Source organism: Rattus norvegicus, chromosome 17, assembly GCF_021556685.1.
Source record: "Rattus norvegicus strain SHRSP/BbbUtx chromosome 17, alternate assembly SHRSP_T2T, whole genome shotgun sequence".
Classification (NCBI taxonomy): domain Eukaryota; kingdom Metazoa; phylum Chordata; class Mammalia; order Rodentia; family Muridae; genus Rattus; species Rattus norvegicus.
In genome coordinates, this window is record NC_141550.1 from 10,180,022 (window position 1) to 10,322,994 (window position 142,973).

The 142,973-nt window shown below is 49.6% G+C and overlaps 1 protein-coding gene and 2 long non-coding RNA genes across 10 annotated transcripts; 1 reads left to right on the forward strand and 2 right to left on the reverse strand.

Moving 5' to 3' along the window:
- Positions 1–779: 779 nt before the first annotated feature.
- LOC120097924 (uncharacterized) lies at positions 780–30,684 on the reverse strand. Of its 4 annotated transcripts, XR_015641471.1 has the most exons (5): positions 30,509–30,663; positions 22,658–22,774; positions 18,801–18,921; positions 5,569–5,806; positions 3,618–3,983 (listed from the first exon to the last, which is right to left on the reverse strand). It is a non-coding gene; the product is annotated as an uncharacterized LOC120097924 (long non-coding RNA). The 4 variants fall into 4 exon arrangements; XR_015641470.1 differs by lacking the exon at positions 22,658–22,774; XR_015641472.1 differs by lacking the exon at positions 18,801–18,921.
- Lnc012 (long non-coding RNA 012) lies at positions 25,374–58,547 on the forward strand. Its single transcript, NR_126570.3, is given in 3 exon segments — positions 25,374–26,056; positions 46,852–52,234; positions 52,263–58,547. It is a non-coding gene; the product is annotated as a long non-coding RNA 012 (long non-coding RNA).
- Cplx2 (complexin 2) lies at positions 40,127–113,243 on the reverse strand. Of its 5 annotated transcripts, none has more exons than XM_087589694.1 (5): positions 113,190–113,243; positions 103,040–103,119; positions 45,129–45,247; positions 44,850–45,025; positions 40,127–44,304 (listed from the first exon to the last, which is right to left on the reverse strand). In XM_087589694.1, exons 3-5 carry the CDS (start codon positions 45,157–45,159, stop codon positions 44,107–44,109), a joined length of 405 nt encoding a protein of 134 aa, XP_087445820.1. In that variant the 5' UTR covers positions 45,160–45,247; positions 103,040–103,119; positions 113,190–113,243; the 3' UTR covers positions 40,127–44,106.
- Positions 113,244–142,973: the final 29,730 nt, after the last annotated feature.

Here is a 142,973-nt window from a genome sequence, read left to right on the forward strand (position 1 = left end):
CGCAATCGTCGATTAGGCACCAGTCCTCATCATCTAATTGTCTCTAGAACTACTATCCTTTTGGACATAATCCGGAAGTGGACATTATTAATCTCCTAGAAGGTTCTCAGTCTAATTAATAGTCAAGATTGAACATCACAGTTAACGGGTGTGGGGGTACTCTGGTTGTGACATCTGCCACCCCAGTGATTGCCAGGGTTGATTCGGTTGATATGGCTGGTTATGTGGGTGTCTGATTCTTCTCTCATGTTTGTTCCTCCCAAAGACCAGTGTTCAGTCAAAAACCGAAAACCTTCCCTGAACAGAGGAGGACTGCCTGTCTGTCAAGGGTATTCTAGCGGCTGGGCTGTTTTGCTAGAACTTTCAAATAAGCTCTTAAGCATCACAGTTAATTTTTTTTTTACTTTCAAAAAAAATTTTTGTTTGTTTTTATGAGACAGGGTTTCTTCGCATAGCCCTGACTGTCCTGGAACTAGATCTGTAGACCAGGCTGGCTTTGATCTCACAGAGAGCCGCCTGCCTCTGGCTCCTGTGTGCTGGGATTAAAGGCATTCACTACCACCACTTGGTTCATCGCAGTTAATTTCATGTCTAACAGTTTGTTACAGCAATATCGATAACAGGGAATATGGCAAGAACCACTGGGCATGCCGTGTGCTGACGTCGGACATCTTGGTGACAAACGGCATGGTTTCTTCTCACTAGAGTTTCTCCTGTTGTATTTGCATCACGAAAGAGAATCCTGAAGTTGCAAGCATATCTATTGAATACTCTTAGCATTTTTAAAAATAGATTTATTTATTTATTTTATGTACGTGAGTGCACTGTCACTGTCTTCAGACACACCAGAAGAGGGCGCCAGATCCCATTACGGATGGTTGTGAGCCACCATGTGGTTGCTGGGAGTTGAACTCAGGACCTCTGGAAGAGCAGTCAGTGCTCTTAACCTCTGAGCCATCTCTCCAGCCCATTTAAGTAAGTTCAACTTTCAAAGTTTGAGTGTCAGTGACCAGGAACTTGAACCCCGAACCCTCGGATTAAAAGTCTGATGCTCTACCAGTTGAGCTAGCCAGCCCCATGTTCCTCTCGGCACTCTTAATTCCTGTTCTTTGGCAGACTGGAAGTTCTTAAAATATTTGCATGCTAAAAAATACTTGACGGTTTTGCAGCCTAAAAACATTGGCTCTGGGCTGCGATGTGATGAGATGTGACACATCTGTCATCCACGGCTGATTTCTTACTCTTTTATCCATTGCCTCATTCTCCTTGTACCCTGTGATTGATACATGTTATGGCTTGGATCTTAAGTGTTCTCTCAGTTCCCACACACATAAGGCTTTGCTTCCAGTCGCTGGCACTACCAGGAAGTGGTAGGTTCTTTGGGAGACGAGTCCTGCTAAAAGGAATTTAGGTCATTGACATGTGCTTTTGAGAAGACATTGGGATTCTGGTTTCTTCTTCTTCTTCTTCTTCTTCTTCTTCTTCTTCTTCTTCTTCTTCTTCTTCTTCTTCTTCTTCTTCTTCCTCCTCCTCCTCTTCCTCCTCCTCCTCTTCTTCCTCCTCCTCCTCCTCCTCCTCCTCCTCCCCCCTCCTCCTCCTCCTCTTCTTCTTCTTCCCTCCCCTCTCTGATTAATGGCCCCTATGAGCTAAACCAGCTTCCCTTTTTCATGTGTCCCCACTATGAACTCAAACCAACAGGGGCTAAGTGAGTTGGGCTGAGCCTTTGAAACGTCCCTTCCTAACAGTTCATTGCCATGGGGGTTTTGTTTCAGTGGTGGAAGCTGGCTAACAACCAATAAGAAGCCAGTGCTGCCAACTGTGGTGGTTTGCACATGCTTGGCCTATGGGAAGTGACACTATGAGGAGGTGTGGCCTTGTTGGAGGAAGCGCGTCACTGGCGGGGTGGGCTTTGGCAGTCTCCTCATGCTCAGACTCCACCCAGGGCAGAAGAGGGTCTCCTTCTGACGGCCTTCAGATCAAGATGTAGAACTCTCTGCTCTTCCAGCACCATGTCCGCCCTGCTCCCCACCATGATGATGATGATGGACTGAACCTCTGAAACTCTAAGCCAGCCACAATGAAATGTTTTCTTTTTATAAGAGTTCTCTTAGTCACGGTGTCTCTTCACAGCAATAAAACCCAAACTAAGACACTTTATGGCAGAGGTACCAAAACCAGGGTGGTTTTTCCTCATCAGGTGGATTTTTACCAGGGTCCCTGGCCTGCGAATCGACGCGCGTGACAGATGCTGAGGTCCAACTGGGGTGTGGGCAATAGTGGATGTTCCTTCTCTCCTTCCATAGAGGCTAGGCCTTTACTATGATTGAATGAGAAATGGTGTTGAGGGTGGGACTCAGGGTGACTGGCTGGGGGTGTGGGGGAGAACTCCCAAGAACGGTTCTCTGAGCTGTACTCACCAGCGAGAAGCCAGTCTTTGTTAAGATGCTGAGCTGTTGATGTGCGTATGACAGCACACTCTGGTTATTCCTGGCCTAATACTCGATTAAGCAGATAAGATAAAACTTTCAACAGAACAGAGCTTTTCGTTTGTTTTGTATTGGGCTCCCCTCTATTATTCATTGAACTCTAAAGCATTCTTCTGCTTCTAGAAGGTTCCGGGATCAGCTACTGACTTTAAGTTGGACATTACAGCAGGGGGAACTTCGGGTCCCAAGAGAGGTGATTTGCCTGGGGCTACTGAATGGGGACAAAGCTCGACTTCAACTCTGGTGTCAGTAGCTGGGGACCTTTCTTTTGGTAAGGGCCGTTGAATTTTCCCATCTCCCTTCTAGGCACACGTGCCTCATGCACGACTTGTCTTCATCTCTCAGATCTACATCGGCCTCTTCTGTACGATTTGTTACCCAGCTCTGTCAGTCATGTGACCCAGAAGGATCAAACCCCAGCCAGTCGCGACATCTTTATGCTATCTCCTGGGCTGTTGAATTCACGTGGGCCGCCAGTTCCTGGGGCCCTTCTAGCTCAGCTACTTTAGAAATGGAGCCAGGAGGAGCGGGAAGCAGAGTGGAAGATGCCGACAGACAGAGGGGCGGTGACCGTGTCTGAATACCTGGATCCAGCCGCGCCCAAAGCCAGCGCATTTCCTTTTTTGCTTCTGTTTTGTTGTTGTTGTTGTTTTTTTTTTTTTTTCTTTTTCTTTTTCTTTTTTTCGGAGCTGGGGACCGAACCCAGGGCCTTGTGCTTGCTAGGCAAGCGCTCTACCACTGAGCTAAATCCCCAACCCCTTGTTGTGGTTTGATGGACATTTTCAACACTCGAACCTGACTCATGCACACCGCTCTCACGCTCTCATCAAAGGACAGGAGCCCGTGACTCGTTTGGCCTTGTTTCCTGGTGATACTAAGGGGGCCAGCTTGTGATCAAATGCCTCTTCCAGTCTTGTGAGATTCGGGGCTGTGACTCTCTCAGGACGGGCCACACAGGAGCTCCCTGCTGCCTTTAACCCCGCCGGGGTCCACATGCTCTTGGAGTCCTGGACACAGCAGTCACAGAGGACCGAGTTGCTACTGAAGCCTCGCTGAAACGCAAAGAAAGGTTTCTACCAAAACCGTGCCACGTGTGATGAGGAGGTTCTCAGAACTGGGATGGACAGACAGCGCACTAACCGATATTTAATGTCACTAAGACTACCAGGAAAGCAGATGCTGTCACCAATGAGCGTAGTAAAGGTTATCTGGGAGTGGGGAAACGTTCACGGGCTGCTGGAAATGAAGAGTAAGGTGGCCTTGCCTTTCGGAGCATAACTTGGTAGTGACCGTTCAAGTGGAGAAGAAATGTAGCCTTCCTGTTTAGAACGTACTCAACAGGTAAACGTTGATGGGTCCACAAAGGGGTAAGTAGATGAAGATGGATAGGACAGTATTTGTCATAGCAAAGATATTGGTCGCCATTACCCAGTAAAGGGAACTGGATACTGTTTTCATCAGTCCTGGGACATCCAAACCGTGAATCAATTCCAGGTGCTAAAAAAAAAAAAAATGAGGTCACTCAGGATGTATAGGGACGGGAAGGTGTTGAGGGTCTACGACTCTATTAACGTGGAGACGAAAATAAAATCTTCCCAAAGTTAAGATGAAGTTGGAAAATAGGACCAGGGAGCCAGGGGACTTTCATTTCTGACTAATTAATTTTCTTCCAGGATATGGAGAGATGGCTAAGTGCAAGGGTTGGTGTGGAAGACAAGTTCCACCACCGCCTGGGAAGTCCATCCAGGGGCTCTGATGCCCTCTTCTGGACTCTGCAGGTGTTTCTACCCACTCAGGCACCCCCTCCCCACTGAAAAAATTAAAATAAAAACTTTACAATTTAATTAAAGAAATTATCATCTTACATATTCATTTGAAAACTAATATCAATAATACACGAAGTGAAAAAAAATTAAAAGCTCAAGGGGCATGTGCCAGATATCCGTAACCAACTGATACAGAATTAATTGATTCCTAGTGTGTATTCACTGCTTTTAGAAGGATGAGGAGGAGAATGACGAGGAGGGCTGGAGGACACTGGCTGGAATGAGGCTCCCTGAGCCTCCCCGAAGACCTTACAAAGCCGTAGCGGGTATCCTACCCATGGACCCGGCTGTGGTTCTCCTAGATCTGGATCCTGAACTCGGGGAGGGGGGACTAGATAGTGAGGCACTGGGTCCCCCAGGACTGGCCCCTTCCTGCCAGCTCCCTTGAGCCGGGCCTGCCCGGCAGATACTCAAACACTCATTAGGCAAGACAGATCTGTAAGCAAACATTTATCCCTGTGCATCTGCGGGCTGCAGGTGCAGGGCAGAGTCCTGTTTACCCAGTGCGCAGCCAAGCAGGCTGCTGCCTGTTTGCCAAATGCCCTTTCTGGCTCTGCTTAGAGGCCCACCTGGGAGCAGGCTGGGGCGAGAGCCTCAAGTGAGAAGCCAGGAGATACTACCCTGGCAGACAAGTCTTTACAAAGGCCTCGGTATCAAGTCCTGAGTGTAGATGTGGTTTATACGGTACTCCCTTCCTCTTCTTGCAATGGCCTCCCACACTGTCTGCTAAGGTCCTCCCGTTTGTCCTCCTCTCTCTGGGATCTTTCTTGGGCTTCAGTTCCCATCTCATCAGGCTTTTCATGAATTCACTTCTACCCCAGAGCAGCTGGGTTCCTATCAATCATCGTTGTGACCTGACCTCAGATATCATCAAATGTTGATGGTGATGGTAACGGGGTTTCCTGGCCTATCTGCCGGTACCAAGGGATGATGCCCAGGGCCCTTCCATACTTTATTTTGTGGTGCTGGAGTTCAAATCCAAGGCTTCAGGCAAAGGCTCTACTCCTCCTGGGCTCTCTATGCTTGGAATGGTCTCTAGACGACTTACAGTGTCTAACCCAGGCTAAATGCTGTGTAAAAGTTTGACATACCAACCAGTTCCGAGAGCGAAACCAAACGCGTCCAATCTCTACGTACTCAACACAGTGGGGACCCGGAGATGTGAGGGGAGACCCTGGGTTTTGAAAATTCATTTATTTTTATTTTACGCGCATGAGTGTTTTGCCTGTGTGCATGTTTATGCGCCGTGTGCATACCTGGTGCCCAAGGAGGCCAGATGACGTGGTTGGATCCTCTGAAACCGGAGTTACAGTCTTGTGAGCTGCCGCGTGGGTGTTGGGACTCAAACGTGCTCTTAAGGGCTGAGCCATCTCTCCTGTCTCCACACTTATTTCCCACACTTCCGCGGTTCAGGTTTGTCTGGGTGAGTTAATAGATGGGCGAGGTGGGGGTCTTCTGCACACTGCTCTCTCTCCCCAGCACTCCCCAGGGAGCCTAGGCAGCAGAAATCTGCTTAGAGTCTGCCTGAGAGAAGCCATTCAAAACGCTTCGAATACTACACCAGTGAGGTGGGTTTTCTCCAGCCAGAGACAGGAAATGGCTGGGTAAGGAGTGTAAGTAATAGGAACAAGAGAAACCAGATGCGCCCAAGCAAACGATACAAACTCTGCAGGGCTCTGCCATCTGCTCTCCCAGCCACGCCCCTTCCCCAGCCACGCCCCTTCCCCAGCCACGCCCCTTCCCCAGCCACGCCCCTTCCCCAGCCACGCCCCTTCCCCAGCCACGCCCCTTCCCGTCTCTCCTCTCCACTCTTTGCTACTTCTTTGTAAGTTAAAAGAATGATTTATTTATCTTCATTTTGTACACGTGGGTATTCTGCCTGCATGCATCCCTGTCTGTGCACCATATGTGTGCATTGCCTGTTCAGGGCGGCAGAAGAAAGCCATCAGCTCTCATGGAGCTGGAGTTACAGGCCGCTGCGAGCCACCAAGTGGGTGTTGGGAATCAAACAAGGGTCCTCTGAAGAGCAGCCATTACTCCTAACCACTGAGCCACCTCTCCAGTCCCTTTTGTTATTGCTTGAACAACCTGGAAATGATCCAGCCTGGGGTCTTCTCAGGCTGAGGTTTACAGCATCTCCAATCTCTCTGTGCTATTGGCCGAAGACTAGTCTCCAAGGTGACAGTGTTAGGGGTGGGGTCTTTGGGAGGCAATGGGTTATAAGGGGTGGTCCTCATCGATAGATTTAGTGTCAACAAAATACATCTGTCTTAAGTGGTGTGCTTGAGTGCACCTTCTAGAGTTTGTATGCTGAAGCTTATCCCTCCTCTCCTCCCCAGTGCAGTAGTACTGAGGGATGGGATGTCTAAGAGGGGCTAGTCGGAAGGGCTCTGAATAGCTTAATATTGCTGCCTCACAAGTGAGAGCCTGATACAAGAATGAATTTCGCCTCCTCTCTCTCTCCATCCTTCCTCCCTCTCCTCCCAGCCCCCCCTCCCCCCCGTATTCTTTTTTCCTGGTCCAATGACAGGCCTCGTTCTATCCTGTCTTCTTATATGATGGGGGGTGGTGGTGCTGTTTTTAAAATAAACGACCTAACCTGTAGCATTTTGTTATAGTAGCTCCAGATAGACTAAGTCAACGAGTTATCCATTGATGGTGTTTTGTTATAAAGGCTTAAACAGACAAGATAGTGTTGTGATAAATAAAAAGGCAGTGGGATGGTTCCGGGTTCCCTGTGTATCCTGACGGTTGCGCTCTCTCGCTAGTTCTGGCTCCAACGGGCCACTGGAACTAGCGCTAATTTATCTCAGAGGCTCCACGCTGCCCCCATCTACTTTCCTGCTGTCCTCGAGCCATTCCAACACGGCATTCTGTCAGGCTGCCCCTCCCTCCCTCACAGCTCTCTTGGTTGGTCTCCACCACGCCAGGCATGCACATCACAATTCTATGGCGGGCCGGGTGCATCCTGCCACCATATACTCTCTTGAACTCAATTAAGTCACCACACGAAAGAACGCATCCCACAATATCCTCGGATTCAATTGATAAGCTATAATTTGCCCATTTAGACAACACAAAATCCTGTACACATCCATTCCTTAAGAATAGTCATAACAACCTGTAATATGTGCAGAGCGGAATCTTGACATCCGCCGCCATGTTCTCTCAGTTCCCTCCTCCTCCAGCCTCCTCTGCCTCTCTAAAACTTTTCTCCCGCCCATCCTTCCTTCTGGTCCAATGACAGGCCTCGTTCTATCCTGTACCTGCCTTCGCCTGCATAATGACATCAACCTATAAGAGGGGGCCTTCAAACGCCCTGTTCTCTTGTCTAGAGTTCTTTCCCTGGAACATGGTAGTGGATGTCCTTACTTGCTTGTATCGTACCCTCCAATGTCATCTGACCGGAGAGCCTTCTTCATGCTACATCCTGGTCATTAACCTTTCTAACGGTTGAATCTGTGCATTTGCTTGCTGTCTGACTTGCACCAGGGACAGGAAAGTAGGAGTGTCATGCACGTACGTCCTGCTGGAAGCCCAGAGCACAGAGCTTCAGACTCGTTGAATGCCTGCTGAATGAATGTGTGTGAAATATTAAGCTAAACTACCCAGGTTCTGGAACGAGCTAACTGATGCTTACATGGGTCCATAGTAGCCCTGTTTGCTGACCCCTTAGTTTGTCCCCTTTGTTCTGCATGCCAGCAGGGAAGGGATTATGACAAGCCTTCGAGAGTGATTAGTGACGGCCCAGGAGCCTCGCAATCTACAGAACTGGGATGGGATGCCTGCAGGCTCCTGGCTGCAGCAAAATCAAATTTAAAAGCTTGATGGGTGGGAATTGCAGCAGTGGGGGAAGGGTCTCTGTTTGGAAGCAGGTATCCTCTGTGTTCAACTCCCAGCTCAGCTATTTACTGTGTGACCCAAGACCAAGAAAGCCCCCACTGTGAGCCTTGGCTAACCCTTGAACAGGGACAATAGGGCCATTTCCTGGACTGCACTATTGGCTCTGCATCCATTTAGGGACCCGGGTAAGCTGAGGCACACACTTTGCTTAATCAGTTGGTCATTTCTGGAGATGTAACCTAACAGTAGTTTCCATGTACTGATCATACTGGCAACTTGGCTATGCCCTAAGCTGAAGCTACCTACTTCATTCTGGCTCCTCTGCAACGTGTGTGTGTGTGTGTGTGTGTGTGTGTGTGTGTGTGTGTGTGTATGTATGTGTGTGTGTGTGCATGCGTGTGTGTGCATGTGTGTGTGTATGTGTGTGTATGTATGTGTGTGTTTGTGTGTGAGTGTATGTGTGTGTGTGAGTGTGTGTGTATGTATGTATGTGTGTGTGTGAGTGTGTGTGTATGTATGTGTGTGTGTATGTGTGTGTATGTGTGTGTGTGTATGTGTGTGTATGTGTATGTGTGTGTATGTGTGTGTGTGTGTGTTTTACAAATGATGCCACATGACTCAGAGCAATGGAAGGTAGGTCCGGTATTGGATGGCATACAGTCAAGGGTAGAATTTTATTCCTTTAAAAAATGATTTTAATTTATTTATTGTCTTAGCCAAGGCTTCACTATGTAGTTCAGCCTGGCCTCGAACTCATGATCTTCCTCCCTCAGCCTCCAGAGTGCTGGGATTCAGGTGTGTGCTATTATACCTTCCTTGGCTTGCTCCTGTTTTACAGGTTAGGGATAAAGAGGCCCAGGGAAACCAGAGATTTGCCTTGGGCAAAATTGGAAAGAGCTGAGACCGTGATTTATCAGTTTCTGCCTTGTGCTCTCCTCTGGCCCATCTTTGCCCTTTGGGGGCAACAACTAAGTGTCTCATTTCTCCTGGACAGTAAGTGACTGAAGAGGGGTGGGTTTTCAAGTGTCCGCTCCATAACCAGTTTCAGGTTGGAGGACCGGTGGGGTAGGGGTGCGTGTGGGCTGCTGGTGAACAGAGGAAACCTATTTGAGTCTACAAACGGTCTTTCCTTCCTTCCCGTCTGCGTCTCTTTCTCTCCCTCCCCCACTCTTGCCTCCCAGAGAGCTCCGCACTAATTAATCAGCAGACATTAGCTCCAGCTGGGACCAAGTGGGGTAGACTCATTAGTACAGAACGACATTAATATAACTTTTTTTTTTTTTTTTGGAGACAAATCAATGATTCAGGGTGGGCGCCTATGGAGGGCTGCCTGCAGAACTGGTATGGACCAAGAAATAGGTTTAAGATACAGAGAGGAGACCATGTGAATGCAGAAGGAGGACCAGCAGGCCTGGTCTCCAAGGTGACTGGACAGAGGGGAGGGCCAGAGCGATGGTAGCTTACGAAGTGATTTCATCCTCCCGTGCTAACTAGTGTCGACTGGTTTTAGAAAGTCTCTCTCCCTGTGCTGGCTTCTCACCAGACTAAGAACCTCTTCAGTATGGGGCAGGGATCCCTGTTGCTGACTGGTCGGTTCCTCTGGGGGCCCTGTAGGATAACACTATGGAAATGAATCCAGAAAGTATAACCCCTTCATAGGTCTCCTTGGGACGGGCAGGTTGGAATAGCAGTGCTGTGCCTTCGGGCCTGGATGGTTTGGGACAGGGGCTGTTGAGGTCTGTCAGGTGACAGCTTTTGTAGGAGCATGTACCAGAGGAGAAGGAATGGCCTTCCTTCCTCCTTCCTTCCTTCCATTCTTCAGTTTTTAATCTAGTAGAGCTAAACAACTCTTGGGTTTAAAACATTGTTATTGTTGTATATGTTTGTATGATGTGTGTGTGGGTGGGGGTGGGGTGGGGACACGCACGCCACAGTGCAGGTATGGCAGTGAGAGGACAGCTTTCGTGGAGTCGCTTTTCCCTTTCCACCTTTACATCCGTTCCATGGGTTCCAGAGAGCGACTCAGATCACCTCGCTTGAGCAGCGAGTGCCTTTCGTGGGAGCCGTCTCAATGGCCGCAAACACCAACTGTCTTTACCTCCAGAGACAAGAGGCTGAAGGTAGCCCCAGAAGGGAGACTTAGACACTGATTTCTTCCTATGCCATCCATTCCCTCCCCCACTCTGTCTCCCTCCACACGGTAGGAACCTTCCACGGGACAGCTAGACTCTGAGGTAAGAAGGAGGATTCGATGACAGGCGTGTTCCTGAGAGGAAGTTAGCATTGGGGAAGAAGAATAGAAACTGAGAAGAGCTGCTGGGTTTTCTCAAGATGCTCTTTCAAGTGTATTGTCTCGTGGCTCTTAAGAAACACCGGTATTGCCAACACCTTTTTCTTTCCTCTGGAAACAGGGCTGATGGTGGCTATTGTCTTAGATTCTGTGGAGAGGTGTCAACCACTAGAAGTGAGTGTACACTTTCTATCTTAAGTGTCGTGTGTTGGAAACGTGGTCCCCAGCGCATAATGCTATTGGGTGTTGGTGGTGGGATCTATGGGCGGCAGGGCCTGCTGGGAGGTCAGCAAGCCTTTGAAGGACACACTGGGTCCTGTAGGCCCATCACATGCTCCAGGTGGGTAGCTTCCTTTTGTCACATGCTCCTAGGAAGCTGGATCATATAGGAATTCTATTTCTGGTCTCTGAAGAGCATCCACACTGAACTCCAGATCTACAGCAGCAGCATATAGGGGTTCCCTTTGCTCTCGACCCTCACCTGCATTTGTTGTCATTTGCTTTTTTAGGGGTGGCTATTCTGACTCTCATTAATTTGCATTTCCCTGATGATTAAGGGCGCTGAACATTTCCCCCATATGCTCATCCGTCATCTGTACTTCATGCTCGGAGAACTGTCTGTTCGCTCATAGGATCTTTTATTTATTGAGGGGTTTTCTTTTCTTGGTATTTAGCTTTTTAAAAGTTCATTATATATTCCAGATATTAATCATCTATCAGATGTATAGCTAGCAGGGACCTTTCTTCCCATTCTCTAGGCATCTCTTTATCTCTCTCTTTTAGGGGTGTGTGTGTGTATGCATAATCTGTGTGTGAGCATGTAGCGTGTGTGTCATAGCATGTAGTTATTGACTGAAAACAACTTTGTGGCATAGGTCTCTTCTTCAAGCCCAGGTCTCCAGGCTTCCGGATGGACCACCTTTATCCTCTGAGGTATCCCTTCTGCCCCTAGGCTGTCTCATAATCCAATGAACTGTTAAACTGCTGTGTAAAAGCCCTTTCATTCCACGGAATCCCATTTTTCAGCCTATGGCGATGTATCCTTGAGCCACTGTAACCCTCTTCAGGAAGTCCTCGCCTATGCTCACATCTTGGGGCATTTCCTCTCCATTTCTCTCTCACAGTTGTTGGTGTTTCCGGTCTTACTTGGATGCCTCTGTTCTACACTGCATTGGTTTTTGTAAATAGTGTAGATAGAGACCTAGTTTTATTCTTCTACGACGGGTGTCCAGCTTTCGCAGAATCATTTACTGAAGAGGCTGTCTTTCCTTTCAAATATAGCCTCTGTGTCTTTGGAAGGAAACACTCAGGTGACCATGGCTGTGTGTGTTTAATTCTGGGTTCACCACTCTCTTCTGCCGATCAGTATGTTTGTTTTTGTTAGTGTGGACCTGTGGTCTAACCTGATGTTTTTGTTAATGTGGACCTGTGGTCTAACCTGATGTCGGGTAGGTGATGCTTACAATAGTGTTCTTTTGACCACGGTTGCCTTGGCTATCTGGGCTGCTTTGTGTCACCATATGGATTTCAGATCGTATTTTCTATCTCTGTGAAGAACGGCGTTATACGGGGATGGCAGTGGAACTTAGATGGGGATTGCGCTGAATCTCTAGATCACTTTAGGAGTGTGGCCATTTTCCCCGTATCAGGATGCTCTTTCCATATGCCGTTGTCATGTTCACTTTATTCAGAATTTTAAACATTTCGTTGTTAATATCTTTTACTTCTTTGATTTTGTTTGTCCAGCACAAGGTCTCACTATGTAGCTCTGGCTGACCCGGAACTCTCTATGTAGAGCAGGCCGGCTTTGAACCCACAGAGGTCCACTGGAGTGCTGGGGTTAAAAGCTCCTCGTGCCCCGCCTTTTGGTTATTTTTATTCCTGGTTATTTTTGAAGCTGTTGTGAATGGGGTTGCTGGGCTGGTTTCTTTCTCGGCACGTTTGGTGTTGTCCACAGGGCACACTACATGCTGTTGGGATTGACTCATGCATGTTGATCTCATATCCTGACATTTTGCTGAAAGTGTTTATCAGTTCTGTGAGTTTTCTGGTGGTGTCCTTAGGGTCTCTCATACACGGAATCATACCACCTGCAAACATGATGGTTTTTACTATTTGTATCTATTTCTTTCTTTCTTTTGTGCTATTGCTTGAACTCTGACTTCAAGGACTGTATGGAAGGGTGGACACTCATACTTATTTTATTTTTAATGGAAATTCTTTGAATCTGTGATGGCTGGTATTGTCAACGTGATGGGTACGTTGGTTTGTACAGGAATGGCCCCCATAGATTCATGTGTTTGAATACATGGCCTATAGGGAGTGGCACTGTTAGGAGGTGTGGCCTTGTGGAAGGAAGTGTGTCACTATGGGGGTGGGCTTTGAGGTCTCCTATGCTCAAGCTCCACCCAGGGTAATGTACAGTCTCCTGCTGCTTGCAGATCAAGTTATAGAGGACTCTCACCTCCTTCTCCAGCACCATGCCCGCCTGCATGCCGCCATGCTTCCCACTGTTGCGATAATGGGCCGAACCTCTGAAACCACAAGCCAGCCTCAGTTAACTCTTTTCCTTTATAAGAGCTGTGTTCGTCATGGCATGTCTCTTCACGGCCACAAAACCCTAAGGAAGACAGTGAGATCTCGACCCGCTCAGGAGGCAGGCATGTCTGTGGAGGAGTTGAGTTGTATGTGTTGGGGTAATGATAGTGGGAAGACCTCTCCCTGGCTGTCCTAGAAATTGCTCTGTAGGTCAGGCTGGCCTTGAGAGTCACCTGCCTCTGCCTCCGAGTGCAAGGATTAAGGGAGTAAGTACAGGGCTTACCCCTGACAAATTATAAGATTTTACTGCTTCCCTTTCTTCCCTCTTTCCTTTCTTCCTTTCTTCTTTCTTTCTTTGACATTTTCAGATGCCACAAATAAATGTGACATTTGTCTTTCTGTGTCAGCTCATATCTCTTTACATAAATTTAGCCAGGCATCCTGATATTTAGTTTCTTCCTAGTTTTGAGACTTTCCTGAGTTCAATTCCCAGCAACCACATGGTGGCTCACAACCATCTGTAATGAGATCCGATGCCCTGTTCTGGTGTGTCTGAAGACAGCGACAGTGTGCTCACATACATTAAATAAATAATATTTAAAAAAACCCTACCAGGTGCTAGGGTGTGCAGGAGGACTGAGGATATGTTGGTCAACAATGGTGGCTTTGCTCTGAAATGGAAGCCACTGGAAGGTTTGAGACCAGTTGGAAGGGATGTGATCAGTTTCGCAGATATCCTCTGGGAACTTGCTATGGACAGGTCCGCAAGCAAAGACAGAAGCCTGCCTTGTAACGTTGCAGATCAGGAACGGAAGCATCACCGTCAGGGAAGAGTCTTGGCATGGTTTGAAGACAGAGCTGAGCCCGTGTGTTAACAGGTCAGCTGTGGGTCGGCTCAAGCGGGACTCCAGGGCTTTGGGCTTGAGCGGCTGGGGAAGATTACAAGGAGAGACTCCTGCGTACGTGTCAATGTTGAGAGATGCTCGTGAGGCAGCAGGAGGGGATGTGGAGTGGCTTTAGCTGTAGTCTTGGGGTTTCCACTGCTGTGAAGAGACACCACATGACCAAGGCAACTCGCATCATGGCTGGAAGCATGGTGGCATGCAGGCAGACACAGTGCTGGGAGGAGCTGAGAGTTCTACATCTTGTTCTGAAGGCAACCAGAAGACCGACTCTTCCACACCGGGCGGAGCATGAACTCTAGGAGTCCTCAAAGCCCCCTACACAGTGACACACTTCTCCAACAAGGCCACACCTCCTAATAGCAGCACTTCCCATGGGTCAAGCCTGTTCAAACCACCACCGCTGTGGTCATGTCCTTGCTACAGTTGGTTGTTAGGACGAATGTCATCAAGAGCCTACCGCCTGTCTGAGGATACCGGGGAGGTCCACAGACAGATGTGCGGCTCACACAGACTTCAACAGTCTGGTGTGCTAAGCCTCCATGGGACACTGAGGAGGGCCAGTTCTTCTAATGTGCTATGGAAAATGAGATTGGTCTAGCTTTAAGAACAGGGAGCCGTGGGGCTTCTGAGCAGGGAACTGACACAGTAGATCTCTGTTAGAAAGGTCCTGTGTGGGAGAGAGGGTTTGAAGAGCTGCGAGGGGAATTGATGGTGACAGCCCTGGCACCTCATGAGGAGGCTTGGCTCAGGACAGTGGCTGGGGTTCAGGGATAGGGAGACAGAAGGGAGGATGGGTTTGTGTGCGGTACTGATGGGGCTGGGTACCAGATGGATGTGAGAAGCAGGAAGATAGATACTAGAGCCTTTGAGAGGAGGGTCCCCGTGTTTGTCTCAGAGGAGCGCAGACTGTCCTCACCCCATCCCCCGGCACCCTATGGCCACTGTGCTTGTTAACAAGGAACACTCCTCAGAGGGAACATATGTGCTGTTATTTTTAGGTGATTAGCCACACATCGTGGACTGTTTGACAGTCGTGGGTAAACAAAAGCCATTTGTCAAAATGAGATGTCCCAGCCTTGTCCCCTTCAGCAGGCCTGGTTGCTGCACTGTGAATTTCTGTTGCATCCGCAGCGAGGCTAATTAGCACCACGGCTCCTGCATAATAACGCCTGTGTCTGCCCGGGCTCCTGTGAGCAATGCCTTCTTCCGGAAGCAAAAGTCACAGGTCTCTCTCTCTCTCTTTCTCTCTCTCTCTCTCTCTCTCTCTCTCTCTCTCTCTCTCTCTGCCATTTTTAGGGTTGGAGAAGCTAAGGTTAATGGAGGGAGAGTAAATTCCCTATGGTTCTACGATCCTTGGATCTGAAGGATCCTAGAGCCTGAGGCTGGTGAGGGGCTTCTCTGTACTCTGAATCTCTCCCTTCTCCCATCCGGAGAAATTCAGACTGCATCTAGCATCGTGGCGGGTAGAGGATTGCCGTTCTTCACACTGAGCTCAAATCTGGTTGCTGGGGATTCCATCCAAGCCGTTCTCCCATCCCTTTCCACAGTGATTCAGGTAACCAGGGAGTGGACAGCTCAAAGCCCCACAGTGGATCTGCTAAGGGAGTGAAAACCTGAGCTGTGGTCTTGGCCTAGTTCACAGGGGGCCCCTGGGCCCATGGTCCCACCCAGTGGTCTCCAGATTACCACGTACGTATCTGTGAGTTCTACGGGAGTGGATTTTACCAATGATCAGTTAAAATAGAAGTTTTTGTTTGTGCTGAACATGTGCAGGCTTTTCTTGTCATTACCCCCTAAATAATGGGGTATAACTGTTACAGGCCATTTCATGGCGTCTGTCAGGGGTTTCAGGTCATCTACAGAGGATTTACAGGACTCAGGGAGAGGCGTGTAGGTCACACATAAATGCCCAAGCCACCGAGTATGTGAGGCCTGACTGTGCTAGATTGGCATCCATGGGGGTCCTGGACCCTCCCACCCTGGGCAAACAGCAGGGACAACTGTTATTTTATTACAGAATTCTGAGTGTACCAAGACAGACATCATCTGTACTTCCGGGCCTTCCTTTCTTCCCTGCTGCTGTGATAGTCCCACAACGACATTGCATTCTGCCTGCTCTGCCTGGAGAGAAGGCCCTCTCTGAACTTCCAAGTATGTTCTCCTGAAAGCTGGAAGTTTTGGGGAGTTGGATGCTGTTTGGATCCCACACGCAATGCTGGCTGCTGGTGTGTATGTGTGGGGAGCGGGACTCTGGTCTTGTATAGTACATATCTGTCATCTCCTGGGTTCTCTCCTCAGAACCCAGTTTCGTGTTCCTTATAGCATGCATTGACCACACCCTGAGCATGCATTGACCACACACTGCAGCTCTTTGGAGCTGCGGTCCCTTCTCCTATCAAATCCAATGTGTCTGTAGGTCATGGCTATTTTATTTCCTTGTCATTGGCTTAGTCTGTTTTCTGTTGCTTTGTTGAGATACCCGAGACTGGGAACACAAAAAGAAGTGAGCTTGGCTCCTGCTTCTAGGTACTGGGAGGTCCAAGAGCATGGCCTTAGACTCTCACAGGTGACTGCCTCATGGGGGAGAGAGGAGGCGAGAGGAGGAATCACACTTGTGTTGAATCCATGTGCTCGGGAAGGAACATTCAATTCCATGAATGTGAGATGTCTCTCTTGAGAGACAGCAGTCACCCACCCATGGGGTGGTGCCTACTAGAACTAAACATCTCTCTTCAAGCCCCACCTCCCTGCACTGCACTGCCATGGGGGAAATCCAATTTTAACCCATGATATCCATATATCCATATATATGCCATATTTGAACCATAGCTTTGGCCTGGTGGCCAGGAAGAGAAATAACATTTTGCAGCAGGAGACATGACAAGAGGGCTAGTCTTCAGCAGGGAAGGAGGCCCATTTATGTAGGTTCATAAGGTTAGAAGGATCTGGAGTGGAAATATCTACCAAGTATTCATTTCATATATTTCCAGTGATGCCTCATGCTTCTGAGATGAGAGCCCCTAGAGCCAGCAGGGGAGCCGTCTGCTTTTCTATTTGGCCTGCCATTGCTGGTTAGTTATGCTCACTGTTTAAAAATTAGCCAGCCAGTTGAATGGTTCTTATTGCCCCCTTCACAAATCTGGCTTCTTCATTACCTATGCCACACACACGCACGTGCGCGCGCACGCACACACACACACACACACACACACACACACACACACACTACCACTAAACACACTACCATTATAAAAATAATAGGAATTAACAATCATTAGTCATTAATATCACTCAGCATCAATAGACTCAATTCCCCAGTAAAAAGATACAGGCTAACAGAATGGATGCAAAAACAGGATCCATCACTCTGCTGCATACAAGAAACATACCTCAGCAGCAAAGATAGACATTGCCTCAGAGTAAATGGCTAGAAAAAGGTTTCCAAGCAAATGGACCCAAAAAGCAAACTAGAACAGCCATTATCATATCTAATAAAACAGAATTTCAACCAAAATTAATCAAAAGCGATGGAGAAGGACACTTCATGTTCATCAAAGGAAAAATATCCACTAAAATGATTTTCAATTCTGAACATCTATGCCCCAAATGCAAGGGCACCTTCATTAGTAAAAGAAACATTATTAAAACTTAAATTACACATTGAACCCCATACATTATTAGTGGGAGACTTTAATACCCCACTTTCACTAATGGACAGGTCATTGAGACAGAAACTAAACAGAGAAATAATGAAACTAGCTGAGGTTATGAATCAAATGGACCTAACAGATATCTACAGAACATTTCACCCAAATACAAAAGAATGTCTCTTCTTCTCAGCATCTCATGGAACCTTCCCATAGGTTGCCATGTAGTCAGTCACAAAGAAAATCTTAATAGGCACAATAACATTGGAATAACCCCTTGTATTGTTTCAGACCATCATGGATGATTTTCAAGCTGGATTTCAAGAACAACAGAAACGACAGAAAGCCTCATGGAAAACTCATGGAAACTGAACAACTATTCAGTGATCACTGGGTCAAGGAAGAAATAAAGAAATTAAAGACTTTCTAGAATTCAGTGAAAATGAAGGTACAAAATGCCCAAACTTATGGGACACAATGAAAGCAGTGCTAAGAGGAAAGTTTATGGCACTATGTGCCTTCATAAAGAAATTAGACAGTTCTCATACCAGCAATGTAACAGCACACCTGAAAGTTCTAGAAAGAAACAAACACACCCAAGAGCAATAAAAGGCAGAAAGTAATCAAACTCAGGGCTGAAATCAATCAATTTGAAATAAAGAGAAAAATACAAGAACTCAACAAAACCAACAGCTGGTTCTTTGAGAAAATCAACAAGATAGACAAACCCTTAGCCAAACCAACTAAAAGGCACAGAGGCAGTATTCAGATAAATAAAATCAGAAATAAAAGGAGTCATAACAACAGATACTGAGGAAATCCAAAGAATCATTAGATCTTACTTCAAAAGCCTGTAGTCTACAAAACTGGAAAATCTAAATGAAATGGACAATTTTCTTGATATCACTCGCCAAAGTTAAATCAAAATCAGCTAAACAATTTAAATATTTCTATAATCCCTAAGGAAATAGAAGCAGTCATTAAAATCTCTCAACCAAAACAAACAAACAAACAAACAAATTAACTAACTAAGTAACTCCAGGGCCAGATGGTTTTAGGGCAGAATTCTACCAGAGTTTCAAAGAAGAGCTAATATCAACACCCCTCAAACCATTCCACAAATAGAAATGGAGGATCATTGCTGAACTCACTCTGTGAGACCACAGTCACCCTGGTACCTAAACCACACAGAATCTACAAAGAGAGAATTTCAGACCGATTTCCCTTATGAGCATTGATGCAAAAATACCCCGCAAAATACTTACAAACTGAATCCAAGAACACATCAAAAACATCATCCACCATGATCAAGTAGACTTCATCCCAGGGACGCAGGGATGGCTCCACATACGGAAATCCGTCAGTGTAATCCACCACAGAAACAAACTGAAAAGAAATAAAAGCCCCACACGATCATCTTACTAGATGCTGAAAAAGCCTTTGACGCAGTCTGGCATCCTTTCATGTTAAAAGTCTTGGAGGGATCAGGGATATGAGGCACCTACCTAAATGTAACAAAAGCAATATCCGGCAAGCCAATAGCCAACATCAGATCAAATGGAAACTTAAAGCAATTCCACTAAAATCAAACAAGACAAGGCTGCCCACTGTCTCCCTATCTATTCGGTATATATATCTAAAGCAGTAAGACAACTGAAGGGGATCGAGGGGATACAATTTGGAAAGGGGATGGAGGGAATACAAATTGGAAAGGAAGAAAACAAAATATCGCTTTTCACAGATGAGTTGATACTATGAGCCTAAGAATTCCACTAGAGAACTCCCACAGCTGATAAACACCTTCAACAAAGTGGCTGGATTCAAAATTAACTCTAAAAATCTGTAGCCCTCCTTTACACAAATGATAAACAGGCTGAGAAAGAATTAGGGAAGCAACACCCTTCACAATAGCCACAAGTAGCATAAAATATCTTGGTGTAACTCTAACCAAGCCAGTGAAAGACCTGTTTGACAAGAACTTCAAGTCTCTGAAGAAAGAAACTGAAGAAGATATCAGAAGAGGGAGAGATCTCCCATGCTCATGGATAGGTAAGATAAACATAGTAAAAAAAAATGGCCATCTTAGCAAAAGCAACCTACAGATTCAATGCAATTCCCATCAAAATTCCAACACAATTCTTTATAGATTTTCGACGAGCAATTCTCAACTTCATATGGAAAAACAAAAATCCCAGGATAGCCAAAGCAATCCTGTACAATAAAAGAACTTCTGGGGGTTGGGGATTTAGCTCAGTGGTAGAGCGCTTGTCTAATAAGCGCAAGGCCCTGGGTTCAGTCCTCAGCTCTGGGAAAAAAAAAAAGAAAAAAAAAGAAAAAAATAAAAGAACTTCTGGGGGTTTCACCGTCCCTGATTTCAAGCTGTATTACAGAGCAATAGCAATAAGAAACACATGGTATTAGCATAAAAAGAGAAAGGTGGTTCAATGGAATAGACTCAAAGATCCAGAAGTAAACCCATATATCTACAGTCACTTGATTTTTGACAAGGAAAGCAAAATCATACAATGGAAAAAAGAAAGCATCTTCAACAAATGGTGCTGGTCTCACTGGATGTCTGCATGCAGAAGAATTCAAGTAGGTCTATATGTCTCATCCTGCACAACACTCAAGTCCATGTGGATCAAAGACCTCAACATAAATGGAATACACTAAACATGCTAGAGAAGAGGAAGTGGGGAATAGCCTTGAACACACTGGCACAGGAGACAGCTGCCTGAACAGAACACCGATGGCTCAGCCACTAAGGTAAACAATTATAAGTGGGACCCCATGAAACTGAAAAGCCTCTGTAAATCAAAGGACACCACCACTCCCAGGAGTCTGTGGGGGGTGACCCTAGCTGAGACTGCTAGCATCTGGGGATATGGAAACTGTTGTGGCCACCTCCTATAGCCAGGTGGGACTTCCAGTGGAAGGAGGGGGACATCAACCCACCCACAAAACCTTCAAAATTTGTCCTACCTACAAGATGCACAGGGCTAAAGATGGAGCAGAAATTGAGGGAATGGCCAAACAATAAATGGCCCAGCTTGAGACCCACTTCCTGGGAGAGAGCCAACCCGTGACACTATTAATGATACTCTACTGTGCTTGCAGACATGAGCCTAGCATAACTGTCCTCTTAAAGGCTTCATCCGGAAGCGGATGGGAACAGATGCAGAGACCCACGGCCAAACATTAGGTGGAGCTTGGAGAGTCTTGTGGAAGAGTGGGTAAAAGGACCGAGAGAGCTGGAGGGGTCAAAGACACCACAAGATCTACAGAATCAACTAAATGGGCCCATGGGTGCTCACAGAGACTGAACCACCAACCAAAGAGCACGCATGGGCTGGACCTAGGCCCCCTACACAGTTGTAATAGATGTGCAGCTTGGTCTTCATGTGAACCCCCTAACAATTGGAGTGGGAGCTGTCTCTGACTCTGTTGTCTGCCTTTGGATCCCTTCCCCCTAGCTGGGCTGCTTTGTCAGGCCTCGGTGGGAGAGGATACGCTTAGTCTCCAACCAAAACGAGAAAAAGAAAAAAAAAAAAAAAGAGTACATGAGCGGAAGAGATGGATAAGAAGTTGGGAGTGGGTCTGGAAGGAGTTAGGGGGAAGAGCAGTGGGGTGAAGATGACCCAAAGACGTTTTAAGTCCTCAAAGGATTAAGACAAATACTTTAAAAACTTCAACTCAAAATAATTTAGGCAGTGAGAGAAAGCCATTTGTTCATGTCCTCAGGAAAATACCTTGCAGGGATGGATGGATCCAGGAAATGACTTCGATTATCCCTGTAAGTCAGATTAACAGCTTGTCCTGAAGATTCCCCTCCCTCCCCACCCGTCTCTTGTCTCTGAGTCTTCTGAGTTGGCCTCACTTCAGGCAGTCTCCCTTTGTGAATGGAGGCCCACATCCCACCAGCAGGGTAACACTAGAAGAATGGGGTGTAAACAAGACTGAAACAGAGCAACCAACCAACCGAAACTGGTTAGCAGTACCAGGCTAAACCAAATTGGAAGATACTCACTGAGCCAGACCGAGGCCTTCCCTAGACGCTAACCCCTCTTTTTTTTTTTTTTTTGGAGCTGGGGACCGAACCCAGGGCCTGAACCTAACCCCTCTTGATAGAAAGCTCAAGAGATTTCCCAAGAGACTGAAATTATGAGCAGGCATGCACACACACACACACACACACACACACACACACAGGAAAAAAATGGAAACCAAAGAGCGAAAAATCTAATCAAAGACAGCTCCCTCCTTCATCAGTGGGATGGCTCTGCCACCCTTCCAGAGGGTTGGGGGTGGGGGGTGTGGAGCATGAGGTTGGTGTGCCAGTGAAGGGTTAATGACCTAAGACCCTCAGAAAAGCAGAGAAACTCCTGACAGGCAAGTTGACTGGCTGATAGCATCTGCAGGCAGTTAGGGGATGGGTAGTCAACACGTTGGTAAGAACCCCCATTAGAATTTATTTACGACCTTGGGAATGCAGAAAATAGATCTGCAGATGGAATTTTCCACCTCAAAAGTTCCATTTTTCGGCTCTATAAAGCTTTCAACCCCCTGCACCTTGGACAGGGCATAGTCTCCACTCCTGTGGAGAGACTGCTGCCCTTCACTGACAGCCTGCTTCTGGTCTGGTGGGTATCCCCACAATATGATCTAGTTCAGGGCTGTGGCTCACGTGCCCACATGCATACCTCGTTTGTGTGGCTGTCACAAAAGACCCAGCACAGTGTTCCGGCCACGTTTCCGGGGCTCCAGCTTCCGGATAAATGGAAGAAAAATGTATTGGGGGTCGTGGACAAAATGGTATGGATTTTGTGTGACTTTGGGGCTGAGTCTTCTGCGGCCACTGAGCGCCAGCATTCTGTGAGCATGTTTACCTGAAGCGCAGAGCAGGTTCTGGCTGCGAGAATTAAGTTGAGGGCACGTTGTAAAGAGCACCTGGCCGGAAGCCCGGCGCACCGTTTGCTCGGGTATTAACACGAGAATATTTTAAGCTGCTCTTCTTGGACAATTGGAGAGTCTGATTAGGAGGTGATGGTTGCCCTGGAAACACGTTTCTCTGCACAAAAAGGTCAGGAACCCCCAAGGTCTGGGTTTGTCTTTTTGCCTTTACCTGGGGCAGAGACCTGAGGGTTTTGATCTGAGGAAAAAGCCTTTCCGGTTGTGGCATCGTCAGCTGCCAGTTTCCCAAAGGCTCTTCTTTTGGCCTATGACTTCTGGACCCAAGTTTCTAAAAAAAAAAAAAAAAAACCAAAAAAAATCGATAGCAGGTCTTTTGCTCAGTGACCCTCAGAAGACGATATTGTCTGGGCTCTAATTTGGAGACTGTGAACTGGGAGGCCCGCACAGATCCCGGTTCAGTTTTAAATCATTCATTCCCTCTGTTGCCCTCGTATCCATTTACTACATAACTCTTAGCATCTACTTTTGCCAGCCTCTGAATTGGTTCTGGTGAGCATATCTCTTTTGAATTTCCCCACAGTGTGTTAATTTCCTGGGAGTGAAGAGCGAGGCTGAGGACTAGGCCACAGGGCAGACATTGTGCTCCATTGAGTTGATCAGGACCACAGAGGCAGCGTTGGGAGGAGGTGTGGTCTTCAGGAGGTGTGGTCTTCAGGAGGTGTGGTCTTCAGGAGGCGTGGTTACTGGTGCCCTCCTCCACTCTGCTTCTTGTCCTACCATGTGACTGTTATGTATGAGTTCCCAGTATTCTGAGGTGACTCAGCCAAGGCCCTCATTAGAGGCTAAATTGATGAAGCTGCCCAATGTTGGACTTTCCACCTCCAAACTTGGAGCTAAATAAACCGTCTCTTTACACAATACCTAGCCTCAGGCATTTCATTATAATAATGGAAAAAGTATTGACAAGAGAGATCTGGTGCAGTCTGGGCCAGCGACCAGCAGCCTGTGAGCCCGTCTGGCCTTCGGGCGTCTTTCTTGGCCACCAGGATTTAAAAGCATTCACATTTGATCATATCTACTGTGAGGCTAATTGCAAAGCATTACTTTATATAACACAAAGAAAAAGCTGAACACAGCTGTAGCCCAGCTCTCCCCCGTCTCTGTCTTCAGCGGTATTACTCTGAAAATACTGATTATTTTGTGCTGGTGTAGTTCAATAGTCACCAACATCTAATTGGGGGAAACGGGATGGAGCTTCCTTAAAAACATTAACAACAGAGTTACCGTATGATGAAGCAACCTACTTTTGGGGGGCATATGCCCCCCACCCCCAATTTTAAAACAGAGGCTTGTACAATGTTCATGGTGGTTTTTATTCATTGCAGTTAAAACATGGGATCCTTTCAGATACCCACTGACAGATGTGTGGATCTCACTTAGAGTAAAATATTATTCCTTCTTTAAAAGTGAAAATTTGACACGGTCTGCTACACGGGCGAAACTTGAGGACAATGCGCTTGGTGAGGCAAGTCTAGTCGTCACAGGGTTCGGCTTATAAGAAGTGGCTACACGAGAGGCTTTTACACAGACAGGAAGTAGCATGGTGGTGGCCAGGGCCTGGGGAAGACAACGGCGATGGCTGGTTGGCACCGTAAGGATGTGACTGCTGGAAAACCGCACACCTAGGATGAGGGGTGGCATTACGCCCTGTGTATCACAGGGCATGTGACAAGTTCAGCTATTTCACATTAAATGTGGCTCCATATCTTTGTGGGACCCCAGTAGGAGAGCAGTGGGGCTCTCTCCCTTCAGCTATTTAAACATTTGATTCCTTTGTTGTAAGTAAATAGTGACACTTTTAGGGTTCAACCATCAAAACAATACAAAATAATATAGAATAAGAATCTGACCCCTGCATCTGCCGCCCATCTGCTGTTCTCACCCCACCCCCACAGACAAATCCTTCTGTCAGCTTCCTGTGAGTCTTCCCAGCCATGTTTATGCAGATGCAAACAGATAGGACTGGCTTCCCTTTCATCTCTCTTTCATTTGTAGTAGGTTTTGTCTCTGCTTTGATCACTTAATGATGTGTCTGTCAGCTACTTCCAAAGCTGCAGACAGAAGCTGGCTCCTCACCCGGACACCCCTCTCCCCCAAGCCCTTATGCCTCAGTACCTCCTCTTTTTACTGTCGGACTCTGGGGAGATTAGAATTCAGCCCACCATGCTCTGCCAGGATCCACAGGCACAGAGGAGCTGCTGATAAAGGGGTGGGACCAACAAAAGGATGTGTTTTGGGGCTTGTCTTGGGTTCAGAATGTACGTGGGCACTTCAGAGTGTTTTAAAGATGGTGAACTGAGTGGAGAATCAGGATGGCAAGATGAACAAGATCCAGAGACTCGGGGATCTTTTTAAAAGATTTGTTTTCATTTATGTATATGTGTGGGTATGGATGTGTTCAAAGGGGGTTACCACACAGGTCAGTAGAGGGTGTTGGATCCACTGGAGCTGGAGTGACAGGTGGCTTGTGAGCCGCCCAACAGAGATGCTGGGAGCTGAACTTGGGTCTTCTATACAAGCATCAAGTGCTGTTAACTGCTGAGCCATTTCTCTAGCCTTGAGTTCACAGCCTTGTTGGGGTAAAATGGGTAATCTTGACTGTCAGGAACTAGAGGCTTGTCTTTGGATGTGTTTGAGGGATTTTCCAGAGAGGTTTGAATGAGGAAGGAAACTCACCCTGAATCTGAGTGGCACCATCCCAAGGGTTGGGACATGACAGTGACTTAAAGGAGAATGGGGGAGGGCACTGGGGAGAGGGCTCAGCCATTAAGGGCACAGGCTGCTCTTTCAGAGGACCTTGGTTCAATTTCCAGCATCCACATGGCAGCTCACAACTGTTGGTAACTTCAGTTCCAGAGGGATCTAAAGCCTTCTTCTAGCCTCTGTGGTCACCAGGCCCACACGCGCGCGGTACACAGACACATAGATACAAAACAGACAACTTTTTGAAAGGGAGAAATCCAGTACGGTACCAGGTCTCATCTCTTGCTGCTTCCTGGCAGCGAACGCAGTGTGTCTGGCTGCCTCGTATTTTGTTTGTCACTTGACCCCCCCACCACCATCATGGACCACAGCCTCAAACTGTCAGCCCGAATGACCCCTACCTTCTGTCAGTTGCTTTACGTCAGATACTTGGTCACAGCGTCAAAGAGGAAAATGAAGCATGGTGAACAGTTGTAAGGGTGGAGAGTGACGCTGGGTAGGCTCATCACATAGTTAAGCTGCTTATGCTTGCCCTCAGGCGAGCAATAATCCGGCCTCTCCCTTTCAGAGTTACTGTGCAGATTAAATACCACCCCACAAAAGCCTGGCACAGAGTAAGCGCTCAAGCCTGTAGAACATTTAGCTTTTTAAACTTTATGGTCGTATGGAGGCATCACCTCCTGAGAGGCACCGCACTCAGAGCGATCTTTCCAGGTTGATGCTGTGCGTTACGGAGCTCCCTTGTGAGGCTGGGCAGCGCAGTGAGCTACAGGTCCAGCCAGTTTCTGGATGGTCATGGTGAAGGCTTGCTCTCCGCAGCTGAAACGATGCTGACTTTGGATACCAGGTAGGTTAAGTGCATTAATACATTTTTAAAAATTTTTTTTATTGATTCTTTTACTTTGCATTTTCACCTACAGAGAGCTCGTCAATACACTCTTGGTCTTTGCTAAGAATTCATTTGCTTGTTTAGTGTGTGTGGAAGTCAGAGGACAACCTGTGAGAGTCTGGATCAAATCCAGGCCATCAGGTTTGGTGGCAAGCACCTTTACTTGCTGAACCATATTGCTGGCCCCCCAAACCTTAGATATTTTCAATATATGATGTTATTATTTTTTTTTTAGGAAGAACTCCATTGTAAGTGGAGAAGGATTTATGTTATCACTTTGGGGGCAAGGACACAGGGAAGATTGCAGGGAGGGAGAACCAAAGTTGGGTTTTTTAAGATTGCAGGGAGGGAGAACCAAAGTTGGGTTTTTTAAGCTTACAGGATGGAGAAGAGGGAATAGCACAGCCCAACAAGGAAGGTCCAGGGTCTCCTCTCTTGCCTGGATGGGACTTGCCCAAAGCTAAACATGCTGGAGTGCAGCTATGCTCCCTGCTCCACTCGGCCAGACTCTGAGTCCAGTGCTCCAAATGAGTGCCATCTCTCTCAGGACGCGCTCCTACGGTGGGCCTGGTGTGCAATGTCCTCTGAATGAAGGCAATGAAGGCAGATTTTATGATGCCCAAGGCTCAGAGGAGCAACACGCTCTGCTCTCTGTTTGTGAGCTTCCTTCCACAAAGGTTCTCACAAGACCACCAACATCTCCAGACAGGCATTTGACTGTCACAGCTATCAGAAAGAGAGAGCTTCTTCTTTGCTGGGGACCGAACCCAGGGCCTTGTGCTTGCTAGGCAAGAGCTCTACCACTGAGCTAAATCCCCAACCCCAAGAGAGAGAGCTTCTTTACCTCCATAGTTTCAGCAACAGTCCTAGGGAGAGTTTTCATTGGCCATACCAGGATCACGTGATCATGCCTGAGCCAATCACTATGGCTAAGGAAATGTGGCCCTCTTGGGGTTGGACCTGGCTCACACAATCATCTCGGAGTCAGAGCGGGTAGAAAATACACGGACTAGGTATGCAGGAGAGAGGTAGCCCCTCATCCCATGACACTGGAGTCCTGGATCTAGAAGGGAAAGTAGTTGGCCAGTAAACTCAGTGGTTGTCCCCCAGAAGAGCTCAGAGGATTCCATAGTCCGGGTCTGCTTTGGCTCCGAGATAATGAAACTATAGGTAACCTGAACCCAATGGTTAGAAAAATCGTTGTGGAGGTATAAAAGGACATCTGGCTCGAAGAACCAGCTCACATGGTGTGTAATCGCCCCAACAGTGGGAGGATGGGGCCGTGTGCAGGCTTGGCCATGCCCAGCACCTTGGTTATGGGGGAGCATATTCCCATCTTCTCCCCATATTATCCTGATTGCAATTTGGCGTGCGGATGCAAACAGAAGACTCATTCAAGGTCCCCTGATTCATGGGCCCAAGTCACAGATCTGTCCTAGGAAGTTCTCAGGGGATTAGCAGTAACTAAGCAGGAAGAGGATTTTATGAATTAGTTCCAACCCCTGAAGGGACAAAACCAGCCTAAGGGGAAGCAGAGAGGTGAGCCCAGTCCCCACGGCATCCACTGCCCCACTGTGCAGAGAATTCTGTGTTTCCAGGGCAACTGCTGCATCCTGATTGTACACCTCACCTTGCCAGGGAGTGCAGCTTGAAACCTTCGGGTGTATAATTTATTTTGAATGTTCTGTGCACGAAGCACTGTGTGTGTGTGTGTGTGTGGGGGGGGGATCGTCTTACAGATATGATATCGTTTTATCCTTTCTGCACGAGGGGCGTGGTCTTTGGCTTCCTCCATGCTGTGACAAAATACCTGGTTCAGACTACAGAAGAGAGGAAGGAAGGGCACATTTGTGGCTCACAGTTTGAGGGCACAGTCCATCCTCATGGTGGCTGGGGGGCATGGTGACAGGGGTACAGGGCGCCTAGCCCTGTTGTGTCTTTAGCCGTGAAAGAGGACTGTTGTTGTTCCTGTTGTCTTCTTTTTATTCAGTCTGGGACTTCAGTTCACAGAATGCTGCTGCTCACACTCTGGGTGGGTCTCCCCTCCTCAGTTAAACCTCTTGAAAAGCCAACACAGACCCATAGAGATCAGTGCTCAATCATCATACTAGGCAATTGAGTTTTGTCAAGTTCTTAAGGTTGACCAGTACTCTAGGTGTGGTGGTGTCTGCCTTTAGTACTAGCATTGGGGAGGCAGAGGCAGGTGGATGTCTGTGAATTTGAGGCCAGTTGCTATCTATATAGTGAGACCTTGTGGGGGGGGGAGAGAGAGAGCTCGAGAGAGAGAATTAACAGTCATAAAAGACTATGGTCCCCATTTTACAGAAAGTTGGGGATGCCTTCTAACATCACACTGGAAGGGAGTGAAGGTTTGTCTGAGGTTCAAGCACAAATTTTCCTAAGCTAGGGAGGGCCCTTTTGACACTAATAGGTCCCAGACCCAGTGGGAATCCCATGTGCCCTCTGGAAGTGGCATATGTTTGTGTACATGTGTGCACAGGTGTTTGTGTGTTCTGCTAGTATCCATAGCCCCTTGACAAATATTCCAGAAGTGGCATGTGTATGTGTGTGTGCTTGTGTGTGCTGTTTGGATCACACACATGACAAGTGGACACTCTGTTGAGGCCAGACAGAGACGCCGTCCCAGGTTGCCTTGTCAGAGTTCTTATAGCCCCTCCCAGAGCTGAGTTTCTCATTTGGGGCCCATATCTGGGCTCCCCAAGGTCCAATTGCCTCAGTGAGAATGGTGAGGAGTTCAGGAGAGCTGGAAGTAAGCAGAGAGGGCATGGGGCCCAGAGGCAAGGCTTGAGTAGGGAGGCAGCCCCATTATCCTGTCCCCAGGGGACTTGGCAGCCCAGTGTTAAATGCTCCCTAATATAGTTAGCAGGGTGGCTGAGGGAAGAAAATAAAGCTCCCAAGAGGTGTGTAAGAGCAGGAGCTTGGCTGTACCTGGACTGGAAAATACCCTGTCATTTCATAGGGGCAGGACTGAAGCAGGGTGTGTGTGTGTGTGTGTGTGTGTGTTCCTTGGTTTCCTCGGTAGTTGGGCTGAAGGCAGAGGTAGTCACTGTATCCCTGTCTGGTTTATCTCTGGAAATCCTACAAATTAGGATGCGATCTTGGAGCATCTTCTTGTTCCCTATCACGGGATCACGTTATTTCCCCATGTAGTGACCTGGTTCCCTGGTTCCCAGATCTCTTCTCTCTCGTGCTTGTGGGTAATCAGGTGCACTAAACTTCCTGCTTCCAACCTGAAGCTCTTGGTAAGCAGCTGCCTATTGGGTGTCTCCTGGGTGTCTCCATGGAGACATCCCCTCCAACCAGCTCTTCCTCTATGATACTTCACCTCTGCAAGGGCTCTCCCAGCTCAGCTAAGAAACCCCCATTCCGTTCTTTCCTTAACCCGCCCTAAGACGCCCCTGTCGGTCCTTTGAGCTTCTTCCTCAGTGTCCACTGTCGTCTTTAGCTCTCTTCCCAATACTATGCTCTAATTAAGGACTCCCTACACCTTTTCCATTCACGACCCATTTATACCAGAGAAACTTTTGCATGACCCCCCAAGGACATAGGTATATAAAATAGAACTTCAAATCAAACCCTTGCTGACAATAAATCATAAACACATAATCCAAGACGGAAGAAGTTTGCTTAGGGCCACGTCAGAAGCTATCGAAAATTCTGTCCTAATCCCAAAGTCAAAACTCATTTAATTTTTTTTTTAATGAACCTCAAGTCAGCAGCTCAAACTATGTTTTTTTTTTTTTTTAAATAAACATTCAAAAACAACCCAATTCAAATACAGATCAGCTTGATACTTCCGGGCGGAAAAACGGTGGTAGAAAATATTAAAAGGCTTTGCTCCCCAGGGTTCTACACACTCCTACAGGAGCAGGAAGCTTTGCACATACATTAAATCACTGCCGGCCAGAGCACAGAGGAGTCTAGAATCACAGCCAGTGTTTCAGGCAGTGTTTCTTGGAGCCTTAGCATGCACAGTTATGTGTGTTCAAAGCCAAGGCTGCCGTGAAGACATGCAACGCGGCACAACCCAGGAGAGACTAGCCAGACCACCCCAGTCCCATCCCATGTTTGGTTTTGAATTACATTTTGGTTGTTGGCTGTGCTGCCAATTTCCTCAACCTCGCATTCAATTATGAGATTGGAAACTGGAGCTCAAGAAGCCAGCCTGTAGCCCACACAGCGTCCCTTTCTTCCTGTGCCCTCATAGCTTCAGCCTGACCACACTGCCTGCCTGTCCCTCCCTGCCACTCCCACACCCCCATCTCTCTTCTGCCTAAAATTCCCAGTAGCTGGATCTTTCGCAGACATCCACACCCCATTTCCCTGGCACCCCGGGGATCGTGGCCTGCCGCTGCCACTCCTGCATCTTTTGCACACTCCGGTGCCTACCTGTGGCCAGAGTCCCACACCTTCCCAGCCTTCGCTCAGGCAGTGCTCTCTGCCTGGGTCGGAATGGAAGCCAGGACCGCTGCCTGCCAGAGCTGGGCTGTGTCACTGAGATACTGCAGCCTGCTTCTGGTTTTCATCTCTGCTCATCAGAGAGTGACTGAAGCTTTTGACTCCTCTAGGAAACATCCCCTGGGTGTGTCCCCCTCGTGCCCCGCCTCTGGGCTCTGCTAGCATCACTCATACAGCCATATTTAAAGATTTATCTTCGTCTTCTGGCTGACTATGAGAGTGGCCAGTGGTGTTCATTCAGGAGGTTCCCAACACCCAGCTTGAACCAGGCATGTGCCTGCTACGCTTGGCTGAGGCTACCGGAAGGAATGGGATACCTGCCAATCATTCTCTCCAAGGCCTACAACAGGGCCTCGTGATGTACTCCGTGGTTTCGTATTACTACTCTAGCAAGCGGCCACAAACTCATCGGCTTGGAACAATACATATCCAATCTCTAGCAGTTAGCATTCTCGAGGTTAGCAATCAGGCAGGCTCACTGCATGGAAATCAAAGTGTAGACAAGGCCGTCTGCCTGTCTCCCTCAGGACACTGATGGAAGGACCCGCCTACTGATGGTTCCCAGCTCCTAGAGCTTCACTCACTTCCCAGCTTACTCGACCCTTGGCCTTTTCTGTGTCTTCTAACTTCAGAGATGCTGGGCTGGATACTTACAGCATCGCCCCTCTTCCCCTCTCTTCAACTTCAACAGGACTGGTGTTTGCACTGAACCCAGTTGGACGATCCAGGGTAACCTCCCTGTGTTGAGATCAGACTCTACGTGACTTCATTTTACCTGCAGCAGATATGGCAACACCGAAGTCACATGGCCTCAGGATTAAGACGTCGCTGTCCTTGGGGAATGTGATGTCGTTTTGCTCACCACAGTGTGGGAAGCGAGTGACCTTATGTAATAGGATGATATTCTCCAAACTTCCCAAAACTAGGGGAATCAGGGTCAAAGACAGTGGAGATGAGATTTTTTTTTAAAGATTTATTTATTTTATGTATATAAGTATTTTGCCTGCATGTATTCGTGTGCATCACATGTGTGCCTGGGACCATGGAGCCCCTAGAACTGGAGCTATGGATGTTACAGACAGTCGTGATCCACTAAGTGGGTGCTGGGAACCGAACTCCAGGCCTTTAAAGGCAAGAGTCACAGTGCTCTTAACTGTTGAGCCACCCCTCCAGGCATAGAAAGCAGGTTTAACATAGATAGATAGGTGTCTGGTGTGAGAAGCCAGAGGGGCCTTCCCATCATGCAAATAAGCTTGAAAGGGGCAAAAAGATAACTCGAAGTGGCTTGAGGAAAAGACTGCTCAGTTGTCTGCCCGTCTACAATATGGGATTCAGCTACTCATGTAAACTACAGTCTGAAACACGGAACAGAAAAGGACAACTTGACGGTTCTAAGTCGCACATTCTCCCGAGTAGCTTGGTGTGTCCGTTCAGGTGTGAACCATTTCTTGGTTCTCAGGAGGTGCGTTATCACATGGTACACTTCTCATCTGACTGCCTGTGGCAGTATCACAGGCTTGTGTTCAAGCCTCGGTTTACTCAGAAGTAAACAAAGTTACTACCTAAGGTTTCCGATCCCCACTGGGGTCTTAGGATGTATTCCCTGGAGACAAAGGTAGGCTTTGTTCAAGAGGAATTGATTGACCGCCAATTCTCTAGGTGTGGCTTTGGCAGAGGCGTGGCTTAGCGGAGGCGTGGCCTGGTGGAGGCGTGGCTTGGCCTAGGCTCATCGATGGAGGTGCAGGTGACTGCACTTCTCTATCTCCCAGATAGGTAGGTGTCTTTATCTCAAGCTGGCCACCTCAGGTGGCCACTCCTCACAGCCACTCCTGTTTCTTAGCAATGCCCCAAGGCACAGTAGTAGTAATGCTGGCAATTGTATTCCAGTACAGTACTGTAAACCTACAGTACGGTATATGTTGAACCTTATCATATCTGTATGATTCTGTATAGGATCAAACCTCACTAAGCCTTGCTCCCTCCTCTGCCCTCCCTCCCCCCAACACATCCCACCACAGGCTCAGTAGGCTGTGCTTAATCCAAATCATGGGCAGACACCGGGGAGGCAGACTCAGAAGGGAAATGCTGGTTGCTATGCACCGGATAAGTGATAAGTGACGGTCCCCACTCTGACCTAGGGACCATGGACAGTGTTTCTTGCTCTGCTGCCCTTTGCTGTGTGATGTCGAGCGGCTTACTGAAGTCTCCAGGCCTTTCTGTAGAAGGAGGGGTGGGACTGGATGCTCTTTAAGGACCTTCCAGCCCCCACAACCTTTTCACTCGGAGCCTTTTCCATCTGTCTAGCCCATCTGCTCTCTTGTGCTTGCCGACACTAGTAGTAGCTGTCCTTAGAAAACATAGTATGTTTTCTGTAGAGAAGGCTGCGCAAGAATGGCGTTTAGTCTAAAGCAGGGCTCCACGGACTCCAAAGGGTTTGTGTTCCTCGAGAAGCTACAGAGGGGGCCGGAGAGACGGCTCAGCAACTAAAAGCACCTGCTGCCCTGGCAGAGGACTTGGGTTCAGTTCCCAGCACCCACACCATGGCTAACCATTGTCTGTATCTCTAGTTCCAGGAGACCCTATGCCTTTTATTTTCTGGTCTTGGTGGGCACTGCACACATGTAGTGCATAGACATTTATGTAGGCAAAACACTCATACGCATGAAATAAAAGGTTTAGAATGGCTAGAGAGCACTGTGGGGAAGTAAGTATTAGCTTCCTGGAGAATTTGCCAGCTGAGTGAACAGTCGGGGCAAACATGACCCAGGACTCTGGTTTGCCATGGGACGTCAGCCTTACCCCGTGCGTAATGGTCAGGGCTGGGAGTGCATCTGAATTGTCGTGGGAATAATCATGGGACGTCTGAGTTAATGACTCAGTCTGCATCTGAGCTGGGCACAGGCCAGACATGCATCAACAGTACATAGGGCAGGTCCGTGGGTAATTCAGATGTCCTGTGAGAGGGCTCTGGCCTCATGGGACATCCTGGACATTTACATCATTTGACATGCTATACATTTTATTGTTCCTCGCCAGGCCTGTGGACTAGAATATCAATTCCACGTTATTCAGTGACCTTGTTCTCTGTGTTCGTGTTGGAGTGACTGAATAATGCAGAGGGGCCTGCAGCCAGGGGCAGCAAGCACCATGTGCATTGGAATACAGTTCTGCAGCTTTTCTGCTAGCAGAACCATTTGTGGGGCTCCTCGAAGTCCCAGTGCCCAAGCTGCACACCATACACATTGTGCCAGGATGGTGGGGGTCTGAGGCCTGACATCACTATAGTTTTTAGGAAATTTTCCCCAGGTCGGTTCAGTTGTACTATAAAGAGAAACACTGTATCTGATCAGGTACAGGTGTGCGTACTCTCCCACGGGAGGACATACTGGGCAGGCTGCCCATGCCCACGCAGAAGGCAGGAGTGGGGCTGGAGATGGAGCTGCGGTTGGCCCCGGCTTCTGGGTGGCTGGGGGGGGGAGACTTTTTGTTCCAGATCTCTGTCACTTTTCTCTGGACACCCACTAAGGAGGTGACTACTCTGCTCTCACAGAATGGAATTTGGCTGCGAGTCAAGAAGAACCCTTGTTTCCCAGATAACGACGGCAAATCAATTTGAGGTCTTGGCTGGAGCTGTTGATTAAGGCTGGCAGCCAGGGAGCCTGGAGCTGTGTGAGCCAAGTCGGGGCTCAGCTAGTGTGAGGGAGGAGGTAGCAGGCATGAGCTGGAGGCCAGCATTGGATCCAAGAACCCAGTGCTGTCTCTCAAGGCTTGGGGGCTTATAATCCCAATTTGTTTATAATTTGCAGTATTAATAGCCTTTATGCTTGTGTATTGGTTCGGAGCAGGGTTTTGCTATGCAGTCCATGCTGACCTGGGAACTCACTATGTAGCCTAAGCTAGCCTTGAACTCACAACCTTCCTGCTTCAGGTTCCTGAATGCTGGGATTACAAGCATGGGCCATCATAACTAATGAAGATTGGTAGTGTCCAGAGTCTTAGGTATCACTTTTCGAGAAGCTGATATCCCCGGGCCAGGCATTCTAATACATATCATGGCTAACTGGGCATCCCAGGGCTTAGCCTTTTATAATGTAACTCCCAAGAGATGAAATTCTATATTCAGTGTTGAATGGCTCCTAAGTTCCAAACAAGGCTTCCTGGGGGAAAAAAATCCAGACGTTTTTTCCTGGTGCTTGACTGTGTATTGTTCTGCACATACAGACTCTGAGCTCCCATGAGGTGAGCAGATGTTAGGTCTATGGGTGGGCCTAACAGGAAGGGCTCCCGGGGAAGGTCTGCTGAAGGCAGAAGGGAACGGGTAGACTTTTACTGTAGGAATGGGTCAGTGAAGGGAAGTTACTAAGCCTGGAAGAAAGATCTGTAAGGTAGGTGGAGGCACATGCTGTCAGGTAGGTAGCCCCAACATGTCCCGCCCCCACCCCCCCAGCCATATTCCTTTCTAGGATTCACGCTCTGCAGATCTCCCACTCTGAATCAGAGCTGGTGTCGGGGACCAACAACACACTGTATAACGCCTTAAAGACATTCAGCTTCTACTTGATGGTCTTGGATGATTCTTTCCTGAGGAGACGGGTAGTCACGTTGGGAGGGTGTGGGAGAGGCTTCCCTGGTAAGGAGACCTGCAGACGGCCAGAACTGTCAACGCTTCGACTTAGGCATTGTAGAGGTATGTCATCTAGACACATCCGGTCAGCCAAGCCTTCAGAAAAGGTTATAGCTCAGATCGCAATCTTTGTGGTTGTTTTGTTTTCTTCCGACAAGGTCTATGTATCCCTGGCAGGCCTCAAACTCAATAGGTAGTACAGGCTGGCCTCGAACTCAGAGCTCCTTCTGCCTCTGCCTCCCCGAGTGCTGGGATTAAAGACCGGCAGTACCACTCCCAGCGATCCAGGCTGCTCCCTTGATGGCCACTTAATGACAGCTCCCCATGTGGGTCCTAGGGCACCCACTCTGGATGGCCCAAAAGAAAATCGAATGTTTCCTGCTTGAAACCACTAAGTTGTGGGGGTAGTTTGTTACGTGGCTGCAGATAAATAAATATTATACATTGCTATCATTTTAAGATCCAAGAAGGAGTCTCGACGGAGACACAGGTATTGTCACCATCCTCTCGTCCTGCTTTGTGTTGTTACAATGAAAAGACATGGAGGAGATTTGGTTTTTCATTCAGTTTTCCCATTTGTTATTCGGATGGCTGGGGATGGATTCTCCTGATCTCTCTTTGTTCTTCTTTCGCCTCTTTTCCCCCATCAGCAGTGTCGATATAGTAATAATGATAACATTTAATAACCATGACTGTTACTTTTAAAATATGTGTCATCACAGTGGCAGACTTACAGGCACTCTTTTACCCAATCCCTCCCATGACCTTGGTGGTTAAACATTGTTACATTTATGTGTCTGAGTTCCAACCGAGGCATCTATGTCTGCTGTACAGCCATTTTCCTCACAAAAAAAGTACCAGGAAGGCCATGAAACCTACAAGACCCACAGAGCCCTTCTCCTAGACAACACAGCATCAAACAATTGCTGGGAGAGAGGGGACTGTTTCCCAGAGACAGAATGCAGCTTTAGCGTGCCATCTTTCCTGCAGAGGGTGTCTTCTGACTGGTGCAACAGCCCAAGGGTTGCCCACACTCATGTGAAATAACCCCAATAAATTCATTGGTCACCAAGCTGGACTTGGGAGGAATACTTTTCTTGGGTCTGTTGCTGGTGTAAATAGACATCTGTTCATGTGTCACACAACTTCGAAGCTTCTCTTTCTCATGTCTAATGCGGGGGCAATGCTAGTCTCATAGATGGCTTTCAAGTTAGGTCCTGTGTTTGAAGCAATCAGCTTTTGTGGATGGCAAAAAGCAAGTGTTTAACGAGTGGGGGAGGGGCGCTCCCTTTTCCTCCCTAGCTCATTGTATTAATGTGACCGTTGCACAGACAGGGGTCATGCCAAGTTTGTCTCCCAGTGAGTGCATCAGGGAGCTGATGTAACCAAGAGCTGAAGAGCCCTGGGGCCTGCCTCAAGATGGATGAACGGATGGATGGCTCTGAGTCTGGAGACTTAAAATGGCTGTGCCAGCTCCCATGCAACCAACGAGCCTAAAATGTTTGTCAGCTCTATGCTTGGAGCTGGGGATGCCCTGCCTGAGCTCGCACAAAGAGGAAGGGCTGGAGCCCGCATTTATACTCGGGTTAGCATGCAGGCAGAGGCTGGGTATGAGAGATGTCTCCTGCTGGAGGAACCTAGCTGAGAAAATTCTGTCTTCAGGCAGTATCAAATCATCTCTCAGATCAGGCGAGAAACCCCAATTAATTACAAGTGCTAAGTGAATGGTCTAGAAGCTGGGCTTTGCAGTCAATTAGCGAGATATGGAAGGAGGTTTCATTAACCCTCTGCCTCCCGGCAGTTTTTAGTTTAGGGGAAGAAGGGACCTTTCAAACTAGAGTGCGGTCCAGGAGATTGTGGGGAGTGCAGACATGAGAGAACCCCCAACCAAGGGTGGCCCGGGAGAATGGGTTTGACTTTAATACTCCTGCCCATTCTAGACTTCTTGACTTCAAGATCTTCTGGTCTTGCGGTGAAGTCATTGGTCAAATCCTTCCCAGCTGGGGTGCTAGACCATGCAAAATGCCGTTTGTGCTCCCTGGGAGGGAACCCGTATGAAACACAGACCACCCACTGGACTTTACCCAGGTGCCTCGAGCCCAGCGTACCCAAACCCGTGACCTTCCTCCAACTTGCCCACACCCGGTCCTGTGTTCTGTATCCTGGAGAGTTCTACCTTTAAGGCAGAGACGCAGACTCTGGCCTAGATGTCTCCCTCCTGCATGCTCTGCCCACGTGGTCCCATCTACTTGATTCTGATGCATCTCTTCATGCTGCCTGCTTTCTCACGCTCTTTCCTCAACGGCAAAGGTCAGGCCACATCCTCTCCTATCTTGATATTGCACTCTCTTTCCTGGGTTCTGGGTTTCCAACCTCTTACTCCCAACCTGAAAGGACATCCCTTCGTATCTCTGCTTAAAACCACTCTGCTTCAAAAGGCTTCTGGTGGCCTGCAGATATTGCCCATTATTTCGGGGCACCACATTTGCGGTGTTCAGCCTCAGCCTCTCAACAACAGCTCGGCCAGCTCCTCAGACATCTCTCTCACCCTTTCTTGCTGTTTCCTAATTCCTGAATTGGACTGCTATTGTCCCCACCTCCCCCATTGGCTTTGCTCTGGGTAACCGGGGTGTCCCCCTTCTCCACCAAGCAGTCTCCTCCTCATTTCAGGCTCATTTTAGTTGTTGTCTCCTCCAGGGAGCCTTCACCAAAGACTCAAGTTTGCTTGAGTGACAGGATATGCTGTGGCAAGCCATCGATCCATCTCTACCTTTACGAGGTGTATCCCAGTTAGACTGGGCTGTGTGGCTGGCATTCTTGGTGCCTAGTACAGTGCCAAGTACGTAGCAGAAGTTTGATTTAATTAAGAGATTAAGATGCCTAGAAGAATAAAAGGAAAACTTTAGAATTAAAACCAGGAGGGTGGTGGTGGCTGTCTGTCAGGGCATAGGTGCACTGGAGTCTGCTGTAAGGAGAGCAGAGGCAGGAAGCATGGAGTGTCTGGGCTGAGCTATCACGAAGCCCATCTGAGCCTTGGGAGGCAGAGTTCACTGTGTGGTGGACTCCTAGGGAATTCTGATGTCCACATTCTCCCCTCCAGTCCCCCATGGTTCTGGGCCTGAACTTGCCTTGTAGAACTCCGCACCTGTCCATGCTCCTCCGGGACATCTCCTCTATCTCCTGGGACCATGCCTGGAAAGGTATGGGACTCTGGCACTTTCTGAGGAAGAGAGGCTTTGGGCTTAGTTCTGGTAATCTCGCCTTGGTGCAATTCCCTCCCTGTCAGCGTAGGAAGAACTTGTAATTTCTTCTAGCCAATAGCATGGGACATGCTACATGGTGCGTCTTTCTGCAGTCAGGTGATATACAATTGTGGCTTCCATTTTGCTAGCAGACTCACCTGGAATTGTCTTGGCTTGCACATGTGGGTAGAACAAGCCTCATGTTGTGAGCTGCCTCAGTGGAGGGGCCCACAGGGTCACGGAATGGAGAACGTTCTCCAGCCAACATCCAGCAACTGTGTGAGCTTAGGAGCGACCCACGCTCAGCTAAGCCTCCTGATGAGGCTTGTAATTTGCTTGCATTTCGCTTCCCATCCTCATGCAGACTGGAGAGCACAGGATCCAGTTAATCTTGTGCCCGGACTCCTAACTCACAGCCACTAGGAGGTCACAAACGAGGTGCCCTTATGGAGACTGCAGCTGTGGAGGGAGACGTGTGTAGTCACACACCTTAAATAGAGTTCATAGTGCTAGTCGGTGAGTGCTCGGTACTTGACGATAAGGGCGTGCGGGTACAAAACACCACTTACTCTCCGCAACGGTGGAGGTTAGAATAATTATTACCATCCCTTTTATTACCATCCCTTTTCCCTTGTGAGCAGATGCTCAGGGGGGTTAAGTGTCTCGCTCAAGATCGCACTGCCGGATGGCAGTGCCTGTCCGTACGCTGGCTCAGGGCTTTTATCACAGCACAAAGCTACAGTGCTTTGAGAATTTGCAGAGGGTACAAGGAGGGGCAGGAGCAACTATTCATTCTGGGCAGAGGGAGATATGTGCAAATGCCATACGGCATTGGATGGTGGCGGGGCTGAGTGCTCCTGGAACATTGGAGTGAGGCTCTGACTTAGCAGGTTGGAATCACAGGAGTCAATCACACTGGGCCATTTTAACCATCTGGAAGCTTTGCTCTGGGGCAGGAGGGTAATACTATCTCTGAGCAGGGAGTGACACATTCATGTCTGTATTTTACAGAGGCCTCTAGCTGGGGCTGGGGTGGCAGGGAAAGGGATGGATCTGGGGGAAGAGGGAAAGCTGTCTGTGAGGACAGACCCACGCATTACAACGGGAAGTGTGTTGAGAAACCAGGAGAAATGGGGGCCTCAGTTTGGGCTGGGTGTGTGGTCTGACCAGAGCACGGCATGGAAGTGAAAGGGTCTTACCCTGAGCCCTCAAGGAAGTATGTCTGTGTCCAGGAGGGAGGCTGAATGCTGTCCTTTCTGTGTGCACTCAGCCTCCTTCTTGCAAGCCTCCCAGGCTCAGCAGGGAGCAGATGTCCCATCCCTGTTTGTGGAATGAACAACTGATAGACATTTGTCCATCGATTGTGTTCATGGTGTTCTTAGGACGCCACACCCCGAGGAGTGAAGAGGGGCAGTGCGAAACGGAATGGGAGCGGAGCGAGGGGGGTCGGCCTGCACAAACCCCTCTGGGAGTGTGGAGTTGGCCTTGGGAGGGAAATCGATCCTGGAACTTGGGCCAGCCCTAACTTTGGCCTCCATTAATTTCTGAGGTCATTCCCACAGTGTCCTGGCTGGAAGCTGGGGTTATGACTGAGGGTGTTTGGGGTCTCTCCAGCTGTTGATGTCGGTTGTCACCCGTCACTGGCAGTGCTGACGGACAGAAGAAGGCAGACAGATGGACAGCTGCTGTACAAGGTCTTTTTTCTTTGTCGTCATGGTTGGTTTTGTACATCATCTTAGCATTTGCATCATACAAAGTGGGGAGCACGGCCATGGCTTTTGGTCAGGTTCAAGGGAGTGCTTGGGGGGGTGGCCCTCCCCTCCCCCAGAGACTGACACATTTAAAGGAAGCAGAGCAACAAGGACAGAGCACAGTTGTGGGAAAGAGGTTCCCTACATGAGCAGGATGGTCCATCTCCCCTGGGTCTCAGTAGGACTTCCCACCCCCACCCTGGGGCCAGCAGGAGCACCTCGGGTCTCTCCCTGGTGAGAAGGATAGGACAACAGGAATGAGGACTAGAGCAGAGACATTTGCTAGGAGACATCCCCCACGGGAGCCAGTCTGATCCCCAGGCCTCCTGGTGAGGTCAAGAGCCGGCCAAACCATAAAAAGATGGAGGGGGAGTTGTGGGTGGGCGACCCTGCTAGTTTCATAGCTGGCATTCTTGGGGCTGGAAACCCCATGGCACAAGACTTTAGGATGGCTGGTTTGCTCATCCACTGTGCCGTGTGTGAGGGGTCTCTGGGCTTCTGTCTCTTTCCTGCTCTCATTTACTGGGATGACCTGTACAGCTCTTTCTTCCATGGAGGAAGTATTGTGAAGCTTCGCTGCTAAGGACTCACGTTTGGGTGCTTTGGAGATGAAATGGAGGACATGTACTTTGGATATCCCCCTGTCATCTCCATAGAGGCCCAGAGAGGCCCCCTTTCTTCTCGATGGTGGTGATTTCCAGGTGCAGGAGCCTGATGGCTTTTCTAAAGAGCGCACATGCCTGTCAGTGATGTGCCTGCCTCATTCTGTCTCCAGCCATCTTCCATGCTGTGTGTGTGTGCTTGTGTATATATATGTGTGTTTATGTGTATGCATGCATATGCACATACATGCATATGCACATATGTGTGTATGTATGTGTGTGCATGTATATGCATGTATGCATATGTGCATGTGTGTATGCATGTGAGTGTGTGTACATATGTGTTATGTGTGTGTATGCATGTATATGCATGGTTATACGTGTGTTTGCACGTGTGTCTATGCATGTCTATGCAGTATGTGTGGCCTTTTTTCAGCATGCCATTTGCACATTGCATTTCTGCATGATATATTCATCTGCCCATTCAGTGGACCACACACACCTCCTGCTCTAGGCACGTCGAGTGACGGAACGAACATCCTTTCTGATGCGCAAGCACCCAAGTTCTGTCCTTCCATGAATGTGTTGTATGCACATAGCATCCTTCAAGGGTCACCCACTGTTTTCTCCCTATAGTCCAGGTTGTGTCAGAAATATCACTTATTATAACCCCTGGGCTGCATGTGGGTAGAACCAGGTATGTACCACGTAGAAATTCTCTTGCCTCCACCGTCAAAGAACCTCAAAATCTGCTGCCTGGGGATAGAAAGGAGACATAAATCTAGACTAAGCCAGTGCAGCCTGAAGGGCACTAGGTGGGGCTCTGGGCTCAGGGGAGCCGTGGAAACTACCAAGGGCTTCAGTTGAACGGTCTGGAGTCTCTTGGGCCCACGTGGGTGGTTGCATGGCTGGGTTTCCTTGCTTGTTTGTGGCTCCCCGGGTCTTGGTCTCTACGATGCATCTGGTTCTCTGTACTGCGCTTCTGCCTTTAAGGTCTAAGAGTCCCTGTCGAGGGTTAGGCCTTTCTTCAACTGTTGTCCTTACCTGCCTTTAAGAGTGTGTGGGGGTCACACTCAGGGTCTAGGGAGGCCTGGGGCCCCTGGACTGGTCCCTGCCTGTCTTCGGCCCAGGACCCAGGGGCTCTTGAGAATGACCGTCCTGCCCAGGATAAAAAACAGAAACAAGCAGACAATAGGGGTGCAAGATGGCTCCCCACCACAGACATAGACACAAACACTGGCCCTCTGTGGGATGACACAGGGACCCAAGAGGGTGGGGGAGGGTAAGTCCCGGGAGCTAGAGCTACCGAAGCCCTGCTCCTTAGAGAAGGGAGAGACCAGGGGACTTTTCTGGTTCCCTACACATAAGGATTGTTTAGTCTCATCTTTAAAGTATTGCGGTCTAACTGATATGGCTTTAACTATTGGAAACGGACAGGGAAGACGTCTGTCTTCTCCGAAATAAAAGCGTTAAGTCCACTAAAATGGAAAACTTGCAGAATGCAGAGTGGGGCCAGCGGGACAGGGGCTTCAGGGGTGAGCAAGTCGCCCCCTCCCGGGCCCCTGCTTTTGGGATAGGCCCTGGTAGGGGCCCAGCATGGCTTCCTGGGGCACTGCCTGGGTCTGTCCCAGTAGCATTCTGAGGACCTCAGGTAGAAAACCCCCAAGGGTGGGAGGACTCTAGGCCAAGGTAAGGTCTCCTGTCGGATGTGGCCATCTGTGACTAGCAATCTCAGGGTTGGGAGGAAGCATCTTATTCCTGACTTCTTTACCTACAACTGCCTGCTTTAGACCCACACACATGAACACCAGTCTTAGCCCACATGACAGTTCTCTCTCTCTCACACACACACATGTCTGCAGCTAACATGTAACCTGTCACTCTTGACACACATGCCATTTTGAAAGTACATGCAAATACAAGCTAACACATGCAATCTTTAAACACGTGGGACAGCTGGCACGCACCGAGCACATGATTGAAACTCAGGCACACTGCATCCCACAAACACATATACACAAGGTACATCAGGTAAAACAGCCTGTAACACAGAACTGACACGAACACATACGATCTCGAGACACACCGCACCTAGAGGTATGATGGATCTGCCATACATTATCTAGTGTGTGAGGACTCACACGCTCATCCCTCATTTGCACCTCCCCTCGTGTCCCTCCATTTCTACACAAGTCACAGAGCAGGAAGCCTTGATGGCGTGGTACGTGAGGACACATACCAGTCCTATTCATCCCAGAGGAGAGCTGACTCTTGGCCAGTGGGATGAATGGACAGTCTTTTGCCAGGTGACAATTGGCTTCTTTCTCCCCAGCTCTCTGGGGCTTTGGCCAAGAAGAGTCCTCCTGGGGACAATGGGGACTTGGAAGCACATGGACGGGACATGGAAGGAAGAGGGGTGGACAGGAATGGGGGCAGTTTGGCCGTACCGATGAGGGGCCTCGTGGCACAGACCGTCACTGCCCGATGGCTCCAAGTATTTTCTGTGGGCCTGGGCAACCCCTTGGCTGGGCAAACTGGGGCCTAGCCTGGCAGTGGGGACCCAGGACCTAAGTCAGATGAGAAAGGATAAGGGGTTGCCCTGCCCTGGGCTCCTCCACAGATGTGCTAAAGTCCAAAGAGGATCCATTTGGAGGGTGCGGCTCCTCAGGAACCATGCTTCTTTAGGTCGGGTTGGGAGGAGGTGTGTTCCTGGCCAGTGGCACCAGGAAGAGGAAAGAGGACAGCCCAGGCCAGATTCGAACCTGGCTAGACCCAGCTAGAGCCTCTCAGAGCTAGGCTCTCCAGAGCAGGCTTTTTCTGAATAGCCTTCCTGGAGCCAGACCACTAGGTGCCTCTGCCCTGACCTGGACTCCCACTGGGGGTTCAGAGGCCAACGGTCAGCATGCTGGGCAGGGCTGGAATGTGTCATTACTTTGGCTGGCTGGGGACAGTGGTCCTCCTGGCAGTGGGGAGCATGAAGGAATGTATGGGGGGGAGTGTTACCACACTAATGTAGACCATGAGCTTCTGGGGGGGCACCCAGTGCCTTTGGCTCTGGGTTCGATGCCCCCTGCTGGAGTTAAACTGTCTTCTTCTTTTTTTTTCTCCAAGCTACTTGGGAGTGAAACAGAACTAGAAACCCTGGATGAAGGGCTTGTGAAGGGTTGCTGAGGGAAAGGGGGCAGAGGCCGACTGAGGTTTTCCCCTTTGGAACTGAGACTTAACTGAATAAAAAAAGAAAAGAAAAACTAGGAACACCAAAAAAAAAAAAAAAAAAGTCATAACGTGGACGGGGCCGGAAGAGGACAGGTTACTTCTTGAACATGTCCTGCAGTGGCCCCGGCAGATATTTGAGCACCGTGTCCAGGATGCTCTCCTCTTCTTCCTCCTCCTCGTCCCCACAGCCTGCAGGGATGGCCTTCTTGGGTCTGGTCAGGCTTCCCTCGCAGGGCTGTTCCAGGGCTGCCTTCTCCTCTGCCTCCTTCTCTTCTTTCTTCTTCAGCCCATACTGGGGAAGAGAGGGGCAGAGGGGCAGAGAGGGGCAGAGAGGGGCAGAGAGGGGCAGAGAGGGGCATGGTGTCAAGTCAAGGAGAGGAGAAGGTTGGCTATGTGGTGTCTCATCAACACTTTTAAGCTCCCCGGGAAAGCTGCCATCCCTGGAGAACTGAGCCCAGCCCTTAGCAGGTGACTGATAGAAAAGACCACGGCGCGGTTTCTTTCAAAACTCGCACTTAACCAGTAATACCCCTTTATCCGTTTGAAATCCTCAAAGTCCTGAATGTTGAAGGTCTTCCTACGTTCTGAGGCACATCTCTGTGACACGGCTGGCTGATGGAAGGCTACCTGTGCTTTGCAGTGTGGGGCTACCAGACACTAAACGAATGACCCGGGACCGTGCGCCATAGCTACTGCAGCGTTCTTCCCATGTTCTTTGTTAGGTACAGTCCTCGAGGGCATGTTCCGAGGATGAGAGTGAAGCTCGGGGAGAACCAGGTCTAAGATGAGATCTGGGGCTCAGGGGAGTCAGAGGTGGGACTTTCAAGGGGTGCTAACCTTATCTCGAATCTGCTGCCGGACCTTCTCACGTTCCGCTTCCATGCGGGCATGTTTGGCCTTGCGCTCTTCCTCCTGCTGCCTCAGGGCCTCCTGCCGCTCCTCCTCCTTCTTCTGTGCATCTGGGTCCTTCTCCTCCTCTCCCCCCAGCATCTTCCCCATGTCCTTGGTGGCCCCTACAGGGATGTGGAGTGGTCAGGGAGGAAGAGGGCGTGGTCAGTTGGACAGGGAAGGCGGGTGGGTTGAGGGTGCGTGGGTGGGCAGAGGTGGCAGGCTCACCTCCGAGGGCTTGCTTCATGACGAAGTCCATCCTACAGGCTTTGGTTAGTGCTCCCTAGCCCGTGACTGAATTCGCATTCAGCACTCCTGGCTGGTCTGCCTTCGGGGAATGAGCTCGCCTGCAAGAGGGGAGGGAGGGTCAGACAGAAAGCACTCTTCCCAGGTAGAGTGTTAAGAGACTTGGATTCTTGCTCTGATAAGGGATCGCCAATTGAGAGAAAGGCTCGACGCCTTGATGGGAAGAAAGAGGTAAGGAATCTATTGAGACTGTATTATGGGCAAGGCGTGCATTAAAGAGCCTCTCATTCCTATTCTGTGTTATTTTTTCTTAAAGAGGATTTATTCATTTTTATTTTATGCATCCCAGTGTCTTGCCTGCCTGCAGATTGCACCGGTGTGTGCAGTGCCTGTGGAGGCCAGAAGAGGGCGTCAGATCTCCTGGAACTGGAGTTACAGATGCTTGTGAGCTGCCCGGTTGGCCCTGGGACTAGAACCTGGGTCCTCTGCCAAAGCAGTATACGCTGTTACCCTTGAGCACCTCTCCAGCCTTGCTTCCTGTGTTATAACCTTCGCTCTGAACATATTTTCCCCCTAATTTGATCAAAGCGAGGAAGATTGAGATGAGACTAGATTTTGGAAGAGTTCCGCTTTAATACAGTCCTCATTTACTATGTCACGTGACCTTCAGCAGGCGACACCCCTTCCTTATGCTCTCGGTTTCCCGTTCCTGAAACAGAAGTGTCGGGGTCAGGGATACTCTGGAGAGAAGAGAGGAGTCAGGCTGGGCCGTTGGTCCAACTCACCAAGTAACTGAGCATGCGCTGTGGCTGCAGAAAACCACGGGTGCGTGAGAACCAAAAGATAGCGCTAGCATGAACAGGCACCTGGCCAGACTTTGGAAAGCGGACAAGTAGAAAATAACTTATTTTTCATCAGAGCGTGTGTGTAAGTTTTGTGTTTGGTAGCTAATGTTGATTTTTTTTTTTAATTTTGAATTACACGTGAGGGCATTGGGGGATATTGTCGCCTCGGTGCTTTTATGGTGTTTACAGAGGGAGGTCCTTGGAGGCGCTCTGCTAATCTTAGTCCTTTATCCTCCTCCCTAAATTACTGGTTTTCTGTTTTTATTATATTTTTTTATTGTTTTTTTCCCTCGGAAGATTTTCTCCACATAAAGTTGTAATTGGAATGCAGTGTGGAGCATATGAACAAGTGGGGGATAGCAGTGACAGGGAGGGCCTGCAGACTGGAGCCCTGGGGTCCTCCTGCTGGAACCCCCACCCCTCTGAGAATAGGCACCAACGCTCTAATGTAGAACCTCCTGTTTTGTTGAGTGGTACTGATTCATTAAGAATGTCCTTAAAATGTTTATTTTTAATTTGTGTGTGTGTGTGTGTGTGTGTGTTAGTCTGTGCACCACAGGTATGCCGTCCAGTAGAGCATATCAAAGCCCTGGCAGGGTTACACATGGTTGTGAGCCATCCTGTGGTTCCTGGGAATTGAACCTGGGTCCTCAGGAGCAGCTCTTAATCCCTGAGCCACCTCTCCCACCCCTGAGTTACACTGATTCTTTGACAAGGCTGCTGCCCATCTCCCTGTTCTGTGTGGCTGCATCCATAAACTGTCCTGAATGCGATGAGGGGTGGAGGTTAACTGGGTCCGGCTTTTCCTAGCCCCAGGGCCTTTTATCTCATACAGACTTTACATCTCTATTACTTTCTAGGGAGAAGAAAGAACTCTGGAAAGATGATGACAGAGAATTCTGCCAGGCCAGTCATCGAAGCCAAGTCGAGTTCAAGGTCACAGGCTATTTGTTGATGGATTCTCTTCGTTTCTTTCAAAATGAGAAAGCATTAGCAGACTGAGTTTCTCGTAATGAGGAATGCAAGAATGCATCCACAGGATTAGACAGCTTCCTGGGATCTTTTTTGGTAGAGAAAGGTCTTAATGTGCTAGATGAAAAAGTTCCCAAGGGTTTTGGCACCAGACAGAACTGGTTAAGGATTCCAGACTGGGCCTGAGTCTCTGTGAACACTTCAGCTTGCTCCAAATGGGGCAGTGCCAAGGTGATCTTTGTACTAATTTTTAAGGAAAAAAAAATGCAGGTCAAGTGTCTGGAGGTGTAGAGGAAACTTACACAAAAGGCAGCCAATGCTGACTACTTATTTACGGGGCCACATGAAGCCGGAAGGGAACATACGTGTTCCAGTAAAGGCAAGAGAACCCACCCTGACTCAGAGATCTGAGTTTGAAGGTTGCCCAGCTCTGTGGAGACGATCCCCGTTGATTTCGGACCTCGGGAGAAGGCTTAATTTCTAAGAACAGGAAATGAGCTGTGAGCAAATGAAGTGATTTCAGGAACCCTTGAGTTTCTGCGTGGTGTTTACACAGAGCTCGGAGAATTACCAGGTGGCTGGTGGAAGGTGCAGCCTGTCGTCTAATTTGAGAGGATTCTAGTTGGAAAGCAGGACACCTGGGCTGGAGCTCGGCTCTGTCCCTGACTTGCTGCACATTCTCTCCTGGGACCAGATGCTCTCCCACACCCCTCCCCAGCTCCTCTGCAGAAGTCCTCATGACCTAGGCGCTGTACCTTCAACCTCTCCTCCCTTCTTCATTCTGAAACTCAGTTCTCTCCTCCTCTCGCATCCCTGTCTTCCTTCCCACTTCCCCCTTCTTCCCTAAGTAATTCTGAGGCATAATTTAGCTTGGCTTCTTGGGTCTACACCACAGTCCTATTGTCTAACCTTAGTGTGGCCGTCTTAGCTGTGAGGCCGTCTCTTTGCTCATATGCTGGAGAGAGTCCTAAGTAACTTCTGAGGCCCAAGCTCTGCTTCTTTTCTTTCCCTCCTCCTTCTAGTTTACTTATCATTCTCTCATATATTACATCCTGACTACAGTTTCTCCTACCTCCTCCCCTCCTGGTCCTTCCCCCAGCCTCCTCTTTCCCCCACATCCACTCCTCTTCCATTTTCCTTCGGAAAAGGGCAGGCCTCCCAGGGATATCAACCAAACACAGCATATCATGTCACAGTAACACTATTCACATCCCATATTAAGGCTGGACGAGGCAACCCAGTAGGAGGAAAAGGGTCCCCAAAGCAGGCAAGAGTCCGAGACAGTCCACATCCCCACTGTTAAAAGCCCCTCAATAGCACAAACATCAGCTCAGCCATACCATCTATGCAGAGGACCCAAGTCAGACCCATACAGGTTCCCTGCTTGTCGGTTTAGTCTCCATGGGCCCCTATGAGCTCTGCTAGTTGATTCTGTGGGCCATTTTCTTGTGCTGTCCTCCAGTCCTCTGGCTCCTACAGTCCTTCCTACCCCTTTTTTGCAGGTTTCCCTGAGCCCCACCTAACGTTTGGCTGTGTAGCCCCACCTGGTAACAGGAGACTTGGATGGCTGTTGAAGGGGCCTTTCTTCCAGTGAGGCAGCTCTTTTGAAACTGGGTCTTCTCTAAAAAGAGGAGGGCTACACGGCCAGTTTGAAGGTTAGAAATCATCTGTGGGACGTGTTTGTCACGTGACAGGTGCTCAGCCAATGGAAGCTATTATTAACTCGATTAATGAACGCTATTGCGTACACCTGCAGCCTCCCCTCTCCTAGCTCCGGGGAACTCCCTCCTCCTAGAGGAAGCCGATCTAGATTTTTCTCTCTGTACCTCTTCCTCTATGACTCATCTCCACACCTTCCTTGCATCCTTACTGTCCTTTCTCAGTCTCTTGGGTCTCCTCCCTTCCCCAAGCCATTCCTTGAACTATGGCTTTCTTTGACTCTCTGCCCTGAAGCATGCCAGAGAGTCTTCTCCTCATCTCCTTACTGCTCCTGAGACCTGCTGTCTTAGCACACAGCCCTGGAGCCACCCTCACCATCATGGCTAGGAGACCTGTGCCTGACCAGGAGTACCCACAGCCCTCCGCCTCTTTCTCTTGTGCTAGCATTTGATGCTGATCATTACCCCTCCCCCAATGTCAGCTGTCTCAGATCTGAATTCCATGACACAGCACCCTTTGTGGTTCCTCAAACAGGTCTCCTTTTCCTCTTCTTTGAGGGTTCCTTCAGTAGGCAAACTCTTCCTTCTCTTTCCTCTGTTCCTCCCATGGAAACCTCCCATCTGTGCCTAACTGATTTAGGAGCCGTAGTTAGCCACACATATGCACGGCTTTCTCTCCAAAGCCTGCACGTTTTTAACCCTCTGCTGTATGCCATTCCCAATTCAGTCTCTGGGAGATCAAGCCCGTCCTTGCAGGGCTCCCATCTGGTCCTCCGGCATGCCTCGCTACAATTGCCTCAACCGAAGCCTCCAGTCATTACACACACACTCACTCACTCACCCACTCATTCACCCTGCACTCCTCAGTTCCAACCGTTTACCAGGTGCTGTGGAAGAGAGCAAGGGCATCATTCTCCAACACTGGTCCTCCCAGCCGTTAGTTAACTGGGGAGGGAGTTAACTGCACAGCAGAGCACACAAGGATTAGGTGGCTGTGATTGGGATAGAGGCGCAGGGAAGAATTCCAGACACTGCTTACCCGCCACCCCCTCCTACTGCTTGCTTTACCACCTTGGTTCATGACTCTGTCTCTTCTCTAGCTCTTACCTATCTTCCACATGACCCTCAGATTAATCTGCCTCAGAGGCGGATTTGCTCATGCAAACTTCCAACCCTGCACTGGCTTCCCATGGCTTTGTTAAACCTACCACTGTCTGTGCTCTCACCCTCAAACCCTGCAGTCTAGAACCAGACATCGTACTTTCCTTCTCATGTCTCATCGTTTGTACATTGCTGTGTCTTAACCAGCATCCCCCTCCCCCCAAACGTCGTTTCCACCTCCACTTGAGACAGGGTGATTTGGGTATACTATTCCCACAGCCTTAGGACCATTTAACCTCATCCCTGCTGGCCCAGATCCTGGCACCAGCACTTATTAAATGATCTTGAGTACTTGACTTAATGTTTTCTCATGTGTAAAATGGAGACAGTCGATGCCGCGTGCAAGGCCCGCTGTGAGCACCGAGATTATGCAAATCAGGTGTCTAAGCCTGTAAGTGTCCTTGTTGTCGTCATGGGCATCCACAACAGTGGCAGCATTAACTTTCTAAGGCCCTTTGCCAATAATGCTTCCCTCTGTGCAGTTTCCATTCTCCTTGATACGATGGGATGGGTTCTTGCTTTTGTGAGATCTAAGGCACTTTCTATTCATGCTCTAACTGTCTGGGTATCTTTCCTTTGTTATCGCAGAAGGTTCTCTGTTGCCTGTCTTACCCATTTCACCTCTCTGGAGGATCCTCAGAGGATATCCTCAGCGTGTTTGCTCAGTGGAATTTAATGTTGTGTGCACGGGCTCAAAGCATGAGCCTGCATGTCTGATTCTTAACCTCTTAGACACACTGGTGTGTGTGTGTGTGTGTGTGTGTGTGTGTGTGTGTGTGTGTGTGTGTGCGTGCGCGCGCGCGCCAGTAGCTACTAGTGGGACTGCCAGAGAGAGGGCCTGCGGATTGTGTGCGGTTGAGGATTTGGGTCTCACCGCCAGGAGGCGCTCCTCAGCGGTGCTGCGGAAAGCAGCCGTCCGTCTCCGCGCGGGAAGGGAGCTAGCTGGTGGGGGTGGAGGCTACTGCTGCTGGTAGGGTGTTGGACTGGGGGAAAGGGGGAGGGGATGTAGGTAGGCTGATGCAAATGTTTCCATGCTGTCAGTCGCGGGGGACCCAGGGCTGGCCTTCATCTTCCCTCCAGAGCCCACACCCTCACACCCCCGCTGTCAGTCCCCTCCAAAGGCAGCCAAAGCTCCAGTTCCGTCGAGTCTCAAGAACCGGACCCCTCCTTCTGACAAGCACACATGAGCACCTGCAGTGTTTGTCTTTGCGGCTGTTTTTCTATGATTCAAGTACGGGCTACAATCACAACTCAATTCAACACTCCGTTGTTTTTTTTTCCAAGGGACTCTACGCTAATGGCGGTGGTCGAGACAGAGGACGTCTCCCCTACCTCCCCATCCCACGACCCTAGAAGCAAAACATCTTGGAGGTGGCGGGAGTGGGGGGGGCGCTTGAGGTTGGGCCAGAGTTAAAGGATCACTCGTCTGGGTTACGAAAGTGGCGGGGGCTTTCCCCCACAGAAGAGAGGGCAGGCTTCCAGGCGCTGCTCCCCGGGCCCTCATAGAGCCAGCACTCGCAACAGCTCTGCCCTGGGCTCTCAGTTGGCCAGTGCGTGTCCCCTTCCCCCAACACACGCCTCTCAATTTTGAACCCTAGCCTACTCTTAAACTTTGCTAGGGAGGGGACGGCCTGAAACTGTGACCGGAGTCTGTGACCCCGGCACAGGCTCCAAAGGTGCTCCTGTGGAAGAGGACAAATAGCCCCTCTACCCCCCACCGACGTGGGCTCCCCTCTCTCCACCTGGCCTCTGCCACCCTCGGATTCCCTTGGGAACCGAACTGTACCCCTTGGGGTGACTCTCTGCTCCTGTAGAAGAGGGTCCGGGAGGGCTTCAGGGGTAGCCACACCCCAAGTAGCCAAGGACCACGTCCCCCACCCTATTCTTGTGGGCTCGAAGTTGTTCTCCAGGTTTATACTTGAGTCTCCGCACTCCGGGCAGCCCGAGCTCTCCAAGCCCCACTGTCCCTGCTCCGGGTGCGCATCTGCCCACATCTGCCTGCTCCGAGTCTGCAGTACCAGCCGTCCCCCTGGCCTCCGCGGGGAGCTGTCCCTTCAGCACCACACCGAGCGGGCAGGGGCCCGCAGTCCCCAGTGCAGCGCCCCGCGGTCTTGGGGAGCCCCTCTAAACCGCACTGCCGGCTTCCCCGCTGTTCCGGAGCCAGAGCGTTTCCCCTACTGCCCCCAGCCCGGCTCCACCTCCCCGGCCCACGGTCAGCACCGACCTGGTGGTCCCAGCAACCGTCTAAGCCACTGCAGGGCTCCGGCTGACTCCAGCAGGCAGTGCGGTGTGCTCAGCCAGCTCGCGCCGCTGCCTGGTGTAACTCCGCCAGGCGAGCTGGGACCGAGGCTGCTGCCGCGGGCGGGCGGATGCCGAAGGCGCCCTCCAATCACGCCCCTCAGCCAGGCCCTGACGCCGTACAGCTTCTCTTCCAGAAGGGAAATTCAAAACCTCTCTCTCTCTCTCTCTCTCTCTCTCTCTCTCTCTCTCTCTCTCTCTCCCCCTCCCTCCCTCTTTCCTCCCTCCCTCTCTCCCGCCCTCCCTTTTCTCCCCTCTCTCTTTCCTGTTTTTCCCTCTCTTCATCCTCCTTTCCCTCTCACTGTCTCCTCCTCCTCATGCTCCCATTCTCCCCTCTTCCTTTTCTCCTTTCCACTCTTTTATTCTCCCCGCATTAAGCCTTACTGATCTTCCTTCAGCTAGATTTATTTTCTAACTCCTCTGTGTCCAATCCACAAGCTCGCAGGTTTGGAGGGGCTGTGGGGGCAGGAGTCGAACAAGGGTTTTTGTTTTTGTTTCTTTTTTTTTTTTTTAGCAGAAACCAAAGGATTGCCTCTTCAGGAAAATTCTTTTTGGTTACTCCGGGCACACTAGGATAGGCGTCCTCCCTTTGGGGTGTTCACTTCCCTAAGGGAGCCCCAGTTTCAATCCCCCCAGCCCGGTGCCTGCTGAGTCTTGCCTGTGAGCGGCTTCTGGACTAGGCAGTCCACTGTCACATCATTTCTGCAGTTTATGACTGTAGTGTCCAGCTATGCACTCACTCCAGAACCACTGGTGTGTAGGATGAGGAAGGCCCTCCTAGGGGGTGAGTGGCTCTCTGCTCTGGACCTAGAAGCAAAGGACTGCTGCAAAACTGCAGGGGGAACCCTAGGCAGGCCACTCCTCGTCCTCTGTTGGTCTGTTATCCTCTGAAGAAGCCATAGTTCTCTGGTAAAGTTATTCTAGAAGGCACTGCTTTCCCCCCTCAGCCCAGGGAAGAGAAGGGACTCTGACGGCAGGGGGACCCCTACTCCTCGTTCAGCCTCCCCTCCCCTTCCCCTCATACTCATCTGTGCCCTCCTTTTCTCTCCAGATGAGCCTTTCCTTTCTGCCTGCCATCTATCTATTGGTTCCCCACCCCTTCCTTTAATCCAGCCCTGGGTGTAGGAAAATGGCTCCAGGGAGGAGGGCTTGCACCTGGTGTTGGAAGCTGAGCTGAAGTTCAGGCACCCATCAGAGCTATGTCAGAGTGGAGATGACTTCTGCTTCTGAGATGAGAGGGATGGCTTCTCTCCCAGGAGCTGCGGTAGGGCAGGATCCTGGGAGAGGGAGGAGGTTCATAGTTGATGCCTCAATGTGGGGGGGGGGAGCCTTACAAATTGGAAAACATTGGTGTGCACACCCTGCTCCTCTTCGGACCAGGAGGGGCTTTGTAAAATGGCAGTGGTGTGTGTGTGTGTGTGTGTGTGTGTGTGTGTGTGTGTGAGAGAGAGAGAGAGAGAGAGAGAGACAGAGAGACAGAGAGACAGAGAGACAGAGAGACAGAGAGAGACAGAGACAGAGACAGAGAGAGAGAGAGAGATGGAGGCGGGGAGAGAGAGAGAGAGAGAGAGAGAGAGAGAGAGAGAGAGAGAGACTCTCGTTCCATTAGAGCGACTTAGACTGGCCCCTATTGCTAGAGGGGAGTTCTAAGCCAAGAGATCTGACATTTCAAGACCTGAAATCCCTCCCCCTTTTCTTTTCTAAGAGTTCTTCAGCAAACATGCCCTGTGCATGGGGCCTGTGCCAACTGCACTCTGGCTACAGCTGGGCCCTTGCCTTTGACACGGACATTGATCAAGCTAGGATCAAAATCCAACTTACACTACAGGAAAAGACCAAGCTCAGTCCTGGGGGCTGCGTTTAAGATGGACTTGTGTAAGCACCGGGATGGATCTGGCTTTTTCAAAGAAGCTGGGCTGGGGCTACCAAGATGAAGGGTCTGAGAGTGGCTTCCTACCCTCAGGACAGAACTGAGGGGCATTAGTCCTGGAAGGGCCGATGAGTCTTGCTTAATTGAAATTGACTCAGTTTAGTAGCTGGCAAAGTAGATGCTAAGGGTGGCTGAGTGGATAAACAACCAACACAAGGAAGACCAGAGCTTCAGGGTTCTTTCTGCCTCCCCTGACACCCTGCCATTGCTGGAGATGGCCTTAGAACAATGGGCAAAGAGAGGCAGGGTGTAGCTCTGTCAATTGGTGCTACCCAGCCATGACTGTGAGTCCCAGCTCAAGGCCATTGGCTGCGATTGGATAGGACCATCCAGGCGGCAGTCAGATTCAAATCCGAGTCTTTTGTGAATCTCTCTCTCTTTTTTTTAAAATCCTCATTATTTGACATAAACTGAGCCGAGTTACAGAAATCTTGCCGATGAACAGAAGTTCAAGTTTTGAGGCTTCATCCTGTTGATCAATTAGGGCTAACTCACAGTGGAGCGATTTCCCACAGCCAAATCGAGGTGGGGAGGGGAGTCCTTTCTGCCCAGACATGGCTCCCCAATTCTCTGTTAATATTTAAGAAAAGTAGCTGACCGTTCCAAATATCCCCTGATGATGATAACGCCACTAACCTCAGCAAGGACTACGCTCCCCAAGGGCCTGAGGTGCCAACTTTGGGCCTTTTTATATAAACCACATTTTCTCATTTAATTTCTATAAACCATCATTTTCAAGATGCAGACATTTTAGCCCAGGGGGAGAAGGTGAGTCTTAAACAGAGCCAGGATTCCAGCTGCTATGGCACTGGGACTGATGGGCCTTCTAGCACCTTCTAGCACTCTGGGTTGCTTTTCTTCTGGAACGTTTCAACCTTCCATAACCTATGCAAGTGGAACATTTGCAGCATACTATCTATATCTATATATATAATTTTTGTGTGTGTGTACATGTGCAATATCTATCTATCTATCTATCTATCTATCACTGGTATTTATAGTGTGATCCCTGTTGTTTGGTTTCTAGCACACACATGCATGCAGAATTGCGTGCACACACATGCACACGCACATATGTATATGTGTGTGTGTGTGTGTGTGTGTGCGTGTGGGTGCATTGTAATATCTGTCTGTCTGTCTGTTTGTTTATGTATTATAGCACTGGCATTTATAGTCATTCCTGTTGTTTGGTTTCTAACACACACACACACACACACACACACACACACAGAGGCACACTATGTATTCACACTTAGATCAGGGTGCTCGTGTCATGCAGACTGCGGTATTTCTTCCCCCTCCTGCCTCTCTAATCCAGCTAGCTCACTGTAAGAGAGCGTGGGCATGGGAGGTGGAAGCAGGCAGCCTCTGGTCTTCACGGAGCATTGAGAGCAGGAAGAGGGTGCCAGGTTTGGAAAGATTCACGAAATGGTGTAGCTCTGTGCCTTGGATGTCCACTAGGAAGCCAATTAGGAAAGCCAGGACTTCCACAGCACCGAGGAACAGTGCGTGAGGAGTGACAGCTGTCATAGGCTGCAAATGTGCATGTCAGAGAGAATGGCTTCCAGAGAGTGCCTGTCCAAAGGTCAGCCCCCCCCCCTCCTGCCCCATCACCTCCCTCACCCCTGCGAGCACTCTGAATGCCATGAGGGAAAAGGAAATGACAGATCTAGTCTGACTGGAGCTTTTCTGGCCGAATCATACCTCAGCTGGCATGGATGGGGTTCAGGGAGGCCTGAGCTGCCCACATCCTGTGGTTCTAGCTTGAGCCTGGAGGGGCAGCATTGGCCTTGCTTTGGGAAGGTGGCCTGGTGCCAGAAGAGGAAATAACGGTTGGTAGTTGGAGCACTGAGAAAGGTTCCACGTCATACTGCTCCTCTGGGGATTCTGGTCGCAAACAATGGCTAGGGTATGGTGTGAGACTCCCCAGTCTACCTTTGTCAGCATAGAATGGTGCTGTGTGAAGGCAAACTGGCCACTGTGCAATGGTGTGCCTGTGCCTGTGCCCGTGGCCCGGGGTGGGAGCAGACAGCATGGAGGACGCGGGCGCCATTGCTGTTGTGTGGAATGACATGCTTGGATCTGCTGCTGACTCTCACTGTTTGCTGCTGAGTCCCTCCTGTCGAGAGCCGATGTGACAGTACACAGTCAACTTTGTTTTACAGACGAATGTTTTTTTTTCTTTTAAGGTTTATTTATTTTATTTATATGTTAGTACACTGTAGTTCTCTTCAGACACTTCAGAAGAGAGCATCTCATTACAGATGGTTGTGAGTGGGTGCTGGGAATTGAACTCAGGACCTCTGGAAGAACAGTCAGTGCTCTTAACCACTGAGCCATCTCTCCAGCCCATAGATGAATATGTTAATGGTACTGTTATGGCACTGGTTCCGATGTAAGGTGAGGGCACACGTGTACAATTGTGTGTGTATCAAATGGCTGTGCACTGAGGGGTGGATTTACATGGATTGTGGTAGAGTCAAAGGGTCTAAAGTTGCCAGTGTTTCTGGTTACTAATGCCGCCATCCATTAGAAATGACCTAGTGTTAGGATGGTGGCCTTGGGTTCCTATTGGCAGATGTAAATGTGAGCCACAATGGGTGGGCACACATGTCACCATCATTGAGTGGGGACAGCAGAAGCAGTGGATGTGTACATGAACAGCCAGAAATTTATCCTGACCACTGTGCAAATGTGCAAAATATGCTTCTGGAGACAAGTAGCTTCCTTTCCCCTTCCTCCCCACCACAAAGGCTGTAAGCCAACACACCAGCTCCTGCCCATTTGGGAAGGAGAAAGACTCTTAGAACCCTGTGGTTTTCTAGAAAGTTCCAAGGTTTCACATCTGCACCCTGACTCGCTGGCAACACTTGAGCGTGTCTGTGGAAAATGCTCAAGGAATCCATTCTTGTCCCCAGAGCCTCCAGTTTGGCTCCTCACTAGCATCCGCCTACCAGTTCCTCGTGGGTCCTGCATGCCCTTTATCCGTGCCCATCTCCCCATCCAGGCACCCATTAGCATGTCAAAGAAGCCCCGTTCCAGCCCACACAGTGTACTCTGGGGCATCCTTACACAGTCGCTCCCTCTCATCTGGAGCTCTCCCCAAAACCTTGCATTTTTGTGTCTGTTTGCCAGAATGCAGCACCTCACTGTCCACCAAAGGAGGATGTGATTCCCCTTTCTCTTGTCTTGGGTTCCTTTTCAAGCTTCCTGTTGGGACTTCTGTCTCCTTACATCTACCCCGAGCCCTTCCAATTCTTCTGGACAGGGTCAGATGTCCCTGTCCTCTGATGACCTCGGATGACCATGGTCTTTCAGACCCTAATTTCCAAGATCCAACTCGAGCCCTGCTATTTCTTGCACAGTGTGCAGACAGTATCAAATTGTTACCCAGGTCTTTGGGGGATCCCCATCTCAATGGTCCTCACACCTTGTAAACTCTTGGTCTCCTGCCAAAAACCTGCCCAGAGACAGTTCTTAAGCCATAGAAGCCTGCCTTGCAGCACATGGAAATAGCGCACGAAAGCAGAAGTCCAGGTGAGAATCCCCCCAGGTAAATCTCAGGATGCTAGGGCTCTCTTAGACACTGTCTGTCAAAGGGCCCCACTCATACTCAGAAGGGATGGAGAAGGGATGTGTTTTTAAGCACTCTGCAGATTTGCAGGCCTTATCCCACATGGGGCAAAGCAGTCTCTGGCATGGGAGTCCAGGATTGCATCTTTTATTGGCTCTCCAGGAGTTTCCGACCCATGCACTGGCTGGGAAGCCCTGGTCTTGACCCTGCAACTTCACACCCGATCTTATGCAAAAAGAAAAAAAAATGAATCATGGAGTCACAGACTGTTGGCGGATTATCACAGAGGGTCCACACACTCGCTTTATAATCTTCAGGTCTACAAATCTGTGTCAAGAGCTTGGAGCTGGGGAGGTTCTCCGTCTGGGAAGAATTCTTGTTTTCCAAAATTTGTTTGTTGTGCAAAGCTCCTCCCCCACCCATCCCTTGAAGGACTGTTGTCATATGTCACCTGCGTGTGTGAGGACCCATGTTCTCCCTACTGGTGCAAAGGTACCTGGCAGGGGCTTGTGCACAGAGTGGGTGAGCAGAAAAGGATGTCTGTGTCTGGTTAGCATGCGCTGGCCCACAGACAGATCCTGCTTGTTGATAAAGGAATGGCGAGGACGTTTATTGCTGTTTCATTAAAGCCAGAGATATTGAGGGACTCGGACAGATGATAAAAACCTCCTGGGCCTCTCTCTAGTCAGGAGATGAAAGGACGCGCTGGAGAGTCTCGGGATGCTGTTTTTTTGACGTTGAGGGTGGGGAGGGGTTCGTGTGTTTAGGAGACAGGGAGGACAGAGGGGCGTGAAAAATGCATCAAAAGTTAAAAGCGCGCAGTGGAGGGACACTCGCCCGGTGCACTCTTGGCCCTGGCTTCAGTCGGGAGAACCACGTCAAAAGGTTGAAAGCGTCAATGATAAAAATGACAGTTTTCTGTACTCCGAACACTTGGGGGAAATGGGGCCAAAGTCGCACAGCAGGTTCGTGGACCTTCTGATTCCTAGGTAACTGTTCTTTGTAGGTGTAGTTCAGCAGCACCTGCCACCTGCCACACCTTTTCTTTTTTTTTTTTTTTGGTTCTTTTTTTTCGGAGCTGGGGATCGAACCCAGGGCCTTGCGCTTCCTAGGCAAGCGCTCTACCACTGAGCTAAATCCCCAACCCCTTCACCTTTTCTTAATGGCTCCCTTCCTTCTAGGTGCTAATTTAGGGACATTACAGGTGCCAGCTCTTTAGAAGCCACACGACTGCCCCTTCGGGTTAGGTGTTTTTCCGTGCACACGTTCATTTTACATTGGGCGTGGACAGAGAGCCTAAGGCACGCGAGGCTCTCCCCGGACTGCTCCCCACCCTCTGCTTCACAGCGAGAGATACACACACACACACACACACGCTCCGATTCACACTTCTAAGGTCCTGCAGGCTCTGTGACGTGAGTGGGGGGTGTCGGGGGGAGATACTCACAGTCCAAGCTATTACAGCACTCGGAGTGCTGTCCTAGCAAAGAGGGGGCTTGGAGGGAGAAGGAAACACACACAGCTTGCCCACCAGATGGAACCAACAGCTCCGAGCAGGGAAGAGGCGTGGGCTCTGATGCACCTGACCTCAAAGGCTCTGGGGTGTCTGAATAATCTCGGATGCTTCTCCCAAGAGGGGACAGCATGGTTCTGCCAAGGAGAGGCATGGATGGAGTCTCAGTTGCCGTCTGGCCTCCCTGTCTACGTGATGAGGACCGGGGTTCAGTTTTCTTACTGGTACAATTAGGAAAGCCACTCTACCTCCCAGCACAGCAGTCAGAAGGCTTGGATGGGGCCCTGCTTGAAAAATGACAGCCTGACCCCCTAGAGCATCAGCCTCTCCCAGCTCTCTAGCAACACATGAGGCTCTGTTCTGGAGTTTGGGACAGCATGGCCGTCGGACACAGCCTCCTTTTATGACCTTCTTGGCTAAGGATTTTGTCCTTAAATATCCTAGAGTTTATGTTGTGGTGAGAAAGAACATAACAGAACAGTTGATAAGGCAAGGGCCTTCTCTTTTTCCCCTTTTTGGTTTTTTTCTCCAAACACAGGAGACTGGGGTGAAGCACTCCCTAAGGGGAGCCACCCAAAGGAAGTCCAGTGGGGCTCAGACATCAGGCTCTACAACAGGAGAAATTTTACACACACACACACACACACACACACACACACACACACACACACACACATTTAGAAATGACTGTTTCTGTTTCTCCTCAACTTCCAGCTGTTTCTCTCTGGTAACAAAACAAAATTAAACAAATGCCCCCTTTTATTTGGCAAGCGAAAGGTCTTTGGAAGACAGAGCCAGACAGAAAGCTCACAGGTACTCCAGCAGAGGGGCTTCTCTTTGGGGTAGGAGATTCCCACTGGCTCCTTAGGGCTGCACGGTATTACCTTGAACGCCATTACCTGCCCTCTGTTTTCAGCTAGCGACACTAAGGTGCAGAGACATTAAATACCGTGTTCAGGATGACATAGCCAAGAGACATCAACATCGGCATCTGCAGTTGGTATGTGATGATAGTTGGCTGTATCTGTAGAGAGGAGACAGGTTGTTTTCTGGAAGGCCCAGGCTGAGAGTATAGCTGCAGGACAACTGCTCCTAGAATTTGGGTGACTCTGAGGGGACACCTTGGGGACCTCATCATGGACTGTTCCTTATAGGGGCTGGATGTTCCAGGTTTGAAGTTGGTCAAGTGATGGGAGCCGTAGGTCCAGGCTCTACAATGATGCCCTGAGGGTTAAATGACCCCTATCCCTCTAAGCAGACGTCCACTCACATCCACTCAGCCTCAGTATCCAGGCGGGAATCGGATCCAGGATCCTCGTGGATACCAACATTCTTGGATGCTTGAATTTCTTGTATGAAACAGGGTCCTGTTTATACAACCTGCCGTGTGCTTTGTAGCCCCAACGGCCATTCATGTTGATTTGTTGGTTCAGGCTGTGATCCGGATGAAACACAGAGGCCCTCCATATCCACTTGGGCTCAACTGAGCGGTAATTCAAAATCTTTAGAAAATATTGCCTCTGTACCGAAGACACATGGCCTTTTCTTTTACGTTGCACCTCAAGCGATACAGGACAGTGGGTTTCACACGTCATTCGCATGGTCTTAGGCTCGGTTAATAATCTAGAGATGTTTTCTGGTTCTGTTTGTTTTAAAGACAGGGTCTCATGTAGCCCAGGATGGCTACCCCACTAGGAAGCCAAAGATGACCTAGAATCTCCTTTCCTGCCTCCTCTTCAGGAGTGCTGGCTGCTTCCGTGCTGGGCTTACAGATGATCCACATCTGCGGCCTCCACGTCTTTGAGATATCCTGGATGCCAAGGGGTGACGCCTGAGCAAGTGCTGAAGGCCAGAGTCTTTTCTGGGTATGGGGAACGCCTGGCAAAACATATACCAATTTCTGCCTCTTTAGTAGGAGAATTTGGCACAAAGTCAGGCACAGTGACTCTTGAAGGAGATAGGGCTATGGCGGGTGAGAAAGGGGCAGCCGCCTGCTTCCTGCCTTTGGGCCTGGAGTTTTCACTGTCAGGGCAAGGCTCCAGGGAGACTTTTCTTGGAGGATAAATAGGGACCATCCCCAGACACCCAGCAACGGCCCTCGGTCACACTGTGATGTCCCCAGGACTCTTCCAGAACTCTCTGTTGGTGATTTAGTCTCCATTTCCTCTCGGGGTGGGGGTGGGGTCACGCTTATGTAAGCGACATCTTTTGTGTGCGGTTCACCTCTTCTGACGGGAGCCAAACAAAGCAATGAATGTCCTCTGATTCCCCAGTGCTGCTCACTCCTGCCTGTCCTGCCCGCTGCCCCCCCCCCCCCCCCCCCCCCGTGACTTTGATCAAGACTTCCCCCTGCCTTGGTTTTTCAGTCTTCACTCTCCCACTCCCTCCGCAGGCCTGTTGTCAGCCCTTTGATCAGCTCTGTGACTTTCCACTGCGCCTCATCTGGCTTCCATTAGGATGGCAAAGCTTCCCCTGGTTCCTCTCACTCCCGTGCTTAGAAGATGCCTCTGACTCACTCTTGCCTGCAGGGTGGAGTCCAAATCCACGAGCCCTCGATCGACTTCAGCCCTGTCCCCAGCCTGTACACTGTGGCTCTGCTCCCGAACACTACTCTTAGGATGTTTGTTTCCTAACTTGATCACCCTCTTGTTTGATCCACAGGATGTAAGGTAGGACACAGAATGCATCTTCTTTATGTGCAAGTCTTGCTGTAGCCTGTGACATTTCCATCTCAGGAGTGGGACTCCTAGACCCAGGCCTTAGGTGAATAAAAAGTACTGGGACCCTGTTGTAATCCTACGCTTGCCCAGCTAGAAGTCACCTAAGTTCTTGGGACTCCTTCCATGCTTGAGCCCACAGTGGTGTTCTGTCCTTGGGATGTTTAGGGAGTCATTTGCTGTTGGGACAACACAATCCATCTAGAGTCTATTTGGAGTACTTTAGTCGCTATGATCTGGGCGAAGCTGATTTCATGGTTCACTCCTGTGGGTGGGCTTAATTAGAGCATGAGGTGCCTACTGGCCTCGGGGACTGGCCCTGCACGGCAACTGGCACTAAGCCGATAAGAATCAGCTTCGGTACTGACTGTGGGGTTGGCAGTCTTGAGGTGCTAGGTACTTGAGCCAACTTTCAGAAGAGCCCGCCCGACCGAGGTCAACAACAACGCAGAGAAGCCCAGAGCTTTGAGAAGGGCAAAGGCAGATCCCCGATGGCACCGTGAGGACCCACATCCCTTCAGCCTCCTCTGCGCCTATGGTCAGAGATGACAACCACTAAATACTACCTTTCTACCTACAACTTCAGTGTTGTGGCAGGTTGGGCCCACTGGAGACCTTCTAGACTCTACCTCTGGGGCAACACACTTAAAGGGGGAGCCAGGCACAAGCTGGTACGTGACCTACTATAACATGGCTTTACACCCATGGGACTCAAGGTCAAGAAGGGGCTTGCAAGTCGAGATCCAACCCAAAACTGTGTCTGAGTCCCAGTGTTTTATCCATGGATCCCATCTCCCACGGCGGGATCTGAATATACTAAAGGTACCGAAATCCATCACAGAGCTTTGTCTGAGGTCCACCCATCTCCCTCAACCCCTGACTGCTTTAGCTTTGCTGAGTGTAAGCCATTACTCCTTGAGTTTAGTTTGTCATCCACAGATAAGATTTTACCCCCTGGGTTGGGGATTTAGCTCAGTGGTAGAGCGCTTGCCTACCAAGCGCAAGGCCCTGGGTTCGGTCCCCAGCTCCGAAGAAAAGAAAAAAGAAAAAAAAAAGATTTTGCCCCCTGATAACAGTGTGGAGGGAGGGGCTTACGGAAGCAAGCAGGGATTTTCCTCCAAGTATTCCCCAGTGACAGAGAGGCTTTCTCAGATCTGGGATCACTTCGGCTCCCAACTCCATCCCAGAGAGCTGTCTCTTCGTGTATCTTGGTGGAGGCTTGGTGACCTCCCTTTGTTTTTGGTCTATTTGAAAGAACTCTTATTCTTGGCTGTCTGGTCTTTTTCCAAGATGACTCTTAGAGAATTTTTGGGCTGTGATGCTTCGAGTTCTCTCTGCCCCAGGTGGGTCTCTTGGTTCCAAGGCATCAGTTTTTTTTGTTTGTTTGTTTGTTTGTTTGTTTTTTGTTTTTTGTTTTTTGTTTTTTTAAAAAAACCTTTTCCCATAGGTGCAGTTCATTTCCCTGTTATCTCTGAGTCGGCTCTCCTGGCTTGTTGCTTTGTTTTGTTCCTATCACGGCCAGACATTCAAGATGGTAGATGGGAGGGGGGGGCTGCTCAGGAGACTCATGGTGGTTCCAGGGGCTCATGAAGCCACTTAGTATGTGGCTTTCAAGGGCACTGTGGTAGGGGGAGGGAGTCATGATGTCACCAAGGTTTCCATGCCAGACAATGACTGCCCGAGTGCCCTTCCAATTCCTCTTCCTCTCCCTGCTTTGGGCCAAGGAGCTGGCCCACACGGCCTCTTGTAAGTGGGTTTTATCACAAAAGTATTGGCAGGAGGCAAGGAAGAGTGTGAGGTTAGAGTGTCCCTTGGCTGAAATTCACAATTCCTGCTGAGTGGTTGGTCTTTGTACAAGTGAGTCTGCCATGAATACATGGCTGATTTAGCTTGTCCCCAGTTCCAAATTCTCTGATTTCTTTCATCTGGTCAGTTTCTTCAGCAAGTGGCTATTTTTTTTGGAGATCCGAAGGCTTCCACTAAGATCCTACACAGCCTCTGTCACTTCTGGGGAAACCAAGGCCCACAGCTGTTGGGGTCACATTCTGGCCTCACCTCTCACAGCCCAACTTCCCTCCCCACACCTCAGCTGGACCCTGGGAGGAGCGGGTCTGACATTATCGCCACATCCTTCCTCTGGAACTGTCATCTCCTTTTGTCAACAAGGAAACCGAGGACCCGGCGTCTCCCCAGCACTGCTCACCTCAGGACATCCCCCCCTCCTGCATGTGGCAGCCCACACAACATCCTGTAAATAACTGCATGTTCCCAACACCTCTCCCTCTTCTCCTTGGAAACCTGTTCTGTCTTTGGACTCGGGCTGTCAGATTTCCCTGCTCAGTTCTGTGCAGAGCATGGCAGGAGGCAGGAGCTCCGGTTGCATTGCAAGGTTTAGAGCTGGGAACTGGCTTGGGTGGCTATCAGCTGGCTGACCCTTGTCACAGTCTGAGCCTTAGTTCCCTAGTTTAAAAGACAGGGGCATAATAGCTAATGTTTTTGGTGACTGATTCAGTGAAGACGGTCATACTCAGTGTCTGAGTGAGTGTGAGGCACATAGTAGGCTATCACTGAAAACAAGCTTTACAGTATATCTGTCATCCGCAGCAACCTTGTGGGATAAATGCTACACCGAGACCTATTTTTCAGATGAAGGAAAGGAGAAGAGAGGGGGCAGGAAACAGGCCTAGGCCACACTGCTGGAAGGTTCGAGAAAGATTTGTATCGGGGCCTTCTGTCCTTTTCAGTGGAGATGGGACCTCTCCTTAGTTGTGCACAAGATATCCCAGGAGACTTCCCAGGCAAGCCTATACTGTCCAGTCTCTATGGTTGAACTATGGCTTGAGAATTCTTTGCCAAATTTCCTGAAAAGGAAACTTAATCCCCCATCGCAGCCCTGTTTGGGAGGCTCTCAAGTCCGCTCAAATTGTGGGTGGAGCCCTCAAGCTGGGTGAATGCCTTCCTCCTGTGAGTGAGTCCCTTTCTCTGTCAGGCCTGATCAGTCACCGTGGGACAACACCGTTGTTCCACAGTGTTTAGTCTCTTTCTCATGGGTTCACTCGTCCCTGCACCCTCAGCTTCGAGCGGAAGTGGCACAAAGCTGTTGCCACAAACAGAGCGGATTTTAGTACCATATCCTGGGTGTCTCTTCCAGAGTGATCCTCCTTATTTATAAACCACGCCCTCCAGGGTATTCACTCATCCAACAGAAACAGTGGGCCAAGGCAAATTGCTGTGGTGGGCGCTGACTGGGCTGTCTGTCTCATTTGTCCCTGTAGAGTTTCTTCCCTCTGGCATCTTAACATTGCTTTGGGAAGCTGCTCCCCCTCCCCCACTCCCCTCATGCTGTCTAGACAGGGTCCAACCCCTTAAGTTCTAGGCAACGCCAAGGAACCCAAGTATTTAACTTCAGTCAGATTTAGGGTTGTCAGCCCTTCAGTTTATCCATCACTTGATCCAATGTCACTGCTTTCCCTTGAGGCCATTTTACCTCCTTTCTCTACCGACAGCGTCTGTTGGAAATGCTTGGCACTGTGCTCTGTGCACTACTGTTTATTATTTCACTCAAGCCAAGGAGGCAGCTACGCAGGAAAGGGAGCAGGGCTGAGGCATGGGGTCACATCGGCTAAGGAGTGCATGGGAGGGAGGGATTAGAACCCAGGTTCTGACCCCAGACTTCTTATGGTAACAGGCCTGCCGACCCCTACTGAATACTGAGAATGACCTTCCCTTTAATACAGGGCCGCAGGCTGCCTTACTCACCCCTGCTTGGTACTGAGGATGAAACCACAGTTTGACTGTGTGCTGTCTACTGTCCAGTTCCCATCCAGTCTCTCTCTCTCTCTCTCTCTCTCTCTCTCTCTCTCTCTCTCTCTCTCCTGTCCTCTCTTCTCTCCTGTCCCTATTTCCTCAGAGAAGAAGCCTTTGCAGGTCACACCTTTAGACCAAACTGTCCCCTAGCAGGTCTATTATGGCCTATTTTGTTGTTGTTGGTTTTGTTTGTTTGTTTGTTTGTTTTTGAAACAGGTTTTTGTGTGTGTGTATCCTCTGCTCTCCTGGAACTCGCTCTGTAAAGCAGGCTGGCCTTGAACTCGGAGATCCTCCTGCCTCTGCTTTCTGGGTGCTGAGATTAAAGGTGTGCATCAGCATTGCCCAGCTTGACTGTTTTCCTTAGCTTGACCGACCTCAGTCACTATTTGGTCTGGGTTTATCTCCGTACTGTGTGGGCCTGCAGCGGGGCAGTGATGCAGCCTCGCGGCTCTGGCCCAGGCCCTGGCCTGTGGTGGATGTGTGCACCTCTTGCCCTCAGCACTGTGCCACAGACCGGTCTGAAAGTGTGCTGGGTTATTTAGACTCTGCAGAAATCCTCCCTGCTCAGTTGAAATTGGCAGAGCAGGTGAAGGGACAAAAGCCACAAGAGCCTGGCAGCCTGGGCACGACCCCTAGAGCGCATGAGAAGGTAGAGAGAAAGCCAGTCCTGGCAAGTTGTCCTCTGAGTATACGTGCATGCCTTCCCATTTCACACACACACACATGCACATACACATACACACACACACACTCACGCACACACACCACATACACACACATGCACACCATATACCACACCCACACAGACAACACACACACACACCACACATACACACACATACATTAAACACCACACACATAAACGCACATGTACATCATACACATATACCATACACACATCACACACATACATACACACACCACATACACATGCATACCATATACCACACACATACACACACATATCATACACACACTATACACATATACATATACCACACCCACACATATCACACACAGATATCCACACACCATATACCACACACACCATATGCAAACACACCACACACCACACACCATATGCCACACACATACCACATACATACCCACATTCAAACACACCACACACACATACCACACATACACATAAACCACACACATACATACCTACATACACATGTGCATATACTGCGCGCGCGCGCACACACACACACACACACACACACACACACACACACAGATACACAGACACTCTCTCTCTCTCTCTCTCTCTCTCTCTCTCTCTCTCTCTCAGTAAATATACATAACAAAACCAATTCCTTCCTGCTTGCCTGTGCTACGGCTCCTTGGCCACAGCATCTCTCTGCCTCTGCATGTGTGGGTTGGACACTATGGAGGGCGGCCAGTGTTTCTGAGACTCTTTCCTTGCTGATATTGATAATAACAGCAGCACACAGCACGCCGGCTGTGTTACATACGGCGTGGTGGGCTCGGCGCCCAGCGCTCCGCCATCACTTCCATTGGTCTCATAGCAACTGTCCGTGCACTTCCACGACCCTCGGCACTGCAGGGAAAGCCAAGGCTCCCATGGGGCTGTCTGGCATCTTCATGTCATCGGTTTGAGTTGGGGTCTTTCCCGTGGGATCAAGAGCCCTTGTTTTCTGGTGAGTTTGTGGTAGAGATGCAAGGTTGACTCGGCTGGTGGACCTGGCTGTCCTCTGTTGCAAAAGAGGCCATTGTGGGACCAGTCAGAGAAACGAGGTCCTGTGAGCCAGGAGAACCTCAGGTCAAGGGAGGGGTGGAGAAGGGGAACAGGCCTTCAGGGGTTCTCATCCGGGGCCTCAGGCTCACCTCCTGTGAGGCTGTTGGTCACTTCACCTCTCTCGGCAGATGCCAGAAGCACTACAATAACCAGAGATCATCTGTGCCGAGTGCCAGGCACCATGTTTGAGTGCAGACTGGAGGCCAGGGATGCTGAAGATTTTCCACCTCTACGCACTCGGGTGACCATCGTGACAACCCCAGGGAGTGACGGCAGGTGCCAGGGCCTGGCACGGGGGCGAGGAGCACTGTGTTCCTGGTATCATTCACTGGGGTGGAAGGAACCTCCATGCGTCTTGCCGTGTCTGCGTGGCACCTATGCTGTTGACTTAACATTTCTCTCTAATGCACTCACAAAAATAAAGCCCTTCACTGCATTTATTTTCCAAAGGACCCTCAGAGGGCCACTTTCAACCAGCAAGCCCGCGTTCCTTCTGTGCAGAGGATGAACAATTTCTGCAAAAGCAACGAGAAAGATGCCGTGGGAACACTGGGTGAACTTGGGGCTCAGGATGGGGCCGTGAGGCTGAAGCTCACCCTACAGGCAGTGAAGTCAGAGAGGAATGTTAAGGGCGCGTTGGATCCTCACATACAAATGAGGTACGTGCACTGAGAGAGCTGGAACTTCAGAAAGCCTTCCTCTGTGGATCTCACCTCGCGGCTCCAATATCTATACTCTCAGTTTCCCCAAGTCCGTTCTAGCAATTGGGAATTTCAGGTGCAATTCAGGTGTAATCCATTTCCAAAGGATTACAATCAGATCACATGTGTGGAAGTGACAGCCGGATGCCTGGCACCAAGAAGGGAAACCCTGGCATTGCCCCTCGATCCTGATCAGGTTGAGACAACCCTTTGCAGACCCTCTTCCCACCCAGAGAACCTGACAGCTACTGGATCAAGCCCTCTCCCTTACAGTCCTCCAGGGTCAAGACACCTCTCCACACTTCAGTTTGCTCATTTTTCTAAAATGGAGCAGTAGCAGTCACCTGTCCCGGTTTCTATAGAACCAGCACTTGCCGTGGGAGAAGCTTTACCCTCATGCGAAGGCCCATCTCTACTCTCTGCAACTTCCTGGCAGTGGACAGATTTAGTGTGCCCCTGGATCAGCCAGTATACCTCCCAGAAAGTATAAGCCCATACAGAAGGGCCTGGGTTCCTGACAGAGGAAGTGACTGCCATCGAGGGGGATACTGCAGTTTCCAGCCAAGGCAGCTTCTGTTTTTAGCTGGAGCCACTCCTCAGCCCCCTCCCCTGGGAAGAAGGAACATGCTGCAGAAATAGCCCATCCCAGGGGCTGCCCAAGACAAGGGCTTATTTTGACTTAGGATGCTGTTGAAGCTGTGTCAGCCTTGTCAAAATACATCTGCCTCTTCTTATGCTGCCCACACATCCCGAGATGCAGCCAGGACCACAGTGTGGCTGCCAGAGACTCACATCTGGAACTTGACTCTAGGGAGCTGAGGACAACCGGCTTTGGTTTCAGAGGCAATCACCTTCAGACTTTCGGGGGCATGGAGAGGCCTATCTCCATATCGAGGGGGTATTCACTTCTGTGACTCCATGGCTGCTGTACTGGCTGGTTTTGTGTGTCAACTCGACACAAGCTGGAGTTAGCACAGAGAAAGGCGCCTCCCTTGAGGAAATGCCTCCATGAGACCCAGCTTTAAGGCATTTTCTCAACTAGTGGTCAAGGGGGAGGGCCCAGCGCATTGTGGGTGGGGCCATCCCTGGGCTGGTGGTCCTGGGTTCTATAAGAGAGCAAGCTGAGCAAGCCAGGGGAAGCAAACCAGTAAGTAACATCCCTCCATGGCCTCTGCATCAGCTCCTGCCTCCAAGTTCCTGCCCTGTGTGAGTTCCTGTCCTTCCTTTGGTGATGTGGAAGTGTAAGCTGAATAAACCCTTTCCTCCCCAACTTGCTTCTTGGTCATGATGTTTGTGCAGGAATAGAAACCCTGACTAAGACAGCTGGGGTGTCTAAGCCACTCCTCTGTGGCCCCACAGAAGGGCTGTAGTGTCGGAATAGACACCTCTTCCCCTCCCCCCCCAAGGTATGCTGGGGCCCAGGAAGGACTGATTTGCTGTAATGGAGTCTCCTGGTAGCCCTGCACTTCTTTCTAGTCAGCCCCTATGCATCCTGAAGCCATATTAGCCCTCTCCCTGCAAGCCCTTTCTCTTGTGATTGTTTCCCCAGGGCCCAGACACTAGGTCTGAGCAGGGCCACTCCCTAATGCGAATTCACCAAGACTCTCACTTTCTTCCTGATGACTCAGCTTGCCCTCTGAACTCTGAGCTGCAGGGCTGAGAGGATGCTAACAAAGAATGGTGAGCAACACTGCCGAATGCTTCGGTGAGGAGGGTGCTGCCACTCAAACCCTTGGAGGAGGCTTCTCACTTCTGGGGTGACAGAAAAGAGTGGGACAGCCACCTGCCACAGGCTCCCTACCGGGAAGATACTCTGGGATCCCCCACCTCCTAGGGGTGTCACCTATGGATTCCAGAAGGTGTGTGGCGTCATCCATTTCTCTTCCTCTGCCCATTTCTCATTCATCCTGCCTTCTGCCTTCTTCACGCTCCGTGTGTCACCCTGGAGCCCCCTAGGTGTGTCTTCCAGCCTCTGCCTGGCTTCCTGGTCTCTTGCTTTCCTGCCTGATATTTGCTGCTTAAGCCACCTCTGCAAGCTCAGCTCCCCGAATCTGCCCAGAGAAAGTCCATCAGAAGCTTGCCCCTTTCCTGTCCAGGGAGTTAAGTGGGGATGGGGTGTCTGTATAGTGGAGGGAGGGCCTGTGGCCAAGGGAGTACAGGTTACTGGGATTATAGGACCTTTCAGGGCCACGAGCATGCCATCATGGGCTGGGATGTTTCCAAGAGGGCACACGGCACGGTATTTCCAGAGTTTGCTTGCTCGAAGTCTTTCTGTGAAGACCACTCTTAGGGAATGCTGTCATCTTGGTCCGGCCTGGAACTCCTGCCTTTGGTGGCTAAGACTCTTCTCAGGGTGACTCTCGTCTACTTATCCAATCAGTAGTTGCTCTGGTCAAACCTCTGATAACCAAAAAGTTTCAGGTGAGGGGGGAGGAGGGCAAGATAGATGAAAAGGAAGACCAAGCCAAAACAAATCAAAGCAACACTCGAGGATGCTCTCCTGCCTGCCTGAGGCCCGATCACCTCCTGCCAGGTTCACTTGTCTCAGCGCTCTAACAGGCAGGTCGCAAATGCCAGCCTGCCTGGCCCTGCTGCTGAACCCTCTAGCAGTAACAGAGAGTAAAGAAGGCAGATAAACAAGGAGGAAGATCCTTGCTCTCCTCCTGCTCTAAGGGCCCTAGGTTCGGCTGGTGTTAAGTCACACCGCATCTGATGGATTTGCAAAGGAATTTTTAGATATACTCTCATTTGGAGGGGGAAATGCATTTGCGAATCTCAGGGTTTTAATCAGCTCTGCCAGCAGTTGCCTGCCATATTACATCACTGCTCAGTCCTGAGGAGTGGCAGGACCCTTTCCGAGAGCTGTACGGTTATTTGCATGTGGCCCATTTGGTGCACTGCCCACCCCCGGTCCATTCCGTAGTAAACAGATGGCGTGAGGAAAGACCGCTCGAGGAACGCATGCTTCTTGCACTTTCAGACACATGGTCAACCCCCTGCAGAGACGCATCCACAGACAGCCTAGGAGGGACTGGTAACAGAGAGCCCTTTGTATTGCTTCCAGTCAAGGACAGAGCCTCGAGGGTTGAGGACCTGTGGGAGGGACCATACTGGAAAGTAGCCACACTAAGGGGCCTCCTTTGGGCGAAACCAGCCCCCTGGCTCTTTTCATGCAGGGACTCAGGCAGGACCACATCATACACTCAGCAACCTCTGTCATCTCTTGCCTTGAGGAGACTCTTTCAACTACAGCACCCCAGGCTCAGGAATCTGATCTGTGTTCTCCAGACTGAGGCCCCTCCAGTCCGACAGAACCCTATGAGTGCATCTGCACCAGAGTTTGTATGTCCGAGTCAAGGGACCAATATTTCTTGACCTAAGGAGGATTCTCATCCTTTGGAAGATAGTGCCAGAGGTCCCACCATGAGACTCACCATCAGCCTGATGAGCCTGCTCTCCTCTCATGGCTGGAAGGTGGCTTGTCCCCACACCAAGGACACTCCTTTGAACCCTTTGAGGAGATACCCGATGGCCGTGGATAGATTAGCAGCACCCAACAAGCAATGGATTTCTGTTTGTACTGATGCACGCGGATGCCCTTGGGACAGTCTTTTCTCTTAGCTGTAGACGTCTGCCTGAAGGTCTCTGTCATCATAAACCCACCACAGGTAGGATAAGAGGCCTAGTCTGAGGCCCCACGTGACCTGCGTACCCTCACGCTCTGAGTCCCCTGCTCTCAGCTCTCGCGAACTCCACGCCAGGGACTTGGGTTCCTTGTCTGTGTTGAGTCGCCAGCCCTGGTCCTGCCCCAGGAACTTTGCATTTGCTGTTGCATTGTGGGAGGCTCTCTTTTCCACGCCTTTGCCTGGCCGCCGGCCCCTCTTGTCGCTTCCAATCGCTGCGCTCTGTTTTTGCAGCACCCCTGCTGTCTGAAGTGATCTTGTCTTTGTTGAAATATGTTTGTTTGCGTTCAAGGAGAGGAGGCTCAGGCTCTACCCAGTCCTCTGTCCTCAGAGGCACCCACTGTTAGCACTACCATGTGCTGGCTTACCCTACCTCTCTATTGTCCACTCCTTCAGTTGCCACAAGCATAAATGATGCTCCAGCTGACTCCTGTTCTCTGGACTCCGTGTTGTTCCTCTTCCCTCTGCACCCCCCCCCCCAGTCACTTGGTTCAGGGTACCCCCTGAGCCTGTTTTATACCCTGGCAATATGAGTAGCCATCTGGGGCTCTCATTGTCTCCCTGAATGGATCTTTCCTTCTCTATCCTGTTTCTCTTCCTCCTTCCCCTTCTCTGTTCTTGGACACTCCGTCCCACCTTAGGGGATCCTCCTGGAACACGGCAGCACCTCTGTCTCCTGGAGCCCCCCTGTTTTCCCCATCACCCTTTACCATCGTGATGCCCACTGCCAGGCTTAGGGTCTCAAGGGTTGTTTGAGGACAGAACTCTCTGAATGTTCTGCAGGCCTCAGAACCAGGCTCAGGGCCTAGCACAGAGCAAGCACCACCAGGGTTTATGGAGTGAATCACAACAGGCCACTGCTGGCTATGTAGACGCTATCTGTGTATATGGAACGGTGGTGTCAATGTCTCCTTAACCAGGGATTGGAGGAGAGGGCTGGGGTCCAGGTGGAGCATCTGAGACCCTGCCTTCTGTGGTCGTTGCTTTTCTAGTGGTCTGGGCAGGGAAGAACTAAAGCATCGATCCCACAAAATGGGGTCCTTTTAGCGTTCCATGGGCTCATAGCCCTCCCTGGGTGGTGGGGTCATGGGCTGCACAGGGTCTCCTGTCCTCTTAAATCCCAGCAGGGCTGGGAAGCCCATCGGAGGCTTCCTCAGGTTTCCTATGGACAGTTTTGTTCCTTTGGTATGTCTGTCACACCAGCATAGAGTAGTCCCACACATGGTACCCTGCCCACCTTGGTTCAACCACAGCCCCTCGGCTTTGGGGGCTGCTCTGAGCTTGGAGTCTGTAGCAAAGGTGCTTTGTGGTAAAGGAGGTGGTGCAGCTCAGGAGGGCCTGGCTCCACGTCCTGGGGCATGCTGACAGCTGGGGAGTCTTGGGTACAATCTGTGACTGGGGCCTGTTTTTCACATTAGACACTAGAGGGCTTGGAGTGGGGGCCCACCCCACACAGCTCCTAACTCAACCCACATTCTGTCACCAGAAGAGCCTTCCTGAAATACTGTGCACATCGCACCACACCATCACCTCCCGCTCAGACTTCCTGCAGTGGCCTCTCATATCCTGCGGGCCCATATCACTAGGAACCCACTGTTCTTCCTCGATTTTCCTTTATATCCTATGGTTCCATACCCAGCCTCTGTCTCGGCAGCATCCTCAAGTGTAGGCAGCAGCCTGTCTGTATTGTATGTGAGGAAGAGGAGTTGCTGGACACCCAGGGCCGTCCGGCTGGATTCTAGTTGCTTCCACAGACCTGTGGGAGCCTCTGAGTGCCCAGGCCTGCAAGGTGGTTAGCCTTGCTGCTGTGAGGGCGTCCAGATACCAGACACAGATCCAAAGCTACACATGGCTAGAACAGAAAGGTCACCCTACAGGCATGGGGTGTGGGCATCGAAGGGGGGCTGAGTCATGAAGATTCTTCCTTCTTTGTTCTCTGTGTCTGGAGCTGTAGTCTTGGGTTTGCTGTTAGAGTAATATATGACAAAAGTATACAACAGGAGTCTAATAAATGCACCGTGTCTTAAAAAAAAACAAACTTCCTCTCTCACTGAAACTGAAACACTCCCCTGAGAGCATTTACTCTCCCTGCTTTCATCTTCAAATGAGGAACTCAAACCTCAGAGGAGGGAAGAAAGTCACTTGCCGCCATTCCTCCTGACTCTTCACCTAGCCCTCCTGCATCTCTTTCACTGAGGAGATGGTCATGTGTGTCCCAGAGCCCCCAGAAGGCACAGTGAATGCAGAGCTGACATGCCATGCTTGTCCCACAGGGACTGTATGAGAATGGCTTTTGCCTGGTCCTTGCCTTCTCTGGAGAGGATGTGGTCAGATGTTGGGGGGAGGGCTGTGTGTCTGCTCAGAGGTGGACAGATTTAAGACAAGCCTTAAAACGAGGGAAGGGAAAGCCCACGGGAGCTGTGTGGCAAGGGCTTGGTCACTCCCTAAGTTCTGGTCCCTAGTAGTTCTGGGAGGCACAGAGAGGGCAAGGGTGGGTGAGTGGGCCATCAGTCCTTTCATTTAGATGGCTGGAGATGAAGCCAGAGGGGTTGGAAGCAGGGATACCCTTCCCAGCCCTTCTGGAAGGAGTCCGTGGCCTTAGGAGGCAGAGAGTGGGCTCAACTGCTGTTAGCTGACAGCTATGCCTGCACAGCCATCGAGTTCTTCCAGCTACCCTGTAACTCCCCTTCTCTTATTCTGTGCCTGGCAGAGTGCCAGCCCCAGGACTGGTACCAATGACAGATAATACATAGGCAAACAAAAGGCAAGATCATTTTGGACAGACAGAGATGCTCTGAAGAAAACAAGCCACCGTGAGGCACTATGGGAAAGGAAGGGGAGAGGTATCCCTCTTGGTGAGCAACCCCCAGGAGGCAGGGGCTAGTTTTTGCAAGATGGACCCTCTCGGGGTAGGCTACTCCTCTTAAGGGTTCCATCAGACCCTGCTGGAGAAGTGTTCTGGTGACCACACAAACGTGCGTTTTTGAGATCCAAACTGTAACAGCATTGAACTTGGGAAGGAGAACACAGTGAGAGGGGCAAAGAGAAAAGGGTGTGTCTGAGGTCTCACTGCTGGACAAGAGGGGAGCTTGGGCTCTTACTCATCAAAGCTTTTAACTGCTGTGACAGTTTGGTGTAAGGCACAGAATACACCTTCCTTCTCAGTTCCCATGCCTGGAGTCCTATGGCTCCTCCATGCATCTGAGGTCTCCCTCTGAGGCCTTGTACCAGACAGATACTTTGTGTCCTTGCTGCCAAGGGGTTTGATCCTCCTGAGGCTGCCATGTGGAGGGAACCTTGGGGTTTCTAGAGTCTCCGGATCACAGACAGAGTTCTGGCGATGCGAGCGCAGGTGTGGGGTGTTTGCAGTGGGGAACACTCAGAGTCGCTGGTACCTCTTAAGTTGCACCAGCAGCTTCTTGGAGTGAACTCTACTGTGCTCTCTCCTAGGTGGGCTGCTCCTTGGGTGGACCTTTGAATGCTCTTCCCCTCTTGTGAGGATACACGTAAGCCAGGTGTCTACATAAGCCACATAAGTCCTCTGGGAGACCCCCCGGCCCTTCTATGCATCTGAGCGTTCAGATCATTGTGTCACAGTGTCTGTCTGTCCCTATGTCCTAGCCTGCAGACTTGGGGTTTGTGTGCACGTGTGTGGGAGCTGGGATAGTGGCGGCTGACAAGCCTTCTGAAAGCACGCGGACACTGAAGCCTTAGGTAGCCACCACCTTACATTTATCTTCCAGTCGAGGCCTTTGTTTCAGGAATTAGAGCCCAGAAAGCCAGCACTCCCCTTGCCTGTACCTTTAAACAGTCCTGCTATGGTTCCCCAGAGCTCTCGGAGTGAATGGCAATGTCAGTACTGGCCGTACTGCAGGCTACTTGCACACACTTCTAGGTGCTGGCATCCTGTGAGATGGGGACGGTCACACTGTGTGTTTGGGAGGTGGCACCCGTGTGCCTGAGGAGAATCTCTGGGCCAAGTGTGCTATGGAAAGAAAGCTTGCCAAGCCGTGTGCAAGGATGCCTGCCTCCGTGTCAGTGTAAGCAGAGGTGGTGTCTGGCATTCTTACAAGGTGGTCTGAGGACATCCTAGCCATGCTCGTCCTTATACAGAACAAGGCGAGACCCCCCATGAGCCTCCTGTGGACCTCAGGATAACTGTACACTTCTGCATGGGAAACCATGGTTTAGCGGACTTTCCTTATTTTGCCTCTCCCCAGATACTTCACTTTCAAGGACAGCTCGCCCTTCAGCTTTCAGGCGAGAGAGACCTTTTCTGTTTAAGATGAGCAGGAAACACAGACTCTTTGAAGCGACTGAAGGCTGTAGAAAACCCGATGCTAATGGGCTTCTCCAGCTGGTCCACCTGGTGGACAAGTTGGAGATTCCACCACTGCCTTATTTTCCCTGATAAACACCCGAGGAGAAGGTGAAGACTTAGAAAATTGTTGGAGAGATGGCTCAGCGGTTAAGAGCACTGACTGCTCTTCCAGAGGTCCTGAGTTCAATTCCCAGCAACCACATGTGGCTCACAACCATCTATAATGGGATCTGATGCCCTCTTTTGGTGAGTCTGAAGACAATGACAGTGTGTGTGTGTGTGTGTGTGTGTGTGTGTGTGTGTGTGTGTGTGTGTATACATATATATATATAAATAAAAAATAAATAAATCTTAGAAATGTTCCTCGGTGCTCCCACCATGCAAGGCACTGCTCTGTGTTTGTTTGCTTGTGCAACTTGGGTCTTCTGCTCTCAAGTGACAATCCTGTTGTTTTCATAAGCCATGTGCTCAGCTTGCTCGGGGCCGTGTGCCTTGAGGAGTTAGAGCCAAGTTTAAACCCCGTCTGTCCAACTCTAAGTTGAAGCCCTGAAGAGTACCGCACCCGCGGTTCAGGTGAATTGGGTATTGAAAGTGAAGGGGTAATTCACAGTGGCTGAGGTGGTGGCGGGCTTAGAGAGCCCCAGAGAATCTACTCTCATTCTCTGAGGAGGTCAGTGAGACCGGCTGTGGAACCTTGGGACTTCAAAGAACACAGTGGGAAACCCAGGTGGCTCCAGATAACCAAACCCTAGGAGGAAAACCCAGAGCCGAGGCCCTGGATGGGCAGACAGTCCAGGTAAGGGGCAAAGGAGGAAAGATACGGGTATAGGAACACTAGCTGTGGTTGCCCTTGCAAAGGAAGGTGACAATGCTGGTGGCTCCATGCAGCCTTCAGGATGGGGGGGGGGACTCCCTAGGGTGCTCCCTGGCTGTCCCAACGCAACTCCCAGGTCCATAATTATATCCACTGCGGTCGTGTCTTAAGGACCACACCTGCGATTTCTTGGTAAATCATGGCAAGAGACACAGGACTCCACCATCTGGAATAATTTCTGAGGTATATAAAGTTTTAAAAATAAATATACAAGACTGTTTTCTTTTCTTTTCTTTTTTTTGACTAACCTTATGAGGATAAGTTGTAAACCTGCTGAATTATTTATTTTCTTGTTTTTATTTACCTCCCCAAGTAGACTGTGACCTACACGGTGACTAAGGTCTTCACCTGTTCAGTGTAGCATCCCAGTCCCTGGCCTAGGGGGCTTGCCCACGGTGATGGCTTAAGAAGTCTGAATAACTATAATCCAAGAGCTTCGGAGAGTCAGGCAGGGTGATCTGGAGTTTAAGGTCAGCTCGGGCAACACAGTGAAACTTTGGCTCGGAAATGAGTAAATAAAATTCAAACATTATTGAAGGACCAGATGGGACCACAGGGAACATTATCTTCCCTTTGCAGATAAGAGAACCAAGGGCTGAGAGAGGTCGAGAAGCTCCCATGGTCAAGCCATTGCTGGAGAACTAAGGCCTCATATGGACCCATATGAGCTCCCAACTCCATTAGTGGCGGCAGGACAACAATGGCATGAATAAATGTATCTATTAAGGCCTAATCTCCCTTTTGGATGTCAGGTTCTGCTTCTTTCAGTCTAAAAGCCACCAGCCCGTCAACAGAACAGGACACAAAGACAGGGAAGCCTCTCCGGGGCCGGAGGATTAATTAGTAATTAGTGTGCAGAACCCTTTCCAGACAAATGTTAAGTATTATCAGTATTTAAATTTAGTCTCATCTTCCTGCATCCTCACAAGAGGGAACAGATGGTCCTGGCTTCAGGTGGAGAGAAGGAGGGCGGGACCAAGTGGGAAGTTAGCAAGCCTCAAGTTTCCAATTAACTCCTTGGAGCCGTGGGTGGTGGGAGGCCTCTCTAGCCTCGGTCGAGCCAAGATGGCGGGGAAGCCGCATGGCTTCCTGGACACACGACCTTGAGCAGGGCATGTACCTCTCAGATCTCCTGCTGGCGACACTGCCTTAAAGGGGAGGAAATGAAACCACTTCCAGGAGGCCCAACCAGCCTCAGCTCTTCTTCCTCCTTCTTTTAGGAGACTGGAGCCGGGCGCCGCTTTCCCCAGGAGAGGTTGCTAAGACTAGAGATCACTCGGGATACGGAATCTTGTAGGTGGATCTGAACTCAAGCTTCGGCTCTACTGCCCACGAGATTTCTTCCAACTTTGGACCTTGTGTCTGTGACAGTGGCGTTAACTCTGCCTGTCTTGCTCAGGGAGGGAGACTAGATGAGGCAATGGCTGTGTCCCATGAAACGGCCGCCATTGTGGGGACAAGGAGTCCCGTTTCTTTCCTGTTCTCACCAAAAGCCGCTGTCTATAGGGCACAGGAGAGGTGGCTGGAGGTGGAAGTGTGGACAAACCACAGATATCCCACCCAGGTTTCCTCCCAGGAGGCCTTGCAGTTAGGCGGACAAACACCTGGTGTTAAAGGCGCCATCTTGCCACCTCTGGAGCAGAGCTTGCCTGAGACACTGGGACAACTGAGAAGAGGGTTAGTGGGGATGGAGAAAGCTGGCTTGCTGGATACTCATAGTGGGTGCAAGCTACACCTGAACTTCCACACGGTACATTTTACTCTCATTCACTCACTTTACCAGACCACTTGCAATGGAAGCTTTTCTGACTGAGTCACCTACAGTAAATGACTGTTAGCAAGACCTTTGATTTCAACAGTGGAAATAACTCAGATATTTGCTGCTGTGAAGACATCACGGACGGTCGGGTTAAATGTGCTAGTGCTTGGTGCAATTTATGTGTCTCTGTCCCTGAGTGGCATTGGGTGTGGTTTTCTTATAGTGTCTTTGTCTGGCTTGAGGACCAAGCTATGCTGCTTCTCTAAGACTTTTCTACACCTCCCAGGCTTGGCTAGGTGACCCATTGGCAGTTCTGTCCCCTGTGTTGGCCCCCCAAAAATGACTGCTGATTTCTGGAAGATTTTGAGTAGAAATCCTATTATTTCTTCCTTAAACATTTGATTGGATTTTACTGGTGAATCACGATTCAGATTTTTGATGCTATAAATTACTTTTAGAGAGAGAGGGGAAAAAAAAAGTGGAGCTGTTTGGCCCACTATTTCTGTCTTATGTGTTGATTGAACTATTTTCCAGCATTTTGTTTCCCAACATTTCTCCTGGATTCTTGTTTTGGGCTGTACCAGGCTCCAGTAAATGTAACGTGGTCTAAATTTATGTGTTGTGATTTTTCAGTTTTTACTTTTCAAAAGACACAACAAATCACTCGCAATCTGTTTAAGAGAAGTGAAGGAAAGGAATGAGGCTCACTTTGATCCTCTGCTGACAGGGGCAGCTTCCTCTATTGCTCTGCTGTCCCAGACTGGTCTCCTTTGCTCCTGCTTCCTGACCTTTGCCTGTATTGTTCTTCTCTCAAATACCTTCCCCAGCGCCTGGCCTGGTTTGCTCTGTTGGAACGACACCAAACTTCTCGGGCTGGGCTAGGTGACCCCCTTGGCAATCCTGTCCCCTGTGTTTGATCTACTCGGGCATCAACCATGTTAGAGCCATGAATCACTTAACAATGCGGATACGTTCTGAGAAATGAGTCACTGTGTGAATGTCCCAGAGCACTTACAGAAACCTGGTTGGGGCTCTGCAGTTATCTGACTGGCCTCCATGCCACCTAAGGACATGGGAAACTTGAGATGGGTGGCAGAGAGGGGCACAGAGACCCTGGTGAAATTCTGGCTCAGCAGAAGTTTGCTGCTATCCATGGCGATGGTCATCACAGCTGCATTTCTGTCTCTGAGTGGCTCAGGCTGTGTTTTAGGCTCTATGTAAAAACAGCATAGGACACTGGTCATCCGTCAATAGTGTGGAGGTAGGTGTGTGGCAGTAGTCTATCTGCAGGAGCCTTTGCCATGGGGCCTTCGCAGGCCCCTGGGCATCTTTGGGAGCCTGAACTGGAGCTGCGGCCTCTGCCTTGGTTTGAACCATGGGCTTTGGTTGGCAGAGCCTATGACTTTTGTCTATGTAGCTTCAAATCCTCTTCCCAAGCTAGGGGTGAGCGATGAAAGCCAGACAGCTGAGTTTGTGGCTGGGGCCCCTTGGCATTTTGGGCTTGATGATCTGAGGCTTCACAAGGGCCTTGATGGCCTCCGAGCCAAGCGTGCACTCACTGCCTTTGCACTGTTGGCCTGCATTTTCTTCAGGCCTTTCTGTTGTAGGGAAATTTAAGAAAGGAACGTTTTCTATCAGTTCCCGAGAGCCGGATCCACTGGCTCCTGCCGTGAGGTTCGCAAGCTGCCCTCTCTTTGCTGTCACCCTTTTAGTGGCCTTCTCTGCGTGGTCCCCTAGGCAGTGGTTACCACGCCTGGCACACATACACACACACACACACATCTCACTCCTCGAGGGCAACAGAACCAGATCTGCACACTCCAACTGCCCCTCAGCCATTTCTTTCACACGCTGTCCTCTTTAGCTCGGTAAAAACCAAAGGTTCAGAAATTTGTAATTTATCAATTAGATTTGCATGTTAAATTCTCAATCCACAATTCATCCACACAATAAATTCACTGCCAATTGATAAAGATATAAACCGCCCACCCAGACAGGATCAAATCGCTCTAGTTCACCTAAATCTGAACCATCCTCGTCCATAGACTCCACCTTGATTCTCTTTCTTCCTCTCTCCCGCCTTACAAAACCTTTTGCCCCCGCCCCACTCTCTACTGTCCAATCATGTATCACCTTGACATCAACCCACACCTTTCATGTTGTGCTTCTTGGCAAAGTGCATGTTCCTTAGGAACTTGGGGTCAACCCCCTTAAGTGATTCATATCTTTGTGACCGGGGTTTCTTGATGCCACTTCTGTGCCATTTGCAGGACTGGTTGTGTGTGGTGCAGTTCTTGGACTTGGCTCTGTCTGCACGGTAACCAATGGCTCCCTCAGCGCCTGGGACCAGGAGAGAAAAGCACGGCACCTCATTTTGTATTTGTGGACCCTGAAACTCAGAGGGACAGAGGGACTCGCCAAGCTCGGCAAATGACGGAGCTAATGTTGAAGGCTGCACCTCTTGGTTCCAAATCCAGGCATTCCTGTGCGTTTCAGTTCCATGCCAAGATGGTGGTGGCTGGGGGATGTCTTAGGGGTCACTAGTAAGTAGTCTCTTACAAATGCAACCAGAGAGGGTGCTCTGGGGAGGAAGGCCGGCCAGCCATTTCTCCATCTGTGGCCTGATGCCATGGCCTGTAGAAGTTTCACTTTCAAATAAGATGGGCTCCCTGGTTAGCAGAAAAGGGGATGTGAGGTGGCAGCGGCGGCGGCAGCAGCCACCGCCTTGCTTCCTAAGGGCCTGGCTGTTGTAGCTGGAGAGTCTCCTCCTCCAGTCTGGGAACCTCCTGACTTTGGAAATAGGATCAGCTACTCTCTGTCCAGTCTCTGAAGTCCAGCCCGGATCTATGTTGCCAAACTTCCAGACAAGACAGAGCAAAACAGGGCTCTTGCAAGATGCAAGGCTGGAGTTGCCCGAGCCTTTGATCTGTTGCAGACCCTTTTTCTCATTTCTGCCTAAGTCTTCTTCAGGGTTCAGCTTGGGTATCCCATCTCTAGGAAGCCTTTCACGTTCTCCATGTTGGGAAGGGAGGTTCTGGTACACCATCCTGCTTATCTTTTAATTCATATGTGTTGTTCTGGAGGTTTGCTGCTGTCGTCGTCGTCGTCGTCGTCGTCGTCGTCGTCTTCTTCTTCTTCTTCTTCTTCTTCTTCTTCTTCTTCTTCTTCTTCTTCTTCTTCTTCTTCTTCTTCTTCTTCTTCTCCCTCTCCCTCTCCCTCTCCCTCTTCCTCTTCCTCTTCCTCTTCCTCTTCTTCATCATCATCCTCATCTCCTCCTCCTCTTCCTCTTCTTTTTCCTTTTCCTCTCCTCTTCATCCTCCTCCTCTTCTCCTCCTCCTTCTTCCTCTTCTTCTTCTTTTTAAAAGATTTATTTATTTTATATGAGTACACTGTTGCTATCTTCAGACACACTCTGGCATCGGATCCCATTACAGATGGTTGTGAGCCACCATGTGGTTGCTAGGAATTGAACTCAGGACCTCTGGAAGAGCAGTCAGTACTCATAACTGCTTCTTCTTCTTCTTCTTCTTCTTCTTCTTCTTCTTCTTCTTCTTCTTCTTCTTCTTCTTCTTCTTCTTCTTCTTCTTCTTCTTCTCCTCCTCCTCCTCCTCCTCCTCCTCCTCCTCCTCTTCTTCCTCCTCCTCCTCTCATTCTCCTTCTCTTTCTTCTCCTCTTTCTACTCCTCCTCCTCCCTCTTCTCCTTCGTCTTCTTTTCTTCTTCTCCTCCTCCTCCCTTTTTCCTCCCCTTCTCCTCTCCCTCCTTCTCTCTCTCCTCCTCCACTTCCTCTTCCTCCCCCCTTTCATTTTCTGAGACAGAGTCTCCCTACATAGTCCTAGCTGTCCTGGAACCCATTATATAGCTCAGGCTGCCCTCGAACTGAAGGAGAACAATCTGCCTCTGTCTCTCGCGTGCTGGGATTAAAGATGTGCCCTACCACACACTTCATGCTTGTGATTACTGGCCACAGGTGCTTGATGTTTAGGGTCTGGGCTTCTTCTGCTCCTTTATCGTGACAGCCAGTGGTTTTCCTTTGCAAAGTGAGGGTAGCAGTTCCCCACCAGAGGCTGCTTTTTCTAGAGAGGTTTGCCCCTCTCTCCCTGATCTGCTGGCTCTGCCCTCCATGTCTCTCGTGCACACTCAACCTGCTCACCATCCGGTTCTGAGACCATGGAGGTTCCAAGAGGTGTGGGACATGGCCTCTGCCTTCAAGAGCTCAGAGTATAACAGGAGGCCATGTAGGTAAATTGAAAACCATGGCAGGAGGCTAAAAGGCCTGTGATGATGTGGACACAGAGGCCCAGAAAAGACAGAGGGAGAAGCAACTGACTCTATCCAGAGGGCTAAATAAAGCTCATCAGGAGGTGACATTTAGATCAGAATTTAACAAACAAACTCGCCAAGCTTGGCAAATGGCAGAGAGCTAATGTTGAAGGCTGCACCTCTTGGTTTCAAATCCAGGGATTCCTCTGCGTTTCAGTTCCATGCCAAGATGGTGGTGGCCGGGGGATGTCTTAGGGGTCACTAATTTTCTTAAGGCCTCCAGGGCTAGCCAGTGTCCTAGTCAGAGTCTATACCACACGCCTTAGATGTTCCTGTTCTTCTCCACCCTCTCAGAGCTCAGTGGGTGGGTGGTCCAGTCAGTTTCATCCAGGAGAGAAAGCAGGGAAGAAGCAGTTGTTGACCCTGGGGATGGAGCTTGCCAGGGCCTCCTCAGGACTAGGCTTCAGGAGCCAAGAGGCACATCCGGGCCCCAGCGGTCTCTGCAGCTAACGGCCCTTGGAGTAAGTCTCTCTTTGTCTCTAAGCTTCCATTTCTCTTCTGTGGCTGGAGCAGTGGGAGGGAAGGAGCGGAGCTGCAGAGAGAGCCAACGTTCCTCCTACTTCTAGAAGTCAGCGTGTTTATTTTTCCTGGGATGCGTGGAAACTGACGGACACACATAAATACTCATGCATGCACACGCCTACACAGATGCGCACAGGAGCAAACGTATGCAGAGGCATATAACACATAAACTCGGTGGAGTCGCATCACCGTGCACCGGCCTTCAGGCTTGCAGATGCAGGTGCCAGAAAGCACAGGAGGCAGAGGCACTCCCGGGCTGCCAGAGATTCCCGGGCTGGACTTTGAAGGCCGAACCCACGTAGTCACACTGAAGCCACAATGTGGACCCTAGGCACTCATGCACAGAACATTCTCCTTGGGAATCCAAGACCCCTCCCACTTTTGGGCAGGTGAAGGCAAAGCAGCTGCGGAGCTCTGAGCAGGGGCGGAGCTCTGAGCAGGGGTGGTCCACACGGGTGAAGACTGGGATAAGCTTATCTCCCAGGTTACTGCTGCTGGGGGATGCTGCTTTTTAAAAATAGCTTCTTGCTGTTTCCAGGAAAGCTCTGGGGAGCGAGGATTCCAAAGACGGGATTTGCCCGTTTCCATGCTTGCCTGAGGAGCCCAGCAGCCTGTGGCAGAGGGAGAATGAAGGGTGGCCATGGGCAGGGGTGAGGGGTTGGGCCGTTGCCCACGGAGCTTGTCTTTCTCGCTTGTCTTTCTCGCTTGTCTTTCTCGAAGAAGGCCACCTCACACAGGACCTGATAAACATCTTGACAGCAAACACACCTTGGTGACTCCTGCCTGGCTGGCTAGGCTTCCTGTTTGTGAGCGTCAGTGTTAGCAGGAAAGTGGATGGAGTCACATCTCCCTTCATCTTGACTGTGAGAGTGAATGTGAGAGAGGCCGGCCCATGTCTTCTGCCTGACATCTTCTGCCTGACGGGCCTTACCTACCTGCAGAGTCCCATGGCATCCCCTACCTACCTGCAGAGTCCCATGGCATCCCCGGGGCCTGATACAGTGCCTGATTTCTTACTTATTGCCGCCCCCCCAGCCTCCTTTGTACATGGTCTGTCGCTTGCCCTTCCTGCTCACCTTGTCTCTGTACTGAGTAAGAAGGCACTGCCTCCTTTCATCTCTAGAATCTCAGAGAGCTCAGAGGGACATCAGGCAATCGGGGCGGGTGAGGGGGATCAGTGACCAGATCCCATTAGAGGCAAGAACACTGACATCTTGATGGAGCAGAAACTGGGCCTCGGTGAGGCCCTGGGAAACCAAAATGGGTGGCAGACGGGGGCTAGCCACCACGTTGCCTGCTTTTTCTCACATCATGGTGAATCTTGTGGCCTCAGACTCAGTCTCTTCAAGAACCCCGAGGAGACATTGTCACAGTGGTAAGGGTCCAAGCCTAACTTTGTGAGAACCCTGGGTAGACGCTGTCATGGTGGTGAGGGTCTCGGCTTGCCCCTGGGAGAGCCCTGGGCAGGCACTATATGATGGTAAGGGTCTGCTCCTCTACCTGACTTCTGCCCCCTGTGGTCTTGGGCATGAGAGGTACCTTTTTAGTTTCTTCCTCTGTATTCTGGGCCTCATACTGTTTATATTATAGGGTTATATCAGGGAAAACTAGCAGTGGAAGACACTATAGGTGATAGCCAGATGGAGATCCGGGGTGAGGCGCTATTCCTAGGAAGAGTGTTGGTGAGACCAAGTCCCTATTAGGACTGGACAGTGGAGGCTCAGAGAGAGCATTAAGTTCAGAGGGTGACAAAGTGAGGTCAGAGGGCAGGTGAAGCTCCGGGCCCTCCTAATACCCACCCCATCCTTCAGAGCACAGACAGACTTGTAGCTCAGGTCTGACTCTGACTTACTGTCCCAGCTCCTAGGAGGGGCGGGCAGATCCTCACTTATCCTTAGGAGGGATTGTGACGCCAACACTCATATCCCCACTTGCTAACTGGTCACAAACAGTTGCTGGGACCTCTGGGTCTCAGTCCACACAAGTTGGAGAAGGCAAGGCCCCTTTTCTAGGGCTGTCAAAGCAAGACTGAGACGAGGGATGCACTTTCCAGCTCTGGGACAGACCCGTCTCCATTGCTAGAGCTTACATATCTGACCTTGGCAGGCTAGACCGTCACGTCACGGGGCCTGACACGGCAGGGGGGGGACAGGTCCAAGTCAGCATGATTGTTGGGATGGCCTAGACTTCACTCTCTGCCTGTCAGAGGGGAGGTGCTTCCTGTGGTGATGAATCCCAGCATCTCTAGACAGAAGGCCAGACAGAAGCTGCCTAACATCTGCAGCCTGGTTACACAGACACTGCACAGCGAGGCGGGTGTGACACAAGAGAAGACAAATCACTCTAAAGGAGAAGAGGCCATGGGGTCACTAGGTCTCCAAGGCTCAGAGAGGGGTATATTTCACCCCAAGTTACTCAGCAAGAACAGTAACTAAGCTGGAACTGGGAACACTGGTTTAGAGACCTCATCACTGGAAAAGGCTAAGGTCGTCGACTTCCCATCCCATAGTGGTCTGTCCACACTTCTAGGAACAAGGAGCTCACTATCTCCTGTGGCAGTCTGCATTTCATAACAGCTAGCAAAACATGGAGCTTAAAAAAAAAACAAAAACAAAAAAACAAAAGAAAAACTACTCCCAGTCAGTAAACCTGCTACCCAGATCAACCATCATAGCTCTTGATGCTGACCCTTACAACAGCGCTTGCACGGGCTGAGTCTTTGTTTAACCATATTTGTGTGCCCCCCCACCCCGCTCATAATACAGAGGCTTCCAGACCCTCCCCCACCTGCCGCCGAAGACCACACTTTCTCAGAATGCAGGGCCAGACTTAAAGAGGATAAACCATGGGGCTCCCAGAGGCCGCCTTCCAGCGACTGTTCGATAAATGTATTAACAATTAGGTATTTTTATCAGTGGAAACAAAATTGACTCAGAAATAAACGGGGGGATTTTAAAGGCATTTTCAATTCCAGACTTTCACGGAAGTCAGTTAAGTTGGGGAGCTGGAAAAAAGCATCCAAGGGCTGGGCCGGGGTGGGGAGAAGATGCAGTACTGTGCAGGTTTGGGAAGGTGAGTCTGTCCGTGTCGAAGTGTGAGATTATTAGAGCTAAAATGGCTGTCCTCACTGTAAACCCCACAGGTCAGAACCCTTTGCCTGCCAGCCTGGCCAGCACACATTGGAGCAAAGGCACAGACGTGTGGATAGTTCTGGATGGTTGCTAGTTCACTGTGCACAAGGTCAAATGCATCTGTCTGTCCATTCAGCCTTTAGACTTCGCACGTGTCTCGAGGGAACCTGGTATAATATCACAGTGACGATGTCAACAACTGCAAATTCTGGGCCACTCTGGGCAGCCCAGGTTGCTCTGGGAGTACGAAATGAGTGGCTTGTCTTGCATTCTATGCTGCCGTCCCCCCTTTCTTTGTTAGCAAGGGTACCTCCATTTCTGGGGAGCAGTTTCTCCCTAGTCTCTTTTTGCATGTTTTGGGGGTGCTGAGGCCCAGTCTGGGGTTCCGCTAGAAGAACATGGTTTGAGCAGTCAGTGTAATTCTCCTGCACAGAGCTGTACTGGAGCCCCATACAGCCTGTGGTTCTCATCGTCCTTCCTGAAGTTTCCCCCTCAAGGCTGAGTGCTCCATCAGGACAGGATCAGGCCCCTTCTGTCTCTGAGTCCTCAGAGCCTGACCCACACTGGCACAGGAAGTGCTTCGAAGGCCTTTTGCGTGTCGGTCTCCTTTATCCAGACATCTCTTTAGTTGCTGACATTTCTCTTGTCCCCCACGATTTAAAAGCACTAAATGGAAACTCCCAGAACGAAATATTTCACAAGTTCTAAACCCTGTCCCCTTCCAAGTGATGGGATGGAACCTCAGACCATCCCATGTCCTCTCTCCACAGATATGGATCCCCCTTTTGTTCAGAGTACCAGTGCTGCAGCATCGGGACCACTTTGTTCTCTCTTAGCAACCATTTCAGTCATCAGAGCACCTCGGGCCACATTCTCTGTACTGCCTTCCATCCTGTAGGAATAGGGCCATCCAACATCACAAGAATGGAGCGAGTTTGGGCTTTGGGACCTATCCCCTAAAAGCGTAAGGCCTGGCTGTACATGGAACTTCTGCCTGAGGAGTTACTCTTGCTTAGTCACCAAGTTACCCAGGGGGCTGTGTGTGTGTGTGTGTGTGTGTGTGTGTGTGTGTGTGTGTGTGTGTGTGAAACTTCTTCACTCAAAACAACTTCCAGGGAGAGACCAGTCAACCACTCAATTTCTACCTCGTCCAAGAGAGAGAAGGAAAGGGGGCAGTCACCTCCTTTAGTTTTTTAAGAGCCGAAATTTCACACCAGCTTCATCCGGCAGCTTTTGGAAGTAGGGTTTTCAGGGACGCGTGGGAAATTTCAAGCCATCCCCAACCCAGCATTAACAAAAGTAGATGCAGAAGCAGGGAGGAGGGCATACACCTGGGAGAGCCATGGAGCTGGGGCGATGCTCTTGTCCCATCTTCAACCCTCATCCTAGAAGTATCAGGCCAGAGGAAACAGCCCAGCTAATTGACAACAGAGAACCACAACAGTCTCGTGTTCTACGGCCAAGACACTCCAGACGACAGAAGCAATCAAGATGGGATATCCTGGCTATGCCAACTTCCATGGGGAAGGAAGGAAGAAGAGGCTATTGGTCCCTAGCAATGTAACCGAGATGAGTGTGGGGCCCTGGCTTGTCATCTCTTCTAGTCTTTGGGTGGAAGATGCCTGGTATTTGGGAGCCAGATGATATCCCAGGGGACAGTATTTCCCAGGCAATGGGGGTTAGCTTGAGGGGACTCACAGTCCCACAATTCCCTGCTGGATGGCTCTTGTGTGCTACAGAGAGAGCCCCTTGAACGCTCAGTGTCCTCTGTGTGCCAGGAGTGAGTGAACTTTCCTCTAGGGGACTCTTCTGAGTCTGGTGTGTGTGTGTGTGTGTGTGTATGTGTGTGTTTGTGTGTGTCTATGTATATGTGTGTATGTATATGCATGTATGTGTATGTATGTGTGCATGTATTTGTGTGTATGTATGTATGTGTATATGCATTTATGTGTATGTGTGTATGTGTATATGTGTGCATGTGTATGTGTGCATGTGTGTCTGTGTCTGTGTGTGTGTCTGTGTGTATGCATGTGTGTGTGTATGTATATGTGTGTATGTGTATAAGTGTGTGTGTGTGTGTGTGTGTGTGTGTGTGTGTGGGTGTACAGTGATGGTGCTGGCTTTAATGTCACTTCCTCTCCTCACTCTCCTCTGCTAAGTTCTCCTGGGTGGCTGATCTCATTACCAAGTTCTAGGTCGGTTAAGCCTGCAGGGTCCAAGCTCCTGCCTTCAAATCTCCTTCATCCCACCAGCCACCAGGGCAAGTCCATTCTTGTTTCTGGGTCTCAATTGTGTAGTCTGAGCGACAAGAGTGCAGTGTCCCTTTTCCCCAAGCTATGGCGCGCCTATTTCTTCCCGAGGTAGGATAGTAACGGTGGGTATCTGGCAGCTAGGTAAGCTGACTACCAATTTCGTCCTATTTCTTCACTTTGAGTTAGAGTAATTTCACCTTGTGGCTTACCTCTTGCTGATCAAAGCTCTGACTGGCAGTTAAGTGCCTTTGATTAATAAAAAATGGGGGAAATGAATTAATCATGACTTCAATTCGGCGTGTTTGGGGAACACACTCTTTTAAAAAAGCCAAATCTGCTAAGGCCAGGAGGGGAGACCCTGTATCCTTTGGGGTGAGAGGGTGGGACCTGGAGTAGATGTCCATGGAGTGTCTGGTTGTGGACAGAGGACCCGTGCAACAGAAGGCAGCTGGGGTGCTGCCGCCTGGACAGGAGGCTTGGTCCCTTTAAGGCTCCTCTCCCTCTCTGGAGCCCCAGGCCTGTGTGGAGGAGGGCATGCATTATTGAAAGCACATTTCAATACCTATTCTCCCCCTCCCCCGTGGGTGGCAATCACAGTTTACATAATCGCTCTCTCTGTCCTCCTAGGCAGCTGCTCCCTTCTGGCTGAGTGGTTTGAGGAGGGGAGGGAGGGGAGGGAAGAGTTATTAACTCTATGCCGCCACCTCAAGTCTCAGCCAAGGTGCCTTGTAGTGAGGGGTGACGGCAGAGCTTGACACCACACAGTCCCAGGCTCAACAGTTCCGAGCGACCTCAGTGTACCACTCTGTCCCCTGCCTGTGATCTCGAGTGACTGGATGGCTCCCATCCTAGTATCCTTGTCAATGGCACCACCTCTGTCTGCAGTACAGGACCAGGTCCCCAGCTCCACGTCCATCTACAAACTGCTTGTGCAGCAGCTGTTGACAGGCTCGTAGGCAGTTCAAGCTCAGCCTTCTCCAAAGGGCCCTTTCCCGCTCTCCCCCGAAGCATCACCCCTTACGCTCGTCCTGACCCTGCCTTTTCTCATCCTGCCACTCAGGAAGCCATGAGCTACACATCCACTCCCTCTGGAGCCCCTCAGCCACTGAGCATTTTTGCCACCATTCCCTTACCCATCGCTGTATCCATCCATCTAACCCTCTTCTTCCATCTGTCCGTCTATCCACTCACTATTGACTAAGCGTCTAGCATTTGTCAATGTTGAGAGCACAGTGACAGACAACACAGATGCCGGATCTGTCTTCTCTACGCTTAAAGACAGCACGCAGGTGAGTAGACTATTGGACTAAATGGGAGAGTGTGGGAGAGCGTGGGGAGCCGAGGAGAGGCGCTCAGGCGCTCAGGAGTCTTGGCGGAGAGCGAACACTCGTTCTGAGACAGGGTTCCCTCTGTGTAGCCCTGGCTGTCCTGGAACTCACTCTGTAGACCGGGTTGACTTTGAACTCACAGATCCACTGGCCTCTGCCTCCTGAGTGCTGGGATTATAGGTGTGTGCTACCCCGACAGCCTTGATCGAACACTTTTCTGATGATACCCAAGCAGAATCCCCAGAGTGAGGGAGGGCACCTGCTTCTCTTCCCAGGGCCCCTTGGCTCTACCTCCTAGGACGACATCTCTTTGGCAGGAGTTACCCTGCCTTCCTTTCTTCCTTGTGGTCTTTTTTTTTTTTTTGACCTGGGTGGGAAGATCATGTTGTCACCAGCCTTGGGCGACATAGACCTGGCTGTGGGAATTGGGTTAGGGCTTAGTCTGCTGGCGTTTGACCCAGAACATGCTGGTGCCATGGGAAGCAGAATGCCTATATCCATTGAGGTTCTGGGCTGGCTCAAAGGGTGTTAGACAGCTGGCCAAAGAGTGGGGAGCCCAAGTAGTGACCGGATGGAGACAGGAGGCAGTCCTAAAATCTTCCACCCGCCAGACCTATCTGCTTCTTCCCTTTAAGGCTTCTGTAGTTGAGTTCTGTCACTCACAGTCACAGGAGCCCTCATTAACAAGCGGAAGATCCCCAGGAGCGGCAGGACACATTTCTGCATCCTTTGTCTTATTTGATTTCACAACAGCCCCAGGAGGCTGTTTACCGGTGCTGAGATGAAGCCTTACACAGTCCAATCAGCAGTCCTAGACCTGGTCTTACTCTTCACAGCCCTGACTGTGATTGCTGAGGGGAAGGCAGAGAGGATGCCAGGGAAGGACTTAGATTTGAGAGGAAGGGATGGGAGGAAGGAAAGGGACGGAAGCACCGGGTCTTTGAAAGAACCGCTGTGGCTAGAGGCAAGCCCAGAAGAGAAGATGGATTTGTAAGAGAGTGAGTCAGAACCAGAGAACTGTGGACGCTGAGGGATGGTAACAACATCGAGAATCGCTACATTCTAACCAAATGAGTTTACATCTGAGCAAATGGTATCCAGGAGGGGCCTTACTCCCCACAGTCAACCTGCATTTTGTTGCTTGACCACATTTCAAGATCTGACCTCCTCCAGGAAGCAACCCCTGTGCCCAGTCTCATTTCTGGAGACTCCCCAGTCCTCCTCCCATGACTCCTTTGTAATGCTGGTCACATTGGTCTCTTTGGTTCACCCAGTGTGACTCATCCACCCCTGAGGAAGTCTACGCCTTGCTTGACTCTGATTAGACCCAAGCTCCTAACCCCATGTCTGGCACCCAGTCCCGGCTGAATGTATATTTTTTAAAAAACGGTTTATTTGAAGGAAATGAATTCCAGATAAGGCATAAAATCAGGATATGAGTCTGACAGAGAACATAGGCAGGAAAAGCAGTCACACAGAGACCAAGTCAGCGAAGAATGTAGACGGGGAAGAGGGAGGTCAGGGAAGAGACCCGGAGTGTGGTTGAGGGGGAAGCTCATTGGACTTCTGGGGTTGGTTCTTGGAAAGTGCATCATCCTATTTTGTGGGAGAATCATCTAGAAAGGATCCGGTTTGCCCAGAGTCTCGTAGAATTGGGAAGAATAGTCGTATAGGAGGGGTGGGGAGAAGGCCGTGCAACAAGAGTTCTTGCAATTCCTATCCCTGCCACTGGGGGCGTAAGACGCAAGACAGGTGAAGGATGATACAACCACCAAAGGTGGGAAAGGGCCCCAGCGAGCAGTCAGGTCCCTTGGCACCACTGCATTCTGGGCCTTCCCAGAGAGTCTGTGGTGTGTGTAACCTTCAGTAACTGCGTTTGGGCTCCAGGAAAGGACCCACCTTCACAGGCTGCTGGTCTGCGAATTCTGCCCCTCTGCTCTGGAACCAGATGGCTGACCAACAATCCCTGTCTACCGCAGCTTTTGTCTTTATCCTCTATGATCCTGAGCACCGTCCAAAGTAATTCTATTTATTCTGTCCATCTGCTTGTTTATTGTCTGTCTCTCTCACTGTGAGAGACTTTATGGCAGGGACTCTGTGGGTCTCTTAGTGTCTAGCCTGGCACCTGGAGATGCTCACAGAATGCTGGGCGGATTAGTGAATGGGTGGATGGGTGGGGCGGGGATGGGATGCGCTTGGAGGTGAAGTCAATGAAGCATTTCACCAAGCAGAGCTCCAAAAATAAAGGCATCCGAGCTGTGAGACGAGAACCCTGGAGAAGAGAAAGGCCCTTCCTTCTAGGGCTAATTGTGTGTACAGCAGCTGCTGGGAGACCAGAGACGGGGAGGTCCCGAGAGAGAGATGCAAACCCAACCCCCAGGACACCTGCTCTCTGGCAGAGAGGAAAGCCGCTGAGGGGATGGCTGTCTGCTGCAAAGGCAAAAGGAAAAGGATGCTAATGTCACTACTTAGAGCTGAGGGAGCCCCAACACTGGACTGGGCAGAATGAGGGGCACTGGTCCTAGAAGTTGGGGAGGAGCATGAACCACTCTGTGCCAAGTAACCCCAGGGGGTACTGCTGGGCACTTCTTTTGTTTGCTTGTTTGTGTGTTGAGTCCATCCTCCTTCTTCCCCATACCTCCCACCCCCCGGCACCCATGGGCTCTGAGGAAGACTATTAAAGCAGATAAAAAACCTGAAGCCCAGGGAGCTAAAGGGACCAGGCAAGGTCCTTCCTACAACTGTAGCCTAGTTGGAACTTGAAATGCATGGGTATCCTACATGGCACCAGGGTGGGCTGCTCATCTATGCCAGCATTTTCGGTGTGAGGGGAGCCAAGAAGTGAGAGTGAACAAGTAAAATTAGTGTCCAGCAAAATAGGGGTGAGGATGTTTTTTGGAATTGTCCTTTGTTTTTCTTTTTCTCTTCCAATCCATCCTGGACCTGCCTGTTCTCATCTGAGATAGGTATAAAAAAAGAGAACAGACCCCTGCCCCCTTCCACCTCCACGTTGACTCCATCCCCATCTCCAATTGTGAGGTATTGATAAATCACCAGTACCTGTGAGATGTTGATAACAATTCTCAACCCTTAAGGTGCAGCAAGGATTCAAGGAGGAAGTAGGTGAGGCATACCAACAGCCTAGGAGATGCTGAGTGAATCAGCCAAAGACCGGAGACCACTCCAGCTAGGATGAAATGTGGATCTTGCCCCAGTCCCTCCTGGGGCTTGAACCCTTCGTGAAAGAGGGCAGCAAAAATATAATCTAGCAATCAAAAAGAATCTCAGCTCTCATGGTGAGCGAATGACGTCAGAGACACGAGTTTAATTTTGGCATGATTTCACTGATAGGAAATTCCAAACCAAACCGAGTGCTCCTATGAGGTTAGGTGTTGAGGTGGTAGTTAGGTTAGGTTTCGTGGGGGAAGTGGGGCTGTCTGTGGTAGCTTCTGCGTGTGTTGTGTTGGTACAGTCCCGTATAGAACTCGATGGAACACTTTGCGAATGTAGGAGAGCAGTCAAAATAGCTTCCGGTGTGGAAGGCGTGGTTCCCAGGGAGGCGGGGCTTAAAGACCGGGCCTTGAGAGTTAACCGGGTCTTGAAAGGTAACAGGCTCATGAGAACTCTGTCTGCTCTGGTGGAGTAAGTCACTGATGGTTCAGAGCTGGAGGACACATCTCCTGTGGTGTCCTGGAAAAGTCTGTCCATTCCCTCCTTCCTTGCTTCCTGGCTGCCTGGTGGTGACCAGCTTTTCTTCGGTCTACTTTCTGCCATGGTATTTCTTCTGCATCAAGACTAACGGCAACAGAGCCAATCACCCACGGGACGAAACCTCTGAAACCTTGTTTTAAAAATAAATCTTTCCTACTTAAAAAAAAAAAAAGGAACTGTCTTAGCTTATGTGTATGCATGCACATATGTGTGGTACCCACAGAGGTCAGAGAGGGCATGTACCCCCCAACCCCTGGAACTGGAGTAACAGGCAGTCGTGGGCCTCCATGTAGGTGCTGGGAATCGAATTTGGGTCCTCTGCAAGAGCAGCAATATGTCTTAACCTCTGAGCTACTCTGCAGCGTTTCTTTCCTTTTTCAGCTGATTTCCTTTGCTGTTTATGACAGCAAGGCTAACATTGTTATAGTTCAAGAATTTTTTTTTCCTGAAAAATAATCTAAAAACAAGGATTAAATAAGAATTCCTTCTATGGTTTGGTCTTAGCTTGGGACAGGGTCTCCAGCTTTGCGGCTATTCACATCTTAAACAACAGGGGGCAGTAGGTAGGTCTTCCACCCACCAGGCTGTTCACTACCCTCTGCTTTTGTCTCTCCTCTCCTGAGTATTTCTCCCTGGTGGGCCATATGCTCCCTCTCAAGCTCCGACGGCCCCATCACACACCTCATTTACCTCTGCAGTTCTCATGTGGGTTAATATCGATATCCTGCCAGTTCCCCAACATCAGGACCAGTGACTGATCCTCTTCTATGCCACCATGCTGAACTTGCTGTGTAGGCTAAGATAGCCTTGAATTCAGAGCTCTACCTGCCTTCGCCTCCTGAGTGTTGGATTAAGGGTGTGTTCGACTAGACCCCGTTTAGGAAACCATTATTATTTTAGAGTCCAATTTTCCTTATTAGGGAGCCCATCATTTGATTCATGTAGACCCTTCGCTGTTTTGTGGCACACCTTCTAGAAATTTCCATTTTCTAGGATAAATGACCCTAATTTACATATTTATACCCTGTGCACCACAGCATTCTCTCTCTCTCCCTCTCCTTTCCCCCCCCAACCCCCCTCTCTGTCTCTCTGATGAAACACAAGTGGCTACTTAGCCCTTCTCTTTACCCATTACCTCCACCTTCACCACACTTAGTTCATGAGAACAACTTCTAGAGGCCAAGGTGGTGATTGGTAAGGGGAGAGGGGCAGACTCTTTTTCTTAAACCATATTCCCTATGGACACCCAATCCTTTCATTACATAGGCTAGAGGATTCATAGGGTTCAACACAGAGCAGGCTATTGGAGGTGGGGATGGGAAGCTCTCGTTCCTTTCATCAGAGATATGCAGAAGAGAACTGACTGACTGCACTTGAGAGTTCCTGGTGGGACCCTAGACTCACTGCCTCCAGACCCAATGGAGCAAAGGAAGAGAACTGACCTCAGTGGAGGCCTTATGGTGCACTGGCCCCTTAAGTGCAAAGTCTCGTGGATGTCAGAGATTGTTCTCCAGCTCTTCCTACCTTTTAGGACACCCTGCGTCAAATGTGCAAATGAAGAGTTGCTCCCACATCGTGACTATGAGGAGTCCATTGCTGTGTGAGGATATTGGGTCCTGCCTGAGACACTCTGGGAGTCTAAGGTCACCTCTGGACACCCCAGACACTGGTTGCAGGTCATGGTCCTTGTACAGGATGCAGGCTCAATGAATATATGCTTTCACCAATTTCTCCATCTTGAATAGCCAGGAGGCTAATGAGACTACTTCTGGCCAGTGGCTGAGATGAGAATCAATGGCTATGACTTCCAGGCTGAGGTGTTTAAAAACAGGAGGGTCCTCCACGTCTTCCTTCCCCTGCTGCGTATGATGAAGCCAGTCTGCTTCCCAGAGTTGCCACATGGAAGGAAACTCTCCTTGTTTCACAGGTGATGTCAGGTGAGAGAGAAATGACCACTACTGTGTCAAGCCACTTACAACTGGCCTTTACTGTCACCTTACTGTCACCACGGTATGTCCTAGCCACTGTCCACAGTAGCCCCTCCTCTGTCACTGCCACAATACCATGTCAAGCATACTGTGCTAGCTTCTCTATAACCCAGCAGAGTGACTCCTAGGAGCCTGAAGCCCAAGGGAAGCCGACAAGAACCAACGAGTGTTTAGAGCAGAGAGGGTCGGTATTGTGACAGGACTGGAAAGGGTCCTGTGCATGTCCAAAGAAGGGCGACAAGGCAGAGGGAGGGAAAGATTATGGAAGACTTTCTACAGGAAGTGATATTTTAGCCGAGTTAGAGTGGACAAACAAGTAAATGTAGCAGTGACCATCTGAGACATATTGTTCAATCAGCACAACATTAATATTTTTTGTTAATTGATAACATTTAAGAACAAATTTCTTGTAGAAGTCTGGATTTGACATTTTGCTGTAAAATGAATATAATAAAATCAAAACTGAATCAAAACAAAACTTGATTTCCTGGTTCTCAAGTGTCAACTCTGAATGAGACAGTGTCAAAAGACTGGTCACGCCATTTGGATTTCCTCAGTCACGTGCATCTTAGACCTTCAGCAGTGGGGTCGAGAGCCACTGGTTCAACTTCCTTATCTTCCCTAGATCTCTAGTCTAGAAGATACTGGAAGCCTGAGGGGGTCAGGAGCCTATGCACTGGCCCCTGATTGGAACGGTGACCATGGTGTAAGCCAAAGTGATTGAAAGGAGACCCCAGGAACTGTCCCTGAGAGTCAGGCTCAGAGAATCACATTGTTGGGGCTCCCTTGGCTCTTCAGAAGGGACCACTACTGGCTTGGGCTTTCTGGAGCACCTCCTTCCTTCCTTTGGTCTCAGCCTTTCCTCAGTGTGAGTGCTGCATGTTGTCTGACCTAGCTTTCACGATTTCTCCTGGCCAGGTGTACACAGCCACGCCCACTGCGCTCCCCTGAGACTGAGACTCTCAGGCTCATCTGTGACTGATGTATCCCATGGGAGACCTCAAAGTTGCCATCTCAGCTCCTCTTCCAGAGCGCCGATGTTTCTTTGACGTCTAATCTTGCTGGGCCTGGCAGCTAGTCCTCCCTCTGAGTCCACAGGCATCTAATGACATCTGGGAATCCCCTTTATAAAGACCAGCACACCTTGTATCTGATACTTATTGTCAACATAGCTGAGTTTATATAAGACCCTTCGGGGGCTGATGTGAATGGTTTGGGGTCCTTCTTCAGAATGCTAAGCTGACTCAGGCTACCTTTTCCTGACCTCCAGCTCCCTCCTAGGGGAACCTTCCAGTCATTCTTTTTAAGATCAGCCTTGCTAGATATCAGTGGCCTGAGAGCTGTTCCAGGCAGCCCTAACTTCTAGCCATGGTCCAGGCCCTACCAACTTTCAGCCAAGCCACTGTCTTGGTCCTTAGACCTCTGGCTCAATCATGAAACTCTAGAAGCTCACTTCCCCAGCGATATTCCTCCTTCTCAGGAGCCTGCATGACTCCCTCCAGGAGATGCCCCGAAAGAATGGCAGTGTGCTAGTGAGAGACATCCCTGCCTGTGGGCTAGCACGGGCTCTGAGCAAAGGGACTACTACAGTGTTCCTGTTCCATTAGTGTTTCCTCAGTCAAGGGCTGTCTTCATCTTTCTGACTCCTGTACATTTAGCTTATAGTGCCCCACAGTTTGTACCTATCAAGAAGATTTGCTTCACCATATCATCTTTAATATAGATGCTTTTAAAAAAGGAACACGAGAGGGCCGAGAGAGATGGCTCAGTGGTTAAAAAGCACTGGCTGCAATTCCAGGGGACTCAGGTTCAATTCCTAGCACCCACGAGACAGCTCGCAACTGTCTGTCACTCCAGTTCCTGGGGATCTGACATTCTCACACAGCGGTACACACAGGCAAAAACACCAATGCACATAAAATAAAATGAAAAATATCATTAAAAAAAAAGAAACACAACCAACAATCCTGTATAGACCCTTCTTGATTTACGATGGGGTCATATCCTGATAAATGTATTGTAAATTGAGAATATTGGAAGTAGAATCACATTTAAACACCTTCTTTATGGAGTGCCTCAGCTTGGCACTGCAGATCATGGTGGAGTATTGTGTTGCTCTTTGTAACTGGGTGGCTGACTAGGGCCTGGGCTCTCCGCCAGTCGGGCATTGCTGGAGACAGGCTCACACAGCATACTGACAGCCCAGGAAAAGATCACAGTTCAAGATTCCAAGTATTATTGTGTGTGTGTGTGTGTGTGTGTGTGTGTGTGTGTGTGTCCTTGTGTGTATGTGCTAGACGACAACTTGGGTGTGGCTCCTTAGATAGTGTCTGCATTTTAAAAGAATTGCTTTCATTTATTTATTTTCATCTTTGTTCATTCGTGTGCTTGTGTGGAGGTCACAGGGACCCTTAGGAGTTGGTTCTCTCTTTCTACCATATAGGTTTTGGAGACTAAGCACAGGCTGTGAGGCATGGAGCCTGGATGCTTCAGCCATCAAACTGGCCCCAAAGATGTAGTCTAGGCCAACCTCAAAGTCAAGCTCCTCTGGCCCCTGCTCCATTACCATGCTCTCCCAGTGTGTGTCACCGCAACTGGCTTTTTTGTTTTTTAATATCTTTTTTTCTTTAGCCTAGGACTGGGCACTTGCTTTGCTTCAGTGAGCGAGCTTGGCTTCAGGTCCACATCCATAAGAAAGTTGGAGCGAAGAGAAGGAAATAGGATCTCCAAGTTTTGACCATGATTGATGTTTTATGTAGATTATCCCCCAGCTTTGTTCACTTCCTACCTCCACGATTTCTACCCTACGAGTACTATTCATTTACTTGGCAATTCTCTTTACACTGATTTGCCTTTTTAAAGAATGCACAATTTTATCCTCAAAGAAAGTGCTACATTATTTCCATAAATTGGAGTTTGATAACATGGCTTCCACATTTCTAATATGCATCGATTGTGAGCTGTTATAAGAACAGACGTGACTCTGTGTACCACGCAAAGTCATCTGGCCTGGCATCAATCCTGTGCGTGCCAGCCTTCAGGAAGCTGCATCTCAGCTAAGACAGCACACACTCCTGGGAGACTGCTCTGCAGACAAGAATAAGAAGCTCAAAAGCTTCCTTCCCGAAGTCCCAGAGGTCGGGTAGGTGAGGGATGTCTACTTCTGGGTGTTTAAGCCTTTTCAACTCCAGTGCCTTTCAAATATGTGCCTTTTAAGTCCAAGGACTCCTTTAAAAACAAAACTCTATACGAGAGTCCAGTATATAAAACAGTGAAAGCAGATTTGTGATTAAAATGGGGCTGGGAATCCAGGGCTGCTTTTGGGGGGTTTCCCTTCCACCAACGTTGTCCTACTAATATCTTCTGAGACCCCTTCCCAGAAGCCTGTGACTCACAGAGACATCAACAAACCCATAGTCTATTACTGTCCCTCGGTCCTATATTAACTTCAACTTTCTCTGTAGACTCCTGAGGGTCTGTGCTGTCCTTCCTGGTTGGGCCTCTCTGCCTTTGGACTTTGGCCACCTTGATATTTTGAAATGTTTTGTCTTGCCATCTTGAAAGATTCTGTTGGCTCTCTAAGCTTTGCTCTGACCTCATCGCTCATCCATCAGTTACTGATATAGCAGTGCCTGGTGCATTAGAGGGCACAGAGGGGGTGGGGAAAACTAGAAGATCGTTTCTCTCATGGGGTGGGAGACAGACACAGACATGCCCAGAATGCAATGAAAGTCCCCTGCTCACCCAAAACTCATCTGTTCCCCGTTCCCCAGATGCCTGTCTCTCTCAGGGCCCTGGTTGCATTCTGGGTAGCAACTGAGCCAGTTAAAGTCCCTCTGGGATGCTGGGTGCCATCCACGCCGTGATGCCAGAGGCTAAGCCCATCCCCACCATGGTCTTGAGACATCGTTCCTTTCAGCAATGTCTCTCACACTCTGGAGTCAGAGTCACAGCTCACATTTTCATCCCGAGTATACCAGCAATTGCCTGACTCCTGACCTTGGCCTGCTTTCTCCTCTCATCACTGAGTTTGTTTGATCCCTCACTAGGAGGTCCTGATCCCTCTGAAGGCGGGGGGGGGGGGCTCCTAAAGGGAGCTTGGCCCAATAAGACAGGAACCTGTTGGACAGAATTTCATTAAGTTGTAAATATTTCTAATGATAGTCCACCTCACCGTACCCTCAACCATACCAACACTACTACACACTTCTCTTAGTCTTGAGTATGGCCTGGTCCTTTTTGAGATACCCTGAAATATCCTTAGAACATCATCTTGGGAGTCTTCCTCGTGCTATAAGGCTAGATCTCAGCCCAGCACAAGTTCTAGAAAGGCTTGTCTTGGTGGGCCTTACACATTATTAAGTTCAATATTGCACAAGTCACAGTTGCCAAGTCAATTAAATAACTCTGTTCGCTAGCTGGGGCCACTTGCTGCTTATTCACACTAAGCCAGACTGTTATCAAGACAGAGAGAGAGTCCAGCAGCGAACTGGATATGCTCTTGACTCTCCGGAGCATTTTCGCTTTGCATCAAGATTCCAGTCATGGGGTTGGGGATTTAGCTCAGTGGTAAAGTGCTTGCCTAGCAAGCGCAAGGCCCTGGGTTCGATCCTCAGCTCCGAAAAAAAGAAAAAGAAAAAGAAAAAAAAAGATTCCAGTTGCAACATTCCCTGAGCACAACACTTCCCTTGTGTGAAGGGCTGGAGAGGGGATCCTATGCTTCTGACCTTCTTCCTAAGGTTTGCTGTAGCAGTCTGAATGCTGGCACCTAGCAGTGGAACCTTTAGGAGATGGGGCCTCCCTGGTGGAAGGTCCCTGTGTGTGTGTGATAGGTCCCCCTCCAACTCCCAGACTTCACCAGGTGCACAGCTGTCATCCCACATGCCTGCTTCTGAAGTGGCTGGCAGGAGTTCTATGAGAGTGACTATTACCCCTCTCAGCCACCTCCTGGATTGAGCACCTCAGATGGCAGAGCTGGCTTGCCCCTCCCCCTGTAGGATCCGCTGTGGAAGGGTCTTGAGTCCTTCAGTCCCAGTCAGTTGTTTATGTACCCACAAGACTTCACAAAGCACCCAGTACAGACCCGCTCGGTATACAGACATTGTTTCATTATCCCCCACCTCTGTGACAATTAAATTGTCTAGGTCTCTGGGTAATCAATATAAATCTAGAGACCTTTAAGTGGCCAGCTAGAATGTAACTCAGTCCCAGACGCCAGAGCCATGCTCTTTGTGTCTCTCGCTGCTGTCTGTTAGAACAACTGGATATATTGTGGTCCCCAGTGCTTAAAGAGACACATTGTATATGGAGCAAAAAACGAGAGGATTAATGGTATTTTATGGAAGGGCTGAATCCCACCTGACTAGTTTATTAGAATTCTTCGAGAAGTGAACTATATAGGGAGATAAATGGTGACGTTCACAAAAAGCCTTTGTTAAGTTTCCATCCCAAAGCCTATTAATAAAATTGATTCATTATAGAATTGGGCAGAAGTGGGTGGCAAGTAGGAGGGAGCCTATTTTTACATGGATAGAGCACTGGCACAGAGACAAGAAGGAAGGGGGAGATAACGGAGGACTAGCGTTCTCCAGGAATTGCTACTGAGTTAGGTTTGACATAGCTCAGTCTACGGGCATTGAACACACAGTGTGTGCGAGCCCTGATCCAAACACTAGGCAGTTCAACTAAGGGAGATTCTGCTCAGCTCAGTGCTTAGAGGATCCAGGGGAGGCAGTGCTGAGAGGCCCCCATGTCGCCGGGACAGGATGCTCCTCAGGGGAACCATAGAAGGTGGTGAGGGAGCAAAGACCTCCAGGCTGTGGTCAACAGGCTGCTGGTAGTATCAGTTCTGTTACAGACTCTCTGTGGAACACTGGGTAGGTCCCTAACTCTCCTCAGTCAGTCTCTCTCTCTCTCTCTCTCTCTCTCTCTCTCTCTCTCTCTCTCTCTCTCCCCCCCCCCCCCCTATACAGTGACATGTTAGCTCTGATGGACCAGGAAGGTGGAATGCTCTGGGTGGAGAACACTGGCTTGAAACAGGAAACACCAAAGGGAAAGTCTCCGTTTTTCATAACCGAATTGCCCCCTCTGTGTCTGTTCCATGATGGGATTTCTATCCCTCGCCCCTCCCCCAACTATGAGGCAGAGAGCCATGAGGCTGTGGTGCTGGGGCTCAGAGCCCAGCCTGGGATTCCTCAGTTGTCTGTGAATGACTCAGTGTCATAAATAGCTCCCATCTGGATGAGCCACGGTATCTATAGCTTTCCAGCGAACCCTGTAACCACACACACTCTTTCTGTGCAAATATGTGGATCACTGTATGCTAAATATGAGGTGGCCTGGAGTCGGTTCCTCCTCTTAAAAGACTATTTGCTGGGAAACTCGAGGCTGTTTATTTAAAGAAGCAAGTTTACAACTATGCACATGGGATTAGTGATAGTGGGTGGTGGGAAGAGACACCGTGGATGGAAGGATGCTGGCGGTGGGGGAGGTGGAGCTTGGCCTGCCACCCTGCAGGAGATGAGGTCAGCTGCCCCATCCCTGGTCCTTCTGTCTTTGCAGAAGCAGGCAATGGACACCACTACTGAGATGTGGGGATGAAGACCGAGAGGAGGAGGGAGAGGAGGAGGGTACTGTAACTCAGCAGACAGAGCAAAGAGCTGATGGTGACTCAGCCCCACCTTCATTTCACCACACAAGGTTCATGAATTGCCTAGTTCATCTGTTAAACACTGACCAAGTCCCCGTGTGCACTGGCTCCTGGACCACAGACAAGAAGAGTAGATTGGAACTCAGCCTTAGTCGCCTGCCAGTCCTGTGCACTGGACTGTTTTCTAAGATTCAGTCTTCTCATCTGAAACTAGGGAGAACGCCCACCTCGGGCTTTGAGAGGAAGCACTTGATAAGATAACGCACCGAAGATGAAGCCTGAACCATGGCACCATCCGCCTGACCGAATCATCTCACTCTGGCTTAGAAGAGAAGGAAAAACCCCCTTGATCTTATTCCCGGGCAAGAGGCTCCCTGAATGCTACCCACGGTTATGACCTTGGGTAGTGTCCTTACCTGTGCTTCCTGGATGAGCCGGGATGCAGGATCCTCAGGCACCAAGCAGGGTAGATAGCATGTCAGAGATGCTTGACTTCCTAGAGAAGGAGAGGATTTGGAGCTGAGAGTATAGCTAGGGATTGGGCTTCCTAAGTGAACGTGACATCCAGTGTCCTCGGTCACTATGGTCTCCAGCCAAGGCTACGGCTTTTTTCTGGTTCTAACAAAGGGCTGAGTAGGATGGGCCTCTGTCTGGCATCAGATCAAACTCCTGGCGCCTTCTCTACTTGACCTGCTAGCAGTTGCCCATCTTGTTTACTGGCTCAGGAAACGCCTGGATGGTGCCACCAGGGTGTCTGGTGTCCACAGATACATTTTGTTGTCGATCATGTCTGGTTTCCGGTTCTGGCTTTGGGGATATCTCCTGCATCTCTCTGAGTCTCTGCTTCCTCGTCTGTATAATGGGGCTTTGATGGTGCCTACCTCCTGTGTGTAAACTGGACCCTGGCTACAAAGGCACACAGATGAGAGCCCCTCAAACCCTAGTTACTTCCCTCCCTTTAGTCCTGGCAGTGCCAATCTTGCCGTAAGATGCCAGTGTTGGCTCATCTGTGTCTGTTTCCCGGCCTTTCACAAGGTCTGGCAATGTCAGCGTCCCGCCAGTGTTTGCTGACTGAGCCTGCTCCCATGGTCTGGTGGACCTGTCTTGACACACTGAGGATTAGAGAGGTTCAATTTAACGGAGAGCGGAGGTGGGAAGGCAGTTGGCACGATGGCCCAGGTCACATGGAGGTATGCATGGAGCTCTGATCCCAAATCACAGTCCCTGAACTGTCTATCCAGCTGCTGAACTCAGGGCCTGGTGGGCCTCTTCTTGGCTGACAGCCAGAGGTGTTGAGGGGCCCGCAACATCTGTGTACCCACTTCCTCCCATCGTAACCTGTTCTTTCCCCCTGGACTCTTCCTGTCCTCTTTCCAGTAACAGTCTTACTTCAGGTGCAACTATCATTTAACGAAGTGGGATCTGAGGTTCAGAAGGATGAGGGGCTGCCCAGCTCACAGAGGTGCACTGTGTGGTGAGACAGGGGATCCCACAGAGAGGACTCTAGATCCTTTGTTTCCGTTAGTCTGTCCTTAGCTCTACTGACCCCCTCCCCCATCCTGCACGACTATGTTAACCTTCACCACACACAGCTTCAGCCGCTAACCCCACAGTTGGAATAGAGGCTCCATCAGGCTGTTCTCCAGAACCCGGGACTGAGCAGGCTGCTGTAGGTGTCTGATGGATGAGTGGATGAGTGAGAATACCAGGCCATGTTCTAAGGCTGTGGGTACAACAGTAAAAGGGATGGGTGTGATTCCTACTCTCAGGGGAAAATTGGCAACTGGATTGGATCCATGGCCAAGTTACTGTTTTCTGATTGGATGGGGTGGGCAACGGGGCTGTGTGTGTGTTTGGGGGCGAAAGAGGGACAGAGGGACTGCATTCTTCCCAGGAACTGCATGTAAGTGCAAATGGTGACTGGTGTGTCTTTGGGCTGGGCCACCTGGGTGCAGGGTCAAGTACCTGACCTTTGAGAAGTCGACAAATTAAAAATGGGTGGTGCAGTTAACTGCCTGGTTTCAACATCCTACTGAGTCCAAAACAGCTAGTACTTTAAGTGCTAGCACATAGTAGGTGCTGGAACACAGTAGGTACTTAGTCAACTGTTGAGTGAATGGGTGAGTAGGCAGAGAGTAGGTCAGGACCTGTGCTAGCGAAAAGTGTCAGCTTTCGCACTGACTAGCTCCTTTCGAGGGCTACCCATCCTAACTGCTCAGGGGAGGGTCTCAGTTTCAACACTCTGTCTCGAACATCTCACTATCTGACCAGTCCAGAGTCACAGCTTCCTTCTGCAGAAGATGACAAGATAAGGACTTGACCCACAGTTGAAACTCAGATCTGCCCTGGCCTTCTCTAGAAGGGAAAAGCTGCCAAGAAGGCAGCCAACTGAAATACGGCAAGAGTCCTACTCTACGGCAGGCTTGTCAAGGCTAGCCCTCTCTAGGAGGAGCAGGAGCTTCCCTGAGAAAATGAGCTGAGGGCTGAAACTTAGAGAGACCAAGAGGAATGCAAAGGGCTTGTCACATAGAGGGAACACCATCTGCAAAAATCATGGAGTATGTGTGGTCCAGTAGGGGAATTTGGAAGCATGTGGCTGGACTGGAGGCAGGGTCCTTGAGGCCCACTTGGAAGGAGCCTTAGAGAAGCCAGGGAGAGAACCATTGAAGGGCCTCACATTTGTGCCTCTGAGTAGTGGGGGATGGGATTTGAATGTGGAGGAAGGTGGGAGCCTGGGAACATCTTGCCACGTTTTGGGCAGTGAGAGGCATGGAGATGGGAGAAGCAGAAGCAGGCTTTGTGCTTGATGAGGTGTGGGTTTGGATAAGAAGGGACTCAGCCTCCTGGGCTGGGTGGGATAGAGACATGGGAGAGGTTGTAGAACTCCCACCCTGGGGAGATCTCTGAGTGGGCTCTGGTCCCAGCCCCAGCTCCTGTCCCAGGCTCAGCAGCTGTTAGAGTGTTGCCCAGTGGCAACCTCACAGTGCTGACCTTGGTAACACCAGCCTCTAAGGGCTCCCATCACCCCTGCCCATACTGGTCACTCCATTTCTAGCCTGCAACCTTGCTGCAGTTCCCATGATCCAGGGTATCCACACTTTCTGTTTCTTCTGCTTGGTGCTGCATGCCTGTCCCATGGCCAGCACTTTTTTGTTTTTTTTTTAATGGAGATGTTAGCTTCACTACCTCTTCTTGGATTCTTCCCCGAACGCTTTTGTTAAACAGGCCCATTCCGTGTTACGTACCCCCTTCCTTAATTCTCTTAGAATTTATAGAACCTGGCAAATCTTTTTTTTTTTTTGTTCTTTTTTTCGGAGCTGGGGACTGAACCCAGGGTCTTGCGCTTCCTAGGCAAGCGCTCTACCACTGAGCTAAATCCCCAACCCCCTGGCAAATCATTTTATGTGTTTGTTTTCTTTCTCCTCATTAGACCTGAGCTCTTTGAAGGCCAGGCTCTTATCCTGGCCCAAGAATGATGGCTCAGGAAGACCCTTCTGACTTTGTGTTTGCACATTCGGGAAACAGGAGGATATATTTATGATACAGGGTTACTGACAGCATTGAAGAGACACTCGTACATGGCCTGCCAAAGTCAAAATGACCCCAGGGATCTCACCAGTCTTTCTCCTCTTTATAGATTATGATGTCGAAACTCAGAGAAAGATGGGACAGGTCACACAGCTCAACTAAGAAGTGGTGGGATGGGCTTCTCTGCTGTTGGAGAGGTGCCTGGCCCTGTACCCTGCTCTGAGTAGGCGTTCAGCATTGAGAGCTGGCTCTCGGCCTCTAGCCATCTGCTGCTTGAACTGAAAGACCCTACTTGCTTGCCTGGCTGTCACAGTTTCCCAACGAGTCAGCCACAGGAATTCTAATGGCTCTGTGTGTGTGTGTGTGTGTGTGTGTGTGTGTGTGTGTGTGTGTGTGTGTGTGTGTGTAAAACACAAAGACCTGCCTCTTGCAAATGGAGAAATGTATTTTCTCTGGACTGGCAATTACCACACTGAAGTCTCGGCAACCGTTTTCATCTTGTAGGCACATTACCAAGATTAACTTCTGAACACTATGAAGTGGTGCTTGTTGTGGATTGAGGGAGCAGAGAGGGAAGTGCACACATCGGTGTGTTTTATCATAAGAGAACCTGGGGTTTGGAGGGACTCAGGACAAACCTCTCTAGCTGTTTGATCTATTTTATGCAGGGTGTTTGCTCATTGCCTTTTTAAACGCATTAATTGTCTTAAGGATTCAAGGTTTCTGATGTTTCCTGTTCCATTTGGTCTCTGACTCAGCAATGTATTATATAAATATTTACTGAGAATATACCAGGAATTCTTATAGGCTGTGAGGATGTCACGGAGGAACAAAATATAACCTGCCGTTGCCGTCCTACAGACACCAGGGAGACAGATGGCAGAGTCCTGCTGGTAACTGGCTGTGTGAGTGTGGGTAAATTCCCTTCCCTCTCTGGGCCTTGGGGTTCTGTTGCCCTCCACTATTAGACTCCCTCTTGAAGCATTCTGATAGCCCTCACTTACTATAGAACATGACAGCCATCTCCAGCCTCTGACTGTAAGTCCTCAGAGCTGGGGTCTGCATGTGCATCTTGCTGGCCCTCTCTCTTTTGCCCTCTAACCACACTGCACATGTGGTGCATGTGATTGTGTTTGTGCATATGTTCTCTCTCTCTCTCTCTCTCTCTCTCTCTCTCTCTCTCTGTGTGTGTGTGTGTGTGTGTGTGTGTGTGTGTGTGTGTGTGTGTGTGTCCCAGAGGTAATGTCAGGTGCCTTCCTCACTTGTCTTTTGCCTTACTTTTTTGAGACAAAGCCTCTCACTGGTTTGGGAAGATTATCTGGTCAGAAAGCCCCAGAAGCTTTCTGTCTCTACCTCCCCAGCACTAGGATTCCTTGTGCACACAGCCACACCCAGCTTTTTAGCTGAGTGCTGGGAATCTGAACTCAGGTGCTCATGCTTACACAGCAAGCACCTTATGAACGAACCATCCTCCAGCCCTCAGATGTATTCTCTGAGTGCCAGGGCTCCCTGAATATCTCATTGTTTAATCCTTACTGAATCAATCCCCTTGAAGGAGGGACTTGGATTCATAAGAATATGGAGGTCACAAAGACAACTTCCCTGAATTCACCAAGTGTCTCCGTGGAGGGCTGGGGTCTGTGCTAGGCAGTCTAGACCCCAGGTCATGCACTCCTCTCTGCCACTATTGCCTCTGCCTGTCTACCAGTTTTGCCCCTCTCCTTCCCCAAGAACAACCTGACACCTACCCACTGCCTGTGTAGGGGTTGGTCTTATGCACTATATGTTGAGTTCTGTACCCCAAGATCAGGTTGCAGTCAGGACATGGACATTGTATTGACCATGTACTGTAAAGAATGCTCCCCAATCTCTGATTGGACAATAAAAGGCTGGAGCCTGTGACTGAGCAGGAGAGAGAGGAAGGTGGAACTTGAGATTGAGTAGGGGGTCTCAGGTGGGAACATGAGGAGAAAGGAAAAGGTAGAGGAAGAAGGAGGTCCCCATGAGGCAGGATGGATCATAAGCAGAGACCATGAGCACAAGGCCAATAGGAGCTCACATTGAGGACAAACATGAAACAGAGCAAGTCTTACTTGGCAAGTAATGGGGCATTTATCTGGTTATTAATAGCTTAGCCAGGTTATAACAGTCTTGGGACCTGCCCAGTTTAGGTTTGTAGCTTGTAAATAAATAAATTCTGATGTCTCTGTGTTGTTCACTCGGGAGGTAAACAGGAAAGAGCAAGGCAGAAACCCATAAAATTTCTTTAATATTTGGCACCCAACATGGGACATAGACTCCAAGCCTAGAAAACTCTTGGCTAGGAAAGTGATTTCTTAGTCAAAGAGTGGGAGAAGACCAAGAGACCTCAGTCTGCCTCCAGGGGACCTCCTAGAAGCCCCTTTGAGCAAACCCTTCTTTGTTTTGCTTCCTGGAGCAAACCTTTTGCTTCAGTGATACAGCCCATGTTGGCCCTGGCCGTGGGGTGATGCTTTTTTCAGAGTGTGTGTGTGAAGTGTGCTTCCCCACAGACATGACTGTTTTTTTGGACACCAGTTCCATGTCACCGTTTCCACATCTGTCTAAGTGTTTTTCATAATTGTCTTTGCATTGCTTTCAATGATGGTGTCTACTCTGAGTATGTGAGCCCCAGGGAAGCAGGTGTCGCATGTGTCCAGTTATTCAGTGTCACTGGTACCTACAATGCTTGATGTGGAAGAGCTAGTCAGTGACTAAGTGTCTTGAAGGAAGAGTAGAGTCCCTCTGAGGCACTCTGCATGGCATATCTGGATCTGTTAGCTCAACCTAACATCACAGGTGCACGCTTACTATCTGTTACTGGCTTTGCCCATGGAATCTTCTGCCCAGGCATGAGGCAAGTTCATTGGCTACTTTCTGCTGACTTCCCATCACTGGGGATGTTAAGAGCTCCTTGTTTATTTCCTCATTCGTCTTTCTTTAACTTAGGGTAACTTATGAGTTATTACCCTTCACAGTATTTCACAGGGTAGGGGCTCTCCTGAAAAGGGAAAATACAAACTTCTAAGTCAGAACACCAGAGCCCAATCAAGGCACAGCCACTCAACATAGCTGTCACATTGCAGCAGTCCCTGGAGAGACTTTATACTCTAAAGAGACACAGAATTCTGAGTTCTGACAGAGCCTGGGCCAAACACTACTCACTGACTACATCAAAGGAGCTGTAGTCTGTAGCCCAGAGGGAGGTGTGGCCAAATTCAGGGCAAATGGAGAAAAAGGCTTCATGTTCATTGGGGTAATCCTATCAGGACTAAAAGAAACTGAGCAGAACTCCACAGAGATGGAGTATGGGCGTCTGACTTCAGAGCCCTTTGCTAACAAGAGCCGGGGAGCCACCTGGGAAGTAAGCACAGTGGCCAGAGGACTGGTGCCACTAACCTACCTTCAAGTCACTTCTAAAGCCTATATGAAGGAAGCCTGACAGGTCCCAAAGACTAGCTGGCAGACACGACCTTCATCCTGGAGACTAGGTAAACATCCCCTGCCCTACTTTTAAGGAAGGAAATAGCATATTGCTAAATGTACCAGGAAATCCAAAGGCCAAATCTTCTAAGCAAATAGTGAACCGAAAAGCTGTATACATGAACCGTTCAAAGATCCTGGCCCTGTTCAGTACTGGGGACACTCACATTTCAGTAAAATGTGACTTATTGATCACCACGCCTCCATTGTATGAGTTCACGATGAAGGTCACTTGGAGGGGAAACTCAGTTTTTCTTTATAGGACTCAATTTGTCTTTTTGATTTTCTTCGTGGATACTGGCTGGTGTGCTGTCATCATAAAATTCTGGCTGGGTAACATTTGTCCTCTCCCCACTCTTCCCAAAGGAGCTCCTTCTAACGTATGTGTCAGCACAATATGGCTTAGTCCTCAAAACTTCCTGCTGAAAACTGGAGAGAACTAGAGGGAGCAGGGAGCTCAAGATTTAATGACATCTAAGGTGGCACAGCATCTGGGTGACAGAAGGGGTTATTGATGTTGAAAATATCTCTGCACACAATGATACAAAGCCTTACACGATGTCTTGGGCTTTTTAAAAAAATTAGTGTGTGTATGTGTGTGTACGTATATGTGTGGTGTTCCTGTGGTGTGTGTGTGTGTGGTATGTGTGTGTGTGGTGTGCATGTATGGTGTGTGTATATGGTGTGTGTCTATGTGGTACGTGTATATGTGGTGTGTATGTATGGTGTGGTGTGTATGTATGGTGTGTGTATGTGGTGTGGTGTGTATGGTGTTTGTATATGGTGTGTGTCTATGTGGTATTTGTATGTATGTGGTGTGTATGTATGGTATATGTATGTGGTATATGTATATGTGGTATGTATGTATGCTGTGGTATGTATGTATGTATGTGGTGTGGTGTATATATGGTATGTATGGTGTGTGTATGTGGTATGTGTTTATATGTGGTATGTGTATATATGTGGTATGTATGTATGGTATGTGTATGTGGTGTGATGTGGTGTGCGTGTGTATGCGAGAGAGAGAGAGAGAGAGAGAGAGAGAGAGAGAGAGAGAGAGAGAAGAGTGGATATGTGTATAGGGGAAGTTAAATTAGTCAGCCACTGAAGATAGACAGTGTCATCCCTCTACCCTGCTCCCTCCCTCTCTAAGGGTCTCCTGAAGTACAGACTGGCCTTGGACTCACTTTGTCACCAAGGATAACCTTGAACTCTTGATCTTCCTGCCTCCATCTGGATTACAGTTATGTGTTACTGTTCCAGGTTTATGTGGTGCTGGAAATCAAACCCAGGGCTTGGCACACGCTTCGCTGCTGCCCTAAAGGCTGAGCCATGTCCCTAGTCCCTATGTTTTTCCTCTGTTATAAATATATTTGAAACATTCCATCCAGAAAGGCACTTTGGGGACTGGCCTCAGCCTTCCATCCTGGGGACCTTCTGGCTTGGTGACATCATACTGGCGGCTGTGATTTCATACCCCCAGGCCTTTATACACAGCTCCATCTGTCTGCCATCTCTTTTCTCCCACAATCCAACACTCCTGCTTCGGAAATCCCACAGCCTTGTTTACTAGCCTGAGTACTTATCACACCATATTTTAATTGTACTTTTTGCTTCCTCTGCTGGCCTGTGGCAGCCTTGGGGGCACTTCTTCATCCTCCCAAAAGTGTGTCCCCAGAACACGTTTTCAGAAAGAATAATTAATGGTGACAGCTACCCAGTTTATTTATTTTCAGTATTGATGTGCCAGGCACCGTACTAAACGAACCTTATAGCTATGACGTTAAACCTTAACCCAGTGTGTACTGTGTGCTATTCAAGAAGGGGTGCCCTCTTGAATAGTCAAGGAGGTTTCAGGAGGTTATTTACCTGTAGCTGTGTGCCAAGAAGGCTAAAGCCGAGGCTGGGTTCAGCCTAGAGGCCACCTGTTCTTCCTCCTATGGAACCATATAGTTCCAGGAGTTAAGGAGCCTGGGTTCTAGGCTCAATTCTACTAGTAAATTGCTGAGTGATTTTAGGGGACACCTCTGCTCCCTAGGCCCTATCTGCTTGCGAGAGTCTTTGAGAGAACTAGCGGGTCATGTGACACGCGGGCCCTCCCAGCTTCAACTCCCGAGTGGAGATTTTTCTTCTCCGGTTGGTTTTCTGCCCAGGAGCTGGCTTCCCTGTCTGGGAACCTCCCAGCTTCTCATGCTCAACCTCTTTTCTAGTTAATTGTAGTCTCTCAGAGCAAAACCGCCTTTACAACCTGCTGCCCAGGTCGCTTCTGCGTCCTCCCTCCCTGGCAAGCTCGGATTTTTCTTTAGGTGGGGGTGGAGCCCTGGACAAGAAGGAGGGGAGTCTGCCGTTGCCCGGCTCCTTCCAGCGGCTTCCCTGTTGTTTCTCAGCCCCTTCCCCCTCCCCTCCGACGGAAACTCAGCCTCACACTTTCTAGGGATGTTCCGGGCAGAGCCGGAGCCAGCGGTTGCAGCCAGCAGCCGCAGGCTTCTGGGTTGATCTCTCCCCAGTCCGCCACCCGGAGGTGGGGTGGACATTTGCAGGAAAGGGGGGCGGCGCACTCCTTCCTCCCAGTGCAGACTAGGCCCAGCTCGCCCCGCTGGAGCCGGGGACCCTCCTGTGCCGGTCCCCTCTACCCTCTCTCCGAGTCCCAGCTGAGCCCCGCCATTGCTCCGCCAGGCCTCGGGGACTGCAGACCCAGGCTGGGGCCGCGGCGGTGACTAGGCCTGGGTCCAGCGCGCCCGCGCCGCCACTCGGGGAGGAACGGGAGTCCCCGACAGGGCAGCCTTCCGCCCCCGGAGCGTCCAGGCCCTGGCGCTGCGCTCCGTGGGTCGCGGCCGGGATGCCGCGTCCCAGTCAGTCCGGGTGCGAGCGCGCAGAGCCCCGGGGGCCGCTCGGACCCGCGGCGCGCCGAGCCCCGCCGGAGCCGGGAGCTGTCCCCGGGGCGGTGTGGAAGGGAGCGGGGGAGCGGGGGAAAGCGCTGCGGAGGGAGAGGCCGGAGCGGCGGCGCGCAGGGCTGCGGGCAGCGCGGACCCTCGGCCAGGGTCTCCCCGGGCCACTCGGCTGGCGACGCGGAGCGAGCGCGGTCTACGAACCTGTTGGAGGCTGCAGTTCCTCCGCGGCCGACCAGGGCGCCCGGGACCGAGGCTCTGGCCCGCCTCTCCCTCCCGTCCTCCTCACTCCTCCGCCGAGACGCTCCCTCCTGCCGGGCTTAGCGCGAGCCACACGGGGGGCGCAGAGCCCCTCTAAGGTCGCCCCGAAAGCTGGCGGAGCTGCAGGGAGCACAGCTCAGAGGCCTCCCCCAAGGGCAGCCCGGCTCCCAGGGAGACCCGAGCTTCCTGAGAAGGGAGGCGGGGGCTGGCTGCTGGGACAACAGCGAGTGGCAGAAGAAACGGCTGGGAAGGCAAGAGGGAGACAGGGGAGTTCCCTAGACTCCTAACTCTGCCTTGAAGTTCGGGTACACGGGGTGGGGGTGTCTGTTGCTAGGACATCCCGTCTTGGAAATCTCTTTCCCCTCTCTCTCCACATCTGTACACCTACCTGTTCAGCTGTAGACACCACTCAGCTGTCTTTGATATCTCATCCGGATATGTCATTAACCGACCCCCAGGGAGAGCTTTCTGAAGATGGGATATTTAAGGTCATTCACTAGCAAAAGGCCGAATCTCCTCCCTGGTTATCTCGCTTATCCTGGTTCTCAACGTGAGAGAAGACTCATTCTGAGCAGACTCATCCCGGGCTTTAGCACCCGTGCCCCTTACCTTTTGGGAGCAACCTTACTACTTAGGTTTATTCCACAAAGTGAAGCGTCCTTCGTGTCAGTGAAATCTCTCGTGCTGTAGGGTCAGCCTGTAAGTCCCTTTACTAGATGTTTAGTCGTATATTATAATTATTTATTTCCACCCCGGCTACCAGTCCTGTAAAAGCTGGATCCACCTTTTTCTCGGGATCTCCACCACCTAGCACACAATCGCTGTTCACTTGTAACTGTTAAACCAGGGAACTCCCTTCTCTTCATGTGACTGCTCATTTGATTTCCATATTTTCATCGCAGCCTCCAAGGCCCCACTTGGCAGCTTTACCACCAACACTTGTCCTCTGAATCACCAACTTCCCTTCCAATGACCTCAATTTCTACCCCGAGCTGCTTAAAAAATATATATATAAGTTGCTATTTTCTTTACTTGTCACCCCCATCATCGTCTCTCACAGGGCCAAATCCTTCTAGTCACTTGGATTTTAGCTCAAATGCTCAAATACCACTCCCTCAAAGAGGTCCCTCTCTGACCATGTATTCAATCAAAGTGTGTTCAACACGTTTGTAGACGACAGCATCACATCACAATGCCATCCACTTGTAGCATTACTCTACCACTTTCCGTTGCTGTACCGATGGTCAAATTTCAGTTCTTTAGTAGTTACTACACTCTGAAATAAATTGACAGCCATCCCCTGCTATCTATGGGGCATTGGTTCTAGGATTACTCACATAAAATGCCTTGAATTTGTATAAGGCCCGCAGAGTCTTCCCATACGCTCTCTTTTGGAGGCAGGGTCTCATGTAGCACAGCTGGCCTGTCCTCCTGCCTCGACCTTCTAAGTGTTGGGATGGCGGACCCGTGCCACCATGCCTGGCCTTCTTCCGTGCCTCCAGCTGCCTTTGGAGGACTTCCGTGTGACCAGCTGTGAGCATTCTGAGAGGAATGATCTTGATCTGCAGACCACAGACTCATCTTTGGAGAGGCTGGGGCTGCCCCGTGGGTGACTCTGAAATCCCTTCTGAAGTCACCAGAGAAGGATTAACAAGAGAGGCACATAGAGATCCTTAGTAGGGAAAAAGTACCTGGGAGAGGCTCTTAGGCCGTTTTGTCATGCAGTAATGGGATATGCCAGGCAATTCATCATGAACAGAAATGGTCTGACTCATTGTCTGAGTGGCCGGAAAGTCCAACACGGAGGAGTCAGCCAAGACCTTTTTGCTGTGCTGTTCTATCAGAGATATAAGGAGGGGAGGAGAAGGAAGGAGAGAGAAGGAAGAGGGGTTGGGGAAGAGAGATACTTCTAACGTCAAACTCTGTTACAGTGGTCGTTTATCCATTATGAGTTGTAGAGCCACCGTGAGCTAACGCCCTCCATAAGTCATGGTCCTGAACAATGATCCTTTCCCAGCCTGGGCAACAAAATCAGAATAACAATGTCCTTCCCCTCCGGACCCAGGCCTGTTCTCACCAATGCTCTCACTTGATGCACGTGACAGCCTAATCCAGTGGGCATTGCTCTGCCCGTTTTATACCCCCACACGACTGAGGGCAATGGCAGCAGATTGACCTGACCAAATCTAACAGCTTTAAATGGTGATACCATACCATGATGCATGCTGGGATCTAGAGCTAGGGCAGGACTCTTTGCACCTAGGAAGTTGTATCACTAGGAGACACAGACTAAACAAACAGTACACTGTAGCTCAAGGGTTACTTTCAACCAGGAGAGGGGTGGGAGGTATAAACGGACAGACACTCAAATCAGGATACAATGAAACTTGAATACCAATTGCAAATGGTGGAACACTATCCAGATATGACATACTACGGTGGAATTTTAGTGCGGTGTCTTAGCTAGTAATCATTCTGGTTTATCCCGCCCCAAACTGAAGTCACAAAGCTGGTGGACTGCATGGTGAGGCTTATCCTGAGTTTATTTGACTCAAAGCCTGAGATCTGAACTCTGAGCCCCTGAGTCTGAATTTCTGGTGATCGGGAATGGCTGGAGGTTTGTGCTGGATGATTAGGCCATATAACGGCTGCACATGGGGTGTCTGGATGCCTTTGCTCCTGCTGGGAAACTTTAGGGAATGCTACCAGGCAGTGGAAGGGACAGACCTTCGAAGGAAAGGTTAGAGAGACTAAAATTGAACTTTTAAGAACGTAGTAGGGGTCCTTACAAGAAGACAAAAAGAGAATGCTTCGGATATAGACAATGTAAATATGGAGGTATTGTTATTTATATGTTTGAGGGCACGGAGTTATGTTTCGTGCTGTTTGCTCATGAAGAGGCTATAGGATGGGAAGTCAGCCTGGAACGGGCTTGGACTCGGATATCATGATTTCACATCCCAGGCAGTTGAGACCCACTGATGGGCAGGCACTCCGCCTGTGTTGTTTTCTCCAATTTTCAGAGAGCTTTCTAAGGGTGCTGCCCACCACTCTGGAGCATGTGGATCTGAAGCTCCACGAGGGTGCCGTGCGTGCCTGTGGTTCTGGCTAGTCAGTAGAACTTGGCAGCAGACCTGGGCCTGTGCAGGTGCCCAGTAAGCATTGGCGGAGAACGAAGAACTGCAGGCAAGGAGTCTAGACTAGAGGCAATAGCTTCAGGAGGCAGAAAACTGGGAGGAAACGCAGGGGTCTTTAGAATACGTGCTCTAGAAAGCACAAAGCTATTGCTTCCCACCTCCGAGCTACGGGGGGAGGTTAGGATTCAGCTTTCCAAAATGGCTTCTGAACCTCATCACTCATCTCCCCTTCTGCGCACAGAAAGGCTGGCGGGCACCAGGTTCCGAGCACCCGAGCAGGCCTCTGCTGTGTTATATCTTTTGGCTCCTGGCTTTTAACTGGCGTTCCCTGTTTTGTGGCAATCGCCTCGTGTGTCATCATTGGAGTTTATGTTCTAAGAGGGTGGCTGCTGTGCTAATGACACTCTTGGCTCAGGTACAAAGATCTGCCTTCTCTCCCTCCACCCCTCTGGGAAGTGTGCTGTGCGCTGTGGGAATGGCCGACTTGCAGGGCTGGCTGGGCTCAGTTCCGTTCGCTCTGCCGCACAGCTGCTGTTCAGTGTCTTGCCTTGCACAGCTCTCATTCTCAGTGTGGGGTCATCGAGGACGATTGTCCCTCAGTGTTCAGACGGTGGTAAGATGTTTCCTATGAGAAGGCAGGCCTGCCCGCATTCTCTAAGGTGGTTTCTTCTTCTCACCCCCAATACATAGTACAATTGCCTCTCGTTTTATTTCAGATGACACTTTCTGCTCTTTGAAATGTCTGGTCACTTATTCATCATCTGTTCCTTTCACTGAATCTCATCTCCACGGGAACCGAGTCCGCTGGGTTACCCCTGAACCTCTTCTTTCAGTCTGCTTTAGGTTGCTATGGTACCTGAGACTGGGGATTTCATAAACGTGTAGAAATTGATTTTCTGAATTCTGGAGGCTGGCTCCCCACAGGAGGAAGTAAGAGTGTGAACTTATCCCTCGAGCCCTTTCCTACCCAGCACGAATCCAGCCAGGACACTGCCCTACTGCAAGGTACCTCTCCCCAGTAGTCCTGCACTGGAGTTTCGGGGGACACCTGTAGCCAGCAGCTGCTGCAGTGCTGGGTCAGTTAGGACGTGCCCTCGGCACCTTCCCGTGAGGACCTCACCTCAGAGCAATGCACCACACCTCAGAAAGTCCAGCACAGGACATACCGGCCCTGAGGGACAGAATTTTCACCCTTTTCAACTCATATTTGACATTTTTTTTTGGTTCTTTTTTTCGGAGCTGGGGACCGAACCCAGGGCCTTGCGCTTCCTAGGCAAGCGCTCTGCCACTGAGCCAAATCCCCAACCCCGACATGTTTTTATAACAAATATTTTACATTTTATTCATGTGTATGTGGTTGTGTGCGGAACATAAATGTGGGTGCTAGTGGAGGTTAGAAGTGGGCATCAGATCCTCTGGAGTCATCAGCTGCCCCATGCGGGTTCTGGGAGCTGAACTCAGGTCCTCTGGAAGAGCAGCCAGTGCTTCTAAGGACTGAGCCAGCTCTCCGGCCTGTACTGTTGCCACCGTCGTATTGATTCAACTGATATTCATTTTTGAGAGGGAAACAGGGAAATGTAATTCTTTAACATGTATATCATATCTTATTTTAGACCTTGAAGTGGGCAATTTGAAGGCAGCAATCTCACCCTTATTAGTTCGCAGATGAAAAGAACCGATATTGCACAAAGATAGATGCTGGTTCAAATCCAAGTCAGAGTACACTTCAGAGACCATGCCACATGCAATCGTGACATTTAGGAAAGGATTAAACATTGCCTTGGGGAGCCGTGACTTGTGTTCTAGGCAGGTCTTACCTCTCGCTGACTTCTGATGTTAGATGAAGCCCCGTGAAGCTAAGTTTCCTTATATGCATAGCAAATAGCATGGAATGTGTTCCTTAGAATTATCTGTGGAGAAGGATAAATGTTAGCATGCCCGTGAAGTGCTCCACACCAGAAGAGATGGGTAATATCCACTTTGGTGTTTCGAGATGTTGGAGGTGAGTTGCAGTGAGGTAGGATGCAGTTAGTCAGTGCAGCACTCTCTGTTTTGTACATAAATGTCTTCAAAGCAGGACATTGGACAGTGATTCCCTTCTGAGGGAAAGAACAAACACATCTAAGAGTGTGCGATGATTAATCTTGTTTTCAAGTTGACAACATCTAGAGCCAGCTAGAACCCAAGATGCTGGGCGCTCCCTCAAGGCCTTTTCCTAAGCCTATTTGAAGCAGGAAGACCCACCCTTAGTCTGGGCCACACCTTCTGATGGCAATCCAAATAAAAGACAAAAGCCGTGCTCTCTACCTGTTTGCCTTCTCTCTAGCCTGTAGTTCACCTATCCTGTGGCTGTGGCCAGTATTAAATCCAACCTCTTCAGGTTTCCCAATGTAGACTGAAGTCCTTTTGACCCCAGCACTAGGCTGGGACTGCTGATATGATCCGGTTTCAAGGACTGAACAACTACCAGATTCTTGACCTTTCCGGCATGAGACAGCCATTGTTAGCCTACCAGGACCACATTGCATTAGCCAGTCTAATAAATAGCATATATATGTATATATATATATATGTATATATAGCTATCTCCATATATATATACCCACATATATATGAAATGTATAAAATTATATATTTAATACATGTGTACATATATAAATAATATATAATATACATTCATTCTATCAGTTCTATTTCTTTAAAAGGTGTCTCTAGTTCTTTGTATAGAGGAAAATAACAGGCCCAGAGGGAAGGGACTTGGTCAAGGACAGAACTGGACTTCAAGCCTCAACACATCAGACTCTCAAGCTTTAGAAAAATGTGAGTTGTCAAGGTGCTTGGTCCCCTCCCCTGGGCTCTGAAATTACAACTAATCCCCTCTCCATTGTGTCTGCTGCAAGGGGAGAGAAATCCGCAGATAATCTCTAACCCTCATTTGAGCCAATAATCACACCCATTTATCTCCCCATAAAGCTGCTTAGTGAAAGGTGGACAAGAGGCCCAGCCGGCCAGGCCTGTGGCTTCTCTCAGCTCTGGCTGCCTTCGAGCAGGGTATCTCTAATGACTCTAGGGAGGCTGACCTCACAGTGAAAACGGCAGCCAGCCATCCTGACTCATTGTCCAGGATGGTGTCTCCAGAGCTGGGAGCAGTATTACTCATTGCCCCCTGGAGAGCAGACACACAAGATCTGTGGAGCATTTCCTGAGATGTGGAGCTCTCTGAGCCTCAGTTTTCCTATCTGTAAAATAGAAAGAAGCGCCTGTGTGCGGCAGAGCCCTTGAAACCTCTAATGAGATGTTGTGTGCAGAGACCTGTTCCTGGGTTGCTTCTGTCTCCCTGTCAGCTGTTCACAGCAGCCAGTGGGAAGTTTAGACGCTGAGCACCCTCGGGCAAAGTGAGGAGCCAGTCCACTCTCAAAAGGTTCGTGAGTGGATTTTGAGACAAGTTTGGCCGGCTTGATATTAAAAAGGAAAGAGACAGCTTTTCTCTGCAGGTGACGCCCCACCAACTGCTGCCATGAGGAACAGAGCAGAGCTCCTCCTGAGCTCCTCCCCCAAGCGCCTCCTGGCAGGTACACACCTTTTCATCCCAGCACTTGGGAGGCAGAAGCAGGTGGATCTCTGAGTTCAAGACCAACCTCGTCAATATAGTGAGTTCCAGGCTAACCAGACCCACATACCTAGTGAGACCTTATTTCAAACCAAAACCAAAACCAAACCAAATCAAAATGAAGAGGAAGAGGTGACTGGCTGACCACACTCATTGTTTTGCTAATAGGTTCATACACATCATGTGTGCTGGAGGGGTAGGTCCTGGCTTGCTCTGAACTCATAGCAATCCTTATGCCTCAGCTTCCTGGGTGCTTGGATTTTCTGTGTTCAGCAAATGCTCATTTGATCCCTACTATGTGCCAGTCCCTACTACGTACCACGCATAATTCCAGATACTTGAATATTGATCATCAAACAAAACAGGGCGATGAGCTCCACATTCACGGTGTTCCCTGTCCCCTGGGATGGAGGGGATGCAATAAACTGCGTGAGGTGGTTCTTACAGTAACTGTGTTGGGAAGACAGAAATTGAGGTGGTCCAGCTGAGCCGAGGGTGTGCATTTGCTTGCTTAAGGGGCAGCGAAGACGTCACGCACAGGGTGATTTTCGAACAGAAACTTCAGGGAGTGAGTGACCCTGGCAGAGAGCACAGAGACTTCAGAAGGCACGGGGCAGCCACTGTATCTGAGAGACTGTGAAGAGGCAGCTGGCTGGAGAGGAGTGAAAGAGGAGAAGGTGACTGAGCGGAGGCCAGAGGACTCATCCTGAGAGGCTTCAATAGTACCGTGAGGACATGGGGTCTGACAGACGGAAAACAAACACTGGACGATGAAAGGCGGGAAGAGAGGAAGGAGGAGAGGGCTAGCTGGCTGGAGCTGGTTTGTGTAGACCCAGAGCAACTGTCTAACGGGTCATGAAGGACCTGATGGTGTGGCAGACTGTGGCTAGACTCATGGGAGTCTAGCCTGAACTTGGGGTCCCCCGAACAGAGCGAGGGATAGTTTCCAAAGAGCAGGGTGGTTAGCGCCCAAGGAATGGTACAGTTGTCTTCTGGTCTCCCCAGTCATGTGCTCACATGTGTACCTGTACCTCATACAAATGTGCTTTTGTATGACACATAGACACACACATACATACACAAAGACACACACATATACGCACATAGACACTGGCATAGATACACACAGAGGCACAGACATATGCATACACATATATACACAGACACGCACAGACCCTGGCATAGACATACATAGGCACACACATAGACACCAGCATAGATACACACACAGGCACAGACATACACATACACACATATAGACACACAGACACAGACATACACATATAAACACGAAGACACACATGGACACACACAGACACTGGCATAAACATATACAGGCCCACACACATATACACGTACATATAGACAGTCACACACACACACACACACACACACACACACACACACACACACACACATTGTGAAAGCTAATGTCCACGAAAATCTTAGATACAGATGTTTACTGTGTCTTTAAACATTAGCTTTGCAGGGGTTGGGGATTTAGCTCAGTGGTAGAGCGCTTGCCTAGGAAGCACAAGGCCCTGGGTTCGGTCCCCAGTCCCCTGAGTGAGACATTGCATGATGATCAGTTAGTGACATAAAGTCCAAGCCACCCAAGTAGAACCAAAGGAAAAAAAAAAACATTAGCTTTGCAAAACCTGGAAGCAGTCGGAGATGTCCTTCGGTTGGTGAATAGACGAACGTGGGGCAGAAGATAATGGAACATTTTTAGTGTTCAAAAGAAAAGCACTATCGAGACTTGAATAGACACAGAGAGAATTGAAATGCTTGTGACTGAATGGAAGAAGGTGGGCCACCACAAAGGCTACTTAGCACATCACTCCAACTCCATAGCGTTCTAGGGGAGTCAATACTACAGAGACAAACAAAATAGCTTAGCGGTTTTTGTGAAACTTCACCAACAGCACCCAGTGATGGGTACATACCACTGTCTACTCCCAGGCCCACCCTAGGCTGTCTGACTCTATGTGGGAACTCAAGGTAAACTATGGACTTTATATGGTAACTATGTGTCAGTGCAGTCATCCCGGATGTAACTAATATGTTACTCCGGCAGGTGGCTTTGAGCAGCACTGTGGGAGTGGGGAGTAAAGGAAAAGCCAGATTCCTCCTGCTAAATTGTGCTGTGAACATAAGCTTGCTCTAGAAGGAAAGGCTACTTTGGAAAGGCTAGCAGACACACATCAGTAAATCATCTCTGGGATGGTTAGTGTGTCCTCCATCCAGGAGCTGAGTGGAACTGCGGGCTAGAGTAAGTCTCTAGCTTTCACATGGCCAATTTCTCCTTTCCTAAGGGTATTTTGCCTTTCTCATATGGCTTCAGTCTCTGGGGGCAGGGGTGGTGAACCAGTCGCATCCTCTGGACCACAAAGGTTGCATGTACTGGCTGGTTTTGTGTGTCAACTTGACACAAGCTGGAGTTAGCACAGAGAAAGGAGCTTCTCTTGAGGAAATGCCTCCATGAGATCCAGCTGTAAGGCATTTTCTCAATGAGTGATCAAGCGGGGAGGGCCCAGCCCATTGTGGGTGGTGCCGTCCCTGGTCTGGTGGTCTTGGGTTCTATAAGAGAGCAAGCTGAGCAAGCCAGGGGAAGCAAGCCGGTAAGTAACATCCCTCCATGGCCTCTGCATCAGTTCCTGCCTCCAGGTTCCTGCCCTGTGTGAGTTCCAGTCCTGACTTCCTTTGGTGATGAACAGCAATGTGGAAGTGTAAGCTGAATAAACCCTTTCCTCCCCAGCTTGCTTCTTGGTCCTGATGTTTTGTGCAGGAGTATAAACCCTGACTGAGACATTGCATGATGATCAGTTAGTGACATAAAGTCCAAGCCACCCAAGTAGAACCAAACCGCTTCAGTGATGGACCTTGCTTCGAGCGGTTGGGGTATGAATGTGTAACCTTTGGAGGTACTGAAAGGTATCCACTGGTCAAGCAGAGAGCCAGCTCTGTGTTGAAGCCTGGAGATGAGTACACAGAAGAAAAAGACCCAGCCAACGGGAAGAGAACAGAGTTCTTCCAGGAGTCACCCGAGTATCTGGGTCAACCCTTACCTGAAGCTGGGTTTCTACCATCCTTCTCTGTCTTACCAGACAACACCATCCTCTTACTGCTCAAACCAGTTTAAATTGAGCTTCCTAATATTTTCAATGCAAAGAGGTCTAGCTGGTATAAAGTGGATTACAAGCTTCTGAAGCTGAGAGAGAGAGAGAGAGAGAGAGAGAGAGAGAGAGAGAGAGAGAGAGAGATTAGATTTTGAGTTTCCTGTGTGAAATAGTACCCATAGACTTCCTGCCCCAACGCCCATCCCAAAGATTTTCATGAGTATGGAACTGATACTAGCTGGAGACCAATATGCTTAAATGTCTGCATTGCTCTCTGGTATTTGGGATTGGGTTTGGGTTCCTCAAAGAAGGAGACAGGCACATATGGGAGGAAACATGCATATGCAATGAAAGTTCACACCCAAGCAGCTGTCTGGAATACTCATGCATAACCAAGGATCCAGACTTGGATGCATTCTGAGGTGCATACGCAAGCACCCACAGGGAGGGCAGAGGCATGCCAAGGTCGGCACAGGGCACTGGGATAAACGATAACACCTGCCTCACCAAGGGGATGGGATGGCTGGGTAAGGGTGACGGGACTGAACATGATGGGACTTTGGGCTGCATGAGGATCTTTCTAAGTGGGCGAGAAGAAAGGACATGCATTTATGATGTGTAGGCAAGCTGGGGGTGGGGATGGTCCTAAGAGAGTGGGGCATGGCTAATCCCCTCCTTTTGATGTTAAGGGAAAAGAGAGCCCTGGAGCCAAAAGATGCAGCAGTGTGGTCCAGGCACAAAACAGTTGCTGGTTTCTTTATGTTTATGTCCATCATGCTGGGCCTCGAGATGGGGACACCCAGGCAGATGTTTGAACGTTTGAGTGAGTCCGTGAAGGAGTTTCTGGAAGAGCTCAGCATTGCAATTGTGGAGCCTGTAATGTGCTCGGCCCTCCCCTCGTGGGTGACCATCACACAGTTCACCAAGGGCCTGAACAGAGCAAGGGCATGGAAGAAGGGCGCATTCACTGTGCTGGCCAGGGCCTGGTGTCTCCTCTCCAGCCTGGACCTTCTGGTTCTCAGTCTTCAGATGCAGACTGGATCTGTTTTGTCAGCTCCCAGGCTCTCATCCCTTCAGACCACACCATTGGTTTTTCTAGGTTTCCAGCTTGCAGACAGCAGCTGACTGTGGGGTTTCTCAGCCTCCAGAATGGTGTGAGCCAATTCCTTATAATAAATCTTTTCATACATAGATGTATTGGATATATATATATATATATATATATATATATATACATATATATATCCTGTATATGTATAAACACTTTCATATGTACATGCACACACATATATACATATGCACATACATAAGTAAATATACACACAGACATGCATATACACACGTACACATACAGACACATACAAACATACAGATAGAGTTTTTTTTTTTTTTTGCAGAAGCTTAGTAGCATTTCCTATAAATAACCAGGGACTAGGAAAAAAATCTACTCAATGCGAATTATTCAAATAGGAGTAAAAGTTTGACACGCAGGCAAGTTAGAAGATTTAACTTGAACTGTCAAGAGTTTGAAATGAGATAAAATTAAATGTCTTACATTTAGCAAAAACACAGGACACAGAATAGAAAGTGAAATAATGTCTTATTTTTAAGGATTAGATAAGAATAATTGGGAGAGGGATGTAGGGACAGTCTCTGTGCACTGTGTAAAAGGATCACCCGCCAATAGATACCTGATGGCCAATAAACGGAGGCAGGATTAGGAGGCGGGACATCTGTCAGAGAGAGAGGAACTCTGGGAAAGTCAGGTGCGGAGGAGTCCACGGAGATGGGGACTTATGAAAGCGAGGAGAGGAAAGCAGCCACACGGCAGATGTAGAACGGTATAAATGAAGCTAGTTGGGGAGAAAGCCTAGCTAGAAGGCCTAGGCACTTATTCATAAATAAATACACCTCTGTGAATTTATTTGGAAACTGGGGTGGACATAAAAAGGCCAACCAGTTACTAGCGGGTGCCGGAGGGATGGCTCAGCGGTTAAGAATCTGCTGCTCTTCCAGAGGACTTGTGCTCAATTCCCTTGGTGGCTCACAACTGCCTATAATTCCAGTTCCCAAGGCTCTGATATCCTCTTCTTGTCTTCATGGGCACCAGACATGCCTGTGCTTTACGCACATACATGTAGGGAAAACACATACACGCACTAGAGAGAAACCATTCTAAAAGAGAATTCTTTTGAAGACATACTTTTTCCCCCCAATAAATTTGTTGGATGACCTTGTAACTGCCACCATCTCTTCTTAGTTGATGTTTGAAGTATGCCCAGCCAGAAGACTGCCCCTTTTTTTTTTTTTTTTTTTTTTTTGCACAAAGAATTTCTGGACTCAACCATTTTCCCCAGTGGACTGGAGCTCCTTAGCATTCTGAGATCAGAGTGGCTCCTGGTGCAGTGCTTTTCCACCCATGAGCCTGTGCGTTGGGCAGCTTCAGTATAAGCCTCTGCAAAGAGTCCAAAAAGTCTGTGCCCTGGGAAAACATCACCCCCTCACTCAGAAACATGGCATCTGGGTGGAGCTGGCAGAGAAGCTGGTCCCTGCTGCACATGAGTCTCGACCGGAAGAGCCACAGAGTTGTTCACTCATGCGGTGGGCATGCAGCTCACGGTTAGTGGAGTTCGTTTGGGGCTTAGAACGGAGGGTGCCTCTGCCCTGACTACCTGGGCTTCTCTGTGGGAAGCTCCCCACCTTCAGAGGACCAGGCAGAACTACAGACCTTGTACGATTTAGCCTTAAGAGCCCAAACTAGCTTTTGCCATATGGGGTGACTAATCACTACATTTGTACCAAAAGGGAGGTGTTCCCTTTTGCTGTGATAAACACCATGACAAAAAAACACCCGAGGAGGGAAGGGTGTGTTTCAGTTTACAGCTTATAGTTCATCGTGAAGAGAAGTCAAGTCAGGAACCGAAAGACATGAATTGAAACATGAACCATGGTGGAATGCTGCTTACCTCAGCATCTTTTAAGGAGCTCCTGCCTGGGGTGGCATTGCCCACAGTAGGCTGGGCTACAACGTATCAGTCATTAATCAAGAAAATGCTGGTAGACTTGCCTATCGGACAGACCATTTGAAGGAGGCAAATGCTCAATTGAGTTTCCCTCACCAGATGTCTCTAGTTTGTGTCAGGTTGACACAATGTTGTAGTTTGAGGACCATCTTCTAAAAGCACTACAGTCTAACTTCTGAGCTGAGGGACCCCTGGGTCATTTATATTTATTTCATGTGCAAAACACACTCTTTGTAATACTTCCTCAGATCTCATCTCTGTCACCTGGGGAATGGGCTTATGATCTAGGATCTTGGCTTCTAATAGGGCTCGGTGGGTATAGTGCAGTGGGACCAATTCTTTGAGTGCTAGTCCCATGGGTCTGAAGACCGGTGTCCTGAACACTTACATGATCCAGGGCCACCGCATCGTTGGAAGCACTTCTGGGTCAGCCCCTGAAAGCTCACAGCTTATATTGAGCAATAGATCCATTGAACTAGGAGCCATGATCCTGACCACATCAGACCTGTCCCAAGTTAGGGCATTGATTGTAGTATGCGTTTGGAAGGGTTGGTAGCTGTGTTTCTTTACATCTAACCAGCCAAACCTCAAAATTTAAAAAAAAAAAAGTATTTTCCAGGCCAGCATTCCTGATATCTCAGCCAAGTTTTTTTCTCTCTCTGTCTTTATCTCTCATACAATGCATCCCAACTGGTGACCCCAGTTTCCCCTCCCTCCACTCCATCCAGTTCATCCCCTCCTCCTGCCTCCCCTCCAGATCCATTGCTCCTCTGTTTCCCCTCAGAAAAGAGGACCTCCCCACCCGCAGTGACATCAACTTACTGAATATGACCTAACAAGGCTAGTCACAAATCCTCTTATCAAGGTTGGAAGAGGTAGCCCAGTAGGAGGAGAGGGGTCTGAAGAGCAGGTAAAAGAGGCAGAGACAGCCCCACTCCTGCTGTTAGGAGTCTGACTAAAACCCTAAGCTACACAACCATAACTTATACGCAGTGTGGACCCACGCAGGCTCTGTGATTGCCAGTTCAGTCCTTATGAGCCTGTGCTCTCTTGGCATCTTCAACCCCTCCGGCTCCTACAATCCTTCCTCCTCCTCTTCCTCTACAGGGTCCCCTAGCTCCGCTTAACGTTCATTCAGCCAAGTCTTTATTCTCTCCACCATCTCTGTGCAAGAATAAGAAAAGTATATTAGGATACAGGTACCCTGCTAATGGAGCCAGCGGATGGGCACCAATTGATGGACATCATTCGCTATGATGACTTTAAACTTCTTATTTGGAAATAATTTCAGGCTCGCAGGGGAAAAAAAAAGACCAGCGCAAAAAAAACTCTTATGTATTCCTCGTCCAAGAAGTAGAGGTTTAACCAATTACTTCCTAATTCTAAACTAGATCTGAAGCGGGGCGGGAGGGGGGAGAGACAGGGTGCTCAAGGGGACACAGGCGAGCCTCAGGCCTGCCTCAGGCACATTTTAAAATGACTGATAATGGAATCTTTCACCTGCATGGCTTATCTCTTAATGGTAACTGGATCACATATTTCTCTTGGGAAATCCCCCCGCCTCTGTCTCTGTCTCTGTCTGTCTCTGTCTCTGTCTGTCTCTGTGTCTCTGTCTCTGTCTCTGTCTCTCTCTCTGTGTCTCTGTCTCTCTCTGTCTCTCTGTCTCTCTGTCTCTGTCTCTCTCTCTCTCTGTCTAGTTCTTTGTTTCTGTCTCATTTGACAGGTGACTTGCTCGGGACTGACCACACCGTGGTTCTCTTAAACTCATCAAGATGGGACCTACATGAGTTTAACCAGCATGAATTTTGTAAGAATTGTGGCAGGAATTCTGGTGACATGATTTGTCCTTGTCCAATGGACAATTGGAAGTACGCAGTCCTAGGATCTACTTGGAATTGTTTTAGGAATCCCATGGACACACCTTGAAATGGAACCAAACACTGGAGAAGACTGGGTTTGTAAGACTCTCAGAGAGAATCTTCCCTCAGGAGGGAGATCCTCGAGCCCAATGACCAGTCCGAGTCCACAGGCTGCAATCTGCAAGAGGATTTTTATTGATCAGGATACACAGGTATCTGTGGGTGTCCCAGTCAATTCGGAAGACTGGCGCGCCTAACAGAACCAGGGACGGGTTTTTATAGGGTATTGGGGAGCAGAAGCAGGCTTACAGAAGCAGATTATGGTTGGTGGATTCAAGTGAGGCGCAGATGTATGGTTACACCCAATTGGCTATTCAAATGAGGTTGTCACACAGCAAGAGAATACATGCAGGTTGGGGCATCCGGAATGTCAGGGGCTAGGGGCTTATCTCTTGTTAGGTGGCCCATAAAGCAATATCAATAATTTAGACTGGTTTCTGTATTTTGTTTTCTTTTATGGTCTGTTTCATCTAAATGATGGGTCAGCTTGTCCCACAAAGCTTGGACACATCTGAACTTTCCCAGGCTTATTTTAGTTCTGAGTCTGTGTATCTAAAAACTTACTTTTTACTTCTATAGTTGAGGGCCTTGGGCTGGTACAATTCTCTTTCTGGGAGGGGGTCTTTCAGGTTCTAAGTGGGGAGCTGCTGGCTCAGTGCCGGGAAGCCCAGACCACTTTGGGGTTTTTCAATGTCCATCAACCAACAAATTCCTTTTGTCCTTCAGAAGCCAGTTTGAGCAACAAGCTTTCTAATGTACTTATGACAGTGGTTGGGGTCAAGGATAGAGTCCACTGATGGAAAAGGTCCCAGAGCTGGGGCCAGAAGTATGGTACCGTGTGTGGTGAGCCTTGGGGAACATGGATGGTGTTCTAAAACTTCCCACATCTGTCCCAAACTGGCAATATCTGGGTCTGTAAAGAGCAGAGGTCAAGAAGTCCCAAGGGAGAGATGAGCAAAGAAAACACTGTGGCCTGAAAGAGGATGTCCCATATCAGCTCCTGTATTTGAATACGTGGTGCTGTTAGAAGAGGTGAGGTGTGCAGTGTTGGTGGAGGGAGGGCTTCCCTGGGGATGGGCTTTGAGATTAAAGGCCTGGCAAACCGCTTCAAGTTCATCCCTCTTTGAGCTCATGGTTCAGGATGTGAATTCTCAGCTTCTTGCTCTGTGGCGTGCCCCTGCCCAACCGCGAGGATTCGCCCCTCTGAAACTGCAAGCTGACGGCAGCTCTCTCTTCCGTAAGTTACCCTCGGTCAGGGTGTTTTATCACAGCGATAGAAAAGTGCCTAATGCCGGCCCTGATGCTGGCGAGAGCAGAGACCATGCTAGGTTACCTCGGGACACAAGAGCAGTGACCTTAGGGCGGGACAGTTTTAGGTGGCAGGCAAGCGGGACAGCTTAGGTGCAGAATCATCCACCCAAGTGTCAGAAGATTTCTCTGAAGAGAGTGGTGTCTAGAAGGAGCACTAAGTTACTGGAAGACACAGTGTAACCTGTGTGGATGCTGCTGCTGCTGCTGCTGCTGCTGCTGCTGCTGCTGCTGCTGCTGCTGCTGCTGCTACTGCTGCTGCTGCTGCTGCTGTTGGTGATGCTGCTGGCGATGAAGAAGATTGCAGCATTTGCTGAAACGATCTGTGCACACGTTTGTTAACGTTCCTTACTTTGGTCTTCCAGGGTCCAATACTCCTTGCCACACTTCTTTCTCCACTGTTACCTGGCTGGAGTCCAGTTGGTCTGGAATCCAGGACTCTGGATAGGGGCATGTCACCCAGTGTTGGCAGATGGAAATACAGCCTCTCCCCAGGTGCTTGAGGGAGTAAACAGGAAACCAGAAGTGGTCCAATCAGAGGTGACGAGGGCCAGCCTTAAGACAGCTGGGAAAAAAGCATTCTCCTTCGACTGGTGGAGGCACTGGTGGCCAGCTTGTCACTTAGAAGGGAAACATAGCCAGTGTGGAGGATGTTAGAACAGAAGGGGCAGATGATATATACGTTGTTGTTTCATGTGCCTGCTGTCATCTGTGTCTAAGGTTAGACTCCGGTTTAACTTTCCAGCCACACTTTAAACATTAGTCCTTGTTCAATTTTGTTGGTGGCTCTCATTCCAATCAGGAGTCCTAGCAGCATATCAACCCATAGAACATCCCTACTGTGGACACTACCCCTGTGTCACAGATAGGGAAACTTGGGCTCGGATTTAAAAATGGCCGCCTTGACTGGTATAGGGCCATGTTTGTTAAAATCTAGGCCTCTCTTCACTCCAGGCTCAAGGACTTGCACACCCTGCATGTGGGAAACCTTCCCCATTCTTTCCCAACTCTCAGAGTCATACTCTCTCTCCCCTTGCTGTCTCAGCATTGATCGGATGCCAGATCGGGGGCAGCAGGTAGTGGACCAGCTGCTGCCTGGGTCAGGAGCCCAGCATGCTCTCAAGGACACAGATGGGTTGGCAGCCTTGGGCATGGGCAGGGAGCCTGCGGCGGGGGCGGATACCGGTTCCCGTGAAAAGACTCATTCAGGATTCGCCAATTCCCTGGGGGTGCTGGGCTCTCAGCCCCCAGAGTCCAGGTTTGGTGTAACTTCTCTTTGTGTGCTGGGACCCAGCGAAGCTCTTGAGAGCTGGTGCACAGCTGACAGGGACCCCCACTCCACTTTGGTTATGATTGTTGCTTGGATGTGTGTGTGTTGTGGGAGTGTGGAGAACATGGAGGCTCTTCCTCCATTCCCAGATCTTAGCCTAGCCAGGAGATATAAAGTATAACAAGTATAAAGTATAAAGACTTGTTAAACTGGGAAAACAAACAAACAAACATTGAACAAATGCTCTGGGTTTCAAACTCTTCCTGTTCAAAGTTGCAAACAAACATTTTCTCAAACTTCTTCAAATCATTACATGTTCAAGATCTCTGTCTTTGATGTGGCATTGATAAACAATAGATAAACAGTAGATGGCTCTTTTTTTTTTCTTTTCTTTTTTTCGGAGCTGGGGACCGAACCCAGGGCCTTGCGCTTGCTAGGCAAGTGCTCTACCGCTGAGCTAAATCCCCAACCCCAGTAGATGGCTCTTATAGATTGCAGATAAAATATCTCTAATTACTGGTGAGCACGTTATGGAATTCTTGCTAGGTGACAGGCAGTGGCTTCCTATCTGTGAGCTCACTGGATGCTCAACCGGTCCAAGAAGGAGTGTACTGCTGCCCCGTTTCTCCCTGGTAGATGAAGTATGTAGGTACAGAAGAATTAATTAACGCACACACCCAAAGCCACACAGAATGCATGCCAGCGTAGTAAGACATTTCCAGGCAGATCAGACAGCTCAAGGCCATGACCTCTCCGCCCTACCTGTTCTGATGCTCATAGTGGAGGGGTGGTCAGAGATCCCCGAGAGGTCTTACCCAATTAAAGGAGCAACAACAGTTCTGTTACTAAGGTATCTTTCCAGTGGGCATGGGCCTCTTTGGGCCTTTTGGGAATGTCCCTGCTAGATGTTTCAAAAGGGGGTGAGGCCAATAAAGAAGCCCTCATCTCCAACCCAAGGCTCCTATATTCTCTTTCCCCCATCTCAGTGGGTGTGGCCCTTCCTCATCTCAGTGGGCGTGGCCCATTTGGACAGAAGCTTGGCATTAGCAGAGGACTTTTCCCTCCCGTTTCTCACATCTGTTGAAGGGTCTTTGTGCTGTATAAGATTTTTTTCTTTTGTTTTTGTCTTTTGTTTTTCAGCTTGGCATAGAGTCATCTGCGAAGACAGATTAGCGTCACTTGAGAGGGTATCAGATTGTCCTGCATTTTCTTGACTAAGGATTGATGTAGGAAGACCCAGCTCATTGTACGGTGCAACCCCTGGGCTGGTGGTCCTGAGTTGAGTAAGAAAGCAAGCTGAGCAAGCCATGAGGAGCAAGCCTGAGAACCTTCCTTGTTTCTCAGCTTCCTGCATTGAATTCCTGCTTTGGTCGCCCTCAGTGATGGACTTTGATTAGGACATGCAAGCCTAAGAAACTCTTCCCTCCCCAAGTGGGTTTTCATCAATGTTTTCTTACAGCCACAGGAAGCAAACTAGGACAGTCTTACCCAATGCCACTTCAGCTCCCCATATTGTTTTAACATGTACCATCTCTTGCTCGGGTTAAATCTCCTTCACAGCCTTCCTGCCTCCAGTCTCCTCCAATCCAATCCCGATATCTGTCCCGTCAGTATCATTTCTTTAGCAGAGATTTAACACCCATTAAATACATTGCCTGTAGGATTAAGTTCAGATGCCTCAGATGGCATCCAGAGTCTTCATAGTGAATGCTTGTCTGCTTCCCCAGCCTCATTCCTAACATATCCATCTTTTGTCATCTTCTCAAAACATAATCTCTTGACAATTTGAAGTCACCAGTATGAGGTACAAGATTCCTGAAAAACAGGAGAGGGGGAGAGAGAGTGGAGGGAGGGGGAGGGGGAGGGAGAAGGGGGAGGGGGAAGGAGGAAGGGGAGGGGGAAGGAGGAAGGGGAGGGGGAAGGCGGAGGGGGAAGGAGGGAGGAGGAGGGGAAAGGGGGAGGGGGAAGGAGGGAGGAGGAGGGGGAAGGGGAGGGGAAAGGGGGAGGGGGAGGGGGGAGAAAGGGGGAGGCGGAGGGAGAGAGAGAGAAGGCATTAACAGTGAACTGGCCTTACCCTCCAGAAAAGGCCACCTGTTCAATGCCGTAGGCTCTCTTAGTTACAACCACACTCCTTCCTCTTGGGAGAACGAGGAGAGGCGTGAAAATGAGCCACAGTTTGGATTGGTCTCCGCTCCATACGGATGCTCTTAGGAACACACAGTGAGCACAGGGCAGCTGGGTACTCAGCCTGTGCGAACCTGTCTTCACTCCACCACAGACGTGCCATCTGCAGAGCAGTCGCCTGTTGCAGATGGCAGGCTGCACACCAAGGCCACAGGCCGTGGTCTCAGTCTCACAGTGTCACCAGCCAGCTGCAGTCTAGGGAGAACCCATCCGTAGCACCTGTCACGGCACAACCACCCACTCTGAGGAGTGCGTCCAGAGGCTTCGGTTTTGAGTCTGTAAGGGCAGCAGCTCTTTCTGTACCAAGTTCCAAGGCTCACACCAGTCTGAACTAAAAACAAAACAAAAACCAAAAACATAATTATAATAGTAATTACATAAGGTACTTGAATATCTGCAGAATTTGGTATGCTCTGTGTGGGGGCGGTTCCTGGGGTGACTGAAGGGAAAATGGACCATACAGATACAGAATGTTCTGGTCTGGGAGCCAGCTGGTGGGAGAGCCACTGTAGGTAGACACAAATGCAGGTATGGACAGACTCAGACTGGTGCGGACATAGACGTCTGTGCTGACACAGTCATCTTCACGGGGCTCTGGGTTTCAAACTCTTCCTGTTCAATGTTGCAGATTGAGTATTTCTTTTTCTTTGGGGGTGTTCCAAATGGAGAGGAGGCTCAACAAATTAAAAGACATTACCACGTGGGTCCTGGGCATCAAACGTGGCTGGTCCGACTTGGTGGCGAGCACTTTTTCTGCCGAGCCATCTTGCCAGCTGAGAATCCAAGTTGGGACATGGAGAGGATTTGGGTGAGCCTTTCAGTACCGTTCTCTAATGCCTGTAGGATTTGGGGTAAGACATGATGCTTCTGTCCTTTTGTTTGTTTTCGGTTTTGAGACAGGGTTTCTCTGTGTAGCCCTGGCTGTTCTGGAACCAGGCTGACCTCGAACTCACAGAGATCCAACTGCCTCAGCGCCCCCAAGTGCTGAGATTAAAGGTACGCACCACTATCGCCTAGGCTGACACTTTTGTCTTAGTTATGGTTGTCATGGCAACTCTTGATAAAGGAAAACATTTATTTGGTGCTAGTTTACAGTTCAGAGGTTTAGTCTATCATCATCATGGCGGGAAGCACTTTGGGACAAACAGACAGGATGCTGAAGAGGAAGCTCAGAGTTCTACATCCAGATCACAAGCAGAAGGAAAAGAGTGAGACACTAGACCTGCCTTAAGCCCACCCCTGGTGACACACTTCCTCCAACAGAGCCACATTTTTCAGTAATGAACTCCCATGGACCTATGGGTACCACTCCCCATGGACCTATGGGTGTCGTTTCATTCGAACCACCGCACCCTCTGAGTCTTAACTGTGTTCATGGACAGGGGCTCACAGAGAGCACTGCAGAGTGAGCAGCTGTGAGCGTTGTTTATGCGAGCACCCAATTATTTGCACCTCTGTGGCTGCACGGTTGTTTTACTAGAGTCTCCAAAGAAGGATGGCATCTTCTAACACCCTGTCAGGGCTTCTTGATCAGGATGCTCCAAGCCTAAAAGAAGTCAGTCATCAGGGGTTGGGGATTTAGCTCAGTGGTAGAGCGCTTGCCTAGGAAGCGCAAGGCCCTGGGTTCGGTCCCCAGCTCCGAAAAAAAGAACCAAAAAAAAAAAAAAAAAAAAGAAGTCAGTCATCGTGTTCCTTTCAGACATGTTAGTAATATCTGGGTTGCTCTTAGAGGCCATGGCAACACTTCCTGGACAGATATGGGAGGGAAAAAGGAGGCATCAGGGTTGGGAGGGGAGTGTGGCAGAAGAAGAGAGAGGCATTGGGGTTGGGAGGGGAGTGTGGCAGAAGAAGAGAGGGGCACTGGGGTTGGGAGGGGAGTGTGGCAGAAGAGAGGAACAGAGGAAAAAAGCAGGACTGAATCGAGGCTGGAGCCTGAGGGAGGCAAAGCTGTCAACTGGATGTCAATTGGGTAGGTCACTCAGGTCCTTGGTTGGGAACTTAACTGGTTGGAGAAGCCTCAAGGAAGTGGCGGCAGACATTCTGACACTTTAATGCCCATCACCATTCTTACTCACACTGACCTGGAGGGAGGCCAGTTATCACTCATGAATCAGAGATGAGAAATAGAAGCCCAGAGAGACTAAGTGTTCTACCTGATGCCACACAGCTAAGACGAGGCTTTGAACCTGTTCAGTCTCACGCTGTTGCCTGGCCTTTTCCACAGGTGTTTGATTCCCTGTCTGCTCCGTTGGAAGGATACACACTGTCAGAGGCTTTTGTGCTGTTGTAACGTAATATCCAGGACTCCAGTGGTATTGAAAGAGCAAAAATGGCTTGTGTTTCTTTTGCTTTCCGAAGCTGGAAGTTGAGGACTAAAGTGTTGGCAGGTTGGGTTGTTTGGTGAGACCGCTCTGTCTTACAGCAGTGAGCTCCTGGGAGTGCAAAAAATGCCATGTCCTCATGTGGCAGAATGTGAAGAGGAAAACAAGGGAGATTCCTTCTGTGGGCTCTTCCAGAGGGCAGCTGGTCCTATAGGCTCTTCCTGAGGGTAGCCCATCCTGTTCTCAAGGAAAGCATCCTCCTCTTCCCAGATCACTTCCTCTCCCATTAGCAATGCCTGCACATTGGTACAGTTTTGGGACAGTTACATGGATGAACCCCTTTCTTGTATTATTCCATGTAAGGTCAACTCAACTGTAGGAGGCAGGAAAGATATAACACATCTATCTACTGATCCCAGATGGGGACTGACCACAGTCCAAAGTAATTGTAACACTTGAGACTAGCTTGGTTGACCAATGAGTCTGCTGTAGTTACTTTCAGGAGTTTGGGTGTGTGGTTACTTACAGGAGCAGGCACAATTCAGGACACTCAAAGGACAACAGAAAGCCCAACCCATTGTGGGAGATGAGCTCTCTACTCAGGTGACTTTCAGGTGGCTTAAGAAGTCAGAGTATCCTCTAAGCAGGTTGGCTGGGCTGAGTCTCCTCAGCAGTCATCACTTGGGGAAGGAGGGACCTTGTGAATATGGTTGATTTCAGGGATTTCTGAGACTTGTGAGTTGTTTGCTTTGGGGGTCTTTACAGACTTTCCTTAAGAACTTTCTGAGTCTTAGGGAGCTTCCCTGCAGGACAGAACAAAGGGGTTGGTGTGTGTGTTTGTGTGTGTGGTGTGTTGACCCATCAAAAAGTGCACCACAGACATGCCTTTTCAAGCAGAATCTGAGCTGAAGCCAGGCTGCACTTCCAATAGTTAGACTTTGTTAGAGCCTGACTCTGCTTGAGCACATACCCACAACTGAATATGAAAGGCATTTTAACATGCAAAGAACGGAGGTCTGTAATATGCCAGCCAGGCCTCTGGTTCATACTTTCATATGCATCCTATATACTCTCCAAGCAGTGAATGGCCCAGTACACTGTGGCTCAGAGAGGTTAATTACCTATCCCAGGTCGCACAGCCAGAACTGGCAGAGGTGGGATGTGACTCAGGGATGATGGTCCTAGTTAGTAATGAAAACGATGACCAGCCTGCTCTTGGGCGGGCTGGGATCTAGAAGACGGCAGGGCCCCTCGTAAAGGGTGAAGTGGTGAGGTGGTGTCCTTAAGCTGTACTCCTCAGCTTTGGTCTTGAGTTGTCCCCGTTGATGTTGTTGTTTTGTTTCCCTCTCTGTATTGTCGCTAATGTTTCAGCTGGCATTTCTGTCCCGAGGCGCTTTAATCACCAAGGGCCCTGTTCCAACGTGTTGTGCATAAATAATGAAGGAAATAAATGACGTCTGCTGCTTCCAAGGGGAAGCTGCCAGGCTGAGCTGAGCTGCCCCAAACCTTGCACCTTGCGGTGGGATCCAGCTTTCCTTGTCCTGCGATGGGGGCGTGGCTTCCCGCCGGTCCCATAAGCTTGCATGCTTTAGTTTTCTGGTAGGCAAACAGGAGGAAACCTGGTCATTAGTCCTCACAGCCAAGGCCCAACTATACAGTGCAGAAAGGTCTAGAGAGCAAGAGAAGCTAAAGGTTGGGGGTCATGGCTGGGGAGTGGGGCGGGTCTCGGTAAGGTATGTGCTCCTCAGCGATAGTTCATTGGTTCATCTCTGTCATTTGGCAGAGAAGCCTTAAGATACCAGACACTTCTGAGGCTCAGGGAATAGTGTCCAGTGGAGTGGGGTGGCCATGCTCCTTGTCCCCTAAGCCAGTGGTGGTAAGCCAAGGAGAGCTGTTGCCTGAGGCAGTTCCTCACAAGCTAGCAGCTTTCCTTTGAACAGAAATCTTCAGATTTACAAAGCTCCTGCAGGCTGGAGAGGTAAACAGGGTTCTCAGCCAGGCGTGGGTGGACTCCCTGCTGCCCTGAGCTTCTCACACAGACCAGACATCCTCAGAAACCCGAATGGAATGCAGGACACAATGTGTGGGAGCCTGGCAGGGACTGAAAGAACAGGATCCAGGAAGGGGCTGGAGGGAGTGGGGGCTGTTGGGAGTCAAGAGAGGGCTCAGGTGAGTTCCTGTCTTAGACACTGGGGTCCTGGAGTCCTCCCATGCCATCAGGATTGCAAGCCCAGGAGACTGAACTAGTGCACACTGAGTCTTTACCTTGTGACCTTGAGCAAATGACCTGCCGCTTCTGTCTAGTCTGTTCTGGGCATTGGATAATTACGCCATTGTGAGGAACTGTGAAAATGAGACACTGGTCTCCGAATCCCTCTTTTCCTGCCAGTGCTCCCGAGACCACTGAGGATGGGGTACTAGGAGAATCGTGCCTTCTAATATTTAATCTTTGGCCCTAGTTCCTGACATAAGAGTACCTAAGCCCTCCCCAATTTCTGAAAGTGATGGAAATACCTTTTGTTCTCCTGAGGCACAGTTAGGGGCTCCTGGAGAGTCTCCAGGTGGGAAGCAGTTGCCAGGGAGACCAGCTGTAAAGCTGCCTGATCTCCAGAGGGGGAGAGGGAGCACAGAGGATTGGTCACCACTGGCCAGAGATTTTTATCAGCCGCGCCTATGTGAGCATGCTTCTGTAAACACCTCAACGGGCAAGCTCCAGGGAGTCACTTGCTCCTTCCTGAACAAGTGTCCGTTTGGGAAGGTGGCGAGTCTGAAGGGAGCCGGGAAGCCTCCCGTTTTCCTTGCATCACCCTCTCCATGCAGATTCTCCATGCATCTCTGTATCTGCAACCTTAATCATCACTTCCTCAATGACAGACGGGTGGGTGCCCCTAAGGCATGTGAGCAGGCAACTGGGTCCAAAGGAGGGGACATGGGAACCCCGATTCGCTTCGCTGTCAGTCAGAAGTGTAGATGGCACACTGTGACTTTGATGTGCATCTCAGGTGCTGGGAGACCTTTCTGATAAAAGGCCTCACCACACGGAGTGTGTAAACCCAGACAGATGATGCCAGGATGGAGTAAGGCATAGGACCCAAGTAGTGCTGGCTGGAAAGCTGCCCATTCGTGTGGAGACTCTGTGTGGAGCATTCCGGTGACCAGGGTCAGTGTGCTCTGTGTCCTGGTGCATATGGTGCTACGTCCTCTCTATCAAGTGGCCAGGGGATGTGCCCCAATGGATGCCAGAGAGCTCAGGCAGTTCTGAACCATGCACACGTGTCTTTCCTTGTCCTAACTGGCTTTCCTGTTGCTGCGATGTGTACCCTGACCAAAGGCAACTTTGGGGAAGAAAGGGTTTATTTCGCTTACAGCTTAGCCCAAGGCAGGAGTTTATGAGGGGATCTCACGAATGCTGCTTGTTGGCTTGCTTACCTAGTTCTTGCTCAGAGAGTTTTGTCAGACAATTCAGGAGCATCTGCTAGGGCGGTACTGCCCACAGTAGGCTGGGCCCTGCCATATCAGTCAAGAATCACGAATAAGGAAATGCCCTCAGACTTGCCCATCCCCCAGCTGGGATTGCCTCAGATAACTCTGGGCTTGTCAGGTTGAGAGCTGAAGCTAACTGGAAGATTCCTATAGGTACGGTATGCATCCCGCATACACACTTTCACTTCAAACACTTCTTGGCTTCCCTTGGGCACATCCGAGTCACTAACATCACTGCTCTTGCGCTTTGGGCTATAAATAAGCAAAACGGGGAATTACTTGAACACAAACGCCTGAGTTGCTGTGGTGGTGGATTTGACAGCCCTACTGTGACCGCACAGCTGGTCGCACATCCAGTCTGGAAATGCTGGCCACAGGATGACTCACAGCCCGGCAAGATCAAGGAACTGTGGAAGTCAGAACAGTGCACAAATCAGAACTCACAGGCTATGTATTTCTGGAATTTTCCATTTCATATTAAAGGCTACCGTAGATCATGGGCAACTGAAACAGGGTTGGGTATTACTGCCCTGGGTGTGAGTGGGTGGAAGGGAAGGTGTTCTTTTGTTTACAGAGCATACAGGGTCCCACAGTGCCTGGTGAGTGGTGAGGACCCCAGGGATCCCAGCAGGTGACTGATGCCTGTAAAGGGGAGGTCTGGATATCTGCTGCCCATTCACCCATTCAGGCCTGTGTCTAGCTGCCATTTTGCCCATCCGTAGGTCTGGTCATCAAGTGTCATTTACTTATTCATGTATCCAGGGAGCCATTATGAGACCATGCCCATTACTTAGGTCTGATCAGAGGAAGCCTGTGGGATCTTCGTTCATTTGTTCATTCCTCCCTCTCTCCTCCTCTTCCTCCCTTGCTTTTTCCCTTCCTTCCATTCTTTTTTTCTTTCTTGACAGGGTCTCACCGTGTAGCTCCGACTGGTATGGTGATCTTCTATGTAGACCAGACTGCCCTCAGCTCAGGGATCTCCCCGCCTCTGTCTCTACCTCGGCCATTTGAGTGCTAAGATTAAAGGCACACACACACCCTTTGTCTTAGTTAGGGTTTCATTGCTGTGGAGAGACACCGTGACCCAGGCAACTCTTATAAAGGACAACATTTAATTGGGGCCGGCTTACATGTTCTGAGGTCCAGTCCACTATCATCAGTGCAGGAAGCATGGCAGTGTCCAGGCAGGCACAGCGCTGGAGGAGCTAAGAGTTCTACACCTTGTTCCGAAGACAAACAAAAGAACTGTCTTCTTGGCAGCTAGGAGGAGGTACAAGTCTGCTCCCAAAGTGACACAAGGCCACAGTACTCTAACACCTCCTAAGGCCTCACTTCCTGAGGCAAGCATATTCAAACCACCACACCATTTTGGCTTCTTTTGTTTAAATATGTAATTTTATGCATAGAATGTTTTGCCAGAATGTACGGATGCCCACCACACGTGTTCCTGGTCTCCACGAGGACAAAAGAAGTCATGTGATGCTCTGGAGCTGCACTTAGCTGCCCCATGTGCCCCAAACTCGGTTCCCTCACTGTGGAGCTCCCTATGCAGCCCCAACCCGTGGGATTTCTGAGAACAAGACAGGGCACAGGTCTGAAGCGCATGCTTGCTGCTTGCTGTCTCTCCAGGGGCTGGTGAGCTGAGGCCATGGGTAACTTATCCAGGGTGAAGAAACAAACGATCCGGCGAAGGAAGTATTTATTTCCATATAGTGGGCTCGGAGGATAATGTCCACAGGGAAGCCAGTTTCAAAGGTCAGGGAGGAAGGGTGATTGCTGGAATGCTGGAAGCTCAGACTGGGAGGAGAAAGCCCACAGGGAGAAGCCGGCATGACCAAAGGGTGGTCAGGCAGGAGGGATGCAGAAACAACCACCCACTTCTCTGCCATCTTTCTCTGGTGCCAGCATTCCTTGAGCCAAGAGGAGTCCAGAGAACAGAGGAGTTGGACACAGATGGGTAGGTATAGGAGAGGGACCGTTGATGGTGGTGTCAGTCATCTGGACCTAGGGTATCACAGCGCCATGATATTTAACTCTTGGAAGGTGATAGTGACCTTTCCAAGGGGTGGCACATGGGAGCGCAGGAGCAGGTTAGTGGCGAGGAAGGGCAGGCAACCTTCCTCACACTGGCCTGAGTGTGGAGACTCGGGGAGAAGGTGGAGATGGTCATTCTGGGGCTGTGTCAGGGTTGAGGAGCAGGTCCAGAAGATGTGAATCAGCCCTAGTTCTTGCTTAGGTCTCCCTTCCCCCCCTCTTGCCAGCAGTGGGGGAAGGGCTGGCTAAGCTATCAGTCAGGGCTGCCAGGCCTCTTCCCCGCTCCAGGGCCAAATTTCCCAGTCAAAGCTGCTTTCGAAAAATTAATTTTTAATGACCTTGGTCAGACCTGCATATATTCTCCCTGTCAGAAAGGAAAGCGCAGGGATCCATCACCGGGGGGGCGCCCCGTCCCCACGCAAGTCCCGTGCTCGCTCCCTCCGTGGCTGGGGCCACTCCGTGACTCCTGGTCTTTACCTTGCAGGCTTCACTTCCCTTCCCATCCCACCTGGGAGTCATGAGAATGTCAGGAGGACATTTTTGTCTTTACATCTGGGGGGTGTGGGGCTGTGGGAGCGTTCCTGGTCTAGCGAGCAGAAGCTGTTGAAACAAACGCAAGAGCCCGGGTCACACAAAATTGCAACCTCCAAATGCCAGCAATACTGAGGCCACGGGTGCTGTTCCAGGCCGGGGTAGTTGGACTTTCTTTGTGATCTTGCTCTTCGGATGCCTTTTAGACGCTTCCCCCGGTCTTTCCCACCTCCCTCCATGAAGTGTTTTAATGCTACGGATAAACTCTGTTTAGATCTGCGTTAGATGCAAGAATGGCAAGAGTCTTTTAGGTTCCTAGTAATCAGTAATTGACCCCTTAGGAGGCAATCACTTACCAAGAATTCAAGGCACATGCATTTACACAGGAACCACATGTGTGTGCGCATATGTGTGTGTGCCTGTGTGCTTGTGTGTACATGTTTTCTCATATACCATGTTGTATGAACCATTCTGTATATCTAGCTACCTATTACCTATATGTCATCTATGTCTATCTGTCTTCTACCTATCATCTATCTGTCATCTATCATCTATCTATCTATCTATCACCTATCTATCTATCACCTATCAGTCATTTATTATCTATCCATCTATCTATCTATTTATCTATCTGTCATCTATCATCTATCTATCTCCTATCTCTCATCTATTATCTATCTATCTATCTATCTATCTATCTATCTATCTATCTATCTATCTATCTATGTATCTATCTATCTTCTGTCATCTACCTACCTGTCATCTATCATCTATATTTATCACCTACATGTCATCTATATTTATCAATTATCTGTCTATAATCTATTATCTATCTGTCATCTATCACTTATATATCTATGCATCTATCATCATTCAATGCACCAAGTACACTCCTGGGCATTGGCCATTAAGGAATTAAAACCTAGGTTTACACACATACAGAAACGTTACTTTAGATACTCTCTGTTCAACATTCTGTTGTGATCTACCATTTCTCTACCGATGGACTGTTAGGTGGTTTCCAAATTTTACCCCCTTGAATGCAAGCACTGTCGTTGACAATTACAGTATTATTGCTTTAAAGATGACTCTTTTTTTTATTACGTTTAATTCGTGTATGTGGGTGTGTGTCTATGCTGAGTATGTGCATGTAAAAGTGCAGACACCCCTGGAGGCCAGTAGAGGGCGCAGCGTTCCCTGTAACAGGGATTACAGAGGATTGTGGGCTTGGATGCTGGAACTCAGGTCCATTGCAGGAGCAATGAGTACCCTTAGCTACAGAGCTGTCTCTCTAACTCCAAGTGTTATTATTCCTTAATTAAACCTTTTACTTTAGATAGGTGTGTAACACAGAAAAGTCTTATGTCTCTTTAGCCAGTGTCTTGCAAAGCTGTAGGAAAATAAACATATCAGGATGTAAACATGACTACATCAAATCTCTCAGGGCGCCTTGTCTGAATGGCACCCTTTTTTACTCCACTCCGCACTCACCTATGGTGTCGCCAAGTTGTTCTCCCCTCTGTAAAGCTTTGCCACTCTAAGGATCCTGCAGATAGAGTCACCCAGTGTGCCACTGAATTTCCCATTGGCTTTTCCACTCAGCAGAACTCTCTAGAGATTCATCCTGCTGCTGTACTTTGGTGATGTTTTCCTCAGCCACTGCCAAGGTTGGCTTGTCAGATGCCTCTGTGAGCACCCGGAACATCCCGGCATGGGTTATTTCTGTAGGTTTAACTCCTCCACAGGAAGTTCCAGGAGCAGGGTTGATGGTCGGCTATGTGGGAGGTCGGCTGTGATTTAGTTCTTTTAAGAACCCACTAAATTGGTTACAATGGCAGCTCCCTCTTCACACCTATACTAGCAACGGAGGGAGGGTGCAGTCTCTCATCCCCATCAGTGTTCAGTGCTGTGGTAGCCTTCCCAGGGTGTATAGCAATGCATGCTTCCTGATGGCCACTGCTCGCTCACTGTCCCGTTCCCTCTTCGCTGAAGCTCTCTTCATACTTCGCACTTATTTTCTAGTTGGGCTGTTTTTTTTTTTTTTATCATTTTGCTGCTAAGTCCTTAGAGATATTTTTTAAATTATGTGTATTGTTGTAAAGTTTACACATGGTTGGGTGTATTTTAGGTACCTAGCGCTATTAATTTTGATAAATGCACACATCCATGTAACTATAACCCCAAACAATATATAAAGCGTTTCTACCACTTCCCCCCCAAATTCCCTCTCTCC

Bases quoted from the DNA above. Each gene is read 5' to 3' on its own strand.
- Cplx2 (XM_087589694.1), bottom strand. From the start codon at position 45,159: ATGGACTTCGTCATGAAGCAAGCCCTCGGAG. The intron at 45,026-45,128 runs GTGAGCCTGCCA...ACATCCCTGTAG, and splicing joins CATGAAGCAAGCCCTCGGAG to GGGCCACCAAGGACATGGGG. The intron at 44,305-44,849 runs GTTAGCACCCCT...TCTCTTCCCCAG, and splicing joins GGCAGCAGATTCGAGATAAG to TATGGGCTGAAGAAGAAAGA.